The 144,179-nt window shown below is 46.7% G+C and overlaps 2 long non-coding RNA genes and 1 pseudogene across 2 annotated transcripts; 2 read left to right on the top strand and 1 right to left on the bottom strand.

The window, feature by feature from the left end:
* Window positions 1-33,798: 33,798 nt before the first annotated feature.
* LOC146772757 (uncharacterized) lies at window positions 33,799-38,013 on the top strand (annotated as a pseudogene).
* A 105-nt stretch (window positions 38,014-38,118) lies between these two features.
* Window positions 38,119-131,080, top strand: LOC146772755 (uncharacterized). The gene is made up of 3 exons (XR_014971901.1): window positions 38,119-38,220; window positions 81,303-81,436; window positions 129,627-131,080. It is a non-coding gene; the product is annotated as an uncharacterized LOC146772755 (long non-coding RNA).
* LOC146772756 (uncharacterized) lies at window positions 93,468-94,429 on the bottom strand. The gene is made up of 3 exons (XR_014972031.1): window positions 94,356-94,429; window positions 93,965-94,245; window positions 93,468-93,870 (listed from the first exon to the last, which is right to left on the bottom strand). It is a non-coding gene; the product is annotated as an uncharacterized LOC146772756 (long non-coding RNA).
* Window positions 131,081-144,179: the final 13,099 nt, after the last annotated feature.

Genomic DNA, 144,179 nt, shown 5'->3' with positions numbered 1-144,179 from the left:
ATTATCCTGGAAAAATCCTGTGTCAAATATCCGGAATATTGGAGATGAACTACTGCTGAGGCGAGCGTCGTTGTCCGGACTGAAATTGTACACCGGAGACCGAAGTTGTGACAGGTGGAAGTTTGCGGCCTATCCCCCGGGAGGTGCCCGGGTCTCGCGTTGGCAAGGGCCCGGACACTAATTGAACAACAGCGGCCGTGTGCGGTGCGGATCATCGGATGGGGGCTGTTTCCACTTTCACTTTCATTTTCTCTCACAATTACGTGCCTCGGCCCGCTAGTGTCTTGGACAACAGTTGCCTGTATCTCGGCCTGCACACGCATGGGCCTGCATCGGAGACCCGGATCCAGCCGACCTCGTGCCAATTGTGTGGCTGAGCGGCCTGTTTTTTGACGCGGACTGTTCCGGGGTTGAGGATGTTGACCAAATCGGACGCCGACAAACAGAAGCCCAAGAATACCAGGCGGGGGGGCTACACCCAAACCAACAATATGGATCGCTATGCCCAGCAAAAGGGATCGCCAAGCGGGCCGGGGAAGCCACAGGAATCACCGGGAGACGGCTCGGTCCCCGCACCGGAATTGACACTGCAAGACATTATGGGCGCCATCGAGGAGATGAAGTCCTCTATTGGGCAACAGTTTGAGACCCTGGCACACAAAGTGGACACCATCTCAGTTGACTTTAATTTGCTTCGCGCTGACCTGGGGAAAACTAATGAGAGAGTTAAATCATTGGACCAAAAAACCACTAGCCTCACGGGGGACGTCTCTGATCTGCAAATAGAGGTCCGCACGCTGAGGACTACCAATGACCTCATGGAGGATTTTGAAGGCCGGGCGAGGCGCAATAACGTGCGCATAGTTGGCGTTCCGGAGAAATCGGAGGAGCAATCAGCGGACTTGTTTGTCGAGGACTTGGTGGTTAACCATTTGGTGCCTAAGGGCCTCAGTAAGTTCTTTGCGGTCGAGCGGGCCCACCGAGTCCCGGGCGGGAGGCCCAAGGTGGGAGCCCCCCCGAGACCGATCATCGCCAGGATCTTCAACTTCAGGGACCGCGATGCCATTCTGCAGGCGTCACGAGGGTCCGGACCGGTTACTTTCCAGAACACTGCAGTGAGTTTTTATCCTGACTTCACCCAGGCGGTGCAGAAGCAACGGCAGAGTTTCCTGAGGGTCAAGAGGAGGCTACGTGAGAGGGGCCTGAAGTATGCCATGCTCTTCTCAGCCAAGTTGCGCGTCGAGTACGAAGAAAGAACCTTTTTCTTTGACTTGCCAGACGAGGTGGGGGAATGGCTCGACACATTGCCTAAGCAGCGGACTAGCGGGGATCACTCTGGCAGAGCGGAAGGAGGCCATGTCGCAAAAGAGTGAGGACTCTGGTGATTGAACATTCTGGCTAAGCTCGGGACAGTGGTTCGCTGATTTGTTTTCACTGCTAGCTATTGTCCGGGGGTGGCGAGGGTACTATGGTATCTCTTTCCTCCTAAGGGGTCTCTTGTTGTAGATTAGCTTTTGCTAGGGCGACAGGCACACTGCAAGTTGGGGGGGCTTTTAGGCTTATGCAGGGGTGCAGGGTGGGGGTGGTTTGGGCCTGTTGGAGTGTTTGTTGTTGTTTTTCATTTTGCAAGGTATCGCAATGTTCGTCTTGTGTGCTGCTCTCGGGGATGGGCGGGGGTCTCTTGCCATTTTGTGATGGGGGTAGGGGTTTGAATATACTTAGTTGGAATGTTAATGGCTTGGGGGATCGTATTAAGCGGGGGATTGTTTTGCAATTTCTGAAGAGGTGCTCTCCTGACATAGTTTTGCTGCAGGAGACGCACCTAATAGGCAACACGTGTCATGCTCTCAATAGAAAGGGTTATAAATTTATCACCCACTCTGGGTTTTCCTCGGGATCTCGGGAGGCTGGAATACTTGTTAGGACCTCGCTGCCGTTTGAGATTGATTCTACTACTGTCGATGAGAGGGGGCGCTTTGCGGCGGCTGCGGGGAGATGGGAGGGCAGGACACTGGTTTTGGTTTCTGTTTATGTCCCTCCTGGCCTGCAGACCGCCACATTTGCCGACTTGGGGAGGGCCATGTTGGATCTCCCCGAGGGCGTGTTGGTACTGGGTGGTGACTTTAATGCAGTTGGTTCCGGATCACTAGACAGACATCCGCCACGGGACCTTGGGGGGGCGCAGAGATGGCTCTCAGATTTTAATGATACACTAGGTTTGGTTGACTGCTGGAGGCTGCTGCACCCCGCCCAGCGGCAGTACACTTTTCACTCTGGGGCGCACGGCAGTCTCTCTAGAATAGATTATGTTCTCACCTTGGCTGCCCACGCTTCCTTGGTGTCCGAGGCTAGGCACATGGCCAGGGGCATCTCCGATCACTCGCCGGTGTGGATTAGTATGGATTTTGGCCGTGGAGCGGCAGGTAGGGTTGCCCCGATTAACCCCTGGTATTTCCGTGACCCTAAGACTCGTGGCGCGTTGTTGAAAGCGGTTGATCTCTACTTTTCGGAGAACCTTGGCTCGGTTACCTCCGCGGTATTTTTGTGGGAAGCGTTTAAAACAGTACTGAGAGGGGAGGCCCTCTCCTTGATAGCGGATGTCAAACGTCGGAGAGATGCTGAGGTGGCGCAGATCGAGGCTGAGATAGTGGCATTAGAGTCTGTCCTGGAAGACGAGGTAACGGCGGAAACACTGCATAAGTTGAGATTAAAACAGTCTGAGTATAAAGCACTGGTGACAAACGCGGCTAAGGTTCTTAGCAGGGACCAGCAAGGGCGATTGTATGATGTGGGCGATAAGGCTGGGAAATTAATAGCGTGGTTAGACAGGAAAGAACGAGTGAATAGAGTTGTGTCAGAAATACTGACGGATGGCGGGGATATTGTCACAGAACCCGATGGGATAGTCCAGTGTTTCGCGGACCACTTCCGCATGGTCTATACGTCTGTGTCGGACAAGCCGGAGGAAGACTCGCATGAACTGCTGCGAGACATTGCCCTGCCTTGTCTATCCGACGTCGACAGGGAGGACCTTGATGATGACATCACCGCGGATGAGGTTGCAGTTGCTATCCGCTCGCTACGCCCGGGCAAGGCCTCGGGCCCGAATGGTTTGCCGATCGAGTTGTATAAACTCAGACCGGATAAGATTGCTCCGTATTTGCGAGATATGTTTGTAGAGGCGCGGGAGCATGGGTGTCTTCCATTTGACCAACGTCTGGCGACAATAGTGGTTATACATAAAGATGGCAAGCCCCGGAACAGATGCGGATCGTATAGGCCGATCTCCCTACTCAACGCCGAGCCCAAAATCCTTGCCAAACTGTTGGCTAACCGTCTGATCAGGGTCATTGGGGACTTAATCCACCCGGACCAGTACGGGTTTATCCCACACCGCAACACTGCGTTGAACCTCAGGCGACTTCACGGCGTGCTCGCGAGGGTTGGGACGCTGCGGGAGTCGGCCATCTTGGTGTCACTCGATGCCACAATGGCTTTCGACACTGTGGAATGGCCGTATCTGTGGGCAGCGCTCACAAAATTCGGCTTCGGACCGGGTTTTATAGGCTGGATTAGGCTACTTTATGAGGAACCTTTGGCTAAAATCGCGGTGAACGGTAGGGCGTCATCTCCGTTCGAGCTTGGGAGGGGCACCCGGCAGGGTTGTCCTCTGTCGCCACTATTGTTCGCTCTCGCCCTTGAGCCGCTGGTGGCATGGATTAGATGGCAGCCAGACATAAGAGGGATCCGATGGTCGGCAGACCACGAGGATCGCATTTCTTTGTATGCAGACGACATTTTGTTATACTTGACCTCGCCTAGGAAATCCCTCATAGTGGTCTGTGACATCTTGAAGTCTTTTGGTAGTAACTCGGGTCTCGCCATTAATTGGGGAAAGTCGCACCTATATGTTCTCAGTGGGGACACCCCTACCGTCCCGCGGGATTGCTCCATCCAGATCGCCCAGCGGGGCTTTCTGTACTTGGGGATATATATTTCCACCGATCCCTCTGTCCGGTACGAGAAGAACCTACTCCCTCCGTTGTCACGCTTGAGACGGGATGTTGCGGTTTGGAGGCGGCTACCGCTCTCCCTCCTAGGCCGCGCCGCATTGTTTAAAATGATGTCTCTTCCCCGATTTCTCTACGCCTTACAGAACACCCTAGAGTTAGTTCCTGCCTGTTATTTTCGTGAGGTGGAGAGCCTCCAGCGTTCGCTGTTATGGGACGGCCGACCGCGTATAGCTATAGCAAAGTTGACCCTTCCATGGTATGACGGGGGATAGCACTCCCTGACATCAGAAGATATTATTGGGCTACCCAATTGGGAGCGATTAACCATGGTGTTTACGGTCCGGCGTTGAACCCTGGGTTTGCTATGGATCGGTGGCTGTTGCGCGGGGGTAATTACCTTAGGGCGCTGTACTCCAAATCATTGGATGGGTCCCTCACAGGACCAACCAAGACGGCAGTGCATGTATGGAAAGCGGTTACAAACTCGTTGGGCTGGAAGGACAGGCTTACCCAGGCTACTCCGCTTTTTGAATCCGATATACTAGGGAAAAATTATGGCACACGAAAGGGTTTGAGAAGTGGGACCTAATTGGGATTTCTAGAGTTGGGGATTTGCTGACTAAGGGTAAGGTGAAATCGTTTGAGATGCTGCAGACGGAGTACGAATTAGGGAATACTTTCGATATGCCCAGGTGCGTCACACTCTGCTATCTGTTTGTGCCGAGGGGGAGGCCGTGCCTGAGTCTTCTCCTTTGGAGGATCGGATTCTGGATGGTCATATGCCGGAGAGTACAATCTCCTTGATTTACAAGAAGCTTGTAAATGTCCGGACCGACCTCCTCCTTGATGTGCGAGAACAATGGACTAGGGATGGTCTCGAACTGGACGATGAGGACTGGCAATATGCCATCTCCTCTCCGAAGGAGGTTGCGATCCCGGCTAGACTGCGGCTGGTGCAGCTTAAGATACTTCACAGGGTTTATGTCACGGGGCCCCGCCTGATTCATATGGGTTTCTCTGACGATGGCTTATGCAAGAGAGGCTGTGGGATGTTGGGCACCTTTCTACACATTATTTGGGAGTGTGGGGAGATCGTAGAGTTCTGGAAACAAATTCATGATGTGATGGAAGAGGTCACGGGTATCGCACTCTTCCCGGAGGCAAGACGATGCCTATTGAATGTCTGGGGCCCCACCGACTATGATGCCGCTCAGACCCAATGGGTGACTCTGGGGAATATGGTGGCTAAGCGAGATATTGCGCAGCTGTGGGGATCCCAGAGACCTCCCACCTTGGTAACATGGATGGAAAATATGGACTGGGGCATGTTCCGGGAGAAAACGGTGTACAGTGCCCGGGGTCGCCCTAAGAAGTGGCATAAGATATGGGGGAAATGGAACCATTATAGGGGAGATATTTGTGTGCCCCCGGTTGCTGAGATGCTCGATGTGCAACCTTCCCCCTAGCTCTACTCCCAACTATATACGTAAAACTGTTCATAACCTGGAGTCTGTACCCCTGCTTTCCCCTCACTTCTTTGGCGTGGTGTCCTGCTCCGCTGATGGGAGTGGGACCTCGCCCCGGCTGAGAACTAGCGCATGTTTATTATATGCTTTGCCTTGCTTGTGTTTTTTATTTTTTGGTTTACATTAAAACTAAACCTTTGTTACTCCTGATGTACGGATATGGACCTTACTACCTATTTGTTCCCATCGTGCTGCTGAACCTCCGGGATGTCGGCTGAATAGCTGTGTACCATGTTGACGTAAATAAAGGTTTTTAAAAAAAAAAAATTAAAAAAAATATAAATTTGTTCTTTAAAAATACTCTTTCTTTAATCCTAGTTTTGAAGCTTGTAACAAAAGGAACATTGAGAATCATTAAAACGTGTTATGCCTCATGGGTCTCCTCAAAGGTGTGTTTCATCTCAAAATGTATGTACTGGTCTATCCAGTTCTCAGTAAGATTGTAGATCACAGCATGGAAGCAGCCTTTTCCTGCACCGTATTAATGTTTTTTATCTTGGACACACGCAATCTGCACACTGCATGTCCCTGAAAAGTATTGGTCATGATTGCTTGCCCTAATGTCATTCTCCTTGGGGCCCCTTGTGACATCTGCTTGGTTTGGTGGCCATTAAGAATTTAAAGAACATGGTAGCACTTGTGCTGGATGCATTTCTTAAATATTTATAACAGAGGCTGTTGCACATTTCACATTTTCCTCTGTACCTATACTGTCAAGATAATCCTGTAAGGAGCTCACATAAATTGCTGGCTTTAGATCTGTTTTTAGGTCATGCTGCATCTACTTCAGAGCTTAAAGCCCCGCCCATAGGCTTCCCATTAGCCTGCACCATTGTTACACCATTTTTAGGTCTCCCCATTCGTCAAGGGCATGCATGTGTCATGCCTCTTCCTGTGTTCAAAAGAAAAGGGGGAGTTAGGCCCAGGGGCCAAGGCACAGGCAGGGCCGTAAAACTGTGTTCAACAAGAGAAAAGAGCCTCAACCTTACTTTATTTATAGACGTTATTAAATTCACGTCATGGCCAAATGCATTGCTTTTTGTTTGATCCGGTATTTAATTTATACCTTTTTATTTAGAAAATTTTGTTTTTTGTTATTTATTCAAGCGTGATAAAGACAAGAGTCTAATCGTATCCAAGTTCTAAACATTCATAAGACAATCAATACAAAACATTGTGAGTACACATTCACGGTGCAGCATTAATACACGTAAAAATTACAAAAAAACTGCAAAAAAAATCCAATGCATTAATACTCCAACACCAATTTGAGTGGTGCACTAGAATACTGATCCTAGACTTTCTGCGTGTGTTTAAATCGGGTATCAAAAGTAACACAGGGAACACTTCAATGTCTATAGCAGGGGTAATTTCCTCAGTGTACAGACTGGAATTCAATTCGTCATTGTATCGTATGCCAATACGTTTCGAATCCTAGGCAATAAGTCCAAGGGTTCTCATCAGGGCTCTTGAGATTAAGGGTGATGGTATTTTCTGAAAGGTGATGTTCTTTTCATCTAGTTATTGCATCCACAGGAGATACGGACGCCAGATTGATTAGGTTTCTTTCGTTTAGGCAGTGTGGATCCTATTTTATCCTCGCTGTGTGCGCGGTAAATATACTTGTATTGGATTCTGAATGCAGAGTATTCTTATAAACGGCCGCTCATGTTGTCGCTTTGTATATCTCTATGTGTTCGGTCCGCTATAGTCAGCTTAGCGAGAAGCACTCGCATCTACGGCCTCATTTCTTCTGAACATGTCGCCCAGGATCGATTAAATCGCGGTTCTCATTATAGGTATAGCTTGCTTGAAATCATCATCAGTTGGAGTCTTCACAAGCAAGCAGCCTGTGTTCAGGCATCCCCAAAATCATTGCCCAATTACATTTTGAGCATACACAGAGACCATTTTCATCCATTTCAGGACTACTTTTTTAAATGGGTTACTGTGCTGTTGCTTGTTCTCATCGGGTCCTATCCCCAAATTTAAGTTTGCATGTGTAACTCTCCTCATATGCAGAAATAACACTACACCTAGGTATAAATCTCCTTAGGTATGGAATTCAGTCTTTCCATGCATACATTTACAACATAGGTGCCGATTAGGATCCTGGAAAAAATTTCCCCGTACGACTCGTATCCGGTCTTTTTACCGTACGAATCGTACAAGTGCCGTACAAACTGCCAAGTACGATTCGCATGGGAAAAAGTCCATACGAATCGCATTGGGAATAATTCCCCACACGTCCTCAGGTCGGAAAATGTGTCCGACACGTCCCCGGACGATTTACCATACAAATGTGAAAAGTGAAGTCCGACCGCGCAAGTACGATCCATCCCGTGCGTCCGATGTTACAACCGTATGGAAAAAACACCGTCCGCACCGAACTCCCATAGCAACCATGGAGACATGTGCCCGCATGCGCGCCGAACACCCCCCCAGCCCCCGTATGTACGCGCCCAACCACCCCCCCAGCCCTCGTATGTACGCGCCAAACCCCCACCCGTGCATGTACACTCCCGTACATACGGACCGTACACCCACCCGTGTATATACACCCGTGTACGTACGGCCCGTACCCCCACCCGTGTATGTATGGAGCGTACCCCCACCCCAACAGTGGATGTACGGACCGTACCCTCACCCGCGTATGTATGGAGCATACCCCCACCCCAACGGTGTATGTACGGACCGTACCCTCACCCGTGTATGTATGGAGCATACCCCCACCCCAACGGTGTATGTACGGAGCGTACCCTCACCCGTGTATGTATGGAGCGTACCCCCACCGAAACAGTGTATGTATGGACCGTACCCGCACCCGCATATGTATGGAGCGTACACCCACCCCAACAGTGTATGTACGGACCGTACCCTCACCCGCGTATGTATGGAGCGTACCCCCACCCCAACAGTGAATGTACGGAGAAACCTAGAGCCCCTAAAAAACACGGAAGGTCTAGGTTTCTCAATCAAATTGAACGAGCAAACCTCCTTCTCTGGTGGCCTCATTTACCGCCCGCCCGGTAATGCCACTGAATTTCTTGATTCATTGTGTGACTCCCTGGGCCACTTTCTTCTCCGATACCCCCACTTCACCTTACTCGGGGATTTCAACCTACATCTCGACTCCAAATCTGATACCCAAGCCATCAATTTCCTCCAAACACTAGAAATGTTTAATCTCCAACAACTAGTCTCCCAGCCTACCCACCTGCTTGGTCACACCCTTGATGCTGTATGTACCAATCTCTCTTCCCTCATCACCCTACCCCCGCTCCCTCAAATCTGGACTGACCACAGCTTGATCTTGTTCCACATCCATAGCGTACGTTCCCCCTCTCGCAATAACACTAACTCACGCCCCTCCAACCCTATCAATTGGAAAAAGTCCAAGAAAGCTTGACTCTTAAACCTATGGATCAATCCCATACCCCTACTCTGTCCGGAAATGTAGAAGTCGACGACGACCTCTTTTACAATTGGCTCACACAGGAAATGAAAACCAGAAACCCCCCCAAACGTCAAGGCATCTCTCATAAAAAATCCAAAATCAATGCCCCCTGGTTTACCCCCGAACTTGCCACCTCCCACCTACTTTGTAGGAAAGCAGAGCGAAAATGGCGTAAGTCCTATGACATTGACGATCGTCTCTTATATACTCAAACAAGAAAAGCCTATCTTGCGAGTATCAAAACAGCCAAGAAGTCCTACTATGTGAACGCCATCAAAGAATCCCATCAAAAACAAAAGACCCTGTTTTCTATAGTAAAGTCATTCACCCAGCCCAAAGCACTGCAACCTGAAATACCTCCATCACAAGACTTATGCGACAAAATCTCCGACTATTTTGAAGAGAAAATTGTTTCCATTCAAAGCAATTTCCCTCCTTTCTGTACCTCCTCATTCCCCCCTCCCTCTGACTCCTTTCCCGGAAATTTGAGCAGTTTCTCCCCTGTAACTCTGGCGCAAACTAGAGAAGTCATCCTGGCCTGCAAATCAGGCTCCCCTTCCGACCCCTGTCCCCCCAAAATTCTTCACCAAATCATCGACGTGATCAACCCAGCAATTAACGACATAGTCAACTCGTCGCTTAGCACAGGAATTGTCCCCCCCCGGTGGAAGAAAGGAATTGTCAAGCCTCTTATGAAAAAGGCCAATAAACCACCGTCTGACTTGACCAATCTTCGCCCGATCTCTCTACTCCCAGCCTTAGGAAAAATAACCGAACAACTGGTCTATAGAGAACTTAGACAATACCTGGAAGCAAATAACATACTCCATCCGCAGCAGTCTGGTTTCCGTCCCAAACATTCGACGGAAACAGCGCTGATAGAATTATCAGACACGATCAAACTGCTACAAGATCAGCGAAAAAATTCAATCCTCATTCTTCTTGACCTGACCGCGGCGTTTGACACCATTTCCCATTCCATCCTCATCAGTAGACTGATGAACATAGGGATTTCAGACTACGCTCTATCCTGGTTAAAATCATTCCTTGCTGACCGATCACAGACTGTCGCTCTGGGCCCTTTCCATTCAAAAGAGAAAACGATTTCCTCAGGCGTCCCGCAGGGTTCTATCCTAAGTCCCCTCCTTTTCAACCTCTATCTCATTCCTCTCCTGTCCTTGATTGAATCCTTTGGAATACCTGTAACCTCCTACGCCGATGACACCCAGCTCATCGTGCCCTTGGATGGTAACTCCACCAGCGCCGAACTCAACCTCAAGAACTGCCTAATGGAGGTCTTCCATTGGATGAACGCAAATCATTTGAAGTGTAATTCAAATAAAACGGAGATTCTCCCAATTGGAAAGAACACCTCCTTCCGCCCAGCCCTCTGGTGGCCAGACGACTCAATCGCCCCCCCCCAAACTGTAACTACGGCCAGGAATTTAGGCGTCATTTTCGACTCAGATCTCTCCTTTGATCAACATGCTAAGACTGTAACCGGCAAATGCTTCGGGACAATAAGATCCTTAAGAAAGTTCTTCAACTTCCTCCCTCTCGACGCCAGAAAGAGTGTAACAGTAGCCCTTATAATTTCACGACTAGACCACTGCAACGGCTTACTGGCAGGGGCAAAAAAGAGCACTCTCGCGAAACTCCAGAGCGTGCTCAATACAGCTGCTCGACTTGTACTCAAACTGCCCCGTAGAGCTTCCATCTCCGCAGCCCTTCGATCCTTACACTGGCTACCTCTCCACAAGAGAATTTTATTCAAGATTCTAATCGTCGCCTTCAGAGCTTTCAATAAATCCGGTCCAAAATACCTCCACAGACGTTTTCCCCACTACACCCCCAGGCGATCTCTCCGTTCGTCCCAGGACAACCTCATCCTGCCTGCAAAGTATAATCTGAAGACGAAGGGAGGTAAAACCTTAAGCTACCTGGCCACCAAAGCATGGAACAATCTGCCCAAACACCTCAGGCAACTAACGCAAGAAAAACCATTCAGAAAGGCTCTGAAGACTTGGATCTTCAGCCTCCCCGATGATCTCACTAAAGCAGCCATCTAATCCCTCTCTGTCCCCAGACCGGTCATCAAGGATTCTCAGCGCCAAGATGCTCCTTCCGGAGCGAACGCCGCGCTTTACAAATACCCCTACAAATACAAATACAAATACAAAAATACCCCCACCCGCGTATGTATGGAGCGTACCCCCACCCCAACAGTGTATGTACGGACCGTACCGTCACCCGTGTATGTACACCAGTGTATGTACGAACCATACCCCCACCCGCGTATGTATGGAGCGTACCCCCACCCCAACAGTGTATGTACGGACCGTACCCTCACCCGCGTATGTATGGAGCGTACCCCCACCCCAACAGTGTATGTACGGACCGTACCCTCACCTGCGTATGTATGGAGCGTTTCCCCACCCCAACCGTGTATGTACGGACTGTACCCTCACCCGCGTATGTACACCAGTGTATGCACGAACCATACCCCCACCCGCGTATGTATGGAGCGTACCCCCACCCCAACCATGTATGTACGGACCGTACCCTCACCCGCGTATGTACACCAGTGTATGTACGAACCATACCCCCACCCACGTATGTATGGAGCGTACCCCCACCCCAACAGGGTATGTATGGACCGTACCCTCACCTGCGTATGTATGGAGCGTACCCCCACCCCAACAGTGAATGTACGGACCGTACCCCCACCCGCGTATGTATGGAGCGCACCCCCACCCCAACAGTGTATGTACAGACCGTACCCTCACCCGCATATGTATGGAGCGTACCCCCACCCCCACCCGTGTATGTACGGAGCGCACCCCAGGCCCCAACACCAGCACCCTCACCCAACATCGCGCATGTACGAGTCGTACCAAGCCAGAGACAAGGACAGCACTGTACAACAAAATGGCCGATGTACGCACCGTACAGACGCTAAAAACACACGTACACAACCAGGATAAAGCAAAACAACACAAGAAGACTCCATTTGAATCGCACAAAGCCACAAAACATGTCCAACAAGCACAAATACAACCTATTCACTGACCTGCAACTGCCAAACTCCCAAACAGAGGCCCAAAACACAACCACTCCTTATAACACACCCACCCAAAGTTCAAACACAGCCACACCCACCAATGGACCAATAAAAAGGCCCAACACACACAAACCATGATCCTTTGCAACAGACCCACTGCTGCCAGACCACACAGAGAAACAACTGCACCATACTACAACCTCCACTACACCTTACACCTGCACACCTTCACACAACCACCTTCACAAACACCCCCTCATCACATTCACACACACACCTGCACAACCACACCCACAACCATCCACACCCACACCCCCCACAACCATCCACACCAACACCCCTCACCATGCCCACTAACAAGAATCCAAAGTTCACTAGCCAAGAGTTGGAGGTCCTTGTCGACGAAATCATCAGAGTCGAGCCACACCTCTTTGGAACATTGGTCAGACAGACCAGCATTTCCAAAAAAAAAGCCATGTGGCAGACGATTGTCGATGCTGTGAATGCTGTTGCGTCCACCAGAAGGACCAGGCATGAATGCCAAGCCAGGTGGTACGATCTGCGGAGGACGGTCCGCCGCAAAATGACCGACGACCACAACCAGGCCAACATCACTGGAGGAGGGCCGGCCCGCAGACGCGTACAATACCATCCCTGGGAGGAGAAGGTGATGGCCATACTGCCGTGGTGGCAGTGGAGGGAGTAGAAGGACTCCGAGAGCCTGGTGAGTACACAAACAACTCACCTCACATGGGGGGAACGTCATCCACAACCAAACTCACAATCATGCACGCAACCACCCCAAAGCTATCGCATGACTCAACCACACTCCATAAACACGCACATGCCACTAGCGCCACCATGCCCCATGCACCCAGCTAGACAATGCCAAGTCACAGGCCACAGAAAACACCAGCACAAGACACGGTAACCCGGATGGCGGGAGTGTGGGCCTCAAAAATCACATAGTGCAACTCAGAAGCAGACAACAATGCCCTCTGCCCATATGGCCTAGGTCACAGCCAGACAAACAGTGTGTCCCCACACAGGAAAGACTTGCCTGCAAATGGTGGACGCCTTGCATGAAGACATGGGGGTGACGGCACTTTTTGCACATGACAGCAGCCAATGAACAGCCAACACTGTGAAAGAGTGGCAGCATACACCACCACAGCAGCAGCGCAGATACAGACACTACACCCAATGGGTGCCTGGAGATCAGAAACAAACTCACATGAACAAGCCAAGGGCCATTCAAAGATCTGCAAAAAGTGTGTGCCTAGGAAGCTGGGCTGAGGTGACAGAGGGTGACACACAGAGGGAGGGAGAGGGGGAGAGAGAGGGAGGGAGACACAGGGAGACGGACAGAGGGAGGAGGCTGACACAGGGAGGGAGGGAGAGGGGGACAGAGAGGGAGTGAGAAAGGGATACACAGGGAGACCAATTCAGCCTTGGGTGGTGTGGGAATGTCTGCTCGTCAGCAGGTGGTCTGCGTGCATGTAGACAAGGGTGGCCAGTGCCTGAATCCCTCTCTCTTCTCCATGGCAAAACACTGGGCCATGTCTCAACCTGTGCACGAGCACAACGCCAGCTACCTGCATTATATAAGTGTGTGGAACAACTCCATGTGCCCACGTACAGTGCAACACGGAAGGCGCCAATGCATGGCTCGCCACACCTGCTCACTCCACTGCTGACTGCAGTCACAATTGACGCAGCAAGTAAGACTGTGTCACACATAGGTAAAGTCTCAAAAGCTGTGGCCAAGGGACATACCCATGCACAAGTGCACTGTGAGTGGAATGCAAGACATATCCAAATACCCAGAGGAAATGTGCCAACTTTGAAACGAATGAAACATGGATGTTGCATGAAACAAAAATAACATTGTCTCTCTCACACACAGGTCAACGTCGTGGATCACCCCCCAACACTGGGGAGGAAGACTCACAGGACCTGGCTCTGCGGGATGACGATCCCACCGGCAGCGACGACTCTCACCACTATGTGGACGACCCCGACCAACCTGGCCCCTCTGGTGTCCAACCACCTGCAGCACCTGCGTCAGGTACAACTGGGCCAACCACCACCCCCACTCCTGCCACATCCCAGGAGACACCCAGGATCCCTGCCCCACCACCACAACGCAGCCAGGCTGACCAGGAGGAACACGGTGTACCGGGCACCCAGGAGGAGGCAGGCGACAACGCAAATGCCACCCCTCAGGGGTCCCGGAGACCCGATGTGCCCACAAGGGCAGGCCAGGTGCAAGTGGGCAGGGGTGGTGGGAGTGGAGGACGGCAGAGGCGCGAGCCTGACCAGTTGGCTGCGGAACCGGTATATTCCCATGTAAGAAACATCCTGGACACATACCGGCAGGACACCACAGGCATGAGCCAGGTTGTTTCCACCCTCAACGAGATGAAGGGGACCCTCGAGGAGATCAAGACCCAGCAACATGCGTAGCAACATGCCTGTCAACAGCGATACCAAGGACGGATGGAGGACAGACAGGCTGAGCTTGTGACGGTGCTCACGGGAATTAACCGTTCACTCCGTCGGATAGCCGACAACATGGGCAACCCTCCCTGTGCCACCAGGCGAAGAACATCACCACCCACAGGGAGGGATCAGGAGGAGGAGGATACATCCGACGGAGCATCCCAAACATCGTCGCGGCCTGCTTCTGAGGGTTCCCGCAGGAGGGCGGGTCATCCACGGAAAAGACCGTGAGGGTCGGCGCAACAGCACCATCTCCCAGGACACCTGGCCTGGCACCTGGCCCACTGGCCCAACAGCAGCACATCAGCAAATGACATTCTCTGCCACATGGACTTGCTGGTCACTGTCTGACCAATGTTGACAAAGACTGTGGCATGGACTCTGATGATTTCCAATGGCAAGGATACCAACTCCCCCAGTGAACTTTGGATTCCACACACCGGGAAAGCCCCTCTTGTCATACCCCCCCCCACACATACCCCAACACAAATAAAAACGTACACGATCAAGAGATGATGCCTACATTTTGCATTATTACCTTACATGTGTCTTGTAAAGTCTAACCATGCCTGAGTTCTCATATGACTTCAACCATCCATACCCTGGGGCCTGAGTCTGCCACACGACACACATGAGTCACAATGTATTAGGCAAGACAGACATGGAGCACCATACACACCCGTGATGAGCCCAACCAGCTGAGGGGGTGGCCGCACAACTGTGCCGACAGACATATTGAGTACAGCAACAGTCATGCGCAGAGGTCAGGGATCATGTGGAGTGTCCTGGGGGGCACCCAGGTATGTGTAGACATGTGGCAGAACCATGTCCTGCAAGCTTGAGTCAGGTGGATGCAGAGAATGGTGGCCTGGCCAACGTTGGATGCATGGGGATGGCACATGTCACAATACCCACACAGTCATGGACATCATGCACAATACAGAGTCTAATCCCAGACAAACAGCTTGCATCTTGCTACTCTACACATAGACACATAGCCACTATCACTGAAAACCATGCCAGACATGCCGTATGCACCGTGGCAACACACCAGCATTGACTGAGAAGAGGTACCTTGGAGGCATAGGGACACCTTTATTAGTCATGTATTCCGGAATGCAGAGGCAACTCGGAGTACACATACACAGGTCATGTGGAGTAACATGTGGGTCCAACACTGGCACCCCCCTTCTGCACCACAAATGCTTGATATCCATGGAACTGGCACACAAGTGTCGGGTAACAGCTAAACCCCCCCTGCTGCTCACGGAGAGGCTGCCATACACCATTGATCCTCTGATGTGGAAGTCCCACACCATGTCAAGCCAATGCTAACCGTATGTGTCCGAGGGCAGTGTTACACACATTGATGCCATCATCACAATCCACTATCCCATTACAGATGACTGTCAACAAGTCTGACCATCTATTCAGGTGTATCCAGCTACATGTCATGTGTCCCATGGTGATGCGACATGTCTGCAGAGGAACCAAACATCGACAGGGGCAGTGTGCACACATCGTAAACAACTGCCACACCCAATACACCCCTGATGCATCCCTTACCCTAAGGAGACTTCCAAACTTGTCCGTGCATGTAACGCTGAGTCAGCACACGATGACGTGTCCATGAGGAATAGCAGTGCCACAACAATGCAACCAGCAGACGGCATGCGCAAGTACCTGGGGATGAGAGACACACAAGAAGTTAGCCACAAAAAGCACATCCACTTGCATGTGCATGTACTCGACACATGTAAGGATGACAACATGCTAGGTCACAATTATGACTGTGGAAATACACTCATCACTGGCACCATCACTCGAGTGACACATCCACACACACCTCTGACTCACGTGGCATACATGCAGATGGACACACACATTGCAACACATGCCACACAAGGACCAATGTGTGCACACTCAGACACTGGTATTCACCACTAAGCAAAGAAGTCGCACATGAGCCGACTCCGGATGTCCTCTTGCGGAACCACATCCTCCACATCACTAGCCCCATTGCCAAGCCCTTCGTCCTCCACGGGTGGATGGTCCTGATCATCTTGATCCAGGATGAGTGGCACAGCTTTCTCAACTGCCATGTTGTGCAGCATGCAGCAGACCATGAAGATTTTGCAGACCTTCGCCGGGGCATATGGGAGGGCGCCGCCGGTCTTGTGTAGGCACCTGAATCGGCTCTTCAGGAGGCCAAATGTCCTCTCTATCACTCGCCTTGTCCGGCCATGGGCGGTGTTGTAGCGGAGCTGGGCCGGCGTGCTGGGGTTGCGGAGAGGTGTGATCAGCCATGGCATGTTGGGATAGCCAGCGTCCCCTACATGGAAACCATATGGACATAAGTAGGACAGGAGAAGCAGTCGGGCTGGAAGTCTACGCAAAATACAGGACAGACAGAGTGTACCCACCAACAACACATGCTCGTTCGTTGCGCAGCTGCGTCATCATTTCAGGCACCCTGCTACGCCTCATGATGTAGGCATCGTGTGCTGATCCTGGAAAACGAGCACAGACATGTGAAATCACCATGTTGGACAGACACGCCACAAGGGCATTGATGGAGTGGTAGTGCTTGCGATTCCTGTACGCTACCTCCTGTGCCTGTGGTGGTACCAAAGCCACATATGTCCCATCTATGGACCCAATGACATGGGGCATCCCTCCCGGGGCATAGAATCCACGCTTGACACCTGTCAACTGTTCAGGAGTTGGGAAATGGATGAACTCATCCAGGTGAAGCAACATGGCCTCTAAAAAATCATGCAGCACACGGCTGAACATGCTCTGGGACATGCCACCAACATGAGCTACGGTATATTGAAAGGTACCCGTGGCAAGAAAATGTAGGGCTGCCATTACCTTCAGCTTGGGTGTTAGTGCCGTAGGATACCTGTGCAGCGGTTGCAGGTGAGGTGCCAGCCTTGCCGTCAACTCCTCAATCAACGGTTGGGGGAAGCGGTAGCAGCGTATACAGTCATTCTCCCGCATGTCAGCCAAGTCCGGAATTGGTCGGGGAAGAGGCGGCGCTCTGCAGTAATTTGGAAGTGACAAGGAAGAGTGGGTGCACTACAACAACAATTTATATGTACTGAGCACATGTTAATCTGTCAATACACATATGCTACATACGGAGTCAGGTATGTGCTACATGCCCTGTACACGTATGGCTGCCAGGTGACACTCCTACCAAGACCCAGCTACACACGGAGATTGTGAACCTCCACATCCCATGGCATGGGACTAGCTGTGTCCCAGTGTAAGTGAACAGCCAGACGCAATACAGGAGTGACATACATCAACATATCAGCAGAAGTAGGATGTTGATTGCAGAGACAGGTAGCGGAACACTAGAGCCACAGGTCACATGACATTACACTAGGACAGCCCACACACCTTGCTATGAAGGTGTACATGTCATGACTGACCACACATACATTGAGAGGATGCAGACAGGTCCTTGTTACGCTACTCCCTGTCCCATGCATACATACACACCTTACATCCGATACCACATGTGGCCTGGTGTGCGTAACAGTGTGCCATGGCCATCTACACACAGACACATGTTGGTTGCAGCAACTGCAGATGCATTTGAGGGAACACCAACATCAAGCTAATGGGAACACACCACACATACATGACATAGTCACATCGTGCAACGTGGGTAGTCACATGTCAGGTGTGGTAACCCCTGTAGCGGGCATCAGGGGACACTTGCGTGTGTTGTTGACTGTGCCATGCCAGTGACGCTCATCTCAAGTGTTCTGTACGACATGCACACATGTCAAAGGAGTGAAGGGCATGTCCGGCACATAGTGCACCATCACACATAACATCTGTACACATCTCATCATACATCTATTGCCTTCACAACTCAGGAGTAATGTGCCACATCACAGCCTTTCACACCTGTGCCCCACACATGTATTACTGCCCAGACAATCCCTTGATGTCCATCCATGGACAAGTATGTCAGCTCTATTCCTTTCTGTGTGCTGCCTGTCACCACTGTTATGTGTGAAAGGCACCGTGCATTCGCTCTGAGGGCGTGTGTACGTTCCCTATCACTATGGGAGTGCTGCCGTAGGCCTACCCATAGTGATAGTGAGCGTACACACGTGTGTACGGTCCGTATCACAATGGGTACGCATACGCGAGCACACCCATAGTGATAGTGAGCGTACACGCGTGTGTACGGTCCGTATCACAATGGGTACGCATACGCGAGCACACCCATAGTGATAGTGAGCGTACTCGCGTGTGTACGGTCCGTATCACAATGGGTACGCATACGCGAGCACACCCATAGTGATAGTGAGCGTACACGCGTGTGTACGGTCCGTATCACAATGGGTACGCATACGCGAGTACACCCATAGTGATAGTGAGCGTACACGCGTGTGTACGGTCCGTATCCCTATGGGTTTGCTCGCGTATGCGTACCCATAGTGATACGGACCGTACACACGCCTGTACGGCCCGTTGCTATGCATTTGGGGTGCCCTAGGGCCCTGGAACGCACCGTACCTGTGTGTGAATCTACAAATTACATAGGGGACACATGAGGGACAAGTATAAAGCCCTACATGCATGCTGGTTGTCATGGAGACCAAGTTTAAAGTTTGCATTTTTTTCATCAGGTGCCCAGCAAAAGTCGGTTTGAAAGAATCTACTTTGTTGCAAAGTGGTTGTGGAGTTGACATCATGCTCAAGAAAAAAAAAAGCAAAGCCACTGACTGTGCTAGGTTTAAAGGGATTGGAGGAAACATAGGATGCAAATGTGAGTGACCAATCACTCTGTACTCCTGTGCATGAAACAGGCCAGCAAGGCAGATATAAGGCAGCCAGGTCCCATGAGAGAGCACTTGCCTGCACATCTTTTGATTCTACAATACTGCTGCTGCTCGTGATTCCCTGGAACCATGTCAAGGTCTGTGGAGAGGGCCCAGCCTTTCACCCTGGAGGAGAATCTGGCATTGCTGGATGTGATCCTCCCACAGTACCCCATGCTGTATGGGCGACCAGGGTTTCAGGTGAGTGCAGAGTCCACTAGCACAGACTGTGGCCCTTTTTTGTGACTGGGACTTCTGGCATTGTGTCCAGGTGTGACACACATGCATTATACTGTAGAGTGGGTCCCAGGGGGGTGAATGCCTGATGTCTCCCAGCCAGAGCATGCTGTGGTGCATGTCTGCCGTCCTCACTTGCATTGTGTTTACTGTGACAATCACTGTATGGTGCATGCCACATTCTGCCTGTCTAATCCTCCTGGGAATGTTGCTTCTACAGTCCTCATGTGATTCTGTGGTCACCCCAGTGTGACAGCTGACTGTACCCACAGATGTGTGTTTGTTCAGTGTACCTGTGCTGAGAGTGTCCACATGATGTGGGCGTACCCTGGACATCGGTGTGTGTGTAAGTCCCCTGTCATGTGGGTGGGTGCATATGTGGAGTGTAGCACCCCAGCTGCATGAGGGATGGATATACCCTGCCCATCTGATGCGAGCAGGGAGCAGTGCTGTGTGTCTGACATGCAGAGCCAGCCCCACACCTGTGAGCCCCCCCAGTCTAGTGGCACATGTGCAGAGTGAGGTTTGTAGCTGCATTTGGCAATGGCAGGTGAATGTCCTGTGCCTGTGTGTGTCTGTGTACTCTGCTGAGGTAGCGTCAGTGGCCTGTGGCATGTGACTGCTTTGAGGTGCTGCACTTAATCCTGGTGTACCTTCTGATGCACAGTGTGAGTCTGGATCATTTATTGTGTCGTACCCCTCATGCCACCTGTGTACTTTCTATGGCATGTGGTGCATTTGCCCTTACACAGAGAAAAAAGTCCCTATGGCAAAGGTGCAATGCTTTGGCTGCATACTATGCCTTGTTGAAACCAGACAAATAGTTCTAATGTGTGTCTCTGTGACATGTGGCAGGTGTATTGATGTAGTCTCACTTTTTCAACCCCACAGGTAGGCGCCTCTGCCAAGGAGCAGATCTGGAGGGACGCCGTCAGTGCCGTGAGGAGGACGGAGGGTCGCAAGCGGCGCCTGGCCCAGGTGAGAAAACGCTGGCAGGATATCCGGTGCTGGACGCGGAGGATCGCACGGGTCCTGCTGGGGAACTCACCTGTGGGCCCTAAGAACCATGGCCGTCGCCGTCTGACCCACATCCACAAGCGTGTGCTGGCGGTGGTCTTTCCAGACATGGACAGGCGCTTACGGGAGAAGCAGCAGCAGGAAGGGGGTAGGTACATGTGTGTTTGATGTGTGTCACCAGCATTTGTAAGTGCGCAGTTGCATGGATACACTGCCAGTGTTTAAATGTGCGGTGCAGGTCCTGTCACCCACAGTATAGCGGTGCTGTCCTTCCTCCCTTCCCCTCCTTGCCATGTGTTCCCTGGTCTGTGTGTAGTCACTCTTTCACAAGGTCATCTGGGCTGGCAGTTTATCCACGTGACCAATGCTTGCAGCATCATGTGTGGGGGTGGTGTGTAACAGGTTTTGGGACCTTGCCTGTGCCCTGTCCAGTTCAGTACTTGTGGGGTCCATGTCAATTGGCACTGATGCTGAGTCCAGACATAGGAGTATGTCTCTGAAGTGTAATGCCTTACAGCAAGCATGTCCTATGTTGTTGCCTGTGACATGATGTGCATGAGTGTGCGATACGCAGAGTGCAGGGATGGTGGCCTGTGTTGCAGTCATTACCATTCAGGACCATGGAATATTGTGGCCACTACTGTCCCCTGGGGCATATTTTGCTAGGTATCATGTGTGTCATCACAATATGTGGACACTCAGTGTCTACAGCATAGGATGTGCTCTGTGCCATTGTCCCCTGGCACCATGTATATTTACGTAACGTGTTCTACAAGTGTCCACTGTACAGCCTGACCTAATTTTCCTCGTTCATACTCACGGTGGCCAGTGCCTGTGTGTCTTGTTACAATTATCTGATGATGACCATTTGTAAATGAGATCGTTGTAGAGGCGCACATGGGGTATTTTGGGTCCAATATGGGTTTCTGGCAGCCCATGTGTATTTCTCCCAGACTAAGAGATGCAAGTGCTTCCTGTGTCTCATCAAATTGTCGCATGTAGGGGGTGGTTGGTGCGGGCAAGGCCTACATGTCCACACCTGAAATCTCATTGCTCGGTCTGGCCAGTGTGTGATGTTTGTCTGGACATACACTCAAGGTGCAGTGTCCCATTCATGTTGGGCATGTTTTTAAGTATTACCTTTGCAGCATGTGCCTCAAGTTCATGGAGATGGTCCCTGATCATCCCTAGTTACGGCAACTCTGTGTGGTGCAGATGCAGTGCTGGATTGGCCCCAGAGCCTGGCTCCTCTGTCCAAATCCATATCATGTCATTTGCAAATGTGTCATGCTCTCCATAGTTTCTCAGTGGCATGGTGGGTGAACCAACTGTGTGTTGCAGGGCCTATATATGTACCTTGTATTGTAGATGTTACTCATCTTTCATTTCAGGCTATGCACTGTAACCTATGTAGATTTGACTCATGTGACATATGTATACAGGTGTCTGATTAATTCCTGTTTATTCACCTTGCCCACAGCATCGTCGGGGGACACGGATGGAGACACCGGCACGGACCGTGCGGAGGGACCGGGCACCAGTGCCAGCAGTGACATCTTAGCTGGCACATCGAGTGGAACTGAGGCCGAGGGGAGTGAGCCGGAGGACCTGTCCACTGCCACCACAGAATATGAAGCTGACTGGTCCGAGGCTGAGCTCTCCGAGGGGGCGGAGGATGCTCCAACAGCTGACAGCAGCACAACATCTCTCCCCGCCCCCTCCATTGCCATCACCGGCCTTCCACTTGCTCGTGTCCCTTCCTGGCGTGCTAGGTCACCACGTGTCTCCTTCCTGCCAGGCACCACACCCCCTGCCCCTGTCTCCACTGCTGCCGCCAATGCCGAGTCTGTGGACATCCTGCGGCAGTTGCAGGTTGGTCAGGCTGAGATGCTTAATGTCCTCCATGGCCACAGCCGAGTGCTCAACAACATGGAGGCATACTTGGAGGGCATTTCAGCATCGCAGGCTGACAAACGCAACTTGCTGCGGTCTATTGACTCGACACTGACTGCAGCAGTGGATCTCCTGCAGCACTTCGTCCCACCCCCTACCCATGCCCCATCCACACTTCCCACTCCCATGCCTGTCCCACATACACCCAGACATCAGCATGCACACACCCCACCAGACACAGGACCCACACCAGCAGGGAAGGCAAAGCGCACACCTCCTGGCACGCACGCACAGGGTGAAGTAGGCACACCCACTGGGTCGGGGGGGAAACGGAAGACACGCAGCCAGAGTGGGAGTCCACATTCCTCACGACCACCACCCTCCAAATCCACTCCCCTCAGCTCTCCTGGCCAAGAGTCGGACACAGAGCCAGTCCTGCCCAGTCTGTCCATCAGCCCCAGTGTGGCACCACCCCGCAAGCGGTGGAGGCAGGACACCGGCAGGGGAGTTGAGTCCCCCCCCTGTCCACACCCCCCCCCCAGTAGCGCTGCGACCCATCCCTCCAACCCCTCCCCCTCCTTGGGGCCTGTGGTTCCTTCGGGTGCAGGGGAGACGCTGGGCGACCTGGCAGTAGTGTGCAGCGCCGTGCTCGAATCCACCTTTGGCGCTGCCCCACCCCCTGTGTTGGAGTCGTCCGTCCCTGCACCCACAACACCTCCCCTTGCCCCTCCTGTCCCTGCGGTGCCTGGTCCTTCCCCCCCAACATGATGCCCCCCCCCTGTGAAAGACAAAGGAGTCTGACTGTGCAGGCAAGCTAGGGGACACACGTACCACTGTGTCCCCCATCCGGATTAGAGTCATGGACTGCCCTATGGGCCTTGTATATATTGACATTTATGATGATTATTACTTACATCCTGCTGAATAAAGCAATTTGTTTTTTCCTTTGAACACTACTGTTTATCTGGTATTGCTGTTGGTGGACCAGCTCCATGATTTTGGGTGGTGATAATGTGTTGGGTGTGTGGGAAATGTAGTCTTGTGCTGGTCATAGGGTGGACCCTGGTATCTGTGTGCCATCACAAGCTGTTGGCTACATTACTTTGTTCATGTAAGCAATTACTGCATGGTGACATCGTCCAAATGTGTGTTCCTTCCTCTGTGTAACCGGACATCTTCCCTGCAGGGTGTTTCCACTATGTGGTGCTGAGCTGTGTCTACATCAGCTGGGTGTGTGACGGACTCCTTCAACTTTGCACATGCATGCTGAGCGATGTCTCCACCTGCATCATTCGTGGCATCCTTGGTGGTCACTGTACTTGTGTATGTAGACTGTTGACATTACTTCATGTGGACATGTTCTCTTTTAGGCGCTATGCATGTGTGTACTCCCAGCCTCGCACACATGTGGTACATGTACTGCAGGGTCTTTGTGCACCTGACTGACATTTGTGGGCATTGTATCTGTGGCTACTCCACCCTTTGCGTTCCATGGGCACTGCTGGGAGGACTCTGCACCCACCCCTCCTGCGTCTGGGCACTGCTGGGAGGACTCTACACCCACCCCTCCTGCGTCTGGGCACTGCTGGGAGGACTCTGCACCCACCCCTCCTGTGTCTGGGCACTGCTGGGAGGACTCTGCACCCCCCCCTCCTGCGTCTGGGCACTGCTGGGAGGACTCTGCACCCACCCCTCCTGTGTCTGGGCACTGCTGGGAGGACTCTGCACCCACCCCTCCTGTGTCTGGGCACTGCTGGGAGGACTCTGCACCCACCCCTCCTGTGTCTGGGCACTGCTGGGAGGACTCTGCACCCACCCCTCCTGCGTCTGGGCACTGCTGGGAGGACTCTGCACCCACCCCTCCTGTGTCTGGGCACTGCTGGGAGGACTCTGCACCCACCCCTCCTGCATCTGGGCACTGCTGGGAGGACTCTGCACCCACCCCTCCTGTGTCTGGGCACTGCTGGGAGTGATAGGCACCCACCCCTCCTGCGTCTGGGCACTGCTGGGAGGACTCTGCACCCACCCCTCCTGTGTCTGGGCACTGCTGGGAGTGATAGGCACCCACCCCTCCTGCGTCTGGGCACTGCTGGGGGGACTCTACACCCACCCTTCCTGCGTCTGGGCACTGCTGGGAGGACTCTGCACCCACCCCTCCTGTGTCTGGGCACTGCTGGGAGTGATAGGCACCCACCCCTCCTGCGTCTGGGCACTGCTGGGAGGACTCTGCACCCACCCCTCCTGTGTCTGGGCACTGCTGGGAGTGATAGGCACCCACCCCTCCTGCGTCTGGGCACTGCTGGGGGGACTCTACACCCACCCTTCCTGCGTCTGGGCACTGCTGGGAGGACTCTGCACCCACCCCTCCTGTGTCTGGGCACTGCTGGGAGTGATAGGCACCCACCCCTCCTGCGTCTGGGCACTGCTGGGAGGACTCTGCAACCACCCCTCCTGCGTCTGGGCACTGCTGGGAGGACTCTGCACCCACCCCTCCTGTGTCTGGGCACTGCTGGGAGGACTCTGCACCCACCCCTCCTGTGTCTGGGCACTGCTGGGAGGACTCTGCACCCACCCCTCCTGTGTCTGGGCACTGCTGGGAGGACTCTGCACCCACCCCTCCTGCGTCTGGGCACTGCTGGGAGGACTCTGCACCCACCCCTCCTGCGTCTGGGCACTGCTGGGAGGACTCTGCACCCACCCCTCCTGTGTCTGGGCACTGCTGGGAGGACTCTGCACCCACCCCTCCTGTGTCTGGGCACTGCTGGGAGGACTCTGCACCCACCCCTCCTGCGTCTGGGCACTGCTGGGAGGACTGCACCCACCCCTCCTGTGTCTGGGCACTGCTGGGAGTGATAGGCACCCACCCCTCCTGCGTCTGGGCACTGCTGGGAGGACTCTGCACCCACCCCTCCTGTGTCTGGGCACTGCTGGGAGGACTCTGCACCCACCCCTCCTGTGTCTGGGCACTGCTGGGAGGACTCTGCACCCACCCCTCCTACGTCTGGGCATGTACGCTCCATACATACACTGTTGGGGTGGGGGTACGCTCCATACATACGCGGGTGTGGGTACGGTCCGTACATACACTGGTGTACATACACGGGTGGGGGTACGGTCCGTACATACACTGTTGGGGTGTAGGTACGCTCCATAGATACGCGGGTGGGGGTATGCTCCATACATACGCAGGTGGGGGTACGCTCCATACATACGCGGGTGTGGGTACGATCCATACATACACTGTTGGGGTGGGGGTATGCTCCATAAATACTCGGGTGTGGGTACGGTCCATACATACACTGTTGGGGTGGGGGTACGCTCCATACATACACGGGTGGGGGTACGGTCCGTACATACACTGTTGGGGTGGGGGTACGCTCCATACATACGCGGGTGTGGGAACGTTCCGTACATACACTGTTGGGGTGGGGGTACGCTCCATACATACGCGGGTGTGGGTACGGTCCGTACATACACTGTTGGGGTGGGGGTACGCTCCATACATACGCGGGTGGGGGTACGATCCTTACATACACTGGTGTACATACACGGGTGGGGGTACGGTCCGTACATACACTGTTGGGGTGGGGGTACGCTCCATATATACGCGGGTGTGGGTACGTTCCGTACATACACTGTTGGGGTGGGGGTACGCTCCATACATACGCGGGTGTGGGTACGGTCCGTACATACACTGGTGTACATACACGGGTGGGGGTACAGTCCATACAGACACTGTTGGGGTGGGGGTACGCTCCATACATACGCGGGTGTGAGTACGCTCCATACATACGCGGGTGGGGGTACGCTCCATACATACGCGGGTGTGGTTACGGTCCGTACATACACTGTTGGGGTGGGGGTACGCTCCATACATACGCGGGTGTGGATACGGTCCGTACATACACTGTTGGGGTGGGGGTACGCTCCATACATACGCGGGTGGGGGTACGGTCCATACATACACTCTTGGGGTGGGGGTACGCTCCATACATACGCGGGTGTGGGTACGGTCCGTACATACACTGGTGTACATACACGGGTGGGGGTACGGTCCGTACATACACTGTTGGGGTGGGGGTACGCTCCATACATACGCGGGTGGGGGTGCGCTCCATACATACGCGGGTGGGGGTATGCTCCATACATGCGCGGGTGTGGGTACGGTCCGTACATACACTGTTGGGGTGGGGGTACGCTCCATACATACGCGGGTGAGGGTACGGTCCATACGTACACTGTTGGGGTGGGGGTACGCTCCATATATACGCGGGTGGGGGTACACTCCATACATACGCGGGTGGGGGTACGGTCCGTACATACACTGTTGGGGTGGGGGTACGCTCCATACATACGCGGGTGAGGGTACGGTCCGTACGTACCCGTGCCCACGCTGTGGAATGCTTGTGCGGCCCGTACCCAGGCCTTTGGCACATGGGTACGGGCTGTACCGCCATTGTTGGGGTGACGTGGGTGTGGGCGTGGTACGACTCGTACCCACGCTCTTAAGGCGTGGGTACGGTACATACCTGTATTGTTGTGTTGCCGGTTCGCGTTGTCGCCCACTTCCGTTGTGGCGGACGCTGGCGTTGCTGGACACGCCCCCACCCCCTCGAAGTGACCAGGGCCTGGAGGTCAGGTATGTCCAGGGCATGTGTGCTGTGTGACTTGGGTGGGGGTTTTGTGTCCTGCCCCTGCCCCCCCCCCCCTTTGCCCCTGGGTGTTGTTCTGACCTTCTGCGGCGTCTGCGTCGGTACCTGTAGAGGAGGTCGACTGCTATGAGGGCCGGGATGACACGTAGGTTCGGGTCCATGTCTGTCCGTCGCGTACAGGTGCTCCTTGTGCGCGTCGTCCTGATTTCCCGGCAGTTTTTGGCTGCCGGAAAATATGCTCCGTGCGGGATGACGTCGGTGCGAATCGTATTTCCTGGTTCGTGGAACGCAGGCTGCATACGTCCCGACGTCACGTCGGCGCTTTTCCGGATGTCATTTGTATGTTTATTTTCCTCGGTTGGTGTTTTGTACGAATCATACGGAAATAGTGTTTCCGTGCGAATCGTACTTGCATGTTTGTAAAGTTTTACAACCGGGTACGAGTCGGACGGAGAAAAGCCTCCGTCCGACGGTTCGTACCCGGTTTCTCCAGGATCCTAATCGGGACCTAAATGTAGACTGACGAATCTCCATTTCAATAAATTAAGTGGAAACTTCTACAATGGAATTTATGACTGAATCGTTATTATTGTTTAATTTTCTGCCTGTTTGTGCAGATCTCCACTATCAGGGCATAAATCTCCCATTGGAAAGCAATAAAGAGTTTCATTAAGTTTTAATTTTAAATAAAAAAGGATTAGTAAAGCACATTTCCTAACTCCTATTCTCCTTATAATACCACATTAACAATGGATAAGACATCTGCAATACAAGTAACTGGATTATTAAATTTCAAGGTAAATGTTTTTAAATTTGTATTTACATTATTCTATTAATTAAATTAAATTATAATTTTCCCTTTCTACTTCTTATAGTATTGTTTGTGTTGAATGTGTCACAGTGTTAGACGCACGTTGTATATGATTATATTTTTTTTATGTATTTGTTTAAAAAATAAGTTATCATTTAGAAAGGATTGTATTAATAATTGAAATTCACAATATTGGTCATGAATTTATTGATGTTTTTATTGTACTTTTATGATTGCTTTTGCTAATCGAAATAAAGTAAATAAAATAAAGGTATTCCCCATATTTCAACCAAAAACCACAGTCCTGATCAACAGTGGGTGCAGAACAGGGGCATTGTTTAAAATGGGAAGTAGAATGTAAAATACTGCAAGTATGTGGTAATAGCAGCGAAGAAAGATAAAATTGTGGAATGAAAATATAAATGAATCACGGGACCAGGCAAGCAACATCAGGAGGATTTACAGCAGCATTGACAAGCTTGAGAGCAAGAAGATGTCAAGATAATCCGTATTAAACTGATATGAACATAAATAAATAAAAGAGAAGCTAAATGAACTAAATCATAGGAAAACGCCTGAGCTCCTATGGTATTTAAAACGTCATGTAACATGGCTCTGAAACCCAGTCGCTTAGTATTGGGTGCAAAATTTGAAAATGTAAGTTTGAAAGGCCAAAGTCCAAAAATATACATTTGAAAAAGGACACTTTTAAATGAAAAACCTTTTAAAAGTTTTGAAAAGGGATTGAGTTTTAATTATAGAACGGGGTTTGTGACTAGGATATGTGGTGTGAATTAGAACAGACGGCTAGTTAAAAGATGAGTGTTAGTATAAGTGTCACTGATAGGGTTGCAGGTCAGTGGCAGTGTTTGCCTTTGGGTCTGGGTAGCATTAGGGATAGATTTAATGTTAGTGTAAGTAAAAGTGTGGTTTAGGAGCTCTTCTACGACATTATAGACTTTTCTATATCGACCTCCAAAAATACTGTTTGGGGAATACTGACTTCTTCAATACCTTAAAGATAAATATATAATAGCAAAAAAAGAATTACAGACAAATACTGGAAAAGTACACGATTTTTAAAGATGAGTGGATGAATTAATGAAAAGAATTAACAAATTAAAGTTAGCATGCATTAAAAATATTGAGACGGCAGTCTTGAGAGGCTGGTGACCTCCTGTTGCATTTAATACAACATTAAATTATAAGTTAGAAACTGAAGTTTTTGACTTCGCCAGGTAGAATGTAACACCAATATATAAATTATAAAAACAAAATGATCCAAACAATGGACCTTTAATTATGTAAATGTTGGCATGACCTAAGAGCAAGAGAATAATTGGTCGGTAATTGACTGAAGAAACTGGGTAAATACAAAACTGTATACGTCCAGACTAATGGCCTTCTAGCTTGGGGATAAAATTCAAAACATTTCATTGCAGACCTTTGAGATTCCTATAAAAAATGAGAGGGACAAGAGGAGTAAACTGTCCGTACAGAAGGGTAATGTACTTGAAATGAACATATACAAAAATGCCAGGATTTAGAGAGCCTTGGCAAACACAAATCCAGAGGAAATACATTAAAAATCCAACCATCAGAGTATCAGGAAATGTAAAACAGCAGGATACATTTTGAAAATGCAGAAAGTACACAGGGCAAATAAGGCCAGGAGAACAGATGCACGTTAGGAACACTGCAGAAGTCAACACACAGAAACGGGAAACAACCTTTACAACGCAGTCATTACATCGCACTACATTTACAACGCAGTCATTACATCGCAACATCCTTTACAACGCATGTCACTACAACACATCCATTACATTGCATGTTACTAAAACGCATGACACTACAACGCAGGCATTACATCGTATGTCATTACAACGCATACCATTGCAATACATAGTACCCCTACACTATCCAACACTTACCCTACTTTTGCACCCCCTGGAGTTAGAATAGTAATTTTTACCCCTGCCCTATCCAACACTTACCCTACTGTTGCCCCCCCTGGAGTTAGAATAGTAATTTTTACCCCTACACTATCCAACACTCACCTAAAATGCAATGTAATGGTATGCGTTGTAATGGTATGCGTTGTAAAGGTATAATACGATGTAATGGAATGCATTGTAAATGTAGTTTAAAAAAATGTGTTGTAGTGGTATGCGCTGTAAATGTATGCGTTGTAAAGGATGCTGTGATGTAAAACTGCGTTGTAAAGGGATGTGTTGTAAATGTATGCGTTGTAACGTCATACATTCCACAGAAACATATGGAAATGTAACATTGGAAATACTTTCATGAACAGTGAAATTGTCTGGGAAAAGCTAATAGTTATGAACTTCTTTCAATGTACGGAGTAATGTATCGATTGGCAGAGACTCAATGGTGAGCTTTTATCATAAACTAGTTGTAGCTGATGGACCATCGTGCAATCAACACTCACTGACAAACAACAATATACTTGGCGTTCACATGGCAGGCAGATCAGGGGTGCGCGTTGCACAAACATCAATCCTGCTTGTTTTTCCAACAAATCTGTGGCGTCCATTTGAGGAGAAAAGTAGTGTAATCATATAACAAAAAAATTGGCATGAGGTGAAAGACGCTGGATAAATATGTTGCAATCCCCAATCTGCTTTCATCAGTGCCCAGAGCCCATATTCCCAGAGGAAGCTTTCCCTCAAGAACAGCGGATCCTTTTCAAGTGATTTCCCCCCTTTCAGGTGTATATTCTCCAGTCTACTACAGCCTCCAACCATTGATCCATTCCATTGTCAATCAAAAGAAAGGGGCGTCGATTTCATGCCTTCTTTTTCTAACACTTTTTCTTACGATTTGTAATGGATTCCAAAGTGGACATTAGGACAGGCAAGACTTTTGTGAAATGCAATGTGCCTTTGATCGAATTGTGATTGCAAAGCCTGCAATCGCAGTCTTCGTGGCCACAAATATTAGTCAAAAAGACATATGGCCTATTTAGATCTCTGGGGATGGGGTTTATATTTCTGCAGACGGGATATCTGTCACCGTTGTGATGGAGTAACCCGTCGGATGGGTCTAAATCAGGCCCTTGAGTTCTCCTTCCCGGCTCCAGCAGCTAAAGTTAAGTGGATTGTTTTTGCAGTTAGTTTTTTAATGCATTAACACAGCTGCTGGACGAGGAGGCCTGGCTGGTGAGAGTTCACTAGCAACATCTGGGAGCGCCTGAGGAGTTCCGGTTCTCCTTTCCTCTGAAGAATCATTTGACTACTTGGGCCTTGGCCAAGCGGGCAACGGCCATATGGGATTTTACAAAAGCACTTAGGTAGAGTTGTTTTTTTGCTCAAAGTGCCTTTTCCTTCAAGCCTCAGAGAACAGGAAAAGAGCACTTTAGACAATGATGACATAAGCAGTCCTTGGCTTGCTTCAACGGTGTGATTTATTGCTCTACTGACACATAAGCACATAAGGTTAAACAAGGGGCAGGCCCATGTAGCAAGACACACTTGGGCCATGTTGTGTATTCTTCACGCAAAGGCTCACGGGAGCTCCTGATAATGGGCTTTCTTGAGAACAAAGACACTCAGAATGGACTTTATCAGACCTGCAAATGGAAGGTATTGGGGACTGGTAGATTTCTTTCTAATCCACAGATTGCTGGATGTGCCCATGGCTTGTGGCCCTCAAAGTGTTTAGACTGTTTGGAAGTTACCTTAAAAATCGACTCAAGTTTATTTCCCCTTAGGGACTGTCAGGATCCTTGAGTGGTCTCATGTGACTGGAAGGGGAGGAACTTTTCTTTTAAACAATAAAATAAGAGCAACCCCTTTGGATGTTGGCATTTATTGATGCGGGACTACATTTTTTTGAGGAAGTCAATATTCTGTTAATCACATAGGATCCTGGACCAGGGAAAGGGGCAGGGGTGACAGACATCTAGTTCTTGGGTTTGGAATATTGATGAAAAGACCAAGGAGCAAATCCTTCTGTGTCCGGGATCCAACGTTATACCTTGAGGTTAGTGGTCCATGGGGGAAGCGCATTCCCACATCACTATTCAAGAAATGGACAGTCTTATTAAAATGAAGTAGGTTTATTTACCATCAAGGGCCCCATTATGAGCTCTCTGGACATCGATTGCCGGATACTGTGGGCCGGAATCTTCCAATCTATCCAGTATCTCAGCACCTGTTTTGAGGAATGCACATTATTTCACCAGGAATGGGGAATAACGTGTGGACTGTGGGATACTAGGGCCACATTTCACATGTGTCTGGAGGAGATGGCAAATATGTAGGGGAGGGGGTTTCTCATGGGCTCATGTCGGCTGTGGTGCACTGGAGAGGTGGGGGGGTGGTCGGGAAGTTTAGATACTTTTTCAAGTGTGGGAACCCTTTCTACTTCATCATGCTGAAGCATTTGGGCAGGTGGGGGGCACACACAGCCAGTGCTTACTGCTCCTGCAGCTCTCCTTGCAAGTCTGAGTTGGTGGTTTGAGGCACTGAATGATCAATACCGGAAGTGGTAGATCTAATAATTCAATGCCTGGAGACACTGGGCAGTCCATGGATGCCACCCAACCCCATTTTCCCCGGAGATAACACTCTGGCCAACATGTAATAGGGGCCTTTAAACTTTATTTTTTGCCCATTTTCTTAAGTGACCAGCTATGTATTTATGTTGTCATTTGGGGAAGTGAAAGTGAGTTCTGACAGAAAGTGCACATTTAGGGCCTAATTACGAGTAGGTCGGTATATTCCGACTCGTTGGTAAACCTCTGTTTAAGCACAGATCGGAATTACGAAATAAAAGGTATTTAATGCAACCGATAATTATCGGATGCATTAAATACTTCAACCGTTAATACATTTTAATAGATCATACATGCCGAAACTTAACAGGGGAAATATGTATGTTATTTACCAAATCATCCAGATTTCAGTGCGTTAAACACCCAAATCTGCATGGTATTCCGCTCAAACTCGTAATAGGTGTTATTTATCACACCCAATAAATAACTTACCCCATGGTTTTGTTTTTTATTAGGTGCGCAAAACAGCTCCTAAACTCATTATCAGGTCCTAAACAGGGCGAATGTGAATGGTATTTATCGGGCCATGCGAGGCTTGGTGCATAATCACCAAAATCTGCATGTTATTCCCCATAAACTCGTAATAGGTGCTATTTATCATACTGGATAATTAGCAAACCCAAGGGTATCATTATTTACCAGGTGCGATAAATAGCACCAAAACTCATAAAGTGACCCTTTGCTTCAGGTTCAATACGTTTCTGCCGAGCATATATACACACATGAAAGCAACGTGTAGGTCTCAGGGTCAGCATCAGGGCTGTGTTTCATTGGCGCAGTGGGTGCAGAGGCACTGGAGACCATGGGCTGAGTGGTTCACTGAACCCTGGTCATTGCTATATTTCAAAAGTCAAACAGCGGCCAGGTGGCCCATTTTTTGCCTTGCACTAGGCCCAAGACACACTAGCTACACCATTGGTCAGCACTCACTTAGTTCACTCAAACCTTCATCGTTCATAGACTGAAAGAATCTGACATTAGTAACTCCTGTTTGTACAATACTTGGGACTGACCTAAAAACCCAGTGTAACAGGCTACAACTCCACCATGGCCAGTTCCAAGCCCAGCTGCGAATATAGGAGGGTTATGCATGGGGTTAGCTACCACACCATGTAAAAAAAACTCCTAGCTACAGAAACGTCAACCAAAGGACCAAGAGTCATCCTGGAATTGGTGAGAGAGGAATCTCCTTCACGGAGAGCTATGACGCTTTGGGTCGAAAGTCAGATATCCCTGGAAGCCACAAAGCCGATCCATCTGCTTTCAACCAAGACCAACAGCATCGGGACATGGAACGTGAGGATCATGTATAAGACAGGCAAGACAGCCCAAGTGGCAGCAGAAATGAAAAAATACAAGCTTTCCCTGTTTGGCATCAGTGAGACCAGATGAACACAGTCCGGACAGAAAAGACTGACTCCAGTAGGAATGCTGCTGTATTCTGGAAACAAAGAATAGAATGCCCCATGTACTCAGGGAGCAGCCCTGATGCTATCACCAGCAGACAACAGAGCTCTGACTGTGTGGGAAGCCCAGGGTCTTAGATTCATCACAATGACCTTCCGCATAAAGTAGAAGAGAATCAATATGAATATTATTCAGTGCTATGCAGCTACAAATGACAGCAAAGAAGAGAAAATAAAACAGTTGTACAACAGACTCCCGTCCATCTCGGAGAAATGCCTTGAGAGAGGCATCGCCATACTGATAGGGGACCTCAATGCCAAGATTGGAAGCGACAACACTGGGTCCGAAAAAGTCATGGGCAACCATGGCCTTGGTGACGTAAATGAGAACGGTGAAAGACTCGCAGATCACTCTGCCCTGAACAGTCTGCTGCTAGGCAGTAGTACATTACCACAAAAAATAATCCACAAGACAATATGGGTGTCTCCAGACCATTTCTCAGGTGATGTGAACCTACCTCTAAAGTCCACAACATGGCCCTGCAGAGATGAAATGAACCTACCTTAGGATGTTCGATGTGCCCCGTGTCAATCATGTGGATCAACCCCGTGGCCATTCCTCTTACTCGTGAGAAGAACAGCAAGGAAGTCAGATGGGACTGAGGGAGGAGATCCTATTGTGGGGCTAATATGCAGGCACAATTCACATGTGTTTTGTCATTGTATGTATTTAGGAGACACAACAGAAGGCTTATGAAATCCTGCTCTTCCTGTGGGAGCGTGTCCTCCTAGCCCTGGTGTGTGCTCAACAATATGAAAGGTAAGTACCTGCGATCAACTGGGCTCTTCAGAAGTGCTCTGTGCGCTCAAAGGAACGGTGATACTTCTCACTGAAGGTTGGAGTATCCCTAGCCTTTTGTATGGTTTAGTACAACATCTGTAGAAGGAGATACAATGGTATGTTAAACTCCCAATCTTGATACATAGACATTCATTATTCCCATGAAATACGTGAATACCATCACCAGTCACCTAATATCTTCTGTATTAACCTGTGGACATTCCTGGGGAGTTTCTGTGCTTCAAAGCTCCTTTCGGACAGTATTGCGCATGAAATCACCTGCTCGGCGAAATAATCCACGAAGATATTTAGTAACAAATGACGCATTAGTCTTGAATAAATTAGTCTCAGAAGTAGGGCTAATCGCTAAAGTAACAATAGTCTCTTCTAACTCTAATTGCTCTGATTATTCTCAGACACAAGTATAAGCAATTCCTATGTCCGGCTTGGCTTGTGTTTATTTTTGCTTTAGCGTCATGCGTGCATACACGATACCTGATTTTAACTTGTTGTCCCTTTCACTTTGCAGGTTCAGATTCAGGTCCTGTGACTTAGCAGTGATTCTTTTGACTCTGCAGCGGAGGCCTGAGTTCCAGGATGTCAGGTAAGTTGTGTGTTGCCACCTTCTGCCTCAAGCGGCTTCAGTGACTGTAGACAAAGCACGTTCTATTGTTTGGGCACGGCTTAAAAAGACTGCTAGCCCATGACCGCACCCAGCCACATCCAATATGGACACCGAGAATGCTGTGATCTCAGGAGATCTGTGCAGTCTATAATTACAGAGGCAGCACTAAACAAAGGAACATCCAGTGCTCATATCGTGAAAACTAAGAAAACTAAACAAGGTAACAATAACAGATATAAAAGCTTTAACACAAGCACTCAGGGGCATATCTCACTGATAATAGCTAGAGCACTCTTTGCTCTGGGCATATTTGGCAGAAGAGAGCACTCAGTGCTCCGGGGCATATATTGAAACACTGAGACATCTATAAGTGATGTGGACACCAAATGATGGAGACACGTGACACATTATAAGCCAGACACAGTGGCTTGCACAGTAGCATGATATAGGACACGGCACCTTTCAACAGAGAATCAGATCAACCATGCCTGCATTGCCAAGATGTTCTGGAGGTCCCTGCAGGATGTGAGAGTAATGAGAGGAGAGGACGTGGTGTCAGACCATCACCTAGTTGTGGCCAGGTTAAAGCTAAAACTGAAGAAAACATGGATGGAGCAGACAAACCAATGCCAGTGATATTCCACCACCCTCGTCAAAGATGTACAAAAGAGTGAATAGTCAGTCACCCTCTGTAACAAGTTTAAAGCCCTGCAAGTACTGGAGGACATCAGAGACTAAGTAGAAAGTCAGTGGAGAAGATCAAAGAAACAGTGACATCAACCTACGAGGAAGTACTGAGTCCCAAGACACACCAACATAAAGAATGGATCTCCACCGAGACTCTCCACAAAATCCAAGAGAGTAAGGAAAAGGAAGCTGCAGTCAACACCAGCCGAACACAGCAGAAAAGCTAAAGCTCCAGGCGAATTCACCAAAATTAACAAGAAAGCAAAGTGAGGGTTAAGAGCAGACAGGTGAAGAGTCATCGATGGTCTTACTACAGAAGACCAGGAAGCAGCAAGCCATGGAAACTTGAAGCTACTCTACAACATAACAAGGAAACTCTCCGTCAGATTCAGGAAGCAAGAAAGACCTGTTAAAGATGAAGATGGGAAGACTACAATGGATAACGAAGGCCAGCAATGAAGATGGGTGGAGCACTTTGAAGAAATGCTGAACTAGCCTTTGCCGAAGTCTCCACCAGACATACAGCCAGCTGAAAAGGACTTGCCAATCCACTGCAGCAGACCAATCAAGGAGGAAATACAGCAAGCCGTCAAACATCTGAGAAATGGGAAGGTAGCAAACCTGATAACATTCCTGCAGAGGCACCGAAGACAGACAATGAAACATCAGTAGAAATGCTCTACTCCATGTTTGGAAGGATCTGGGAAGAGGAAAAGGTGCCATCAGACTGGAAGGAGGGATATCTCATCAAGATCCACAAGAAAGGTGACCTGAGACACTGCGCAAACTGCAGAAGGATAAGTCTTCTACCAACCCCAGGCAAAATGCGTTCAATAGAGTTATCCATAACAGAATGAAGCAACATGTCGATGTTCAGTTGCGGTGCCAGCAAGCAGGCTTCTGCAAAGGTAGATCTTGCACAGACCAGATTGCTACACAGCACATCATCACCGAGCAGTGGTTGGAATGGATCTCCCCCATCTATGTCAACTTCATCGACTATGAGAAAGTATTCAACAGCGTGGACAGAGAGACCCTTTGGAAGCTTCTCCGCCATTATGGTGTGCCAGATAAAATTGTAAGAATCATCAGGAACTCTTATGAGGCAATGACCTGCAAGATAGTCCATGGAGGACAACTCACAGAAGTTTTCCCAGTGAGGACCGGAGTCCGCCAGAGTTGTGTGCTCTTGCCTTTTCTCTTCCTGCTAGTCATAGACTGTACATGAAGACATCCACAGCAAGGAGAAGAAATGGGATCCAGTGGACAGCTTGGACATAGCTCGCAAACTGACCTTTGTCAATGACCTGGCCCCACCCTTCCATACCCATCTGCAGATGCAAGAGAAGACCAACCACGTGGCAGCCACATCAGCACAACTTGGCCTCAACATCCACAGGGGAAAAACCAAGATCCTGAAGGTGAACACGACCAGCACAAGTGCAGTGACTCTTGTAGGCGATGCACTGGGAGAGGTTGAGGCCTTCACCTTCCTGGGCAGTGTCATAGACAAGTAGGGCGGCACAGACACCGACATCAAGGCAAGAATAGGCAAAGCAAGGGCTGCCTTCACTCAGCTAAAGAAGATCTGGTGCTCCAAGGACCCAACGCTGCAAACCAAAATCATGCTTTTTTACACCAACATAAAAACAGTCCTTTGTAAGGAGCTGAAATTGGACGATAACAGTGACCAACACAAACAAAGTCCAGGCCTTTATCAACACCTTTCTGAGGAAAATCATCCAAACCTGCTCACCAAACACAATCAGCAACAACAACCAATGGCAGCCGACATTCCAACTCCCAGCTCATACAGAAATCATGAAAAGATGCTGGTGCTTGGTAGGTCACACCCTTAGCAGGCCCACAACAAACACCACCAAGCAAGCCCTAACCTGGAACCCTCAAGGGAAAAGGAAAAGAGCAAGGCAAAGAAACACCTGGCATTGAAGCGGACTGCAAGGAGACGGGTTACACCTGAAGTCAGACTGCAAGAAAAGACGCAGGCAGAGATGGCTGGAGAGTCCTGGTTGAAGGCTCATACCCCAGGAGCGCTAGGACGCTAAGTAAGTAACAGTCTATGTAGAAGAGTGTCAGTATTATGTGTTTAGCCAGTCCGCAGGCCTTGAACTTATTTATATTTATTTATTTTCAGCAAGCTTCTGGAATACATCTGGGCTGATATAAACATGTTTATAAAAATGAGCTCTGCATATTAGAAAAAAAGAGTGTCCTTAGAAATCCACCTGTCTACTACAGAGTGATTTAAGGGTTTATATGATTATGATGTACGACCTGTTCCCCACCAAAGCTCCCTGGCACATTGTCAAGAATGTTGTTTTCTTCTTGGTCTGGCACGCTGTCAGGGCAGAGGCACAGTGTTCATGATTTGTTTTCACTGAATATATTTATTTCAGAAACGTTTCTAACAGAACATGTTTCTTTGCAATAGGGAGCAGTAAACATTCAGGGAAAGGGTGACTTTAGAAAACGCTTTAGAAGCCCATGAGGGATCATTTGGCAGCGATGATTGTCAACAATTGCTTCATTTATGATTCTTGTTAGATGTGTTTATCAGAGTTATGGAACTCTGGATCTAATTAACAGTGGAAATAATAAGCATCAGTCAAGTCCCAAATCTGCATCCAACAGGGGGTGCCAATGAAAAAGTGTCACCATCACACGGAGTTTCTAAATTTCTTTTCAGTCAGAAAAACACTTCACTTTGTAAACAGTGGTTGGACTATGACATGTGATGCCAGTAAGAGAGCCAGCTCTTCGCTAGCTTTTGTAGTTCATGTAAAACTAGCTGGCATTTTAAGGACCTTTAACAAATGCAATTAATTCAGCTTTTAAATATTGGAAAGGCTCTTGCTTCAGTATAACCAATAATACATATACCACATGGGAAACAACATGCTGGCTGGGAGCTTCCGGATTCTAAACGGGAAGTGACGTCATCCATCGCTATGTCCAGTGGATTTGTTGCAGGACCCCACAGCAATGATTATATTTAAATGGATGAGTGGAAGGGGCGCGCCACTGTGCCTGACTGTGCTCTAGCAAGGATGCCATGAGCACTGTAGGTGCAAGGAAGTAAAATGGGCCCCTTGTCTACGGGTTAGAGTCTAGACATAATCATCATTCAACGCAGGGTTGTCTTCAAGATGATTTATATGCTCAGAGATAAGAACCCCAAACTGCATTCATGTCAGGCACAACTTACACATGAGCTGCCTTATTCAAATCTTGGAATGCCGCTATGTCATCCTGGAATGCAAGTATGTCACAGCAGCTTGGGCCTAGCTGAAGCTGGCCAAGTACAATATGACACATCCCCTTTCCGTAGAACATAATAAGAACAGTAATACAATTTAACTTTACTTCTTACTATAAAAAACTAGAACATCAATGCCAATGGCCAATCTGAAAAACAAGGATATATACATGTCAACACAACCAAACCGATGCAACATTGTCATGTAACAACACACACCCACACACACACACACACACATAAAACATGGGGAGACAAAGCAAACACTATAGATGCATGGAAACACAAAACAGATGATACAACATATCTATCTATCCATCTATCCATCCATCCATCCATCCATCTATCCATCCATCCATCTATACTCATAAGATATCAAAGATAAAATGTTCCATACATGCAAAGATAAAACATCACATTTATGCATGCAACCCCACTCCTAACTCTACACATAGTCCCCCAAATACCCTGGAACTCTCCTCGTCCTCATTTCTCTTTCTATTTGTACTACATTTCCTGGCTCATCTCCTCTCTCCCACACATGACCCTCTGTATTTACTTCAGAGCCTGTAAATTCCTTGTCATTCATAAGTAAATGAGGAGAACATGAACTTGCTTCATCATGAGAATTCCTTACCACACCCCCTTGTCTCTGATACAAAGATACAAAGTCACCCTTCTAAGATTACATGTTTGTCCATTGCCCAACTCAACCCAATTTCCACCAATAGATTTGACCTTAAATGGACCGCAAGATTTTGACAAATCCCTGCCAATTCCACCCAGCTTAACTTTGACCAAGTCTCCCACCTGAATGAATCTCCTCTGTCCACCCTTTTCTAAGCAATTCTGTTTTTCCCTGAGATACTTTCAAGCATCCAGGTGGTCACCAACTTGGTGCCAGGTTGTCTGTCCTGCATCATTTCAAAATAACTTTTGCCTGTACTGACATTCACAGTAGAATGATAAGCCAATAACATATTTTTTAATGGCATCCTGCACTTGGATACCAGCAGTACATGCTAATTGCATAGTTCCTTTTACCATTTTGTTACCCTCTCGCATAGTCTATTTCCTTGGGGATTGTAGAGAGAAGTGCATGCATGCCTTACCCCACGTTTTCCAAAGAAATTAGCTGTTTCCTGTAAAATCAGTTGTGTTCCATTGTCTGTAGGTATTATTGCAGGTATGCCATCCCTCTTGAACACCTCACTTAAAACATCAATGGTTGCCTCTGTGGTGATAAACGTCATAAAAAATACCTCCACCGATTTTGACTCCACATCCACCAACACACCAGCACATTTTTCATGATCAGGAAAACAATTGAACGGAGCATTAAAATCCAAACATATTCTCTCCCAGACATATTCAGCTTCCGATACATGTCGGTTTTCCAATTTACCAACACCCACTTGCAGCCTTTTTTCAGACTGCTTGCAAATCTCACATTTTTCCACCCATTCTTTAATTTGATTGTCCATGACTGGCCACAAAAACTTCTCTTTGACCCTCCTGATGGTCAATGACTGACATAAATGTCCCTCATTAACCAATCTAATTAATGTGGCTCTAATTGCTTCCAGTGGCACAAACCTTTCCCCCCTCATCAGCAACAACTCATCGTGAACTGACAATTCATCTATGATTTTGAGATATGACTTTTACCCTTTTTATATAGTACTCTCTCCTCACCATTCCTGTCACCAATCTCACAACACTCTTGAGAGTTTCACATCTCGCTCCATTGCTGTGATCCAGTCTTTATTTTATGCAGAACTTCCTAATCCTTCAGTAGCATAATCTAATTTAGCCACTACTTCTTCAGTTGCCAATTCAGAGTGTTCAGAGAAACAATCGGCTACTCTACTTCTTCATCCAGCATCCAGATAAATATTCTACTCTACAATCATATTCTTATAATTTCACTGCCAATCTTGCTTGTCTTCCTGAACAGTTTTTTATGCCACCAGGTTCTTAAGACTTTGAGAAGTGGTTTGTGATCTGTCCTTAATACGAACACAAATTTCTCCACAAGAACACTCGGAAATATGTAGTTGCCCAAGCAGCTGCCAATGCCTCACTCTGTATGACATAATAATTCCTTTCAGGGTCCGTCAAAGAGCGTAAAGCAAGCTCTGTTTTTTCCACCTTACCATGCATCTGTGCTAATACTGCTCCTACACCCACTGCACTTGTATCCACAGTGACTATCGTCTTTAAACCCGATTAAAATGATACCAAATCTACTGTCTGGGCTATCCTAGTCTTTAACCAATGAGAAGGCTGCTTGCTGCGGTTCTCCCCATTTGAACCTCCTGCCCTTCCGTAACACTATTCTCAACAGCTCTATTTTGTGAGCAAAGTTCTACAGAAATTTAGAGTAATACTCCACAAGGGCCCATAAAGGACCTCAGTTTATCTCAGTCACTGGTAACTTTGCCATTCACAATTGCACTTACCAAGTTGTGTTTAGGTCTTATTCCTTCTCTGGTGATAAGGTAAACCAAATACTCCACCTCCTGCATACTAAACACACACTTTTCCTTATGCAAGGTTAAACCTGCCTCACCCAGGTTTGAGCATACCTCTCCCACAGTTTTATTGTGTTCTTCCTCATCTTTCTCAAACACAAGAATGTCATGCTGAAAAAATGCGACCTTATCAAGACCTGATAGTACCTGAGTTATCAACCGCTGAAATACACTTGCTGCTGAGCATAAGCAAAAGGAAGTCTGCAAAACTGGAACCTTCAGATGTTATAAACAATGTTAAATGTTTGGAGTGTGAATGGAGCTTTACTCGTTGATAAGCGCTTCTCAAGTCAAGTTTCGAGAAGTGTCTTCCCCCTGACAGCATCAGGATTATGTTATTTATGTTGGACAATGGGAAATTATCCATTATCACATTCTCATTCAGACTGTGCAAATTCACACAAAACCTAAGTGAGACATCCAATTTCTTGGCGATAATTCCCGGTGCAAGCTATTAAGTCACATTCACTGCTTCTATCATCCAGGGACTGAATTGTTTTTAAATTTGGTTTCATGCACATAGTCTTTTGCTTCTCCCAACCTGTTTTCAAAGACACGTACATTGAGTTACAATGCCCTTTAACCTCTTCAGTGCCCGTGACGAGCTGGTCTCGTCATGGGCCGCGGTTGCGCTGTGCCCATGACGAGACCAGCTCGTCATGAACCCCGCCCGCTAATGCAACGGCCGGCACAGGGCGGGGAAAGGGCGTGGCACTGAAGGAGTTAAGCCAGTTTCATCATTAACCATAACCTAGTTTCCAGCTCTGGGATCCACCTTAATATGCAGATCACATTGATGGGACCATCCTAGAATCGGAGGACCATCAGGAGCAATGTACAATTTTCCTGGTGTCTGCCGTCCTGCAAATTTGATCAATGCTCTTATGAAACCCATCTCTCCTATATCTGCTCCTTGGTATCCTTTCAAAACAACATCTGTGGAAAACAATTTCCCCCTTGACCATGTGGCATCATACATTTTCTTTGATATTATAGTGTACAAAGATCCTGTGTCTATCAGCAACAACAGTGTTTTCCCATTTATCTCAAATTCAGCTTTGGGTTGATTTCACTTCCTTCCAAGATCATTGCTTTCATTTGATCCTTCTCCCTTAATTATTAGCACTCTGTGTTCCGGTTCTTCTTCATCCACCAGCACTATTTTCTTTTGCCTGCTTTACACATGCGTGCAAAATGTCCCTGGTTACTGCACTTGCGGCCATCTTTACCCTGCACAAAACAATTTTTAGAGTTTGCTAAGTGGAAAATACTGCCATTCCTGCGACAAACCTGAGCTGTAGTCTTCCCTGATCCATTTGAGAATGAGGATCCTCTTGCTGTGTGTCTCCCTAGTGGAGGTACCACCCATGTAACGGGATTTGTTTTTTACAACATTGACCAAGTCATTGTCATCCCGCATCACGGCCACTTCCGAGCCCTTCTCCTGTCGCATGCACTTCTCTGATTCCTCTACCGCTTTAGCAATGTCTATGGCATCCTTCAAAGTAGGATTACTAGCGGTCCACAATCTTTCTAATATTTTTTTACTATTACATTGAACAATCAATTGATCCGTTATCATTTCTTCAGTCACGTGTCGAGACTGGCACTTCGCAGACAACTCCTACAATCTGGCCACAAACTCATCTATGGATTCTGTTGGACGCAGTTGCTGACTATTAATCTTGTGCTGATGCATTACTATACTCACTTGCTTTTCAAATCTGTTTGCAATCTCAAGACAGCGCTTTTATATCCATCTTCCACCTCCTCACTTATCATTGGAAGATACTTAAAAACATGGTGGCCTTCTTTGGTTAAAGAGCCCAACAATAACCCCTTCTTTCGTAAAGCTGAAAATCTACTGCCATCGAGGGTCACCAAGGAGTTTTCAAAACAGTTGCTCCGCTCTTCCCATTCTATAGGTGGGTCCCCTGGTATCATTCAGAATGGTGGTGGCATTGCCATGGCATTCGTTGCATTCATTTCAAAACAATTCTTACTGTGTATAATTAAATTTGTATTGTTATTTTACTTGTGTTTCCCTTTTGTTTCTGTAGATGGCAGCACAAATAGCATGAGTGACAATTTTGAGTGAGGGTGATTTTTTAATTTAAATGAAGAGGTGGCAGTCTAGTTGTTTTGCCCACTGTCGCCAATAACGTAACTTGAACACGAAAGTGGCAAATCCTTGATGCGCCATGCAACACTTCACTTTTTCTGGTGCTCTGAGTGAACGTGCCTGTTCCTTTCAGCTAACACAGGCGTCCGCTGCCTTTTGAGGTTGCCGTTGCGCGCGGTGGCTGCTGCGCACTCACACTCATGTGAGATGCTGCAAGTGTGGTGGAACAGTGAAGGTGCTATGTAGGCTGGGATGCATGTAAGCCATGCGCACATACACAGGTCTCACGCTCCTTCAGAATGTGTCCGTTGCGATGTTTGTCAGCCGTGCGCAAACACAGATAGGGGCCACGCGCTCATTTAAAACAGGACCTTCGCTGGCCCGTTAATGACCTGGGCTCAGCAAAAGTAATACTGGTCCCAAAAATAGTTTACATTTATTGTGCAGAGGCCAGGGCCGGACTGGCCGTGGGGGGCACCGGGCATTTCCCTGGTGGGCTGTCAGGGTGACGGATGATTTTGGGCCCCCTGGGGGCTGTTTTTGTTACCGGGGCCTGCAATATCAGCCCCCGTAACAAAATCGTCCGAAACCGGCCCTTGCAAACAGCTCGGCCGCACCCCCTCTGCCTCCCCTAGGAGGGCCAGCCGAACAGTTTGTCAGGGCTGGTTTTGGTTCCCAGTCCGGCCCTGGCAGCGGCTTGTACCTGGTGTCTGTTCTTCCTCATTCCTAGACTGCCAGAGTTGCTGTTACGTTCTTTAGGTGATAAGTATATGGCTCAGATTAGTTTACTTGCAGCCTAAATCACAGCTTAAATGGTTTTAAACTGCATGTTCCAAAATCTCCTCCCCTTCTTTCTCATTGTGAGCTTGTCACATGAGTCCTCCAGTATATATTATGACTCCTCCAAAATCCCTGTGAGTCCCATTCAGTGGTTCCTAAATCTCTGAGCAGAATCTGATGCCTGGCATATCAGATCCTCTGCAAAATTGTTGTAGACGTAGTCATCACTCACCCCTTCACGATGATTTATTTGCTTAGAGATAAGAACCCCAAACTGCATTCACAGCAGGCACAGCTTACAAATGAGCCGCCTTATTCAAATCTTGGAATGCCCCTATGTCCTCCCTGGAATGCAAGTATGCCACAGGAATGGAGTGGGAGTTGTATGATGTTACAACACAAACATTTACAATGCAGTTTTTACATCGCAACATCCATTACAACGCATGATTTTACATCGCATGCCATCACAACGCATTTTTAGAAACTACATTTACAACGCATTCCATTACATCGCATTATATCATTACAACGCATACCATACCATTACATTGCACTTAAGGTAAGTGTTGGATAGTGTAGGGGTAAAAATTACTATTCCCACTCCAGTGAGGGCAACAGTAGGGTAAGTGTTGGATAGTGTAGGGGTAATAATTACTATTCTAACTCCAGTGAGTGAAACAGTAGGGTAAGTGTTGGATAGTGTAGGGGTTAAAATTACTATTCTCACTCCAGTGAGTGCAACAGTAGGGTAAGTGTTGGATAGTGTAAGGGTAAAAACTATGCGTTGTAAGGGTATGCGTTGTAATGGTATGCGTTGTAGTGATATGCGTTGTAGTGATATGCGTTGTAGTGAGATGCAATGTAATGGCTGCGTTGTAATGTCATGCGATGTAAAGGATATTGCGTTGTAATGACTGCTTTATAAATGTAGTGCTATGTAATGACTGCGTTGTAAAGGTTGTTTCCCATGCCACAGCAGCTTCAGCCTATCTGAAGCTGGCTAAGTACAATATGTATGTATGTATGTATAAAATATTTAAAGTGCGAGTATCGCTCCAAAAGGGGCATCTTGGTGCTGGGCGGAAGGGAAAAAAATACTCAAGGCTGCTGCGGAACAATGCAGGGATCATATAAGCGAGAGGCACAGGGAGTCCAGTGATCCAAGTTTTTAGTGATTTCCTAAAGGCGAATTCTGAGTGTGTGAGTATCAGATGGCCAGGAAGCAGCTTCCAGGCTTTTGCCCCACGAACAGCTACAGATTTTCCACTTTTTGCTTTCAACCTAAAAGCAGGAGGTTTTAAAAGGTTTGCTGATGAAGACCTGAGCAGACGGGAAGTGACGTAAGGAGTGAACCTGGCTGCTAAGTATTTGGGACCTGATGCGATGGTCACTCTTATTTGTTTTTATTTATTTGAAGAGTTTTATATAGCACTAGCTAGACCCGGAAGTATCAGAGCGCTTTACATGAGAACAGTTGAACAGAGTTACATCAGTTACCAAATCATAAAATAAAACAGATACGAGACACTTGGGGTATAAGGGTGGGTGGGGGAGGGATTGAGACAAGGGAGTAGGGAAAATAAAAAAAAACAGATAAAGTCAGGCAGGGCTGGAAGGGGAGGCAGCTACAGGATCAAGGAGGGAGGAGGTGGGGGAGGGAAAGAAATTGCAACGGAGAGACAAGGAACAACAATGTCCGGCTGGGTAGGTGACGGTCAAGGGGTGAAACCAAGGCCAATCTCCTCTATAGCTGCCTAAACAGCTCCACCGGGCATCGGACATGTTGCTCGGGCACCGCAGTCAGTATAACATATAAGGTTTCCGCCCAGGGGGCATCGTCAAAGGTCCATCCGCCGCACCAGTCCCGGTGTTCCAAGGAGGCACCACCTGCCTCAAACCTCCATCTCTACGGAACTCGTCATTCCTCAGCTGGTCAAAGATCACTCAGGCGCGAAGGGTATGAAGACTCTGGTCAATGTTTCCGGGCCATATCACTGATTGAATGTGCTAAGATCTGAGTCACGGGCACCATTTTAAGGACAGGTACTGCTCTCAAATAATGGGCAGCATCGTGAATCCAGAAAAGATTCATGCTGCAAAACTGCATATAATACACACACACAAACCAATAGATCTTAAATGATTAAAAATCTCTGCTCCCCAGCTGGTTCCATCATGGTCACATGTAAGCCAATATTTCTATAATGTCCCCTGAAGGATAGGCTGCTTTGCAGGACGATTGATCTACAAGAATTTCCACATACGTAGAGCTAACAGCAATACCAAACCAACACGCTGTATCAAAGGTACAACACAACACCATAACTCTGAAAGTGATAAGCAAGATGTTCAATAATATTCTTTTATGAATTGGCAGCCAATGTAGAGTCTTGAGGGCTGCTGAAGCAGGAGATCGAGGAGGTGGTTTTAGCACCAGACGTGCTGCAGCATGTTGAACTGCCTGCAGTTTATTTTAGAATTGTCTTATTGGTCCCCAAATACAGGCTATTGCAATAGTCCAGTCTTGAGGTGACAAGGGCTATGGCCACTGTTTTTCTTGCCGTGTCCGGTAGCAAGTTAAATAACTTTTTAAAGGTTTTAATCAACTGGAAACACTTCCCAGCCACCGTTAGAGCTTGTGGCCGAAAGGAAAGTGATGTATCAAATTTTACTCCTAGATTCTTTACCACATCCACCGTGTCCGGCGGTGGGGGATGTGTTTGGACCACCATTAGCTAGGGGTAAAAGGATTGGCCTTTCCTAGTAGCATGATCTCAGTTTTTTCAGTGTTACATTTAAGATGATTAAGTTGTATCCAGCGCATACCTTCTGTAAGACATAATTGAAACTGTTCTTCTGCAATAGTGGAATTCTTGTCAGGCACTAAGATCAACGAGTATCATCAGCATATGAGGTGGTTTCAATGTTGAAGGAGGATATCAATCCGATAAGGTGGCCTTATATATATTGAACAGAACCGGGCTGAGGCCGGATCCCTGCGGAACGCCAGATTTCAGTGGTTTTTCAGTTGACCAATAGTGACCAAGAATAACCACTTGCCTATGGTTGGTAATGAAAGACCTTAGCCAGGCCAAGGCAGGTGGGCAATACAGCAAGTCTTGATACGATGTACTAAAATGTCGTGGAAGATGGTGTCAAATGTCCTATTACTTACCGGTAATCTTCATTACTCCGGGTCCCGTAGTCCTCGACACCGTCATGGACAAGTGAGATGTAACTATCTCACTGACAGAAAAAAGAACGAAGGAATGCTGGACCTACCCTTCCCCCTCCCACTGGGAGTACATAAGGAGTACAGGTCCCAGCATTCCTCCTGAAATACCAAGCCCCAATGAAGGCCGGCAGACAGGGAGGGAGGGAGGGAAGTCATGACGGTGTAGAGGACTACGGGACCCGGAGTAATGAAGATTACCGGTAAGTAATAGGACATTACCCCCAGGTCCCTCCGTTCTCGACACTGTCATGGACAAGTGAGAAATACCAAAGCAAACACCGGCATTCATACCAGTAAACAACAAACCACCAGGATAGCAAACAAACCCAGAGTTTTATTGGAAATAAAGCAGAAAAAAACATCAGGAGCGGACAGAGCTCAACACCCCCAATGCAAAACCTCCATCATCCCCCAACAGATTGAGGAGGCGATAATGCCGGATGAAAGTATTAGAAGAGGCCCACGTGGCAGCTCTAGAAATCTCAGAGAGAGGAACACCCTGAACCTCCGCCCAAGACGCAGCCACCCCTCTCGTAGAACGACCCTGCACCCCCAAAGGAGGAGGAGACCCAGACAGAGAGTAGGCCAAGAAAATGACTTGCTTCAGCCAACGGCCGATCGACACAGAAGAAGCCTTACCCCCAAGCGAAGCCGCCCCAAAGGAGACAAAAAGGGAGTCTGACTTGCGAAACACCGCCGTGCAGTCAAGATAAATGCGCAAAGCCCTGCACACATCCAACAAAGACCACTGGGGACCACCAGGAGAATCCAAAACAGAGCCCAGGGCGGGCAACACCAACTCCTGGCACCTGTGAAACTGTGAAGAAACCTTCGGCACAAAAGAAGAATCAAGGCGGAGCACCACCCCACCCTCCGTGAAGGATAGAAACGGAGCACGCGCCATCAAGGCCCCGAACTCCCCAAGACGACGAGCAGAGGTGACAGCCACCAGAAAAACCACCTTGAGAGTGAGAAATTTCAAATCCACCTCATCCAAAGGCTCAAAAGGAGGACCGATCAAAACCCAAAGGACCAAAGGCAAATCCCACAGGGGAAAAGAAGGACGAGGTACAGGCCGAGAAACAGTAAAATTGCGAAGAAGACGAGAGACCAAGTCCTCAATATCCGAAAGATTCCCCCACGGGGAACGAAAAGCCCGAACAGCGGCCCACTGGGCACGCAGAGTAGACACAGCCAAACCCTTCTCAAAACCCTCCCACAAAAATTGAAGGACAACCTGCAAGGAACAGAACAAAGGGGTGACGCCCAACGCCGAACACCAACGATCAAAATTACCCCAATGACGATCATAAGCCTTGAGGGTAGAAGGCCGCCGGAAACGCTGAAGAGCCACCGCAAAATGTTCCGGGAAACCGCGCCGTCTCCAACCCTGCCTCTCAACCTCCATACCGACAACCGCAACCGGAGAAGAGACAGGGACGGGGAAGACCGCAGGGGAGACAGAGACAGGGGAAGAAACCAGGGACCCTGAACCGCCAAAAGACGGACCGTCGGAAACCAGGACCTCCGAGGCCAAAACGGCAGGACCGCCACCACCTCCCGATCTTCCTGACACAGATGGGCCAGAAATCTGGGAACCAGAGCCAGAGGGGGAAAGGCATAGAGGAGACGCGACGGCCAAGGCAGTGACAGCGCGTCCACCCCCCAGCAACCCTCCTGCAGAAACCGGGAGCAAAAACGGGGGAGCTGAGCATTGTGCCGGGAGGCAAAGAGGTCCAGAAAGGGACGCCCAAACCTCCCGCACACAAGCCGAAACGCAACCGGGGTGAGAGACAACTCCAGAGAATCCGGAAAGCACCGACTCAGGACATCCGCCACACAGTTGTCCACTCCCCGAAGATGAACCGCCGTCAGAGACAGCAGATGCCCCTCCACCCAACAAAACAGGGGGACCACCACCGCATTAAAGGAATGCCCCCTTGATGATTCAGATAAGCCACCGTCACCATATTGTCGGACCGCACCAACACATTCCGGTCGAGCAGCAGGCCCCGAAAACCCATCACATCCCAGGACACCGCCGTGAGCTCTCTCCAGTTGGATGACCTGCGACTCTCCAGGAGGGACCAACGACCCTGAAGGGAGCGAGACCCCAAGGTCGCACCCCAACCCAAGGCGCTGGCATCCGTCGTCAAGACCAGAGAAGGAGAAGACTGCAGGGGCAGACCCAACGACAGATGACCCCGCAGAGACCACCATAGAAGAACTGGGAGGACCACCAGAGACACAGGAACCAGAACCTCCAAATCGCGGGACAGGGGATCCCAGAGAGACAGGAGGTACACCCAAAGGGGACGCAGATGAAAACGCGCCCAGGCCACCGTAAAAACAGTCGCTGCCATCAGACCCATAAAACGCAACCAAAGGCACACTGGAAAGGCACCCCCGACCCTGAAACGCCTGGCAAGGGACACCAACGTCACAACCCGAGACTCGGGGAGGAACACACGGTTCAGATCCGACCGGAAGCGGGCCCCAATGAATACCATGTCCTGAGACGGCGTCAGCTGACATTTGGGCAAGTTGATCAGGAAACCATGGGCCCGCAACGCCGAGCACACCACCTCCCGGGCCTCCAACAACAGAACCCGAGAGGGAGCATGGACCAACCACTCGTCCAAGTACGGGTATACCATCACCCCTTGGAGATGAAGCCACGCAACCAAAGGAGCCACCACCTTCGTAAATACCCTTGGCGCCGACCGAAGACCGAAGGGCAACACCATGAATTGATAATGATGCCCCTTTACACAAAACCGCAGAAACCTGCGGGACCTCGGATGGATCGCCACATGGTAATATGCATCCTGAAGATCCAGGGTACACATGAAGTGACCCGGAAGCAACAAGGGAATCACCCTTTGCAAAGTCTCCATGCGAAACGGAATCCTTGTCACCCACTTGTTCATAACCCGCAGATCCAAAACCAAGCGGAAACCCCCCGTGTTTTTGGGAACCAGAAAGATAAGGGAATAAAAGCCCACCCCTTCCTCTGAAGGAGGAACCTCCTGAATGGCACCCTTTCGAAGAAGTTCCAGAATCCCGTGAGAAAGATGAGACCGCTTCACACGACTCGAAGGCCAAGGAGTCGGTCGAACACCGGAGTCTGGAGGAGGAACCGTAAACTCCAGAACATAACCTTGGCGAATTATCTCTAACACCCAGACATCGGACAAAGACTAAACCCAGGCATCCAGGAAGAAGCGCAGCCGCCCTCCAACCAACAACCCGGGAACCACCGCCAAAGAGTCAGGAACGCGGCTTGGCAGGCGGAGGGGACTTAGCCTTACGGTTCCGACCACGACCAGAAGCAAACCTACCCTGGCCCCTCACAAACTGTCTACGAGATGCAGGGCAAAAAGAAAGATTTGGATTTAGAAGGGACAGGAGCAGAAGCAGAGACTTTAAAAGAAGAAGCATGCTTTTTCTCCTTAAAGAGCTTGTGCAATTTGGTCTCCAACTCCCCCCCAAAAAACATAGTACCCTGAAAAGGCAACCTCAACGCGCAAGCCTTCTGCGCAGAGTCAGTTTTCCAGTCCTTAAGGACAAGACTGCGACGTGCAGCCACACAAGCCCCTCCGGACAGAGCAGAAGCACGCACAACGTCAAAGGAGACATCAGACAGAAGCTCCACCTGGCGCCCGATCTGCTCCAGTAAACCCGAACAGTCCGTGGAATTGTCCATAGATTGATAGAGGGACTTCAGGTCAGACAGCAGGGACTGCGAAACATAAGTCCCATATATGCCAGCCCCCAAGGCCAAGTGGGAACCAGAATACACTTTACGGAGCGCAACATCCGCTTTCTTGTCAACAGGATCTTTCAGCACAGCGTCCTCAGCAAGGGAAGTGCGCCCCACCTAACTAGCCACAAAGGAGTCTATAGGAATAGAATCCGGTAGATCAGAAGCCATATCCTGCAGAGGATAAAGCCGAGCCATGAATCGCGGAATCAAAATGCGATCAGGATCAGCCCACTCGCGCTTCAAAACATCTTTAATGAAGGGATGCACAGGAACATCAACTGTGGCAGCACTCTGAAATTGCCTCAACAAAGGGCCCCTAGAGGTACTAGGTGCGTCCTCGTCAGGGAACCCCATGTTCTCTTTAACATGCTTCAATATACCGGGCATAGCGTCTTGGTCCACATATTTGCCCTTCAAATCGCCATCTCCTAACCACGCAGACTCATCGCCACTAGAGTCCGAAGAAACAGGAGCAGGGCACCTGCGACGGGACCCAACATCACCCATCTCGGTCAAGGTCTCCCTGATCAAGCGCTTAATATGCGCATCGCCACCAGCACCACGGCGCCCGGACCTGACAGGGGAGGGAGACCTGGAAGCAGTAGAGGAAGAGGAAGATGAAGACCTCTCCCGGTGATGACGTTTTCTTGAACGCTTCCCCATCGCAGAGAAATACACCAAACACAGCAAAAACGCAATAGAAACCAACCGCTATGCGGTACTCACCCATTCGGCTCATTTTAACGAGCCTCCCCCAGCCGGGAACCTCGAGGCGCCTGACTTCCGTCCCCACGAACCAAAACCGGAAGTCAGGCAAGACGAAACCCGGAAGAGGAAGGAGCTGCAACCAATCGCGAGCAGCAACTCGGCCGCGCCCCCCAGCAAGCCCGGCAGGCCAGGAGGGGCGGCCATCGGGCCATGACACAGCCAACGCGGTATTACTCCGCCACGCGGCTAAAAGAACCGAAGAAGCCCGCGCCACTCCCCCCAAGCCCGGCAGGGAGGGAGAGGCCATCCACGAAGGGCCGCCGGCACCAGGAAAGAACCAGCAGCCACCAAGTAAGTCCAGTAACAAGGCAGGAGCGCCCCCGCTCCTGCTGCGTCCACACACGCGTCAGGATGACAGAAAAAAGAACAGGAGGAATGCTGGGACCTGTACTCCTTATGTACTCTCAGTGGGAGGGGGAAAGGTAGGTCCAGCATTTCTTCGTTCTTTTTTTCTGTCAGTGAGATAGTTACATCTCACTTGTCCATGACGGTGTCGAGGACGGAGGGACCTGGGGGTAATGCAGCTGATAGATCTAATAGAATCAGTACTGCACTTTTCCCAGCGTCCAAAGCAAATTTGAGGGTCTCTGTAATTTCTAGCAGTGCGGATTTGCGGATTCAGTGGAATGATTCGGTCGGTGATAATTGGCTATTGACCAGTTTTTCCGTGATCTTACTTAGGCAGGCTAGCAAGGAGATGGGCCGAAGGTTGGTAGGAGTGTTGGGGTCCGCTAGTTGCTTTATTTGAAGGAGTTTTACAGCAGCAGTTTTCCAATCAGTGGGAACTTCTGCAGTTAGCAGGGAGGAACTAATTATGTAATTGACAACCGGATTAACAATATTAATGCCAGCATGTAACACTTCCGGAGGGCATGCGTCAAAGGAAGATCCGGACTTGCAGGATAAGAATGGCTTGGAGTGACTGATCTAAGCTGATGGTATGGAAAGTTTGAAGATTGGGACCAGCCTTATGGGGCACTGATGGTGTGTCTATGGGGGGGGGGGGGGGTATATACCTTATTAAAATCTATTTGCAACTTTTGAACTTTTTGTTCAAAGAAGGTGACAAAATTGTCACATAAAGTTTGTGAGGGGGGATGTCCTGTTCCAATATTTTATGATGAGTGAATGATTTCACAATTTAAAAAATAGTTTTTTGATCTGATTCTGCTATCGTTAGTAGATACGTATAATATGGTTTTTTTCAACTAAAATTTGTTTGTGATAGGCTTTCGGGTCACTTTGAACTGGGTTAACTCGTCTGAGTTGTATTCTTTCTGCCATCTTTGCTCTAGTTGTCTACAGAGAAGATGCAAGTCAGCTAGCTTTTGGGTGTTCCAAGGGGATGATACTTTGTAGTTGATTTATTTTTCAGAGGGATGGGGGGGCAAAAATATTGCTGAGGGTGGTCATCAAGAGTTATAACTTTGGGTATCTAAGGATGTGCCACCTGTTAGAGTAGGTCCTAACCCTAACTTAATTAATTAGCTCAGGGTTATTTCGCATGTTGAACCATTTGCGAACTGTCTTGGGGGCATTAGTGACGAAGGCCCATGAGGGGTTAGCATGAGACCGTACAATCCCAAACAGAATAAATGTATGGTCTGACCAAGGTAACAGAGTCGGGATTGACAGTTAATGAGCCTAAATTTGAAGAAACACCATCTAGGCCTTGTCCTGCACAATGTTTGGGGTAACAAACCCTCTGTTCAAGACCCAGAGTATCAGGGGTGTCCAAGAGGTTTTCAACTCTTTACACATTAAAAGGGGGCTTGGCAGCCATGCACAAGGAGATATAGAACAAGAATTATAACAATGTCCTCAATATGTTGAAAATGTGTTTTTGTATTGCTGTCTTTTAGTGTGTTCATAAATAATTTGCCGTTTGACATTCTCAGTTACTGTGTTCCTCTGAAAACTATCTATATTCAGAGTGAATATTTAAACCACGGAAAGTGCTTCATGCACTAAATTGCTGTAATTGCTTATTCAAAAGATGAGAATTTGGAGAATCTTGATTTTTCCAAGCAAAGAACTGCATGACTAATGAAGAATGGGTCTCTACATGGCAGTGCCCAATTATAACAGTATGTATTATGTGCAATTTTTGCATCTTAATAGACCTAAACTCTATTCCCGAAGAAGAATATTTGTGTCCCTCTGTCGTTTCATCAGTCGCATAACCAGCAGTCCATGCAATGCACAAGAGCCTTACTTTCATACAAAAAAATCTAGTAAAGTGAGTGGCTTTCACAAGGCCTAACTTGAAAGGAAAAATAGCCCCACCCTTCCGAATACTGCTCTCCTGCTAATTAATTTTCATGCCCATCTAGAAAACATATGCATTCAGAAGATCATAAAGTCACAACAGAACCTATTGTCTTGCCAAAGTTTGTTTATTAAGCATATGCATAAAAACACAACTCCTTCTTTTATTTACTACTGGGACCATGGCAATGATGCATATACAGGGTAGTCAGGAATATCAACTTTTTGCAATCTACTTGTAATTTATATGATGAGAGCTATGTACTAATAGGTTACATTGCAGAGTTCCCATTTGGGGGGGGGCTCACAAAGTGACCTGTCTAATTAATATCAATTAAACAGGTCCCCTCTGATTGGCTGCAAATGCAGGTATGGGCTGCAAGGGACCTTCATGCCTCCATCGCATTTACCAAATGGGAAACATTTTTATTTCAAACCATGTTCACTGCAGGGACTGTTGCTGTTTTTTTTAATATGTTTCCTGTGTGAGGTACATAGAGGTAGAAGGCTGATGACATGATTCCCAAAGGCGAAGCTTCCCTTCACGAATCAGATATGACTCCGCACTGCTTAATTTGAGCCGTTGCTCAGAGGTGGTGCCTACTGGCACTCAATAGATCCTTATTCAGTTTCCAGTTAACAGAAAACCACAAAAGCATGCATAAAATCATCTCACAAAAAATATAAGATATCCAGCATTAATATCCACATCGGTTTTTCGCAAGTATTCAAATCAAATTAAGAATTCATTGTAAAATGTACATTAAGTTTGAAAGATTTTTGAAATTCAATAAAACCATCCTACCAGATATCTTTAGAAATCAACCTGCATCAACTTCCTCAATCGGAGGGATTTCTTAAATAAATCAGTCCCAGCTACTCACATAATTAACTCTTCCAATTTTTGTAAAATTGTCAAGGCAAGCCTACCTTGTCCAAAATTCTGTATCAAAGCTTCCACGCAGAGGGATCGCAGGTTTTTATAGAATTTACAGAAGAAAATGAAGTGCACTCATTTTTGGGACTGGGACTAATTTTTCCTCAACAGCCATTGGTCCAGAGCAAGACAGATCAAAACACAAATTGGTAAAAAGAGCAGGAAGAGAATTATTGAAAATCAGTGGCAAAGGGAGAAAGCAGAAATAAAAAACAACCTTCAAGAGTGAAATAAATAAGCAGGGATTGTCTGGTGATGGATTAACGAGTCCTGAGGTGGAATCAAGACCATGCTGCCTTGGTATTCAACGCCCCGTTCTTTGGTTACTCCGGGCTTCTTCGCAAACCTTTGGTCAACAACACTTATTGGTTTACAAATTAAGCACTTCTACTCCCTTTGTGGTGTCAATACCTAATCAATTACTTTTGGCCACAAAAATGTGGACACAAACCATTCATACCTCCCATTGCGACTCCCAGTTAGGAGAGGGTGCAATTTTCACTCCCCCTCCTATTTGCGATGTTTTATGGTTTTCACAACTTGTTTCTGAGTTGCACACACGGCCAGATTGGGAACTTAAACCAACCCTGGCAATCAGCTTGACCGCCCCCCAAGGGTATGGTGACCAGGTTCTCCAAAAAAAAAAACAGGACAGGCTTCATAGACATAGAAGTAGGACTGACAGAAATACCCATGGGTATTTAAGTGGGATGAAAAAACAGGGGGGGGCTCTCAAGGGGTGCGGCCGGTGTAATTAAGGACATGGCTTAAAACGCATAAACTAAAAAAATCTGTACTTAGCATAGCGTCCCGCCCGAAATATGTGCTGCTTCTGTCATTGTATCCAGATAAATAATATAACGAGTAACATCACACCTAAAACAAGCCTGGACTATTGGCTTTGTCAACAATATAACGAGTAACATCACACCTAGAACAAGCCAGGACTATTGGCTTTGTCCACAAAATAAAGAGTAATATCACACCTAGAACAAACCTGGACTATTGGCTTTGTCAACAATATAACGAGTAACATCACACCTAGAACAAACCTGGACTATTGGCCTTGTCAACAATATAACGAATAACATCACACCTAAAACAAGCCTGGACTATTGGCTTTGTCAACAATATAACGAGTAACATCACACCTAGAACAAGCCTGGACTGCACAAGAGAAATAAGCAACAACTTTGGCTTCGCTGTACATAACATTGAAAATGCCTCAGTTCTGGAATGAAGAGACAGACTGTGAAAGAACTACAATGGGTCTATTTAAAAGCAGTGAAGGGTGGTACTGCTGCCTCAGTAAGATTTTGCTTTAGACCGTGAGGGCAAAAATGGAGAGCCCAATAGAGACCCGTCTCAGCACCTGTGAGAAGTAAAGCAGGCGCACCGAGCGAGACACTATTTAAAAACCGGGACATTTATCTGTTTAACCCGGCACTACGCAAAAACCGGGACATTTCTTTAATTCGCAGCAAAGTGTCAGGACACTGCTCCAAAAACCGGGACCGTCCGGGAAAAACCGGGACGTCTGGTCACCCTACCCAAGGGGCGGGGGGGGGGGGGGGGGGGGGTGCGTGTGGGTAGCACCACTCCCGCTACCACTTTTCTTACAGGCATCCGATATTGCAGGGCAGCTGCAAAACCAGCCACTTGTAACAAAACCGGCCCCCGGGGGTCCAAAACCGGTCTCCACCCTTCCGGCCCACCGGGGAAACGCCAGGTGCCTGCTACAGCCAGTCCTGCCCTGGTTGCAAATAGTTTTCTGACTGGTAAATGGGTTTAGATACTCGCAAAAGGTTCTTTTGTAGTTGCAAACCCTGTAATAGAGACTGCAAAGGGGTGTGCACAACCTCAATGGTTTGGGTCTGGAGCAGATAAAAAGTACTACACTAAATAAAAAAGGCACTGTCCCCACTGTGTGCTTGCACTGTGGCCAGAGGAGCACTGAAAGGTGGCAGTTTGAATCTAATGGCCTGCTGTCAATGCAGAGGGGCAGGTAACCCGAGGAAGTAGCAGACATAACTCAGCATTCAGGTGCAGCATCTGAAAGCACCCTCCCTGATTCTCTTGTGCCTCCTTCCAGGCGGCACTCTTGGGGACACACTGATGGTGCGTCACTTCCCAAGTGCCTCACAGTCTGCGCATGTCACGATAGCCTCTTTGCTGGTGCGCTTGTGTACAGCCCTGTAAAGGTGAACTCACGTTTGCTTGGAGCACAGTTTAATTGCTAGAGCTCCCCCTTGAGGGCAAACTGCGTGCCGGCACAATCCATATTATACAAAAGGCCATACGAGTGTCTGCTGCCCCCTATCGAGCAGCAAAGTGCATCGCACAAACTATGCGCCAACACCCGTTGCACCCCTGAGGCACTTTCTGTAATACCCCCTGGTGTCAAGCTCCTCCTTGTCACTCAATCCCCAAGCGCCTGGAGGCGAAATTATTTGCAGTGTAGCCACACCTCAGTCTTTAAAATTAATCTAAACGTAACCTTAATGAGACCGGTCAAGCATCAATCTTTTCAATAATAAAAGCGAAGGCCATACTGTAAATGTAGCGTATTAAATTACAGTCTTTCTGTTTCCAGTCAAATGGACACTTGACAGACATGAAAACCTGCTGACAAGAACACAGAATCAGCAGAAAAACAGCACAATACTGAACGATGGAACTGCAGAGATTAGCATAAAGACGTTTGTATCTGTTTAGTGACCTTTGAAATCTGGATGCAAACGCCTCGACATTTCTTTCAGAAGCTCATGAGAATTTTGAACAAGTCCACACACACACACAATGGGGCCAGTTATGACTTTAATGTGTGCATTTGCTTGAAATTAATTGCATAATTGCATGACTACGGTTCTTTTGAACTAAACAATGGATGTGGAATGCACTGATAGATATATCTAGCGCCCCCTTCAGAAAAATAATGCTTTTGAATTTACAAAAAGCTTAATTCACAAGAGAAGTCTGACTAACTCAGCTTTTTTGGCAGTCTTGTGTCATCTATATGGTAATGAGAGAGAGAGAGAGAGAGAGAGGGAGAGAGAGAGAGAGAGAGAGGGAGAGAGAGAGAGAGAGGGAGAGAGAGAGAGAGAGAGAGAGAGGGGGGGGGGGATGTAGAGAGAATAGATAATTGTTTTGCATGTGAGTGTAGGTGTGTGCATGTCCCTGCATGTATACGCGAGAGAGGCCATTTTGGATCACAAAGCTTTCTCACATGACACAGGTAACCTTTCTTAAAACCTGAAGACAGTAACAGGTTTCCCAGAGTTCTTCTGGAAAATATCTGAAAATTCCCAGTTACATCCCTGCATTTTTTAAGTGTTTCCATTTCCACCTTAGAAATGGATTTACCTCTGCCCTCAACAGTCGATTGAGCAGTCCTGTGGCGTGACATTACCTTCGCACACCCCTCAGCGGCCCACCAGCCATATGTCAAGTTGTCCTCCACAATGACTGGCCTTTTTATGGCTGGATGACAGCGCAGCTGTCACCAGACAATTATGGGAGAATCACCAAGATAGGGCTTTTGGCTCCACCCACATTTTGAGAGCCAGGAGTACATGTTTTGATTAGACAGAAGTTGTGTGATTTAACAAAAATATGCTTGGCCTCCACACAGCTGTGATCATATCCTTTATTTATCCAGCTGCCTGAGCTTGAACTTTAAGGGGCGCACACATGTAATTGCAATGCTATTAAGTGTCCCAGATAACTAAAGAATTTATAGTGTTTTTATCTGGCAGCAGCACGGGTGGAAAGAGAGCAGTCATTAACCAAGGGGGATTTTTAGGTCTGGCTTGACAGTGCATTCATGTGCCAGACCTATTGAAATTGCCAGTGCTTCTTTGGTAAATGAGCTCTACTTTCACCAAACAAATGCATGCCAGGTGGGCAACCATTTCAGGCGAAAAAGTCCAAATTTGTTTCTGAAATACAAAAGGTAATGTTCCTGAAGCACAATATTTTTTTTTCCTGGTGTGGGCGTGGTATATTGCATTTTTTCCTACTGTCTGGGTTTCCCATGTCCTCACATGGAACATCTGGGTAGGAAAAACGTACCCTGTTAATTGCTCAAAAGCTGGCAGCCAGAGATGTTTAAGGCATGGGCAAAGTGAGCAATTGCACAGGGCCACCACCTTCCTAGGAGACCTCCGGTAAAACACAACTTTCTCTATGTGACCTCTATCTACCCTATTTCTCTATCTAAATCTCTCTCCTCTCTGTCTACTGTTACCTCTAACTCAGTCTCTCAAAAACAGTATCATTTTAAGGATTAAGGTACCCTGACAAGATATATTTCAACTGTTTTAGTACGACCTTGTTAAAATCTAACATATAATTTAGTATTGTTTGGCATCATGTGTGACTGAAATGGGTAAAAAAAGAATTGTTCTGTGCAGTGGCCCCAACTAAATGCTCTGCCTGAGGCCCTTCAAGAGACTTGAGATGACACGGCTGACAGCCCTCTAGTAGACAGACTCCAGTCGAAGGTTTGTGAGGATGGAGTACGGTAAATGCCTTGGGGCAGATTTACAAGCCCCTTGCACCTCTTTTACGCCGCCGTTGCGTCACTTTTGTGATGCAGCGGCGCAAAGCCAGCGCCATGGTGCGGGGTACTTACAACGTAACATATCTGGGAGATGTGTCACGTTGTAAAGCCCTGCGCCACATGTAGGCGTACTGGCGCGGGGGGGGTGGGGCTTTTCGGTGCAGGAACGCCTCCTAAAAGTGGCAGAGTAAAATCTTGTAGATTGAAGCAGACGTAAGGATTGACGCAGCATTTTAAAGATACCCTTGCTGGAGCTGCGTCACACTTGCGACGCAACTCTAGCAATGCACCGCCTTCACGACAGCAGATGCGTCACACAAATGTCCATTTTTGCCCCATGGTGCGCCGCATTGTAAATGCGGCGCATCCATGGTGGCGGAGCCGTGACGCACAATAACTGGCGCATCCCTGCTGATATGCATGGATGCGCCAGTTATTGTAAATCTGCCCCCTTGATTTCTCCCCACCTCTAAAGGAGGCGTTGCCATCATACCTTTGGTGGTGGAGGAGACACATCAGTTTATGGCACATCTTCTGGCCCGCCAAATCCTAAATGACCCACTAAATCTCTGAATGTTTGCAAGTCGGAAAACGGTTGTAGAAATGTTCAAGGATACCTACAAGCTCACAATTTATGGATGAGTTCACACTTTCATGGCATCCCAGCTGTGGAACGCCCATTCCCTACCCACGGTGAGAAGAGTTCCTTGTGCACTATGTTGAACCATATTTGGGTAATGTTGCACAAAAGCAAATCAATGTGCAAATTCACCTATTGAGAATGGCAATAGAGATTTTGCAATCACAAGTAATGCCACTTGCATATGTGAGTTGAACTTGCGCAAGCAAATGGCTTTTAGAATTAGGCTCAGAGATAGTGTGTCCATGTGTGTAATATTTTGAGAATGTGTGTGTGGGTGAAAATGGCAGTGAGACAACTAGTGAGAGAGAGAAGAAAAAAATAATTTATGAAAAAGCATCAGCTGTGGTTATGAAACCTACAGAGTTCAATATGGTGAATCCAAAGGGAAAAACCTGCAAAATGGGCTTTTGTCATCAAACTCTTTTGGGAGCACACCCTGTGGTTGACGTACCTATGTTATATTGGTACTATCTGAATTTAGCAGCAACATATCGACACTAGCAGTGGTTCGATTTTGCACCAGCACTTGTACTTCTTTGCCTGTACAACAATTACATTTCCAATCAATAACAGATGCAAAAAATAATGTTTTAGGGTCTTTTGGTCCCATTTTGGCTGGGTCTGGTGGCTCAGTGCACTTATGTATCCACTACAAAATCCTCTCTCTGACCTTTCGGCGAAAGTTTCAAATGCTAGCAGGTCCCGTCAGCCTTTCATCCTCCCAAGGCCGATAAAATGATTTCTCCTTCCTGTGTGATCGGGATTAACTTCCCTCCTTAGCCCCTCCTCCCCTTCTGCATTGGATCTCTCTGTATATATCAGAAATAAGGGGCTAATTTCGAGAAGTACGATAATGGAGAATTTCACAAAGTGCAAATTCCATGGTGGTAAAAAAAACTAAATTTCACAGTGTTTGCAAAGCATCACACTCACATTCATGAGGTGCAGAATAGAATTCCTGCAGAGTTTAACTGCCACACTTAGGACATTCTAGGGCTCTTTCTTTTACCTGCAAACTTTATGTTAAAGGAGCATACCTTATATAACTACCCTACAAGCAATTCACTATTGTGAAAAATGTAAAGGCATTAGCTCGAAATTAGTCTTAATGTAACCTGCCCACAGGAAGTGCCTCTGATACTGAAGCACTTGTACTCTGGCTCTCAGGGCGTGAAATGAGTAAACAGCTTACTCAGCCGAAAACTGTTTACATCTTTGTTACTAGTGAAAGTCATTTTCCTGTTCTCGTGATCTCAAGTAGATAACTCTTAAAGTCCTTATGTGAACTGTACCATGTGACTGCTACTAGAAACTTCAGAATGTTAGGATAATATTTTGAGTTTTGCCTGTCCCTGTCTAGCTTAGGCTTCTGGTCAGGCGACTTTATGATTCAAGACTATTAATTTTTCCTATTGTCAATACAGCCTTTCAGACTATGATTCTGTTCCAAAACCTTTTGATTGTTTCGGTTTTTACAACTGTAGTAAGCTGTCCCTTGACGTGATATATCAAATATCTGATATACCGTGTAAAGAGTCCAGGGGCTCCCTTCTGCTATGCAATCCCAAAATGTGTTCTATTTGGGGGTAGTGTGGTTAGCAGCCTTAGGCTTAACACAGAGGAGGGTTAGACATCTGCAAATACACACAATGGTCTATAAATGATGCACATGACTCAATAAAGACATTGTAAGGTCAAAAAGACGGGACACTGTTCCTAGGGAGGGGTGGTGTGTCACTCACTACATTGGAAGAAGGAGAAGAGAAAGGAAAAACGGGGATCCTAGGCCTAGGCCTCACTAGTGAGGGGGAAGAACAAGTCTTGTCCCTTGCTGCCCTCACACACCCCGAATGATGTCATACTTCATCATCGGGCAGTTGCTCCTCGTCAGGCCGGCGCTGCAATGCCCTACGGGTCCCCCGAATTGTCACTTGTCGGAGATCTTCTGCGAACTGCCGTATGGTGCATGCGGGTGTGTGGGGAGAGTCCTAAGTAAGAAGTGTAAAAGGGCGTGCAGTCGTTTAAAATTGACTAAGTGTTACCAAGAGAATATGTTTTAATATGGCGGTACCCCTGCCAAGGTAAAAAACTCTTAGGTCAAGTGTTACTCCACAAAGCGTAATGTGCCTGGGTAACTCAAAAGGTCAACATGTTTCGCGCCTTTAAGGTCCTGTGGGATCCGTGGCGCTTCTTCAGGACCAAGTAAACGTGGTGTGGTGTCTAGTGCACGTGATAAGAAGTAATACACAAACAGATAACTAAATGAAGAGGGTCAGTCACCCTCTGGGGGATCAGGGCAGACCCAAACCTGTGACTCCTACGGGTGGGCTACAACTAAATAGTTGAGACTGCTTCCTGATCGAAGGCCTAGGGAAAAAGAGAATAAACAATAAAGGAGACATATATCAGGCAAGTGAATGAGGCTCAGTGGCATACCAAGGAAATACGTAGTTTACGAATGCAGAGTGCATTCAGTTGAGAGACATGAAGGACAGGCATGATAAGTGCTGCCAAGGGGCTACACGTCCCTGTGCGGCCATGCCACAAGAGTGGTAGGCGGCTAGGGCGCACAGCACTGCTACACATGTGGCAAGCCGGGTGCAATAAACCGCCATCCACCCAGGAGCAAACAACATCTAGGTTTGTGTCCTGTATGAGGAGAACCTGCGTTAGTACCAAGAGCCGCGGTGGTCATGTAGAGCGCCTGGCACACGATGGTATTTAGCACCAAATACGCTGTACGGATGATCAGCGTATGATGAAGAAATGCAACAGTGTGCGGTGCAAATATGCCCAGTTACAAATGGTTACACTGAACATGAGTCGATACCCCACAGTCACTAGGAGCTTCGTATAACAAATGTGATGCGGGACCCTTACCTAATAAATGGCGGAGAAGTACTCCATGGGCTAGAGACGTGGGGTGCCCGCACTTTACCGGACTAGGGGAGAAAGACAAGGCGACAGAGCAAAGCACATGAGTATCTGACACGACACACAGCCCGTTACACAGCGACTTACTGTTATGGGTCCTGGGTCCATGTCACAAAGTTCCTACTTACAGATAAACTTGGGTGCCGGCTCGTCAGCACCTACCCCATTCTCACATCTGCCCGAAACTGAGAAGGACAGGCGGGGGCAATCCAATTATAGTTGCAGCAATTGGAGAGCGGGCGGTACCACCATCCGGCATGCCTAGTCATGCCAGATTGTGGTGCGCATGCTTGTGATCAAAGTAGGTTGTGCGCATGCGCCAAGGAAACACGGTGGAATGTGGGAGCCTGCGCATGTGCAGTGGTAGTGTCTCTACGTCTTTAGGTGATCGGGATAGATTTTGCTAGTCAAAAAGGCAAAGTCGATGGTGAAGCACTTTTAAATGCAGGGAGGGGAGGCGCACACATCTGTTATTGTGCAATAAGCCAACTATTACGATGATTATGTTGGCGGTATGTCGCGGTGTCATCCATATGGACGAAGAGCGGTAATGCATACAGGAAACACCCTGGTATGGTGTGGGGCACCTGTACGAGCTCGAAAAGGGTGGTGTGGGGGACCCACTCAACACTACATGGGGCTTGGCTAATGTCTGTGTTATGGTCTATCTAGACATGATGATGTCATATTATTAGAAGAATTGGGGGTACTGTTCCAAAAGATTGGCACCCAAACTCAGAGCTTTGCCCCCTACCAAAAAGGGGACATGGGCTACGGGTACAGGTGAGCCCACAGGGGTGTTGCATAGTGAGTGGGAAAAACCAAGAGAGAGGAAAGAGAAACGGGAGGCCTGAAGAAGTAGAGATCAGAGCTCAGTCCATGGTATCTCTTCGTTCATGCCATGGGAGTAGGTTCGGAGACGGTGAACCCTATGTTGCTCACGGCGTAGTAGAGAAGCACTGCTCCAACTCTGATTAGCTTCTAGGATAGTCCATAGTATCTCCTCGCAGGAGTGTCCCTTTTCAATGAAGTGGTTAGTCATTCTGGTTGCTGACCGGCCGCGTCTCATGGTACTCTTGTGCTCACTAATCCTAGTCTTAACGGGTCGAGTCGTCATTCCCACATATTTTAGTGGGCAAGGGCAGGTCAGTAGGTATACACAGTTCGTGGTATTACAGTTCATATGTTTGTGCTGCTCCCATTTGATGTCATCCAGAAGTAGAATTTTGGGGTGTCTGGTCTGGGGGCAAGCAGCGCAATTGCAGTGCAATTGCCACAAGGGTAATGGCCAACCACCGGTGGCAAGTTCCAAAGGGTAGTGTCATGACTCTACTTCCTTTTCCGTGGTCGAGTGTTGACCAGTTGGTCACGAAGATTAGTGGTACGTTTGAACGCAAACCGTGGTGGTTCAAGCTGTAGGGAGTCAGTGTTCAGGATCCTCCAAGGTCGTGACACATGTGATCACATTGCTGGTCTAAATAAAGAGATCCACACCAATTTATAACATTTGCACGTATCTTTATATATGTTTAGTAGGCACCCGAATCAGTATGATCAGGTAAGTACATTTTTCAAGAGGAATACTTTTGCATTTAAAAAGTCAACACTTAGGGGCATATTCTCAAGAACGTGTGATAACCATCGCAAAAGTTACTTAATGCAACCTTCAACATCGCAGTCTATCGCGCGTAAATTACGCCGTGTTAACAAAGCATTCTCAACACTGCGGCACCATGCGATAGTCCCCAGATAACGCGTGAACTAACCGCGTTACAATCAACGACATGCCGCAAAAATGCGAAACGCAAACGCAAAAAAGCTGCGATGATGCCAATCACGATACAAAAATCAGCAAAAACTAGCTACAGGACTGCAATTCACATACGCCAGGCGGGAAAAATCACCATAAAAGTAGAAAAAAAACTGACAAACAAATGCCAAACAACAGCCAAGCACAATGGATGTTGCCGGAGCAAGTACGGAGGAGAACCAGAACCCCACAAGCCCCCCGAGGACCTGCCTGGGACCTCGGGGTCAGGGAAGGGCAAGGACAAGAAGAGACGGAAGAAGCGCTTCAGTCCGCAGGAAAACAGGGCCCTGATAATGGAGGTGGTCGAACACCATCAACAAATGTTCTTCACCTCCACTGTGTCATTGGCAACAAAAAATGGACTATGGCAGTCCATCGTGGACAAGGTGAATGCAGACGGAGTGCTGAAGAGGACAATGGACGAGGTCAAGAGGCGCTGGAATGTTGTCAAGCACAAAACCAAGCTGAAACTCGTCAACAACTGGAAGGCAGCAATGCAGACTGGAGGTGGGATTCCTGCGCCACAGGAGGAGCTGGACGACATGGAGGAAATGGTGTCCACAGTCATCAGTGGGGAGACGGTGGCAGGAGTCGGGGGCCTGGACACTGCTCAACAGGACCGGACACAACAGCAACAGGGTGAGTAACAACCAGGGACTGGGGGGACGGGGGAGATGGGCACAATGGCACACATGTACAAACAACTAGAGCACATCTCCGGACAAACAAGCCTCCAGACCCCAACTCCCACCAAGAGAACAATGTACCCAAGTATGCTACATGTCAGCACCGTACAAGCACAGAAGTCAAAGGCACACCGCATGAAAGGGATAAGGGGCAACAAAACAGAGCAGGGGACACCTCCCCCACAGCAGCACACACACATAACATGCAGAGCACATCAAAACTGACAACAAAGTGGCATAAACCGCAACACGTCCACAACAGAAGACAGGACACAACTGGCGCCAACTGGGTGTAGACACTGGCCAATCACAAGTGACAATGCAGGGAAATGTGAGTAGACAATGCACAAGTTCCAACACACATCCGTGATGTTGTCTAAATTTCCACTGTCCCGCAGCAAATAGGCAGCCTCCAAAACAGCCACGATATACACATTCATGCAGTCTGTATGTGAATATATACAATCCGACAACACACATGTGAACACATTGTCAAACTGCATCTCCCCTTCACATTGCAGAGGGACAATCAACACCTCCTGCAGAGCAGCCCGAACCTCTCTTCTCTGATGACGAAGAGGACCACCACAGCTTAGACTCCGACGCCCTCCAAGAGTTCATTAACAGTCTCCGCAGCCCACCTCCAGGAGCAGGGCAGCCCAGCTGCAACGTGGACACCCCAGGCTCCCTGCACAGACCACACAGCAGGCAGCACCCACCACCACGGCTGCCTCCCAGGACCCCCACGAAGAACACATGAGTTTCCAACGCCGTGTATTGGGATCCCAGGAGCAGCTGGCTGACCAGGTGCGGGTGGGCTTCGACCGCATGGCAGACAAACTAGATGCCATACGTGGGTGTTTAAGTCCCATCAGGACCACTCACAGTCCCTAACGGACACCCACAGTCCACTCCATGCCCTCCAAGGAACCATGGCTGACATCGCCAGAGCTCTGACTGTGCGACAAGAATGACTGTCTAGTCAGGGTGGCTCCAGCGAGCTCGCACGGGAGTTGGGACTCAAGCGGAGGCTCATGGAGACCATGGAGCGGGTCAATGAGGAAAGAGCGGCTGCCACGGCTGCACATCAGTGAGAGGTAGCTGGGTTCCACAATGACCTCAAAACCATCCTCATGGCATTGCTGCCACAAGGCCTAGCGCAGAAGCATGCTGCTGCTACCACTACATCCACATCTCGCCCCCTGAAGTGTCAGTGCCACACAGTGCGGCAGACCTTCCAACTCCGGCCCCTGAGGTGTCACTGCCACACAGTGCTGGAGAAAGGCCAGCACCACCCACATGAGGCACAGGAAACAGCAGAGGCCAAAGAAGCGGATGAAACAGCATTACTGGTACGCAGAAAACTGTAGCCTTCATCACCGCCATATGGCAGATTTCAGCTTGGTTCTGCCCTCTGCATCATCACCTTCCACTGTCCCCTGATACACTCTGCGACACTCACCTTGGACCTCTCAATGGACTACCATAATCTGTTTGATCGCCAATGACACAGCTAACAGACTGCGGACTGATTTCTTCCACTTCCTTTGGACTTGTCATTCCCTGGATGACTCTGGCTGGCTCTCCATGGGCCAACATTTGAAAGTGGGGTTTGCATGGCCCTGTACTGCTCCAGATGCAACACTCCACTGAATGTGCATTAAACATTCCAAATCACACAGATGTGTCGTCTCTATGGTCTTTCAAGTGTGGTAGTATGGATGAATGTAGGGTCAGTGAATTCCTCTTACGTCCATGTGGCTCATGTTGTTGGTCTTGGGTCACAGGGTGACACATTGCCGATTGCCGATTGTCCTCGATTGACGCAACAACAGCTACACACGCATTTGTTACTTCCTTGTCGAGCCCCATAAGAAACCACGCCCAGAGCCCCGGGGTCATTTCTAAAACCCTTACGCTGGACTGGCATACGCCAGGCCAGCCCACTACACTTACGCTCCGGGGGGGGGGGACAACAACGCCACATGTGACAGGACTCCCCTGTAGTGACCTGCTGCTCACAGGTCTAGTTGTCAGCATGCCACGGCCACTCCCTCATGGCTGGTTTACACCCACACCACACCCATCCACTACACGCGCCACAGCAAATGTTCCCTGCCAATAAAACGGGCTGGGTGCACGTGTACGACGCAATTTCCAACCTCTCTTGGGGTGTATCCGTGTGGTGTGCATGTAGGCATGGGGGCCCAGGGGCCTGCAACATCACATTCTACAGGTCCGGAGGGGACATGATGGCGTCCGCACCACGATACCCAATCATAGAGGGTCCATGAATGTGGGGGCACAGACTTGGTGGCACCGGATACACTGCAGCTGGCACAGGCACACTGCCACAGAACGGTGACTTTCAGTGCACTGAGGTAGGGGCACCTTAAGTGCTGAGCGGGTGTGCAGCCTGCAATGATGCCAGGTGCACTGGTATGTCCTCTGCCATGGAGCAATCAAGACCCAACACCAAATGTGAGACCTGGTGGCCGGCAGAGCGGGGCTGCATGAGGTGGAGGGTGCCATGTCCGCGGACCCCGGGCTTGTGGCTTGCAGTGGTACGTGGTGGGCCCTCTTTTCTGCACGCCGGTGGCGGAAGTTCAGCAGTGAGGCCTGCGTGCGCAGGGGCGGGCATGCACCGCTGGGCGGCGGGAGTGGCAGGGGTGCAGCTGCCTGGGTGTGCAGGGGTAGGTATGCGATGATGTCTTGTGCAATTGTATGTACTTTGCCATTCAGATATCTGTACTCTTTCAGATGATGGGTCTGTCTCAGATGTGGGACCTGGTGAACGGCACTACATACCGGCACGTGGTTGGAGACACACCGGTGGCAGCAGGTCAGCCCTTTGGCATGGGTGCGCAGTGTCGGCACTCTCTCTCTCTGTCCCTCTCTTCTTTTCTCTATCTCTCTCTCCCCCTCTCTGTCCATCTATCTCTCTCTCCCTCTCCCTCTCTTTCCATCTCTCTCCTTCACACTCTCTCTGTCCCTTGATGTGCGCAGGACACATCTTCTCATCATGATTTTTGTCTTGCAGGCTGTGATCTACGGAATGTCCCGAGGGGAGCCGCAATGTGTCTTCATTTCTGTTCCGTGTTTATTTTAATAAATTATCATTTGTTGCTTAAAAGGTGAATGTGTGATGATCATTTTTGTGTCGACACATGCATGTCACCAGATGTGATTATGCAACATCATGCGGGTTATTTGGTACATGATTCCGTGTAGTTGATGTGGCATGTCTTTGTCCGGGGGGGAAGGGTGCCAGGGAGGTGGGGTCCTGGGGGTGGTGGCGGTGGGTGTTGTGGCCCTCGTGGGTGTCCGGCTCGCATGTTCAGTGGCTCCATAGCATCTGTTGTTCTTCAGGTGTGGCTCTGAGCAGGGTTCTCTTTTCTGGTGCAGGCTGTAGTCCGACTTTGCACCAGGTCAGACCAGATGTTAGTTTCCTGGTGCTCACGCGCCTTATCGCCTGTTTTAGGATCTTATCGCAGATCAGGCTGGTCGCTGAGAATGTTGAGGTGTGGTTTTGAGCGGCATTTTGCACGGGAACGCCTACTCCGCATCTCATTAGCGATAGTTGCCGGGGTCATCTGTGGTGATGTTTTTTGCGGCTGCTATCATCGGAAATCTGGTGATATCGGCTGTTAGCACCAGCTTGTGAATGGGGGGATAAATTTATCCTGACTTTGGCTGCGTTAAAGTGCCGCTAACTCGGCAATAGCTCCTTGAGAGTATGGACCTCAGTGCCTTATCAAGAAGCTGCGATGTTATCCCATGGGAGGAAAAACAAGTATGGCATTCAGGTACAGTACAACAATTTATGACTCCAATCTCCAGGACTTAAGGTGGGTATGGGACAAGGTCCAAGGCAGCACAAGTCACTTCGTGTGGCATTGGGGCGCCAGAGTGCAGAGGTGCTTGTCAGCATCGGGTGCCCAATGTTATCCTATGGGGGGAAGAACATTGTTATGGTACGGCAGCGCAGCAATTATAATGAATGGGACACACACACAATATGTTACTCGTTATGGTCTCTGAATGCCAAACCCGTTTTGCACAGGTGTTTCATTCATTTTCTGATGCAAGCGCGGGTTATACCAAACAGCTCACAACCTCTGTGTATCACCACAGCTCCCCCCTCCCCTGAGCATCCCACATGGTGTTGCCTATAACACTGCAACACTACATTCCTCCTTTACCATGGATCTGACAAACAGTAACAAAACAGTAGAAACATTGTTTCAAATAGCAGCTGCAGAAATGAAAAACTCATCCTGTTTGCTCGGACTGTTCATAGGACTAAAGCCAAGGACCTGCATCCCATCAATCAGTCAGAAATTCAGCATACCCCTGGGACGGTTCTGGATTGGGCCTCAGATGGTATCACCCACAACCATTCCTGGCAGATGCTTTGGAGGGATGATCTTTCAACCTCAGGGGAACTGGATGGTGTTTGGCTCAACGCACTGGATGCTGGGCTAGGCTCGGGGAAGGTGCAGCAGGCCGAGGTAAAGTCATTTCTGGCAGACTGGTAGCACCTTTCGGGCATGGCTGAACTCTTCTTCTCCATCAGTCAGGCTGCCTCTTGACCCACCATTCAAAGGGTCACATTCCTCTGAATCCAGGACAGGTGGCAAAGACGCTTTCTTGAGCTGGGACACTTTACGTGTAACACTTTCAGCTCCTCGCACAGCGGTCACCATGGTGCCCTTGATCTTGGTGACAGTCCAAAGGTCATTTTCAAAGGGCAGGTGGAACTTGCTCCCTTGGTGGTAATCCTTTACTAGAACTTTGTCTACGATTTGGAAGGTGACTTGCCGGGCTCTCCGCTTCCTGGAGGCGTAGTCATTATTATGGGCTTGCTAGTGGATTCAACTGATCTGCCCACATTGGATGACTGGGAAATGTATCTGTCAGCGTCTGTCTAAAACATAGCTTGCGTGGGGCAATGCCAGTTCTAGAGTGAGGCATGAGATGGTATTCTCGCAGGAAGTTGTATATAGCTCATTCAATGTTGGTGCTTTCAGTCACTGCAATGTGGATCACTTTGGTCAGGGTCCTCACCAGGCGCTCCAGCTCTCCATGAGCCTGGGGCTATCGGGGCGAGATACAATGGTGTTTGGTTGCTCTGGAGTGACAGTATTTGAGCCATTCATGGTCATTAAAGGGAGGACCGTTATCCATGCGGATTTCGCCAAACAGACCATGGGAGGCTATCAGCTTCTCCATCTTTTGGAGGACTTCAGCCGCAGCAGTGGTTGAGACCATTTCTCCCTCAGAGTACTGGGACCAGGCCTCCACCACAATGAGCATATGGGAGCCATCAGTAATGGAAGGTGCAGGAGGATCAAGCAGGCTGGTGGCTTGGCAGGCGGGGCCGTCCTGTACAACTTCTTCCACTCTATGGTCCAAGCTCGGAAACCAGACTTTGCTCCGCATCCTGTCCTTCGACTTGATGACGCCTTGATGTGCTCCATGGGCTAGGAGGACTGCCTTTTGTCTCAGGCTATAAGTGAGTACCAATCGTGGGCCTCTCAGCAGACAGCCTTCGTTGGTAATGGGCAGCTCCTAGAAGACATTGTGTAGGAGTGTTGATTTTCCCTCTACCATGAGATACAGGGCTGGGCAGCGAAAAGGTTGCCAGCCTCCGGACAGGGCTGCTTGGATCGCGATCTGCAAACACTCGCCATGTTTTGTGGCTTCCAATACCTCTGCGAGGGACATGGGTATCAGACTTGATTGTTCCACTACCAGGCGGACATATTCCTCTGTCTCGAGGGCTTCTGCTGACTCTGAGGGGGTGGCTGGGTGAGCATGATGGGATAGGAAGTCCACCAGATTGAGAGAATCTGGCCGGTACTCCACTGCGAATTTGAATTCCTGCAGTTGCAGGATCCATTTTTCAATCCTTGTGGGAGTTTTAGACGATGATCCTCTAAACAAGGGGACCAAAGGTTTGTGGTCTGTGACAACGGTGAATGGGTGCACATACAAGTAGATGTAGTAATGCCGGTACCCCATAAAATAGCGATCGCCTCCTGTTCGATCTGGGAGAACGCTGCTCGGTTGTTGTAAGTGTCCGGCTGGCATGAGGGATCGGTGCCCAGTCGCCACACTCCTGACGTTGAGCTATCAAGGTTCCTAGTCCAATAGGGATGGCATCCACGACCAGCTGAGAGTCCTTCTTGGGTTCGAAGTACACTAGCGATGTATCCGTGGATAGTGCACCCTTGGTTTGTTTGAAGGCTTATTCCTGCGCTTCTCCCCAGACCCAGGGGTTGGTGGTCTTGGTGAGCTCCCTAAGAGGTTCAGTGATGTCAGAGAGATTTAGCATAAAACATCCACAGTATGTGACCATATCGAGGAAACTGCGGATGCCTGACACTGAGGAGGGGCTGGTGCATTTTGAATTTCTCTCACTTTGTCAGGATTAGGCCCAATCGGAGAAATGGTACCCAGAAAAACTGATATTGTTCCTCAGAAAGTAACACTTCACCCTGTGGAGAGACCACGTTCTTTGAGCCTGACAAACAAGCTCTGAGGCGAGTGACGTTCTCCTCAAGGGTTGGGGCATGCACCATAATGTTATCACTTATGTTGAGTACCCAAGAAAGGCCATACAGAACCTCCTTGACGATCTGTAGAAAGACTTTGGCTGCGCTGGAGTTTCCAAAGGTGAGAATGTGGTGATTGGACGTGAGTCTGGGTGTAGTGGTATCTGATGGTAACCAGATCAAAGATCCATCTTGGAGAACTATTTTGATCCTGCAAGTTTTCCGATAATGTCATCAATGCTTGGTGTGAGATGATGCTCTCATTCGATTGCCAAACTGGGTACTCTCATGTCCATGCACATGTGTACAGCATCTGACTGCTTAGGTTTTTTCACCACCACAATTGGAGAGACCTATGAGGTTGAGCTTTGCATCTTTTCAATGATGCCAGTGGTTTCTAGTAGCCTCAGCTTTTTTGACCCCTTTGGGGTGGCGATGGAAGGCAATTCTGCGATGTTGAAGCGCCACCTGGGCTACTGTGTCATGAATGTGGAGGCAGATAGCTGGACCCACCAGGCAGTCAATGCCATCAAGCAAGGAAGCAAAGTCTTTTAGCATCTGGTCAAGGCCATTATCGTCCACACAGAAGGTGAACTGTACTAGTTTGAGATCTTGGGCGGTCTGGCAACTGAGGAGAAACCCTTGTCCTTCGTGAGACACAAACACTTTAGCTCTTTGGCTGGTGGAGTCATGGGTGCGATCAGCCAGGAATACACCTTAGAGTTGCAATAGTGAACTCTTGCCGAAGGCATATACTTGGACCCATGTGCTGTGTAGGGCTGGAGGATCAGCAAGTCTGTGGTAGGCCTCCGCGGCCATTAGGTTTATAGAGGTGCCTGTGTCTATGAGGGCTGAAACAGGATGGCCATGCACATCCACAAGGCATGTGGGGGTCAACTGGTGCGTTCTGCGAAGCAGGTCGATTTCCCAGACTACATGGACAACTTCAGTGTCGTCATCATTCTCCATGTAACTTTCTGACAGTGCAGCTGGTTGAGACTCAACAGCACTAAGCGGTTCCTTCTGAGGCATTGAGCTTCACTTTGAGGTAGAAGAGTGGCACACTTTAGAGAAATGGTTGAGTTTGTCGCAGGTGCTGCATGACTTCTCTTGCAGGGCAGTCAGCTACATGAGGTGTGACCAGATGCCTTCGGTTTGGTGGAATTTGGCTTCGATTTGCCTGGTTCCTTCGAATGGTGGGCTTTGATGGGAGCGGGCTGGTTCAGGTCCAAGATTTCAAAAGCTCTTTGGAGCGCCCTAGGGTCAGGATCCTTTCACAGAATTCTGAAAGGCACACCCTTGGATGAACTGTGCTCCTAACTCATCTGCTCCGTCTGGGAGGCTGCACGTGCTTGCAAGCTCCTTTAGGCAGTTAAGGAACACATCGACTTACTCATCAGGCTTCTGCCTCGCTCGACAGAGAAGAAAACCTTCGTAATCTTGATTTGTGTAGGGCTCGAAATGCGCCGTTATGGCATTCTTCAGAGTGGTGTAATTGCGCAGGATCCCTGCCTCCACAGCTGTCTTCGAAATCCTATGATGTTCAGCACCACCCAATTGAAGAAACATGGCACATTTTCTGCCTGTGGCTAGCCCCACTGCTTCAAAGTAATCCTCCAGGGGTTCCACCCAGGCTTTCCAGCAGGTGGCCTGTGACGGTGGGGGCCCGGTAATCATGAAAGGTTCTAAGGTTGGAATGGAAGATATTGTAAGGTAGTCGAGTCTCAGAGATAGGATGAGAGAATGGCCTGGCCCTGGAGCCTTCTGCTGCTGAGGCGCCAGCAGAAGCAGCGCTCTGGCACATCCTGAGTGTAGGCACCAGGCAGGGGTGATGCCGAGAAGCAACTAACAGCGGTGCATGCCGGGAGGGCAGGAGCAACTGTATCTGTACGGCCGGGCTATGGCTCCTATGATGGAGTCTTGGAGCCAGGACCAGCCTATGAGGAGTATGCGTGGGCCAAAGAAGGCGAAGAGGGAGTACGCAGCACATTAGAGCAGGGAGGTAGAGTCTACAGGACAGTTCTAGGCCTCATTTGGGCTGTGGAGCAGCTAGGCAGAAAGGTGTTGTCACTTGAATAGGGTGCTGCGGCTGTGAATGTTGGGTTGTGACATCCCTAGGCCAGAGCACTTGCTAAAGAGCCTCACCATGGGGAGTGTCACTCCAGCAGGGGGCTGGCCTGAGGCAAGCATGGCAGTCACTGTGCAGGAGTCCACCAACCATGAGGCGGCCCCGTCATGCAGACGGGCCATCGCCGGTTTCAGATGCAGGTAGTGCACACTCATGGGATAAGCGGCCAGGTCCAGGAAAATGGCCACACTGAGCCAGCAAGCTACACAGTGGCACAGCAGGCAGGCAGAAAGGCAGTGGACCTCACAACTGATCTGGAGCACGGGCAGCCACCTGTGGTGATGCTGGTGAACGGGCACGCCCATTGATGAGAGGTGGTAGGTTGCTCCGCAAAGGATCAGGGATACAGGTGCATACGGGGTAAAGGTGCCAATGAAATGAATGGGAGACACACACAGTATGTTACTCATCATGGTCTCTTAACTGCCCACATCCGTTTCGCATAGGCATTTATTCATGTTATGACACAATCGTCAGGTTAAACCAAACTGCTCACACCCTCAGGGTATGGCCACAGCTCCCCCCTCCCCTGGGCGTCCCACATGGTGTTGCCTAAAACATTAGAATCTTACATTGAATTTGGGCACTTGACAGCGACTTACAGGACCAATCACCTGGACTTAAGGTAAGTATGGGGCAAGGTCCAAGGCAGCACTAACAGGTCACTTTGGGTGACATTGGGGCGGCCAGGTGCAGAGGTGCTTTTCAGCGTCGGGTGCCCAATGTTACCCGATGGTGATAGTTCTGGTCAAAAAGAGGCTGCAGGCGTGGATTGGGAAACCAGTCGGTCTGAACCACAAAGGGGGGCTCAGTTCTCACGATGCTTGGGGACATAAGGATACCATTGGTTCTCTACTCCATGGGCAACTGGTGCAGAGGATTTTTTCACGTCTGAGATTTTTGTCACGGGAGCACCAGCGGTAGAGGGTGCCTGCAAACAGAGGCTGCAGGTGGTGTCTGAGAGTTCATGAGGGGCAAAACCAAAGTGGACTCTGTCTCTTGAGGGTTTGGGAGCCATGCTGACACTGATGGCCCACTTCAGCTCGGGCTATGAAGCACAAGTGCAGTGGTGCTTTGCAGCGTCACACCTTTGAGGTTCTGGAGTCTCTCAGTCTTCTTTGAGGTACCTGAAGGATACAGGGAAGCAGGGCCATTGCTCCACGGGAGTCCTTGAGTCTTTATTGATGGTAGGCAGTCCTCCCAGGCTTTGGAGGCATGACAGCTTGCAGGACAAGATGACTTTGACACAATTCGACTGGGAGACGGCAGACAGGCCGGTAGGGCTGGGGCCAAGTCAGTTGCTCTTCCTTAGTCTTTGCTTTTGCAGCTGTTCGGTGCTCTTCTTCTTCACAGATCATCAGGATTTGATGTCCGGGTACCAGGACTCCCCTAAATACCGAATTTAGGGGTATGAATGAAAGTATAGGGTAGTAGCCAATTGGCTACTTACCCCTGGGGTCACTACGCCCCTATATGACCCCTTCCTGGGGAAGGTGGGCATAAACCTGTCCCAGAGATCCTAAGTTTGCCATCACAAAAATGGCCACTTCTGATAACTCGCATCCACTTCAGGTAGCCCAGCTCAGGGGTAGTGCTCGCCTGAGGGTGGACACGCCAGTCTTGCCTCACTAATTTTCCCACCTGTCCAGGTGCCAAGGACTCTGGACAAGGGGGTCGGGCTCCACTTCTATAAGAGAAACTAGATTCGCATACCAGGGACCATGGGCCTCTTAGAATCTCCCCCGCCTTGGAATGCAAATACACAGATCATCCTGTGGGCAGGGGTGCAAGGCACCCCATGCTTGAGCAGGCTTGGTGTATGGCTCCCGAAGAACAGAGGCCCTCACCCTTGGGAGTCAGGCACTCGTCTGGTGGCAGGCAGACGAAAGCCAGTCAGTCAGCACCAGGGGCAGGTAGGTTTTCAGGGGGCACCTCTAAGGTGCTCTCTGTGTGCATGTATTACTAAATCTGACACTGGCATCAGTGTGGGTTTATTAATACAAGATGTTTGATACCTAACATCCTTCTTTTCAGTGAAGCCATCATGTAGCTAGGGGACTCATTTTCACCAGTGTCCAGCTCATGTTTTAAAATGGCTTCCCTGATCACTGGTACTGGCAATAATGGATCTGACCAGCACAGGGGCGTATCTGCTCATGCAGATATGTCCTCACATGTAGTGTAAGGCACCCTGCCTTGAGGCTGTAAGGCCTGCTGTAGGGGTGACTTGCAAATATTACATGCAGTATTAGGGGACATAGCACACAGGCATGTGAATCATGTTGTGCTTTCACTTTTGTCTGCACCAAGACTTGCAGCCGGCAGCGGCAGTTTGCATGAGCTTGGCGAGGAGTCCTTTAGGGTAGCACAATTCGGACTGCAGCCTTTAGGAACCCTCTTTAGTGCCTAAGGCCCAAGGTACCAGGTAACATTTACTAGGGAGTTGCAGAAGGAACTAAAGGTATTGCAATTGGGGAAAACAATTTCACGGTTTTGGGGGAAGAGATCTGGCACTGTGGGTCTGGTTAGCAGGAACCCAGTGCACTGCCAGTCGAAAATACATCGTATACCAGGCGTGGTGGGGGGGGGTTTGACCATATCAAAAAGGGCACTTTGCTGCAACAACTGCTAGAATAGTGAATGTGCCTGCTGGACTTGCTTTTCTAACTTGTGACGTAAGGAAAGGCAAAATTCGAGAAGAACATCTAGACATGGTATGTTCACAAATACCCATCTAATTGAGTCCTTATCAAATGTGTTAACTTTTTTAGCCTGTGCAAAACTTTTGGTAAAGAAAAGCATTATTTTGTTAATGAATATTAGAACATTGTACTGTTGAGAGCTCTATTGAAGCCAATGGGGTAGCTTCAGGCTTATAATGGCTGGTATAAGCTCGGACCTCCAACATTCCAATGTTCCTCTTTCTGTTTCTCGCTTTTTAATTTAAAACATTCAAAGCTTATTGGTTGGAAAGTTCTAATAGCCTTATAGCCCTTCTGCCTCATGCTATACCTGTTGCTAAAGGCCCTCTCCCTCATTATAGGCCCTCACCTGCACCTCAGGCCTGTAACTGAGGTTCAAGGCTTTTAACATCCAGTATAGCCCACGGCAGCCGGCTATAAAGAAATATTATGTATGGCTGGATAAGATCAGATTCTGCCCCAAGGACTTTCAAATGACCCTGATTTAAACGCTAATGTGTTCTCTCCATGTTTGTCTAAGTCTTGACAAAGTACATGTTTTTTAAACTTTAGCCAATGGGCAGCAAGCCTATTTTTTAACAGGGGGTTGTTTATTAGTGTCTCTTTTCATTTTCAGCTTGAAACAAAAGACCTAAAGTTATGCGGCTCATCCTGTTCCTGAAAAACTAACATTGGCATAAAGTGCCCTGCATTTCTGCGAAACTGACTGAAATGTCACATTACTGCTGTCACATGATTTTTGAGTTCAAAAGTACTAAGAATTTGATTGTGCGATCTTTGTTCAATATGGTCTGACCCGTGAATGCGTAGCAGGGACATCTTAAGGATTTTGGGGGCACTGGGCCGAAGGTATTTTAGGGTCCCTGTTTGGAACAGCTTTGAATTGATGATCCAATTTTAGTTCTTTCATTTCCTCTTCGGCCAGGTCACTGACAGTGCACAGGCACACTCATCCAAATTCTAAATGAGTTTAATATTCAGGAATATTGCTATGTATTTTCAATATTGTAACACAGCAGCAGCTCACTAATATGACTGCAAATAATCTCTGTGGCCCCTCCCATTTTTCATATATCAGGTCCTGTTTGAATCTAAAAGAAACTTTTTTTATGGATGTTGCATGAAACATAAACACAATAGTTCTCTGCAAAATGTCTATAATAGACACTCACCCAACACCCACATTAAAGATAGATTGAAGGGAAATGGTATTTAAAACAATCTGTGGTAATCAAGGCAAGGCTCTCTACAGAACAGGGCTGGCTCTTTCAAGGGGCCCCCTGATAGGCTAGGGCACTGGGCCAGAGCCCAGTTTGGCCATGCCTTAAAGCATCCCTCATGCCTAGTGTTCAATACCTTCTAAGAACTGCATTCCCAAGTTGCTAGTCAAGGTTTGGCACTCAGAGTAGGTCATGGAATAGTCTGTACTGAGTGTTCCTCTAGAATTAGCAGTACTTGGTATATGCACATGTCCCTCTGAACCACCACCCTCTGTCCCCAAGACTCACAGAAAAGGACTACCAAAAACGAAGCCAGTGGATAATATACATCAACATACACTTGTAAGTCATTTTTCTTTTTTTCTTTTATTTAACAGTGTTTTATTCTTTATATTAATATATAACGTTTTACTCATGACATATGCACATTTAAACTTAGGATGTTCAAACACTAAAGTGCATTACAAATTGATAAATATATCTAGCTGATTAATCAAATGGAGCTCCGATTGGCAAAACGTTTGTATTTTACATTTTTGAGGCAACCTGTTTTTATCTACCACTTGGAGGTTCAAAGGCATGCAATGTTAAAATATCTGCACCACAATGCAAAGTAAGCAGAGGTTGAAGTGGGTGGGATCAGAAGGGCACAACTTGCCCATATGTTTTTGATTTATGAAAACCATTTCCCTACCTTTTGTAAAAAGACAACCATCCTGGGACAGTTAATTCCGATAGTTTAAATACTTCTGCTGAAGTGTCATTCAGTTAGTCTCCTGTGCTGTGAAACTGAAGTCGGCAGACAGGTAAATAAGCCTTCCTGCCAGGGTGCCTGCTTGCCTGAAAGAATTGCAAATGTGCGCAGTGAGTTAATTCTACAAATTTAAAGGGTAATATGCAAATGTAAAGGATGTTTGGGAGCTGGTACTGGCTTTAATTGGTTGAATCACTCAAAGCTTTGTGATGACAAATACTTTATTCTTTTTGAGTGGTAGTGCAAAGAGTTAACAGCTGAGCTGTGATGTGCCTGCTTTTAATTGTCTTTGTATTTATATAGCACTTACCATCCCTGGTGAAGTGTTGAAGGGACAGTTATGTAAAAAAACGACATTACTTACAGTCTGGGCATTACTAAAATCTATATTTTTGCAGCACAATTTTATCTTAAACCTTTTGGCGCATTTTGTAGCAGCCTTTTTTAGACTGTGTGTAATGTAAGTTTTAAATAATTACTTACATATTAACAGTTCTTTCTGTCACAGGCTGCAACCTCGCAGCACTAAGAAATGCACATGTCACTATTTTCCACTGCATCAATCAAAGATTTAATTCTGTGGCTCTCTGGAATACAGACCTCTGTAGTACATTAACTGGTAGTGGTTTCAAAATGTACTATCGTTCCTTTCCCAATAAGTAACATCTTTTAAAACGTATTTTACATTTAAGCTGCATTTTATTTTATATGTAGCTACTTGACAGAATATTTTGTTTTTTCAGTCACACCTTTGACCCCGCCCAACACTTACTGACCCCGTCCCATTGCATACAGCCTCACAGTTTCCATACATTTTTTAATGCACTTCGACCACTGAATGTAAGTAGAGAACATATAAATGGCACCGTAGTTATGCATTTTAGATGGGGCGGGAGGGAGGTCGAGTGGGAAAGCAAAACAAAAGTACAAACCCAGGATTTTTGAAAATACATGTTTTTATAGGGGTAGATATTAAATGGTGGTAACAACCCTACACATATCTATGTAGTTTAGATATGCCCCTGTTTATCAAACGAGTACTGACTTTAAGATATGTAGGGCATTATTTGGATCTTGGTGGGACTCCCGTCGTCCCTCCATGGCGGTGGTTACAAATATTCCACCGAGTTTACGGATCCCCGCCAGCCATATTTAGATATGGGCTGGCTGATCCGTCGTCCACACTGACAGACTGTTTCCTTCGCGTAAGAGACTCACCTCCTTCGAACACTGCGGACTCCTTTGCTTCCTCACAGTACTCCATCGCAGTCAGGGAGTTGGGTTCACGCCGAGCCTATTTAGATTTCTCAGTTGTGCTGGCATTGTCCTACCTGTGGATTCATGATTGAGTAAGTCTGTCATGGGACACATTTAACATTGTACTATTCCTGTGGCTTTAGGATAGATGATAGCATCACACACCTGATGTGTTTGGCTAATTGTTGTCACCTGCATACCTCCAGGCATCAACTAGAGGCCCAGAGGTTTGGTGGTGGTTCTCCCAGCCCCCCATTACCACTATGGCCCTGGGAGGAGAAGGTCTTGCAGTTCCCACATCCTGAAGGCCTGACTGGAATCCCTGGTGGAGTGGAGATTGGTAAGTAGTACTCTTTTAATGTGTCACTAAGCATAAATGTAGTGTTTGCATTTAAATTAACTTTTGCTAATGTGTTTTCCCTTTGTAACATATAGCATAGCAGCCTCCTCACTCACCACAGCCTCCCAACCAGCCCAACCTTCTGTCCAACTAAGGTCCCTTCCTCAACCCAATTCCAAACTCCCACACCAATCCCAAGCACGCTCACCTCTTTGCAGGAACCCACTCCAACAGACACAAGCAGCACAATCACACACACACATAAAAGCAAACACACAAAGAAACACACACACATATACTCACCAGATTATCAAACACCAGCCAAAAACACACATCCAAAACTACACAAAATACACCAGACCCACAAGCAACGGTCAAACAAACAAACATAAACACATCACCCCCTTCAGCTCCCTCTATCTCCAAAGTTCACTCCTCTACCAACCCTCCTACCCTTACTCCTTTTTTTCTTTCATTTTTTTGTTTTGGTAATTGTAAAGAAGTACATAATAGAACTATCTACTTATTTTTGTATAATATTAAATTTACAATTGGAGTTTCTTCAAGTGTTATTACAGGTTTTTTTATTTTACCTCAATAAGTTGAAAAATAAACACTTATGCATTTCGCATAAGATAAAAATGGCATTTAAGAGCAATATTAAAAATAGCACATTCCCAGAGCAAATGTAACCAGACAATTCATAGGAAAACAAGTAAAAAAGAAGCTTACCTTTGATTCCGATGACTACAGAGTTGACGTGCTTCATTGTCAAGTAGCTGCAACAAAGGAAGGACTTGGACTATCTGGTTCAAGACGGAAATGGAAGTGGAAAACAGAAAAGAAACGTTTCTACCACATATTCCTTCGATTCCACTAACTCAGTTTGGAGGTTTACCCACCACAGTATCCTAGACAGAAAGGCACAGCGTAATTGATCCAGCAGAAATATTGGCTGGACTCTATGATAGTCGCTTTTGCCTATGACGCCGTTGATGCAGGAGGAAAAACTGTGGCGGAGATAGCGGCACTTGGACAGACTATCGTCTATAGACCTGCCAGCATCAAAATTGAGCGGGCAGACCGTCAAGTAGGTGGGCCCAGAAACTGTCAGAAAACTGACAGTGGGTGATAATCCGCCAAGACCTAAATCAGGCCCATAGTTGGGAAATGGGTGTATATTTTAATTCTTTGCCAACCCAAGTGATCGCAAAAACTACCGCCCCATCTCTCTGCACCCCTTTTCCACCAAGTCCTTGAGACAACCATCAACCGACAACTCACCAAACACCTGGAGAACAGCAACCTGCTGGACACCTCCCATTCCAACTTTTACACCAACCACAGCACCGAGACCACCCTGGTCGCTGCCACCAACAACATAAGAATCCTCCTTTACCGTAGAGACACAGCGACCCCGATCCTCCTCGACCTCTCCTCAGCATTTGGCACCGTATCCTATCACACCCTCATCTAGAGACTCCACCACATCAGGATCCAGGGAGACGCCCTCAAATGGATCATGTTCTTTCTCACTGGATAAACCTACAGAATCCACCTACCACCCTTCATGTCGGAACCCAAGAGCATCATCTGCAGTGTCCCACAAGGGTCATCCCTCAGCCGCACCCTGTTCAACACCTATGTGACGCCCTTCGCCAACATCGTCAGACCCATAGCCTCAACATCATTTCCTACGCAGACAGCACCCAGCTCAGCCTCTCGCTCTCAGAAGACCTTTCCACCACCAGGCCCAACTTGTGCGACTGACTGACGAGCATCACCAAATGGATGAAGACCAACTGCCAGAAGCTCAAGACGGACAAGACTGAAGTGCTGATCTTTGGAAACTACACCTCCCCATTGAATGACACTTTGTGGCCTTACGAACTCAGACCCATAGCCACACCGACAGATCACATCTGCAACCATGGCATCATTCTGGACAGCAATCTCACCATGAAACACCAGATCAACACAGTTGCCGCCACTTGCTTCCACACCCTTCACATGCTCCATAAGGTCTTCGGATGGATCCCTGTCGACACTAGGATAACTGTCACTCAAGCCCTAGTGACCAGCCGAATCGACCACGGCAACACCCACTATGCAGGAATCACTGCCCAACTACTGAAGAGACTTCAGACGATAAAGAACTCAGCTGCCAAACTCATCTTCAACCTCCCCAAATGGACCCCCATCTCCCCTTACCTCAGGAACCTCCACTGGCTCCCCATCCAGAAAAGATGCCAATTCAAGATGCTGATAAACACCTGTAAGGCCTTCCATGACCAAGGACCAGCATGCATCAACTATCGCCTGAGCTACCACCAACCCTTCAGTCACCTGAGCTCTGCCTCCCTCGCCCACACTCCCCGCATCCTTTGTAGCCACAGCAGAGTAAGCTCCTTCTCTTACCTCACCGCAGGGCCTGGAATGACCTTCCCCTCCACCTTCAAACATCCCCCTTTCTCACAAAATTCAGAAAGGGACTCAAGACCTGACTTTTTGACTGATCGTATCAGGATCCCTGCTAGTTGACACCCTCACGGGTGATTAGCCGTGCTCTACAAATCCCGATTGATTGATTGAACCCTGTATTCGTGCACTCAACCACACTACTCATTATCTTCACTACATATAAATGTTTCGCTCCATCCTGATATATGTTAAGCGAGGTCCCAAAAAAGAAGCACTGAGATGAACTACTGATTTCTTGGATAAAGAGCAATCTTTGAAAGCGACTTTGAATAGATTTTCCCGTAGCAATAGACTGGAGCCTTAATTATAGCCAACCATGTTGTTGATCTGAAGGAGACAAGCAGTAGGAAATGTTATTCACGTTCTCAGTGGCCATATTTTTCTTTCTTTCATTTTCATGACTGTCTTTCAATTAGCTTATTCTAGCTGGGGCTCCGTAGCTACGGCAGTGTTAAAGAAAGTACATGACCAGTTAAACTACAGAAATTTCAGTTTCAAGTTAAAATCTTGTTCAGAAAAAACATCATTTTTAAAAATGTGTGACCCACACCTCAATAAGCATTTTGCCTCCTGAGAAGCTGGCCTTGTGATGAGTAGTGTCCCCCTAAAAGCGCATCCAATTAGCAGCGCCTAGAAGCAGTTCAACTACACAGACTTTTTAAACTGATGAACATTGCTACTAAATCTTCTTATGTGCCTTGACCTAAAATAGATGTTATGACAAAAAATTTGGAGACTGCAGCTGCAGAAGCGCGGGGACAAATACAGACATCAATACCACCGCGAGTGCCAGAATCGGCGTGCGAGGTAAATAATGTGCAGGAGGGAAGGAGCAATCCCAAGACTGGGGCCCAGAAGGGACAGTAAGGGCAGACCAATCCTCCCTAAGGGTGAATCTGACAAAAGCTACATATCAATGAATTGTCCTCCTTTTGACTCTTAGTCTGCCTGACTCAAATATGGCGCCTGCAGCTTACAATGTCTATACGCGGTTTTGGCCCGCTGGGCCTGCTGGGGCCTCACTGCTTGAACCGGGCGGGAGACCTGATTTCGTAAAGACCTCCACCCTTGAATGCAACACCAGCTGAACACCTGGCAAGAATTTCCTGCTCTGTAAATATGTAATATATAATTGTCTAAGCCTAATCACTGTTAAAATGTAACCCTGTGTGAATTTGCAACTTGTATATATATATAACTCTAACCACTAGTATATGTAGCTGACCTTTGTACTTCTATCATTCCTATGTGATCTTAGAGTTTATCTGCTTGTATCTCTTCCTTGAGTGACTTTATAACTTGTACATTTGCAATTTTTTTCCATTTGTATCTCTTATGTAACTCATGTAATCCAAAGTCCTTATGTAACACAACTGCTTCTTTTGTAAAGCGCTCTGACACCTTCGGGTAATGTTCGCGCTATATAAAATCGCAATAAATAAAAAAAATAAAAAATAAAAGCGTGAGAGCCTATCAGCGGGTCAATATGTGAAAATTCATTGATTAATCACGGCAATCATTAATTTCAAGATAACTTTCAAGGACTCATTTTAAATCTTGAGGCATGAGACAATTGAAGGCTTATAAAGGTATTTTCTTTCTTGCATAACAATAATAAAAATAATGAAAGAGAAGTAGGAAAGTTATTTCCAATAGTATGACTTGAATACCAAAGATCATAAGAGGTTTAATGTTACATAAATCTTGAACAATCTCAAAATAGCTTATACGCCATATAACAATGATCAGAGCTGGATGAAAAACTGTGCCTGCAAAGATAAAACATTTTTTAGCAAAAACATTAAAAAAATATATATCTTCTCTGTAATTATCAAGTGATGCCATCTGAGAGTCGCTAACTCTTTTGCTTTATCCTTTTTATGCTAATTTGTGTTAGTTTTGGCTTTCTTAAAAATGTACTCCCCTCATTTGTGATGCTTCATTTGGTTGTAGTTTGTGTAGTTTTCAATATTTTTTAATGACTTTAACTACAATTACTTTTTGGGCATTTTTTATAATTACAGACTTAAAGGTGGCATCTCACATATAGGCAACACATCAGCTGCTGAGTTATGTATCCCCTCTGTTTTATATCTGTTTTCTTATACATGCGATGAATTGTGTTGATGCAGAAGTGCTGTCTTATATAGAACATTCTGGGGAAAGAGTCAGAAAAGTATTTCTTTCACAAACTGAGGCAGTTTTGTGCAATCAATTATTAACATGCACTCTCCTTGGCTGTTGCATACAAATGTGCCATATTAAAAATTAATCATCATAAATTATTAAATTCTGACTCTTAAAACGTTCTTGTAGTTTTATAGACCATGTTGACGATCTAAAGTAGGATAATAGTCTCTCAATTATAAAACTCCTTTTTATCAAGTTAGCCAGTGTTGGAAGTACAGATCTTATGTAAAAGCGGCAATACCGTGGCACCAACCAGACGGCCACAAACAAGCAGAATTGACATGGTCACGTCAGCATTTTACTAACTGAGCAAGGAGGGCATGGTGTATGATGTTTTTATTTCTGCAAAGGTATATAGAGGGCACATACACAACATATGTAGGAAATGACCTATTTTTGCATGGTATACTCTCAGATGTTGGGCTTGTCTATTTATTCCTGGCTGTAGTACTCTTTTCACTTTTCCCCTGCTAACCAGTAATGCCCGTTAAAAATAGTTTTATTGGTATAACCCTCATTAACATTTTTAACTTATCTATAAGTCCATAGTATAGGATACAAAGTTTTCCAAGGAACAGAAAGTTAAATGTCACTGTGAACTGAGGCATCTGTTGTGCCATCCACTACAATGGCTGTGCAAACATGGCTTCAGGTTTACCATTATAGCATGACTGAAGCAGTTTTTAAACTGCAATTCAACACATGAAAATAAACCCTTTTCGCAGGTCTAAACCGTTCTTTCAAATATTGCTAAGCGGCCCCTAAGCAGGGGTTATCTCCCATAATACTGGGTGAATGGTATTTAAAAGTAGGACCTGTGAAAGTTAATGTTAAACATGTCCTTAAAGTGACTAGTACCTAAAAGCTATTTTTCACTGTGGTTAGGCAGACTATTTCATAGAGAAGCAAAAAGATGCAATGTTAAATTCAATGATGCTTACTTCTGCTAGGAAACAGCTAGAATTTTATTTTTGGGCTTCTTGTCATTTAATAAGATCCAAATTCATTCTTGAGATTGCATTTTTTTAATAAATAGTAAGGAAAAGGTACTTTTATAAGGTTACAGTTTCCCTGCCTAAAGCCTCTAGAGACAAAGGGATGGGTATGGGGTGGTGTTTCTCTTCTTTGACAACATGATCATCTGGGTGGGAGCCAGGAACTTAATTTACTTCCCAGTGGCCTCTTCTATAACAGGTGCATATCAGATGACACCTGGATCAGCCAATCCTTTGTTCCCCAAGTAAGCCAGACTCTAATTCCAGGGGTGGAAGGAGGTTCCCCAGAACTGGTTTGAAGTGATCACAGAGTTGGAGTTGCTCATTTCAGTGACCACTCCTCCCTCTTGGGTGGGCATACAGGCTCTACAAAAGGGTAGGCAGGTTTCACCATCTTGATATAGGGAGAGAGGGGCCTGTAGGATTATTTGCAGTAGGGTACACAGGAAATGCTGTAAAAGTCAGGAGGGTAACCCCATGGAACTTTTACCCAATTGGTTAGGGAGGAGACAGAAATCACCCACCAACCAAAAGGAGGGTCCAGGCTTAAAAGTGGCCTCCCAGTGCTCTTCTCAGAAAAGTACTGGAGCTTCAGAAGATTAGAAGAGGACAAACCTGCTGTCTGTGAGCCAGAATTACATATAAGAACACTAAAAAAATAATTGGCCAGCTAACACTTTTACGTTTGATGCACACAAATCAATTCACTAGACATAGAATCCCAAATCCATCCACAATAACAACAGGCAAAATAGTACGCCTGAAACGCAATCACAATAACAGTAGGAACATTATTTTAAAATCCTTTTGCAGATGACCAATGAAAGGTTAGGCTTTCATACTTTGTCAAGACTGGACAGCAAACAATCAATTAGTCAAGTCAAGTCAAGGAAAGCTTTTTTCGGCTGCTACATAAAACAGTCATAGAAGCACAGAAATTAAAAACACAGCATTATTATTTACATATAATATATAGTACAAGTAATTTTACAATTAAAAAGAGGGGAAACATGATGCATACATTACTGTTCCAATAAGATGCTTTTCCTCATATAAAATGCAGCTTTTAAAAACTGAGCTACCCTCCATGCTATATGCTCATTCTCTAATAGTTGGAGTAAAAGCATGGCTTGGCGGCACTGCCTGAGCCCAAGTTTTCTTAGAAAAGGAATAATTCAAGATTTCCTTTGCTCTTGATAACATTTACAAAATAGCACTAGATGCATGGTGGATTGAGCAGAGATGTTATCGCAGGGGCACAGTATTAGAGTACGAGACCAATCATTCATTTTCAGGAATGTCATCAATCTGTGAATGATACCCAGTCTTAACCTAGTAAGAAGAAATCGATCAAAAGTTCCTGGTACAAAAGATAAGTAGGGCTCCATCCCTATGGTAGTACGTAGCAATTGATGGTGTCTCACAGTTACTTTTGCTACAGATTCTCTGTGCAACCTTTTAGCTTCTAGGAACTGGATACCCTCATTCTTTAAGACCTTTCTTGGTATCTCCATCATTGAAGATGGGGTTAAAAAATATTCAGGGTGGCCCAATTCGTTCATTAAGTCACGTACAAATTTAATCCAAGGGATTGCAAGTGCCCCTTCTAGTCTTAAGGTATCTTTTAAAACCTCTCTGTTCAGCTCAGTCTGGTCCTTACACCAGACTCTATGCCACAGGAGAATTGGCTCTAATTTTACCAGGTCTGCTATATGGTGGAGAGCTAACTCCTCGTGGCAAATAAAGGTGGATGTACTAGGAGGAGCAGAGAGGATGTACCTTGTGAACGCATTTTCAATTATTTGTAGGGGATTAATGTCCACAAAGCCCCACACCCCGGCTCCATAGGCTGCCATAGTGACACACTTTGCTTTATATATATGCAGCAATTCGGTGGGCGGTTTCCTACCTAACTTGTTAGCAAAGTTTGATAGTGCAGCAGTAGATCTAGCAAAAGCTATTTTTTTTTGCAGATATGACGGGGGCCCAGGAATCATGACGATTAAAAAGTACACCTAGGTAGGAATTTTTTTTTGTGGATTATAACTTTCTCCCGTCTATGAAAATTTTGCGGGTCTTCTGCGTCCCTTGCTTACACCTCATAACATACGTCTTGGTTATATTGGTTTTGAGACCAAGATCGCTCATGAATGTGCTAATAATGGCCAGGGCTATCTGGAGGCCGTTTTGACTACGGGCCATCAATACAGCATCATCCGCATAGAGAAGTGCGGGAATGGATCCGCCACCAGCTTGGGGAAAGTCTTTGCCCTGGAGAAGCAGTGCATCTTCAAGTCCATTTATATAAAGGTTAAAAAGAAAGGGGGCCAGCACACAGCCTTGTCTGACCCCTCTCCTGTTGGGAAGGCTTCAGTGCATTCTCTCTTCTGGCCAAACGGACGCTTGCTGAAGCGTCACTATACAGTCGGCATAGGAGCGTAATAATTTGTAAGTCAACCCCCACCCCTTCAAGGACCTCCCACAGCCTATTGTGCTTAACTGAATCGAAGGCCGCGGTGAGGTCACCAAAGGCCAAATTGAGGCTGCCTTTTTTCGCTCTTGTGTACTTGCCTATCAATATTGTGAGATTTAAGGACTTTTCAATAGTACCAAGGCCGTCGCGGAACCCATACTGCAGGTCGGATAAAATCTGATTTTCCTCGGCCTAGTCTGCTAAGCGTTCCAGTATGACCCTCCCTTGACAATAGAATCTAGGTGAGAAATCGGTCTGTAGCATCCTGAATCTTCACGATTGCCCTTTTTAAAGTTTGGAATTATTATTGATTGTACCCATGTCTGTGGGAGGGCAGACCTTATGCTGGCATTAAAAATCTGTGTCAGTATGGGCCCCCACAGGGGGACATTGTGTTTATACAGGTCAACTGGTGCCCCATCAGGCACAGTTGCTTTACAGCCCGCACGTTGTGCCAGGACCCTAGTCACCTCCTCCAGGGTGATTTCTAAATCAATATATTCACAATTATTTATGTTACCATCCTCCGGGTGCCTCCCTGAATTCCCTCATTCATTATATAGTTTGGAGAAGTGGGTAATCCATGTTTCTTCTGTAATAGCTATCTCCATTGAGGGGCCTTTGCTTGGGACTAAAAAGGGGGTTCTCAGGACCTTCCAGAAAGCGGTACTATCTTTCTGCTCAGCGGCGTTATGTAAAGAGTCCCAAGCATCGTTACGAAGGGTTTGTTTTCTTTCTTTTAATGCCCTTCTGTAGTCTAATCTAGCTTGACGGATGTTGGGTAATGATCTTGGCTTTAGATTGGAATAAGCCCTGGAGCATTTTATATTAAACCAACCATGAGATTTCGGTTTATTACTAAATTGTACAGTTAATACGTTTCTGGCCACCCGGGTGATATCTACAGAGCAGATCACTATCGTTGCATCCAAAGCATCCTCACTTAGACAGGTTTCTATCTCAGACCTGCATTTCACTAAAATATTTTTAATTAGCAGATCTGCATCAACCTTAGACCACTTTTGCGAGAAACCATTTACTTTGTTCAGTTCTACAGTTCCCAACATATGGGTGTGTAATTCGGGCTTGTTCGGGAAATATGTATGTGTCTTAAGTTTTAAGAGGAGGGGGAAATGGTCGCTTAAGGCGATATCACTAACCTCAATGGAGGGGACCAAGTGCGCATGTGCGGGTGTGATCAGTATGAAATCAATGGTGGTGGCATAGCCTCTCCCATTAAAGGTAGGCAGGAAACCAGCTGGAGTGGGTGAGATCTTGTTTGCAAACTCAAGATCTAGTTTAGAAATGAGGTCATTGAATATATCCCCCGTCTTAGAGTGATTGAAGTGTGTACAACTATCTGCATCATTAAGAATACCGCACAATCTGTTATCAGAATGATTACATAGACCACAATTGAAATCACCCATCAGCAAAGTCATAGTGTCTTTTCTTTTCCCATTGGAAATTTTTGTGACTGTAGCCAAAATACCTTGTACTACTGAATTAACCCCTTGCGTGCGCATGATGGAACCATGCCGTCATGAGTCACGGGCGAGCTGTGCTCATGACGGCGTGGTTCCGTCATGCTGTGGCCGCTCCGCCCACGCGGCACTAATTCCCCGCCTGTGCGGGCGAAATGAAGAGTGGGTGGAGTCGTGACGAAACCACGCCGTCATGAGCACAGCTCTCCCGTGACTCATGACGGCGTGGTTCCGTCACGAGCATGGCGGCGCCGCACTCACCCCACACCCCCCCAGCGCCGCGGCGGAATTTGTGCCACGGCGAAGGGGTTAAGGTCATTTTGAGTGGTGTTATTATACAAATTGACCAAGAGTATGTGGTGAGTTGCAGTAGGAGCTAGCTCAACCACGTGAAACTAGGTTCCTCCCGGGTGAAACATGATCTTAATTAAGGGCAACTTATTTGAGAAATATGTGGAGATCCCGCCTTTTGGCCTCTCTCCCAGGCCTTTCACTGCCGGTGTGTTAAATGTCTTATAACCGTTTATATGTAAAGGTTCAGTTACCCATGTCTCCTGTAGGCATAAAATATCTATGTTCCCTACAAAAGCTTCCCAAACTGTCGACCTGTGGCAGCACAGGAGACATGTCATACATAAACCTGCCCTTTTTACTATAACCATTTAAAATTCCATCCAGTATCAATGTTTTATAAAATATACACATTGAGTGGAAGGATGAAGCTGCTGGTCAGGCACAGGAATTCCCAAGAGAAGTCTGATTGGCGCAATCAAGGATGGAAGTTGGTATTGCTGAGGTGAAGAGAAGATAAGTGTGCTCAGATCCTCTGCCAGTGTCATGCTGCAGGATTGAACCTTTAAATTAAAAATAGAGCAGGTGTCAAAGGAAGCAGGTAAGTGTGTGTCATCAGGACTAGCCTTTGCTTCAGCTTCTCATGAGAAATTGCCATGGGCCTTAAGGTAACTAGTATGCAAGAACCTCAACTGATCATAAGTAACATAATGAACCCCATAATCCGCAGAGAATCCATATTTAGACGTAGAGCGCCTGTATAATAAAGGGACCACTGGGTAGCATACCATCCATCGTTCTTTTGCCCACCACGCTACCGTAGATTAGACCCAGCCATATGCAAATCAGTCATTTTCATTCTCCAGTAGGATCATTCCAGGTCTTCTTTGAACCGGAACACAAACAACCCAAAACAGGTTTCAGCCTGATTGGGCCTCTTCCCCCACTGTAGCTTGGGTCCAGTGGCATAGATATCAAGGACGCTACTTCTGGTCATACCCTTGGCCACCTAGGGCGTTACATCAAATACACACAAATAGAGTCAAAGAAATAGTCAAAGCCACAGTTTTGGGCTGACAGTGTCTACATTAGCTGAAGCTGAAGCAGCTGTATTTTACTACCCTATGGAGGGGTAGTTGACTGTTTGTCATGGGACTTTCCAAGAATATGCTGTAAATGTGGCAGCATTTGTTGACAGCTACCAAGCACAACACAACATGATAGCGTACATAACATTCAGCAAAATAACAACCCAGTGAACATATTAATGGCACATCATAACAAAACAGCCTAAGCAGTACCAACAAAGTATGAAGCAGCAATGTCATGAAAATAATGCAGCACAAAAAAGTACAATGAATGCTAAAACACAGCACCACCACTGCAAAATGCTACACAACAAATATGCACAAATATTCTTGTCCTACAATTCCATCAAATTGCTTTTATATTAAGGTGGTCAAAGAATATAGCATCATTCACTGAATACGTACACACATGGACGTGATAGCAACAGTCAAAAATGTTACAATAAAAATACTTGCTTACTAGTTGTGTGTGTTATTACTCCAATTGTTCAATGTAACACAAGCAGCGTTTTGAAATAAAGGTATTCTTTTGAGGAAAGATGAAGCGCCCTCTTCTGAAATCAGCAGGAACTAACTAAAATTGATGTGATCTTTCAGATTTAACAGGACTCCTCCTATGTTTCGGCCCACAAACATTCCAATAAAAAGCCACTTACTCCTCAATCTGTTCACTGCATGCAATTATTAACAATGTGGTTTGTGAGGCAAAGTCTATGTGCGTCACAATGATGTGTATGCACAACTCTACGCTGACTGCGCCTCCCTACAGCTTCAGGAATATAAGCAATGCTCTTCCACTTTCTGCGAAAACAGCCTCACCTCCTTCTTGTGCACAAGACCAGGTCAAAGGCATCCAAAATGGATTCCACAGGCCTCCATCATTACTCTTATACGTGAAACAGTGGTTCTGCCACTCTTAAAAATCAAAAGAACATTTTCACAATTATATCTCTCCAAATGGATGAGAACAACCAACAAATGAAAGAAAGAAGACCTTTTATCCAAACCAAACAACGCAAAAACCGCGTCTTGTATTCAACGATATTTATCTGTTTTTTGAAAAATCAGTGTGAACTCATTACGTTACATATATCTACATACACACAGATTAGTTCTTTTGAGCTAACATTTAGGACTACAAAGTGCACATACATTGAAATATTTACATGCCAGAAAACATTCCACAGAATACATGAACATATACTACATAGAAAAATTTTATTTAAACACAGTGCGAAATGAAGAAAAAGAAAATATCAACCCAGTAAGTGATTAAATCATTAGTTTCGTATCCTGGGTGATTCCCAACACTTGATAACACTTGATAACACTTGATAATAAAGCGTCGACGTTTCGACCCCTGAAAAAACGCGATATTTTAAACGTCTTAGTGGGGTCTTCCTCGGGACTAACAGGAAGGTCTGTGTGGAGCCTGTGTAGGAAAAACAAATTGGGGTGGATACTTAGATATATTGCGTGGTTTGGATGGAAAATTTAAAGTGGAGAGATCAGTTGTCCCTGCTCACCTTTGGGGGCGATTTTCACCCTTGGAGGCCCTACAGTCTCAATCACGTGCCGTTAGCGATATGCTTACTTCAAGGATAAACCATTCCTGTATAATAAAGAAAGGGGATGGCTGTAATTGCAACCTATCAAAACTTCCTTTTAATGTACTCAGGTATCGGCGTCAGGCACACGGGGCTCCATGTGGAACTCAGGTTAAAACTTGGATGGTGGCTCCGGGGGATTTTCGTCTCTTCCCTGGGCCTTTCTATTCACTTCAAAGGCTCAAAGTCGCCTTTGGAAACTGCAGAGTAGAAATATATAAATAACGATTAGAGCTCTGTGGGCGTTTGTAAAAGGAAAAGTCTTCCCTTATTGCCATCACTACGGAGGCCAATAGCGGCCTTCTCTCACCTTGGAAATGCAAGTTCCTTTTCTTGAACAGAGCGACGGGCAACCATCGTCCTCTGTGATCCTTCCGTAAAGACAGTGGAATCTTCAAACGCTTGATTTAAATACAGATCGTGCTCGTGTTACTGAGCACGTGCGTGACGTTACTGCCATCTGGTGGGTATCGATTAAAAAGTAAAAGACTAAAAAAGTCTAAGGGGCTATGACAAGTTACATTTACGTGAAAATCAGGTCCATGGCGGCAAGTGTATTGATAAATTATCTTGCCAGTTGAATATAGACGTTAATATTCACTCGGACCAAACGTGTTCATTACCAAAACTGTGAGAGGAGTGTAAATGACTACGAGGCTTGGTTAAACTTTTTGTAAAAAAACGGTCCAATGACAGTAACGTGCGACGGATAATGTGTAAATGAATACACATAGCGTGATATATCTTGCGCGTTGTATATTGCGTGCATTTAGATGTTTTTGCCAACCCAAACTCATCGGGTTTGTGAAAAATATTCCATGACGAAAGATATGTATATAAATACACCACTTGGTGAATCGTCTTGCGAGATGTGAATTCGGGCAACTCGGGCTCGTTACCAATACTCTATGACGGTAAATGTGTAGGTAATTCCACCAATGGTAAATCTCCTCGCGAACTGTGTAAAATTTGTAGCACATCTTTACGTTATGACTAACTCGGTTCATTACAAATGTTTTGAGATAGGTGGTGCGTGGATAACCGCAAAAGTGGAGAATCTCCTGCAAGATGTATAAGTTTTATGACATCTCCACGTTATTATTAACAAAGGTACTCATGCATAAATTCATTTGTTAAAGAATTAAATGGAGCCTCGACAACATCCCTGTGAGGAGCACGGGGAAATTACCTGCTTTGTTGGCCCTGTGGTCCCTGGCCGAGGCGCTTTAGAATCCCTGGGCTCATCGCCGGTCTCCCCCGCCGCCTGCAGCCCCGTGACACCTGAGGGCGCGGCCGCTGTGCGGGGAGACTACACTACCCAGGAGCCTTAGCGGCCGGACGCCGTACACCGACAGCTCGCGCTCAGTGGCGCTTAAATTCAAACCTGGTCTTCGGCCGAGTGGGAGCCTCGACAACATCCCTGTGAGGAGCACGGGGAAATTACCTGCTTTGTTGGCCCTGTGGTCCCTGGCCGAGGCGCTTTAGAATCCCTGGGCTCATCGCCGGTCTCCCCCGCCGCCTGCAGCCCCGTGACACCTGAGGGCGCGGCCGCTGTGCGGGGAGACTACACTACCCAGGAGCCTTAGCGGCCGGACGCCGTACACCGACAGCTCGCGCTCAGTGGCGCTTAAATTCAAACCTGGTCTTCGGCCGAGTGGGAGCCTCGACAACATCCCTGTGAGGAGCACGGGGAAATTACCTGCTTTGTTGGCCCTGTGGTCCCTGGCCGAGGCGCTTTAGAATCCCTGGGCTCATCGCCGGTCTCCCCCGCCGCCTGCAGCCCCGTGACACCTGAGGGCGCGGCCGCTGTGCGGGGAGACTACACTACCCAGGAGCCTTAGCGGCCGGACGCCGTACACCGACAGCTCGCGCTCAGTGGCGCTTAAATTCAAACCTGGTCTTCGGCCGAGTGGGAGCCTCGACAACATCCCTGTGAGGAGCACGGGGAAATTACCTGCTTTGTTGGCCCTGTGGTCCCTGGCCGAGGCGCTTTAGAATCCCTGGGCTCATCGCCGGTCTCCCCCGCCGCCTGCAGCCCCGTGACACCTGAGGGCGCGGCCGCTGTGCGGGGAGACTACACTACCCAGGAGCCTTAGCGGCCGGACGCCGTACACCGACAGCTCGCGCTCAGTGGCGCTTAAATTCAAACCTGGTCTTCGGCCGAGTGGGAGCCTCGACAACATCCCTGTGAGGAGCACGGGGAAATTACCTGCTTTGTTGGCCCTGTGGTCCCTGGCCGAGGCGCTTTAGAATCCCTGGGCTCATCGCCGGTCTCCCCCGCCGCCTGCAGCCCCGTGACACCTGAGGGCGCGGCCGCTGTGCGGGGAGACTACACTACCCAGGAGCCTTAGCGGCCGGACGCCGTACACCGACAGCTCGTGCTCAGTGGCGCTTAAATTCAAACCTGGTCTTCGGCCGAGTGGGAGCCTCGACAACATCCCTGTGAGGAGCACGGGGAAATTACCTGCTTTGTTGGCCCTGTGGTCCCTGGCCGAGGCGCTTTAGAATCCCTGGGCTCATCGCCGGTCTCCCCCGCCGCCTGCAGCCCCGTGACACCTGAGGGCGCGGCCGCTGTGCGGGGAGACTACACTACCCAGGAGCCTTAGCGGCCGGACGCCGTACACCGACAGCTCGCGCTCAGTGGCGCTTAAATTCAAACCTGGTCTCCCGCCTCGCGGGACGCGCGCGGGCGGCGCCGGGAGAAGCCCGGGACAAGGGCGGGGCCATCTGCGGCCGTCCGAGGCCAGAGGAGGCTGGGCTGGGCCATCCCTTTTGGTTCGTCTGTTCAAGCTGGTCATCGTTCCACTTCCACTGAAAGACTTCTATGAACACTAAGCTAAGTCTGGGAGTGGTGCGTAGATTCCATACTGTTAGTTGCATGAGGCACCATAGCTGGGGGCATAACATTTCGTCCTGTTTTGTAACGTAATACTGCAGCCACCGCCTGCGGGCCACAGCGTAGGGCAATTTCTCACTGCAGTGGGCAAGTTAGCATTTTGTGGTCTTTCTCTCCCGGGTCAGCCTCAAATCGTTAGTTTGAGAATATGGGGAAAACCAGAAAAACACCAATTAGACCTGGGACGGGAGTTAGGGGCACATTAGATGCATTCATTACACGGGCGGAATCACTGCTGACACACGAGATACAGCTGACGGAGCGTAGATTGTCCCTTGATTCCTTACTGGCACATAAACGCTCCTCATTGGGGACAATAGCGGAATGTGTCACACCGGGGGCGAGTACAGCGGCAGGTCAGGGTCCTTCTTTGTCTAGCAAAACCCAGGGCGTTACATTAGCACAAGTTTATACAAATAGGCAAAGTGACGGTGGTGACGAGCTACCGTCAGTGGTGGGTCCCGCGGTAGAACTGGAGGTTAGCGGACCTGGGGGAGCACAGGCGGATGCCCAAGAACAAAATGCGATTACTCCTGGGGGTGAGAGGGATCTTAACGCCCTAGTGGAGAAAGAAAGGGTAGTAGTCACCCGATCAAAAAAAGCCTTAATAACGCCAGACCCCCCCCCCAGAAAGTGCCACTATTGTGAGTTTGAAGTCCTCAACCAGGCCACAGAATAAGGGGACAAGTAAAAATAAAAAAGATCCAAACACAAAAAAAGGTGGTTCCAAAATAGACCCTATAATAGTTGAGAATGAAAGCAATAGGCCAGCTTGTTCACAAGGTCATATTAGCTCCCCTGTAAACAGAATGGACTGGTCACATGAGATAATGAAAACACTCGATTCCAAGTTGGAAGCCCTTTTCCTTAAACACTTGGCCCCCCTGGTAGAAGATATAAAGAAAATCGAGGAAAAGGTCAATAGGTTGTTGGAGATGGATAAACGTGTTCTCCCAGTCCCCCATCTAATCTCGATATCGGATGGGCAAGAGATTGTATCCGACCCGGAACGAGCAGGGTCAAAGCAGAGGGTTGATCGCAATGTGAGCGATGATAGTGTTACACACCCGGTCCAGGCCCCTGTAAGCATCCAACAAGAGTCTAGTATAAAAGCCCAGTTAGCAGCCACCGGTTCCCATAACGCCCAGGTGCTGAGCTCGCCGGGCCTTCAGACGCTAGATTTGCCCCCGGCATGTTGCCCCTACACAATAGTTTTAGCAGGGGTACCGGCCCATAACGGGGAAAGAGAAGAATCTACAGTTTCCTTGATAAACAAGGTCAGTCACTGGTTGCATAAAAATGCGAAGGAATCTATGCAGTGGAGAACGCATATTCTCATGGCAAGGAGGGTAGCTTGGATTGGTACCTCAAAAAAGAAGTTTGCCGGAGATTGCGTTATTGTCAATTTCAGACACCGAGAGCTGGTAAAAGAACTGTTGGGTTATAGTTATGGGGCTTTTGATAGTGGGTCGTCTATTAAAATGCTCCCTCTAAATTTTTTCTATAGGGACCAGGCACAAATACCGCGTCAGGGGCCACGCAGTAGAGTGGAAGTCCCGCTATCAAGATCATTTAGACTGGGGTCAGTCTCCAATAGGTTCAATCCATTGTCTGATGCGGCAGTGATGGATGAACTAGATTGACAGACTCAAGTAGAAATACCGGTAAACCCACCGCCTCCAGACAACATTATGCCTGGGGAAAATGTTGGCTCCATAGGAAATAGCCATCTTCCCGAAATCCCCCAAAATGAGGTTGTAACAACTCAATTAGCGACTAGTCCCAAAGCAGATCAGATTAGCTCAGGAGAAGGGGGATCCCAAACTCAATATTCCCAAGTATGGAATGTGACCACCCCGGGGAACGGGGAACTTAGGGTAGTATCGTGGAACATTGCCGGAATCTCTCCCAAACTAAGAACCAAGGAATGGTTGGAGTACAGCAAAAAGTTTCACATTATTTGTTTACAAGAAACATGGGAATTGGATAGTAATGCCCCCCATCTAGATGGGTACAAAATGTTTTTTGTGCCCGCCCAAAAATCCGTGATGGGAAGAGCGAAAGGAGGACTAATAACGTATGTATCTCTGACGCTACAAGGGACATGGGAAGATTTGGGCTGGAACTCGGAATATACTCAGGGTCTTAGTTATAGTAACAAGGGGACTAAGTTTGTTTTGATAAATTTTTATAATGCGGGCCAATCAATGCAGAGGTTGGCTGACCTGAAGGATAGACTGGCTGACTTGCATTCTAGTGGAAAGCATCCCCCAAACATAATTTTGGTGGGAGATTTTAATTGTCACCCATGCCCATATCTGAAATGGTTCGGGGGTTCATGGAATTCTTGTCCTTCCACCGATGACTGGCACCTTGAACACACGCAGGAAGGCAGTGAATTAAGCATGATTCTGGGGATATATAATCTCGTCCCTACAATGGACCTGATTAAGCCCAGGCTCCCGAACATCATAAATCCCACGTTTAAAGGCAGGGGTAAAGAAACTATTATAGATTTTATCTTTATTTCTTATGAGTTTAAAAGTAGGATCATAGATTTTAACATAGAAATCAGTATCTTCAGTGACCATAACCCACTGGTGTTATCATTAATGGACGCTGATGATTCCGTGCAGTTAATGCCTCGGACGTTAAGGGGAAATTTGGAAGCAACTGATCAGGGTAGGCGACTACGTTGGTCTAACACTGATGGGGAAGCATTCTACAAAAAACTTCTCGCAAACCCAGAAAGCGGGATATGGTTGTGCCTAAACCAAGATATCAGAGGCCAAGATTTGATAAACGCATTTGAAAGCATGGCAAGGGATATTGACAGACTATTGAGGATTAAATCACAAGCACCGCCCAATCTTACACCGAAATGGTTTGACAAAGCATGCTCCAGAGCCCAAAAAGAACTTAAACGGGCACTTAAAAAGGTCCCGAAGGACAGGAATATGATAGTGGAATGTAGGGCCAACTACAAAATGGCCATAAAAAAGAGGAAAAAATCTATCCACTATGAAGCTTGGGCGAATTTAAGGGAGGCAGCCGAAATGAGAGATATGTCACGGTTTTGGAGGGTGATTAACGATCCTAGTTTTCAGCCCCCAAACAGTGCGAAGGTCTCCTGCAATATCTTGCCGGAAGCGTGGGTCTCCCACTTCAAAAAATTGTATAATCAGGGCAGCACCTTGACTCATTACATCTCTGATGCAGGCGCGTTGCCAAGTTCATGGGTTCAGTTCTCAGTGGACGAAATTAAAATTGGAATTCAAGCCCTGACAAAGAATAAGGCCCCGGGCCCAGACGGGATTCCTCCCGATCTATTCTTATCCCAGGTTGACCTTTGGGCCCCTATACTCACTAGAGTTTTTAACACAGCAGTGGAAAGGGGTATGCCCAGGTCTTGGTCGACTGCCACAATCGTTCCCCTCTTTAAAAAGGGCAATAAAAGCGATCCTCAATGTTACCGCCCGATTTCACTAATCGATGTTTCAGCAAAAGTTTTAGGGAAGGTAATTCTAAACCGTCTGATGGACTGGGCTGAGGAAAACAAGATGATCACAGATACCCAGTACGGTTTTAGAACGGGTCGCTCTACTTCAGACCAATGTCTCAACCTTTATAACCTGGTGGCCAAGTATACTCTTGCCGATGATGGGACAGTTTATCTTGCTTTCATGGACCTAACGGCAGCTTTTGACCGGGTCAACCGGGAAAAATTATGGGAGATTTTAAAGTTGCTTGGGGTGGACCCTAGTCTGATTTTTATTTTAAAAACTCTACACAGGGACACAACTGCCCGGATCAGATACAGCAATGAAGGGAATTTAACTGATCATTTTGCTTGCACTGGGGGGGGGTGAGACAGGGTTGTATTTTAGCGCCCTTTTTATTTACGATATACATAAATGGCTTGGATAAAGCCCTAGTAGAATTGGGGGTGGACTGCCCTAGAGTAGCCAACAGAAGTATACCTGTTCTGCTATATGCGGACGATGCAGTACTCCTCGCACGAACAGGGAGGGGTCTGCAGGCCCTCATTGACGGCTTCTGTCGGTTTATGGCACACCTAGACTTATCTGCCAACCTAACAAAATCCTATATCATGGAAGCTGGAAAAAGACCAAAGAGGAACTTCAGTTTCAAAATCGGGGGCCATAAGCTCGAGAAGGTTGAGGTTTTTAACTATCTGGGAATCATTTTTGACAAACACTTAAAATTCACGCCACTAGTCATAGAAAAGTATAAACAGCACACAAACATAATGGGTTCAATTATGTCACGCGTCACGAGGTTAGGCCACTGGTCCCCGAACGAATTATTGAATTTATACAACTCAATCTGTTGTTCTAAGATCATGTATGGGAGCGAGGTCTGGGGTACTAGAAACACCTCTACGATTCAACAGGAGGAAAATAAGTTTCTTAGAAGGATTTTGCAAGTACCACAAAGTATCCCGGCCTATATCATACATGAAGAGTTAGGGCTCCCTTACATCTCTGATAGAATAAGCCTAAAACCATTAATGTGTTGGATTAAAATTTGGACTAATCCTGACGCTAGCTTCAGCAGAGATATAATTACAGATTGTATTAGAAGGGAAAAAAGTCACAAGATTCCATGGCTAAAATTCGTGAAGGATAAGCTGAAGTGGCTGGGCTATGTAAGATGTTTTGATGAACCCTCCTCTATGACGCCCCAATCAAAAACACTCATAAAAGCAGAATACTTGAGGCGGGTAGCTTGCCATAGAGAAGATAGTGAATTATTGAAAGGCTCAGTGCGTGCACATATACTTACGAAATCCGTTGCTGGCATAGAACCTTATTTGGCGCAAATTTATAATAAAAATGATAGATTTTTAATGACCAGATTTAGACTGGACCTTTTACACCACATTTTAGCTGTCCCCGCGGGATTTACAAAAGATATTGGTTCAAAGGGTCCCTGTGGCTGCGATCTGGTATCTCCACAGGACACTCTTCACTTTGTATTCTTTTGTCCCCTATATGATTTCCCGCGGGATATCTTTTTAAAACCCATCCTAAAAGCGAATAAATTCACCCACGTCAGGGTAGCTCTGTTATATTTAAAACTTTCTGCGGAACCTCTTACACTGTTTTGTACTGTGAACTTTTTAAGACTTGCTGTAAAATCGAGGAAATCGAGATGCGAGACATAAGTTACCTCGTTGCCAGTATAAAGGAGGTGGCGTCTCGCCTCATGTTATTAGATCCGCACCATGCAGAAAACAGTAATAATACCAAAGAAGTATGTAAATGACGCACTGGATGATTTATCGTACCAGGGATGTTATATGGTATTTTTAATGCTAACATTTTTTATACACGAGTTTTAAGCTTCTATGATCGTACATTTTATACTGGTCATTGGTTTTTTTTCTTTGTGCTATATAGCTCTTGCACCCTGCACTTTATTAATGAATAATTGATGATCGTAGAGCCAGCGAGTCGCTTTGTATAAACTAGTCTGTAAGACTATGAACAAGACATTTAGAACCGCCCTATCTCTGTATTATTTTCACTGTCTTAATGAATTTTAATATGAGAAGTTGTATGTAATATTATGTTGTAATATGTGTATCTATTTTGTTCTTTTCTTGGATTTTTTTATATCCGAATAAAGATATTTTGATGATGATGAAATGGTAACTACATAAACTTAGCTCAAAATAAAAGAGTCATCAATACCATTGTGATTAAATGTTGAATCGCTATACATTATTCATTGGAGACTGAAAACAGGTTCATATTAACAATCAGGTATTAGTTACATATACAAAATTAGCATACAATCTTGGAGACCACATTTTGATGGTCAGTGACATATTGGTTGACGTACTGTGTAATCTCAACATTATGTAACCACTGTAATTTCTGTATATAATTAAAACCATACATGTTGAACCCTCGCTAATCTGCTTGGAATACGGAACGTAGAAAGGCCCAGGGAAGAGACGCAAATCCCCCAGAGCCACCATCCAAGTTTTAACCTGAGTTCCACATGGAGCCCCGTGCGCCTGACGCCGGAGGTCAGTGGTGCTCATGTCTTTAATAGTAGGTACCTGAGTACATTAAAAGGAAGTTTTGATAGGTTGCAATTACAGCCATCCCCTTTCTTTATTATACAGGAAAGGTTTATCCTTGAAGCAAGCATATCGCTAACGGCACGTGATTGAGACTGTAGGGCCTCCAAGGGTGAAAATTGCCCCCAAAGGTGAGCAGGGACATCTGATCGCTCCACTTCAAATTTTCCATTTAATTGTGAAAATGTTCTTTTGATTTTTAAGAGTGGCAGAACCACTGTTTCACGTATATTAGTAATCCCCAGGTTCTGCACTAGACTGGGCTACCCCATTGCTTTATATCGGTCCATCATTACTCTGGCACACTCACCCACATAGTGCAGTTGTATGATAGAGGCACGCGTGGCTAAACCAAGGGTGCTTCTACCACGCAGCCCGAACCATGAATGCAACTTAACCACGCATTCCTTTACTACGCATATCTTTACCACGTATTTTCGTTGTAAAGGCATGAATGGTAAAGGGATATGCGTGGCTAAGGTCTTCATCCCCCTCCCCCTGCCCTAAGCTACAAACCCCCTACCTGCCCCCCCCCAGCATGAGGTCCAAATAACTCGACCCCCTACCAGTCCCCACACTGTCCCTAACTCTTAATATACACTTCCATGACCCCCTCTCACCGCCACTCTGTCCCTAAAACTACCCCAACTCCTTAACCCCTTCCACTGTCCTTAGCCCTAATACCCTAACGCCTAACTAAACAAGCATTGGCATAGCCAATAGGTCGCGCCTTTGGGACCTTATAAGTATTTAGTTATGCAGCACAATATCCTTGGTGCAACAACATTAACTGTTGCATGGCTAAACACTTAAAAGGTCCCAAAGGCGAGACCTATTGGCTATGCCAATGCTTGTTAGAGAGGGTGGACTGAAAACGCCGGGAGGAGCTTTTTTATGTTTTACAAAGCAGAGATAGTTAGCAGTTGTTTCAAGAAAGTAATTTAATTAACAGGCAAGCTGCTGGGTTTAAAAACTGCATTTTATGTATGTTCTAACTGCCTGTTCTGTAATTCTCTGCTGAGGAGCGCTGTCTTTCTGTGCGCTCACTTAAATTAAAATTGTAGTCCTTCTTCTATTTTTGTGAAATGTCCCAGTATTGCCTTTAAAATTCGGGTCACCCTACTAAATGTCGTTATAATATAATTAGAACTTGACTGTAATAATAGTTAATACTTTCTAATGCTGCTTGTAGCATCGAGCTTGTAAGAATGAAGGCCTGAGCTGGTCATGGTGGGGTTTGACTCTAAGACCCTCACATTGCGCAGACATAAATCACTGCAGCAGGCGCTTATCCCACTGAGTTGTACACGTAGGCTCGAACTGCACGACCACTGCCTACTTATTGTATACTCTGCATTACTCCTCGTTTGTAATTTCCATCCTCCTATCGCCACACCCCACCAACTCATGTCACAGCAGCCGGGCAACTGGTGCAGCCGCAGCCCGCGGGGGTCAGACCTGTCTGTGGGCATTTGCGTTGGGCGCTGGGCGGAACTATTTGGGGTCATTAAAGCAATTTCCTTGGCTGTCTGCAGTTTTATGCTAATTCGAAGCGGACTTGAGCTCGAGCGGCCCCCACCGCCTGTCTACAGCACTTAATTCCAATTAATTTGCGCACAAAAGATTTTTTGTTCTTGCGACATGAAGTGTGCTATTTAACCTACAATCTAGAAAAGAGTAGACAAATATGAAAAAAAAATCTCGGTTTGCTCCAATTTACATTTTAATATGTGCTTTTTTTCAGTAGACTGGGGGGCGAGGTGTCTGCCTGGCATATTTGGTCAAGCAATAATACACTTGCAATTTTTTTAAGGAAATTAAAATCAAAGCCGAACAATACAAGGCGAACTCCGGGTAAAAGTTCACCCCGAAGAGCAGAGTTCAATTTTCGATTGTGCATCAAATCTGGTAAAAACAGATTATTTTGCGGCATAGGGACTCATTAATCGCGACATATGATTCGGAGAGGCTTATGCGTTAATTGTGAATACAAGCTTCTAAATAGGGGAGCTTTTTTAGAAATTAAAGGGAGGTTTAATTCTGCACTGATTTAAAGTAATGCCATATTTAGTGCATTTAAAATGTTGATATGCCAAACCAATTTAGAGAAGACGCACTGTGGCTATTATCACGAACAACAGGGAAAATAATTGCTCTTTCTTTCAGGAGATTCTTTTGACTGAAGATAAGAGTATTTCTAAAAAAAAGCATTTACAATGCAATGGTCTCGGCAATATTATAGGTAGAGCTATTGGTATTGCTCATTATTTTTTTATCATGTTTGTATCCCTAAATAAATGGCATTGTCATTACTATTGGCATTAGCTTTTTTTTTGCATATGTGATACCTATTGCATTAGCAGAGAGAGAGTGAGGTAGTGAGATAGAGAGAGAGGTAGTGAGAGAGAGTGAGGTATTGAAATAGAGAGTGAGGTAGTGAGAGAGAGTGAGGTAGATAGAGAGTGAGGTAGTGAGATAGAGAGTGAGGTAGATAGAGAGTGAGGTAGTGAGAGAGAGAGAGTGAGGTAGATAGAGAGTGAGGTAGTGAGATAGAGAGTGAGGTAGATAGAGAGTGAGGTAGTGAGAGAGAGAGAGAGTGAGGTAGATAGAGAGTGAGGTAGTGAGATAGAGAGTGAGGTAGATAGAGAGTGAGGTAGTGAGAGAGAATGAGGTAGATAGTGAGATAGAGAGTGAGGTAGAGAGTGAGGTAGTGAGAGAGAATGAGGTAGATAGTGAGGTAGTGAGATAGAGAGTGAGGTAGAGAGTGAGGTAGTGAGAGAGAGTGAGGTAGATAGAGAGTGAGGTAGTGAGATAGAGAGTGAGGTAGATAGAGAGTGAGGTAGTGAGAGAGAGTGAGGTAGATAGAGAGTGAGGTAGTGAGATAGAGAGAGTGATGTAGTGAAAGAGTGAGGTAGTGAGGGAGAGGGATGTTGTGAGGTAGTGATATATAAGCATAGAGTGATGTTGTGACCCCCTCACCGTGGACGTGAAAAAAAGATCTTCACTTGTGGCCACTACCTTTGGAGGGACTCCTTTGTGGTGCATACAGCCTCGAAGTAGCTGATCATAAGATACATTAATGATTCATCACCTGCTCGTTGCCTGAAAGTGCGGGCAGTGGGGCTCCGCCGCCGGGCAGGAGGGGTGAAGGGCGGAGCTCAGGCTCTAAATGTAGCAGGTCTGCAGTGATTAAACTGCTGCACGGGCAGCTGCCGCCAAGTATTACCAGCTGTGAGACATTTAGCGTCAATAAATACAAGTATATTACAAAGAATTTGATATAACGTTTCTAATCACATGGTATAGTTATTTCACAGTTTCATAAATACAGAACTGAAGCACGTTCACAATAAGTTACCACAAAGTAATTGTTGTTGCTCAGTCATCTTCTGCAGCTAACAACCATTGATAAAGCCAACAGTCTGGGCTTGTTTTAATATGTGTAGGCCAGTTCAAGTGCACGCCTGTTCAATTATACATCTGGATGCAATTACAGAAAGAGGCACTGTGACATTTGGCCCTATTTCGCGTACCAGTGCATTCCACTCTTAGCACGTACCGCACGCTTATTAAATCATACGTGACTAGGGCGGCATTCTTTGTGGTTTTTACTGATCTGTTTAAAATATTGTATATCATACATGCACGTAACGTTTATTAAATATTTAACGACCGGCATGTGGCACTTTAGAAAGCCTCTCCCTTCGAGGAGCGGTACGGTACAGTGTGGCCAACGGTCTCTTGCATATAGCGCACATAGCCCTAGCGCGCTTAGCAACACCATAGGTGAGCAGGCAGGCTGACTCACTTTAGGTTTTAAATGTCCGGTTTTAATATGTTATATGCAAATTTATCTCAATGCTTTTCATGCTGCAACGTCGACGTAATGATTGTAAGTAATTATGCAATAAAGAGTTACACAAAAAGAGGCAGCGAAATTCTTGTCAGGCAGCTGAGATTTTTAGCTTACATGTTTAAACCGCGCACTTTATCACATAGGTTACACCCCTTTGAGACTCACCATCCCCCCCGTTTTTTCAACCCACGAAGAGCTCCGAGTATAGGTAGGCAGACCTCCCCTCCCCGGAGGTGAGTGTGAAGAGGGTTCATTACTTGTCCCGTTCCCCGCGCCGAGCAGCGCTTCGCCACCTGCCCAGGTGCTGCACCTTTCATGGCGCTGCCTCTGTCACAAAGAGGGCAGGTGGGCTCAGTTAAGCAGGCCACCCGCGCAGCTGCAACCACCACCCCACCCCCTCTGGCGGTTAGAGAGGCAGCCAGTGTGAGTAACCGGGAGGGCGCGCATTCCATACCCTCGTAGTCTCTAACCTGTGTTTACCAATAATGCAATCTCTCTTTGTATAGCGAAACAGGGTAATCCCCGACCGCTGTGTGATATGTGTAATAATCCCAGTGTAGTAATCCATGCATGAGGTGAATTAGTAGTTCGGTTGTATTCAAGCCACGCGGACGAGTTAAACATCCTCCATTTCCTCACCTGCCCGTAAGCCCCTTCTGTTCGTCTGTCGCGGCTGGAAGTCATGGCGGCAGCGAGAGCAGTGTCGCGGCTGGAAGTCATGGCGGCAGCGAGAGCAGTGTCGTGGCTGGAAGTCATGGCGGCAGCGAGAGCAGGGGGGGAGGACACCATTAACACCGCCGCCTTTCTCCGAGCCGAAGCAGAAATGCCTCGGAGAAAGGCAGCGGCGTTTCCGGATTCGGGGGCGTGTTTTTCTGTTCTCTCCTCTTGCCATTGGCTGGAGGAGATAATTAGAAAAGTAGCAAAAAACACGCCCCCGAATCCGAAAAGGACGGGGCCTGTTCGGAGAGACAAAGCCTCTACTCCAATGGCTGGCCAGCATTTAAGAGGCCAGCCAATGGAGAAGAGGAGAGAAGAGGGGCGGGTTCAAGCCCCTCTTCTCCAAAACATTAAATCTCGGAGCGAGACTGCGCAAGCGCAGCCCTCGAGCCGATACCTAAAAAGGGAATAAAATCCCCCAAAAATCTTTGGGGGAGAATGTTATAGGGTGCGTTTAGTAAACATTGAATAGGGTAAATTATAAAAGACGTGTAGTACATCTTACATTTTTTAGAATATTATGAGTGTTGTGTAGTACAGATTGAAAAAATGCATTGTATCAGTGGTATGCACTGAATATTATACACAATTACAGGCGTTTTGTTGCAGAGATTAAATAATGTTATTTATTATAAGTGTGTAATACAGAGTGAATCGTTTAAGGTACAATAGGTTTGCTGTAGTATAGATTGATTGCCTTTCGTTGTTCTACATGTGGTGTGGTATGATTTACACAGTGTACATTATTACATAAATGCTATGTAATATGGATTGAATTGTGTAACCTATCGTTGGTGTTGTATAGGACGAACTCAAATGTTTAGTCTTACATCTGTTGGGCAGTTCCAATATAATAGTGCACAATGATATAGATGTGTGGTATAGAGTGAATAGTGCTAAGTGTTTATTTTGTGTAGTACACATTGTAGCGGGTAACACATGTTGTGCAGTACATGCTGAATAGTATACCATAGTAAAGGTGGTGTGTAGTATGGATTGCATAGTGTACAGTAGTATAGGTGTTGTGCAGTGCGGGTTGAAACGTGTAGGTCATGAGTATAGTTGTAAACTAAAGGCTAAATTGTGTAGTTATGAGACGTTGCATAGTTTGGATAGAACAGTGCAACTTATTATAGCTGTTGTTTAGAACAGACTGAATAGAGTGACGTGTTTCAAGGAGTGTAACGTGTTGTAGGTATTGTGTAATACAGGTGGGATAGTGAGGACAATTATACATTCGGTTGCTGTAATGCATTTTTGTTGTGCTATAAAGGGTTCCAAAGCCGTACAGATCCTAGTTAAGCCATTGCCTTAACTGTTTTTGTTTTTTTACTTTAGTAGCAAGCATTGGCAAAGCCAATGGGTCAAGCTTTTAGGACATTTTGGCTTTGCATTGTTGTTTGCCAATTCTGTGCAATATTGACAAACAGCAGTTTTGCCGATGATATGCAGCATTGGTCAAGATAAAAAAACAGAAAAGGATGCGTGACGATGCAGTCAGCGGCCATGTCATTTCAAAGGTGCACGTTTGCATGATGAAATATGTGTTCACACTTGTCATAATGCAAGCGTGAGCATGCCTCATTACGCATGCTATGCCAATGAAATTAAAGAGGTACTGTTTTTTTTACAAAATTTAAAGATCCAAGATAAAAAGGTAAATAAAATAAATACATTTCATTAGGTCAAAATCGCTTTTTGTACATAGGAAGGTCTGGCAGCAATTTACTGCCTGATCCTGTAAAATACAATAAAACATGCATTGGCCGCGCGCGCGAGACGCCATATGTGTTGGGGGAGGTGGAGAAGCGGGAGTTGTGTGCGCGCGCGGCCAAAGCTTGGAAAACAAGCATTGGCCGCCCGATGCGGGCGGAAAAAGTGAAAGCTCCAGATGGCGCCTCGGGCGCTCAAAGCTGCCAGCTGTGCACGTGCATGCTCGCGTGAACGCAAGCGCTAGGCCGTGTGGCAGCACTTTCAAAACCCGTACGCTAAATGTCTCGGCCAGACCAGCACATGCGCTGGATCAGGCGAGACCTAAAAAATTACACCGACCCTCGCCCAGCCCTGAAAACTACCATAATCCCCAGCCCTGAAAAGTACCCCAACCCTCCTCCCCAGTCCTGAAAATGACCCCTGACCCCCAGCCCCGAAAACGACCGACACCTCAGCCCTGAAAACGACCTGACCCCCCAACCCATGCAAACTACCCCCCCCCCCAAACCTGGCCCTGGCCCTACTTACCTCACCACATCCTCTCTTCCTGGTGTCTTCTTGCTTCTGCCGAGCAGCAGCCAGCAGTCAGACCACGCACTGCCTTAACCACGCATATGCGAGGTTAAAGCAAGCGTGGTAGCACTTGAGTAGTCCGAACATGCATGGCTCTGCTCGCGTTGTTCCGACTGTTTCCCATGTTTAGTGCATGTACCGTGCAGGCCACCTGCTCATATATGCAAAACATACACTTGGGATGTTAGCACAATGTGCCTTTCGGATGAGGTACTAAGGATTAGGTAACATGGGGCCATAGTATCAAGGAACGGCGATAACATTATCGCCGCTTTAGCGGCAGGAAACTGCCGCTAAAGCGGTGATAGCGGGCTTGATAATATGCCCTTGAGAATTCCCATAGAAGCCCATGTTCTGGTGTGAACCTGGGCTTCTATGGGAATTCACAAGGGCATATTTTCAAGCCCATTATCGCCGCTGTAGCGGCAGTTTCCTGCCACTAAAGTGGCGATAATGTTACCACTGTTCCTTGATAATATGGCCCATGGAGTCTTACTGTATGTTGGTGAGACACTCTCAGCCAGTGCCAAGTGACTCATTTTTAGTGGGTGATACATCCTTTTAGTGCAATGATGTTAGAATAGTAGCCCGGGAATCGGCTTGCTTGTTACCCCACTCGCTTGGCAGCCCAATACGTTCAGATACCTGGGAATCCAAGTCTATCATTCACCTGCAGATTTACTTGAGGGTAATTTGACGCGTGCTGTCCGCTCGCTGCTTGCCCAGATGACCTTCTGGAAGACCTTGACAATGCCGTTCGTAGGCAGAGTGGCTCTGCTCAAGATGGTCATACTCACCCCAACTTCTGTGCTATTTTTTCAACCTGCACTTATATATGCGTGCCTCTTTTTTCCATTCCTTTGAAAGAGGGCTCAGGAACTTCATCTGGAACACTTCCAGGTGTTGTGCAGAGCTCCATACGCTTTACAAACCTACAGACCGGGGGGATTTGGCTGTCCCCAACTTCGAGTAATATTACTTGGCGTCCCAACTTCTGTTGTGGCCCGGTGGCTCACCGCTTTGCAACTAGCAGACACTGCCACAATGTTGCCAGCCTGGAACTCGACCAGAATCTTCCAGTTGTTCTATCCCTGTTCCCACCTGCTACCTTCCAACCCAAAACTTCTGTTAGTGGCACATAGCTGCTTTAGACACAGCCTCTTTCTCACTGGGCAGACCACACCTTACCTGCCAGCTCCTCACCACCACAATGGAACTGACTGCTTGGACTGAGGCGGGAGTCCAGTCAGTAGGCAATCTCTATAGAGACGGGATGCTTCTGTCCTAGGAGCCGCTGGTAGAAGATGATAGTCTCCCTCCTGGTTAGATTCTCCTACACACGTCTCTAATGGGGCACTGGGACAAAGCTTGGGGGACATGACTCATGAGCCCCCTATCCGCCTAACCATGCAGTACCTGCATGTTATGGATCAGGGAAGGCACTTGGTGCGCTGGCTGGCAGAGTCTTTGCGCTCGCACACCGCGCCAACACTTGCATCCCTTCGCGAGCAGTGGGAAGTAGTTGACCTCGCTCGACCCTGCATGGACAGGGAATGGTCCACCCTGTTGAAGGGTCCTATTCACATACCCCACAAAGCACATTTCATTTGATTCAGCTATATAGTGTGCACAGGGCCTACCTCACTCCTGCCAACATAGATAGATATTTTCACTGCACAGATGGTCCCTTCCCCCGATGCGGATTGGTAAATGCACATGTCATACATATGCTTTGGGCTTGCCCTCACTTGCAGTGCTATTGGCGAGGAGTCATGAGCCCCCTGTGCATTGTACTGTTAGTGTTCTCTCTTACACATGGGAGGTGTGTGTGCTCGGACTGTATCGTAGGAGCAAAGAGCACAAAGCCGCCTTCCGCTTTCTAGACCTGGGTCTAATAGCAGCCAAAAGGCTGATCACACACAGATGGAAATCACCCAATCCCCCTCATCTCACAGCCTAGATGCAGGCCTTTACCAACTGGATGCAGGCAGAGAGTGTTGCCCTACATAGAGAGGATGCCATGGGGCTTTGCAAAAGCCCGATAGCTGTGATGTTGTCATGGCTGACCTACCCACTGACATACCTGAAGCTCCCCCTTCGCCAGATGCCCAGCTGCCCTGCCATGAAGAGACGTGAGGTTGGATGCACTGCCCCCTGTCGCTACTCCCATTGCCATGCCTACTGCAGAGGGCTCACCTCCCACCCGATCCCATCTCCAATGACGCGGTCTATGGTGACAGACACATGCACTTCAATCAGCAACTGGTTGGGAGGTGCTGTTTGTTGGGGGGGTTAAGTTGCGGATTTAGGGCTAGCATAATAGTTAATATTACATTTTTTTCATGCATTCCTATTGTCCCTGCTTGGGATCCTTATCTGTTTATCTCTGGCTTTGCGTATTAGTGCTTCTTGAACACAGTGCGTGCCCTCATTTGATGTCATTTCACAATTGCTTTGCTGTGCCCATTTTCATGGATCATATGTATGCCCTCTGCCTGTTTCCTTCCAACTGATTCTACAGGTACTAAGGGGCATACTATCAAGGAACGGCAATAACATTATCGCCGCTTTAGCGACAGGAAACTGCCGCTAAAGCGGCGATAATGGGCTTGATAATATGCCCTTGAGAAATCCAATAGAAGCCCATGTTCTGGTGTGAACCTGGGCTTCTATGGTAATTCTCTGCGGCATATTATCAAGCCCATTATCGCCGCTTTAGCCACAGTTTTCTGCCGCTAAAGCGGCGATACTTTTAACGCCGGCCTTGATAATATGCTCCTAAGCGTGACGCTTTCCGCCCCTGCCCTAAGTAGCTAAAATACAACCTGTCCTGACAATATTGTTCTTGCCAAGATATAATGTAAACTTGTTAACTGGCATCACTATTGTACAATGTGTGCATGACATTTCTGAGATTTTAAAACAAAATAGCAATAAACAGATTTAAACAAAAAAATGATGTTGGAATAGTGAGGGAAGATCATTAAATGAGACGTTTGCTAATGAAGAAGGCTGTGTCACCTCCACTCATGCAGTATACAGGCCACGCGCCACGCGTAGGACACTCCACTGTTCAAGGCCTCCCCAGCTTGGGACAAGGCAAGATGGGGCTTGGAATATTTAAGAGATCTGCACTCTCACACTCATATGTTTAAGCAATCATCTCTGTACGGAGAACACTACATAGCGTTGTTCATTTCCACATCTTTAAGTTCTCAGATCATATTCTCTATCAGAAAGCCCCGTCGAAGATGAAAGTAAATCCGATGATTTTTTGGAAGTTTCGCGCTTAGAAAAAGTTTGAAATTGAGATTTCGAACCGGAGCGGAAAAGTTGCATCCAAACCCAATGGCGGAAAAAAACAATCTAAGGATGGAGTCGATGCCCATGCGCACTATCGTCCAAGGGAGTAGTCATCTATCTCGTGACTACAAAGACTTGTTCCAAGACAACAACAAGGTGCAAGCATCCGAGCCCAACACCAGATGGCGATCTACACTGAATTCCTAAAACTTAGCATGAAAAACTGACCTTAAATCACAATTATTGATCCCTCTGTTTCCTTTATTTCTTCAGAGTGGCCCTTTCCTTACATTCCTCCCTCTACATTCCTCCTTTATCTGAGTATATCTTCTCTCAGTCACATACCTGTCTGCCTTAATCTCTGTTATTGTTTTTCTGCAAATTGCTCATACCTCACATCATAGATCACAACCTCTCCTTCTCTAAGGCCCTATCCCTACAACCTACCAATAGCCAAACTCCACCAGCACACCTATTCATCTCACCAACTATTTACGTTAACTCACATGCCAACCCAAATGAGCACACCTAACTCCTGTGAATTTAATCTACCAGAAAGAAACTGTAGTAAATGTATGGAATGTTCTTCCTTGAGAGCACATGACTAACCTTAATAAGAAACCCTAGACTGATCACTAACCTTGGGTTTGAAATTAGCTTAGCCCTCAGTGTAAAGCGCTTCAATGACTCATCAGGAGTAGTAAGCACTATATAAATGCAAATACTATAAAAAACAATACAATGCATTCAAGTTAAGCCACCCTGGGAGGGGGTCATCTACTATACTCAGATATACCCGTTTGCCTGCGAAGGATCGCTGCGCTGTGAAGGGAGATGTCATCACAGCACTAAAGGTTTTCTGAAAGGTGACCATCTTCAATCGTGATGGCCTCAATGAGATGGACGGCCACCACCATTGCGATTTGTGGCCACTTGGCGGATGGGCCACTAGGTCAAAGATATACAGGTGCAGAGCCAGTAGATGACTAGCTGGTTTAGATGGACCCTTCCTCGACTCTAAATAGAGCAGGAGAACTGCAAGTGTGGCGGGGCTTTGAGTCCACTCTTCCTAACTCTAACTTAAGTCCACTAAGTGGGCAGGTTATCAGGTCCTGTGGGCTGTAGCCAAGTAATTTGATCTATATTGCCATTAGCGTTATTTCCTGAAGATTTTTTACTAAAAACGTTTAGGAGCATATCAGCAAGGGATTTATCTCCTATCAGCAAGAGGATGCTAACATGCATATTCGCATGTTAGCACCGTTTTTCCCTACGCCGACCTTTGCATCTCTAATGAGATGCAAAGTGGGCGTTGCTCCCCAGAATAACAGGAGAAATGTCGCTAAGCGACATTTCTCCTATTATCAAGCCTCACCCTAACCTGCAGAGCGATAAGAAAACTAGCGCTAACCTCGGTTAGCGCTACTTTCCCTACACCTGCTTTTAAACTGACTTAGCCTATGGAAGGTGGATATCATGACTAAGTATGTGTAGCCCTATCAGCAACGTAGTGCCAAACGTTGTGCGATTCTCACTGGAATCACAGTGATAATTGCACATTTGGCAGCTAACGTGGCTGTTTTTATCGCTCTGGAGATAAGTGTCGCTGATAGCGCGCTATCTCCGCGATAAAAACAAGAGATAGCCGGCGATAATTATCCTAGCGCTAAGAGCGCTTAGCGATAATTATCGCCGGTTGTTGCTGATATGCCCCTTAGTGTTTTGTTATAGTAATGATGTAAACAGACTGAGTCTGGTTCCCCGGCTTTGAGGTTGGACACGCCAGACATTTAGGGAGACTGCTTCCCACACAAATGATACAAGAAGACACATTTGTAGAAAAGGAAATTGAGCTAATTTCATCCACAGCCTGTTGTGCTGCTATCCCAGCTCATCCCAAGGCACTTGTTTCACTGCAATTCATGGTTAATGGACCATTCGCGAGGCAAGGTGGTGTCACAGTAGTCTTCTCACAGTCAAGCCAATCCAAGTGTTTGTACAAGGTATTACGATGCACCAATAACCAATTGCAGACGTCACCAGACCGGTTTCAGCAGAACAAGCAATGTGTTGTGTGGATGGAAGTTTAATGATGTTATCTATTCCCTATGATTGTTTAAACCAATGGTCTCCAGCACTTAATGTAATAAGAGTTACTTAAGTTCAATGGAACTCATCACAAGCTACTAGTATTAGTGTTGTAATAGAGACCACTTCAGACAAGATGACATCAGTGGCCACCATATGTAGGATTACAAGTAGTGATCTACTCAGTTCTCCTGGCACGTTTGCCAGCAGTGATGCAAAAAAGGCTCATCCGTGTGGAATGCACTAACATGGGTAGTACCTAACAGCCATAGCTGCAATGCCCCTGGCACCAAATGAATGAAATTAGTAATAGGTGTCCAAGCACCACATGGTTTATTTTTCACATATCAGGTTAAAATATATCTGGGAAATTCAACAATTTCTTGAAAACATCAGATTGTAAGTTCTGAAAATGCACACATTTTCACTTCAAATACAGATTTTTTAAATTTTGGATACACATATGAATTTAGCCAAGTAAAAGCTTCTAATTTATTAGGCAGGCTGAACACAGGAGAGTTACTTCCATGTAACTGGAGAGCTACCAGTAGCTCACAAGCTACTCGTTGGAGAAGCCTGGTTTAGATCGAATGATTGGTCACAAGTCACACTGGATACTACACACTTTTATAGCACATGACGATGCTGGGACTTCATAAACATGCATGCTGTCTGTGATGCCGGGGGCTAATTCACACATGTTTCTCAGTTTTCCTGGTGCAACACGGGCAGTCATTTGGCAACTGCAACTCAGTGGTTGCCAGGGACAGTGTGGAAATGAGGCTGCTTGTGAGTAACACTACTACACATTACACATGTAGGTTACTTGGAGTAAAGAAAGACAATGATGGGGCACATCAACACATACATTCAATGTATGAAGGATCTTCCTATACATGGAGAAGTATCCTTGAGTATCCCTCTATTCTCTTCACATATCCTTTCTCTACATCTCCTCACTCCCTTCCCCGTCCCAAAACTGTGCCAAAATGAAGGCACAATAGAACATACACACGTCTTTTCAAGTGTTCCTATATGTGTCTTAATCACACAGAGGATGGAGTTGGTGTGCAAGATGGCAAGATGTGAGTTGCAATATATTACATTGCAACTGGCCATACACATTTCCCAGAACCCTGCACTCTGCAAAATCTTGCTCTCTGATGTGTGCCAGGGAATTTGATCAATGGCGGGAATATGCACAAGGAACTCTGACTTCATATTTCACTTGCGTCACAATCGTATTGGTGTACCACACTGAGCACATAGGCCCTCATTTACAGGATTCTGGCGTAGGGCATCGCAGAAAGTCGCTTGCTGCACTGCCCTATGCCAAAGTGAAAGGGCAGGAATGCACTGTATTTATGCAATGTGGTGCAGTCCTGTCCTTTCTCCATGCACTGGCGCCATTTCGGCAGCCTGGTGTCAATGTAGGCACCCTTGCACCATAGTGCTGGATGCCTCCATTTCATGCAGGCGTGTTTTTGTGCAGGGAGGGGCACCTTCCTGCACCGAAACAATCCTAGGAGGCGTTTTCCTTTTTCTACGTGTATTGCAGAATATAGCACACATAGAAAGAGGAAAAAATGAGGAGAAATAAATATATTTTTCCTCGTTATGTCTCACATCGGGAGGCGTAAGGATTTGGTGTTTACATGACTTTGAAATCAGTTTGTCATGGGTGCATGAAACAACTGTTTCTGTGTTGTCTATTCAATTGAAACAGCTTTTAGGGCATGGATGGTACTGGATTAAACTACAAAATGTGTTGTTTTGTGGTATTTCATTTTTTTTCCTGCAAATAGTGTAAAGGTGGAGTAATGCCTTTGGAGGGTGTGTGTTGTTGTAAACATTATTAGCCCTGTTAATTTTCATTTTTGGCATTTCTGAATTAATGCTGTGTTCTCTGTTTTACTATGTCTCCTTTGTCTGGCCATTGTGTGTGTGTGTGTGCTTGCCATAGGCCACCATATGCCTTTGTTCCACATGCAATGTGGCCAGGGAACGTTTTGTATAGTCAGTGCCCATAGGCTTGCATGTGTTCTTTGTTTTCCAGGCCCCCTTCCTCTTGTTGTGACTATGTGGCTGGCAGCCATTTTGCGTAGCCAGATAGTATGCTTTCATCATGGGCATGCATGCCTTCTTTGTTGTGTCTGTGCCTTCTTGCTGGTTGTTTTTGTTGTGACCATGTTGTCAGTAGCCATTTTGTGTTATCAGCGAGTGTGCTTTCCCCATAAACCTGCATGTCTTCTCTTTGTTCCCAATGCCTTCCTGCTCAGTGTCGTTGTTGTTGATGACTATGTGACACTGGCTGGCAATCATTATTATGTGCATCCAGCTACTGTGGCCCTTTGCCATAGGCTTGCATGGATGGCTGAGCAATGAGATAGCAGTTTAATGAATAATTATTATATCTTTGAGGATAACTGCACATACTCATAATGTTTTACATTTTCATTTTTTTGATTTTTTAAGTTAATTGGTAAATGTATTTTTTATTTCAATTTTCAACTATTTTTACTTTTTTAAATATTTTTTGGTAATTTTGTGCATTTTTGTGCGTTTTTTTCATATCATTTTTACTACATCTGGCATCAATGACTCAACCCCATGTCTACTATAAATGCCCAACAGCATTCATTGTCTAAGGATTATTCCATTGTTATTTGTCAGCTGCACCTCCATGAGTGCCACATTCCAAGTGCTGTCACCTAACGCACATAAAAGCAAACAGTTACATCTGTATGTTGTTGTTGCTCTTTCTTATCCTTCCTGAGTGTACAATCCGTCACCATGAAGGTTTATGTTGGTGTGGTTTTCCGTTTTTACGAAAGGATACACTGTATTGTTAATTATTTACAATAAGAGACCAGTGACCACACTAAATGACAGTGCATTTGTTTGTACTACTAATTGAACTGTAACAATGCCACGTTACGTGATGTTCTTCTTGTTAGTTTTCTTTTAGGTGCACAAAGATGAGACAACATCACCCACAGTACTGCCAGACAAGAGGACTGGGTATGACGTGACGCGTGACCCATACATCACACAGACATCTCTTCAACTTGTGTGAAGCTAAGTAACACAAACACAAATCTAGTCTGCACAAAAAATGACTCAATTTTTCTTTTGTTGTTGCAACAACAAAATTGTACTGCAGGTCATTCTATTGCACTTGAGCCAGGACACAGTTGGTACGCAGTTGAACACCTTACTCAGAGATGCAACAGTGTGCAGTGAAGTAGTCCCCCCCACACCTATTTCCCTCAAGGGCATTGGATAAAGAGAACGCAAACAAATGTGTGCCTGGCTCCAACCCTGGGTCACATGACTTTCTATACTTATTCCTTTTTTAATTTATTACCCTAGCCGGACTGCCCCACATTATTTGATTTTCCACTGACAATGTCTGCTTAGTGAACAATGGATCAGCATTCTGCAATGTACCACGATCATGGTGATCACGTCTGAAGAACAGGTAAATGTCATGCATTTCATGCCGAGTGTTGTTGTGAACATGTGATGTGTGTTGACATGATTCATGTGGTGGCAGGCAGTGTGAGACGGGGTGTTTATTTATCTGGAACTATTAGGCTTAAATGTGTTTGTGATGATTTACAATGTTAGTGGCCTACCGACGACTGATCATTTTTCCCCTAAAGGTGAATTATTTTTCCTTACCCTTTGAGAGATAGCGAGATGTCTTCATCGGGTCCACTCCACACTGCTCTGTTTGAATGTTTTCTGCTTTTACTCCTCGAAGAGTCAGACCCGACCAGTCCCTTTAGAATAGATAACACAATCAAAAATTCAGTCTGCACAAAAAATGACTACATTTTTCTTTTGTTGTGCACCAACAAAATTGTACTGCAGGTCGATCTATTGCATTTGAGTCAGGACACAGTTGGTACCGAGTTGAACCCCTTACTGGGAGTCAGGAGGATTAGAGATGATGGAATGACTCTGGGCATGGGTGTGACTAATTCGAGAAATGCACCAGAAGAAATATGTTTTCAACTTCACCGAAACCAACCGATTTGGTGATGACTTTGAAGTGGCCTAAAGTTAAACAACAGACCTACACAACGCTATGTGGTGGTGGTGAGTGGTGACAGCGGTGCGTTGATTTTACTTGATTGGGCGAATGGAATGTTACTGGGTGCGTGTGTGCTCAGTGCTGTCTGGCTCAAATTTGAAGCTAAGTGGTGGTTGGGTGGGGGCCTGTTGGTGCAGGTAACTGGAGACAGACATTTAGTCAAGAATGATAATCACATTATGCACTTGCTGTTAGGCTACATATTATTGCTATGATTCATGATGAATTGATGATCATGACAGTTGCGAATTTATTAGGCCGATACTGATAGTTACATGCAGCCACTTTTTGTGTGATTTTTGGTTGTTGTATAATTGCCCTCACCTAATTGTTCACACACCAGGCATAAAATAAATGAGTGCAAAAAGGACTATTCTTCTCTTCTCTTTTGTGCTGCCTCTAAGTCTTCTCAGTGCACACTTATGCAGCTTCACTTCTTTCTCCTTGATTCTTCAATATTATTTTTGTTTTCCAATCTACAGGCCCTCTTACACTGCGCCATACTGAAAATCCAACATAACACACTCACGCTTACCTTACCGAACCTCATCCGGCAGGCACCCAAGATTGACAGACAGTCCAAGAGGAATGCAGATGCAACTCCCAATTTGGCAATACAGTATCATTTTTCTTTTAGTAATCATTAGAACCGCGTGTGCTGTTTACTTGACTCCTACAGATAATTTAATTTGTAATATATTTGCTATCTTTCAAAGCATATTACCACATAATATTTAGATATATAATGTAACTTGGGTCTCTCTGGGGGCAGAGGGACAATTTGAGTTGTTTTACCTGTACTGATCATCATTCCTTTGTTTCCTCCCTTAACAGATTTATGATGGTTGGCCGCTCATTGCCGAGATGAATGTTGTGCTTGTGTAGTGTTTGTCTTTGCAAACCTTTCCCCAAATCCCCCTTCCTATCCATTCATCAAACCCCGAACCCTCTTCTGCGTGCTGTGGGTTTTGTTGAGGTGTGACTTAGTGATTTACACCATTAATTGATCACACACTTGGTGGGGCGGATATGGTGAAAGCAGCACCAACTCAGTGCAGGGCGAGGAGCTTCAGTTCTAAGTATAGCCCAAACGGGCAATATTATATTGGCAACTCATGCACAGTGTTCAATATTTTTTCAGAGGAACATCATTGCCAGCATCATTATTCAGGCACTGTATTGCATCAAGCATTGCACTTGTACACTCCGTGCCTCGAGTCAACTTCATTATGTTACTTTTACTAGCTTACCATTGTTCTGATTAATTCAATTTAGCACTGCTTATCATATTTTCTCTATTGTCTCTCATCTTGTGTACTAGTAGTCTAATCTCTGGTGACTGTCTTATTTTTTTAGAGCTTGCATCTAATAACAGCATTAACTCGTTTTTTTTCTCCCAATTTGTTTAGTGACCTGTGATGAATAGTCCGTATCCCACAGTTTGAGTTTGCCTTGGAGGGAGTGGGACCTTGCTTCTGATGCCTTCACTGTTAGTGTACTAGCATGCTGCTACTACTACCACCACCATGGCACCTTTGCAAACCATGAAGCCCGCGCTTCATCTAACCCGTTCCGTGCTCATGACGGAACCACTCCGTCATGAGCCACGGGTGCGCTGTGCTCATGACGGAGTGGTTCCGTCATGCTGCGGCCGTTGGCGGCCGCTCCGCCCACGCGGCGCTAATTCCCCGCCTGTGCGGGCGATTAGCGCAGTGGGCGGAGTCGTGACGGAACCACTCCGTCATGAGCACAGCTCACCCGTGACTCGTGACGGAGTGGTTCCGTCACGAGCACAGCGCCACCGCAACTGCCCCCAAACCCCCCCAGCGCCGCGGCGGAATTCCTGCAGCGGCGAAGGGGTTAATCAGGTAAGAGCACTGTGGTTGATTCATTGTTGAACTGCAATCATTGTATATACAATGGAAATTCACACACCCACCCCCTCCAAGTCCTTAGGGGTTAATATAGTTGCCAACTGCATAGACTAGGAGAAGAGTATTAGGACACGGAAGGGTACCGTATAACTATTTTGCTGTTACATTATCAGCAGATTTAAATGAAAATGGCTGGGGCAAAATCAGCAGAGCAAAGTAACCCCCCCAAACAAGATTTAAATAATAATGTAAAACTGTAAAAAATGTATTTCCTTAAAAAATATACACTAGTAAACCCACAACTGGCCCAGCCCTCTCCCTACCCCCGACTAATGTCCCAAGTAGTGCCTAAGTCCAAAAACGAAATTGTCCATAGTTAAAATCCCCGAAATACCCCAACTCCCACATTCCCACTCTCTCCCCACAACAAGTCCCACCCACCAAAAAAAGGATTTAAAAAAGGGCAAAAGAGGGCAATAATAGCAGGCTAGGAGCTTCTTAATGTGCCTCTCCATTGTCTCCAATCATTCCTTCTGCCTGGCTTCCAGTCTGGCCAGCCCATGGATAATGTTGCACTGAAATATGTGGAAATAGGGGGCAGCAGCAGAGGTGGAATGGCGGGGGTGGCTGCCTTTGGAAAGCGGCGACAGTGTACTAGAGGCAATGGGGCCTGGCTGGGGCCAGGGCAGCTGCTGCTAATGCCTCCTCCCCGTTCCCCTCCCCCTCCCCCTCCTCCTCCCTCTTCTCCAAGGCCACCAGCCACTGGTACTCGGCCCTGATGGCCTCCAGTTTCCTCTGCTGGGTCCAGGCTGCTATCTCCTGCCTGTTAGGTGTCATATCAGCAGGAGTAGATATATCATGAAGAAAAAAAGACAAATTGTAAACAATGCTCTTAGCAAAAGATATAAAATGATATAGTGGCACAGTAGCAGTACATTTGCTGGTATCCTTGGGCCATTCAATTTTGATGTGATTAGAGTATCAGGCATTATGCACTATGGAGTATACAAGTATTCTTCTCTCTCTTGTTGAGCTACATTAATGTAGGCATGCTTGCTCAGCTAGCGCCCTAGACATACTTGTGTTGTGTTACTTTGCTTCTGTCTGCAGGTGGGGCAGCTGTACTAGACAATTATCTTATTGCTATCATGGCCACATTCTGTTAAAAGCCTCAATTTCAGCCTGACTACAAGGCAGATGAATAGTTACTATGAATGATATATGTCACATGAGGTACTATATAATATCAATTATGAAACAGACATCCTCCTGTCTGCCCGTGGGAAAACCAATGCACTACAGTACAGGGAAAGGATTAAGGAACAGGATATTGTGTTTGTTACGTTCATCACAGACTATTCCATCCTCAAAATGCCAAGGCACTTGAAGGATAAAAATCATTTGTTCTGTTTATTCACACCATGTAAAGTTAGCACAATGTATCTATGACAGTATTCTAATCGCATAAACACCTATTGATAGGTTCTAGAAGAAGCATATTTCTTTCGTTTCTCACTGCATGACAAATGGTCCGAAAACCATACTGTAGCCATCTTGGTCTGTGATAGACCACGTTTCAGATCACGTGGTTTCCTTTGCCTGCCATCTTCATGATTTAGTTCGTACCAGCCCCGAGACAGGCTAGTTGTATTTATGGCCGAGGCCCAAGGTCACATCTGCTGTAGGGAGTATCAAGCAAATTCCTTCAGGCCCTGGGACGAAAAGGGAGTCACCCTGCCGACCTCCTCTGTATAGATAGCAACCCTTGTGTAAGGCTGAAACTTAACACTGTATGAGCTCATCCAGGAGCCCATGGACTAACTGGTATTTTTCCACTTGTATGGCTTTGTATGCTGAATCTGTTATGTATATAAGTGTGGTTTTGTCAAGGAGCCAGCAGTCTTCCTCGGCGCACCTGATGGGTGAGGATCGACGAGGCTCCTCTATGTAGAGTTTTGCTTTGGCCAATAAAACGTTTGAACCTTCTCCGTTGCCAACTGACTGTTATTTGGAAAGGCTATTGCGGACCATCGGTAAGTGTGGCCCTTGGGATTTTTGTTAAGTACATCAGTTGGCGATTCTGGTGGGACCCCGTGAAAGGGTCTTTCCTCCCCCGTATTCGGGTGGTCGGATTGGGGGCGCCCTGGTCGGGCGGGTGGAGAGGAGGGCACTCCTGATCAGGGTGTCCTCTGCTGCTAGTAGCCCTTTACCGGGGTCCTACGGGCTTAACCCAGGAGCTGACCGTGCTGGTCTCAAGAAGTGGGCAGCGGAGAACGAACGTCCGTACCTGGGTGCACCAGGTGAGTAATTTGTTTGTTTGACGCACGCTTTGAGCGGTGCATTTGGAAACAGTTAACTGTATTTTGATTTGGGGGTCATGAGTACCCTAGGAGAATTATGGAGGTCTTGCAGGGTGGTCCGGTAGGGACTGACTGTAGAGACTCCACGGATCTTTTGTGATTTAGAGACACCGATCAGATGCCTAGTTGTTACCTGCGTGTAACACACGGCCGGATTGTATTCAGAAAAGCCTGTGGCTGTAATTGGGTAGCCATGAGACATAGCTGAGGTGAGGCTCGCACCACATCAGAACGGTCTCAGTGGTGAACCAAGGAGGTCATGGGATGGTCTGTAGTCCAGTCCGTGGTCGCACCTGTCTGACTGCCTCTTGCCAGTCTTTTGGAAGACTGCTCGTTGTGATTCTGTCTGTCCGGTATTTTGAATAATTCTCCACGAACGGGAGTCGACGGGCTCGGTTCGTTTGTTTGGATGCATCAAGTTTGAATAAGTAGGTTGAGGTTGAACTGCAGAGAACGTTATATAGGAACAATCAGTATGTGTTATATGTGATGCAAGAATTTGTTTGTATGATGTTGGTGTTTGTCTGCTAACTAACATGCCGTGCTTCAGTAAATTGAATTGTTTTGGTTGCTGTTGTCGGACTAGTGGCTCTCGTCTGGCTGAAAGCCAGCCTGCCCCACCGGAAGGCAGTCCTAGTCATTATATGTACATAAAACACGGAATAGCTCCTCTATTGTTCAATACTTTGTGGCATAAGTATACCAGAGGTAATGAAGAATTGCAATGGCCTTGATGAAAAGAAAATTGCCTTCTTACAGGATCAGTTATTTTCTAGACTCAGTAGGCAGTCTATGTTTGAAGCGTTAAACACCTGGCAGAAGGAATCGAAACGAAGGCGAATGAGGGAAGAGAAACTAGCTAGAGTCAAAGCAGGGCAGACCATTACCCAGAAGGCTGTTGCCTACGACAGAGCCCGCACGGAAGAAGGGATCGAATGTGTGAATCGTGAGTTTAGATTACAGGCCGATAAAAGTTATGTGGCTCGGCCTGACGCTGAAGATGAAATAGGAGATCTATTGGACATGCGTCCACCACCCCCGTATGTGCCGCAACGGTTATATCCGGAAGCACCAGTTGCCCCGGTATCAGCCGTTGCGGGGTCAGCTGCTCCTGCGCAAGTTTCAGCTGTGTCAATAGTAGCTCCCACTGTGTCAGCACCTCCAGCCCCTCCCCTCCTTGCGCCTCAAACCAATTTGTCCCGGTTGTCCTCGTCTGGTTCAGAGATTATGACTTTATTGCCCACTTTATTGTCATCTGCGGCAGCTGAAACTCCTCAGCTGTCACCCGGGTCAACCCATTTTCCTCATGTGTTGACCTCTTCCTCAGCGAGTGCGACTCCTTTACCAGCCGTTTCCACTCCGGTACATCCACCCGGATTTCTTGATGGTAAGAAGCTGTTTACCCGGTCAGCATTGGGATCAGAGGAAAGAGAAACTATTGCACAGCAAGCGTCACAATGGATGCGACAGCCTATTTATACTTTGTCTGACATATGGAGCACTATGAAAGACTACGAGCCCGTGATGCAACAGCATGCGTTAGACCATATGGCTGCACGCCTGATATCATTATGGGAACAGGTTCATGAAGGGGGGAAGGCTACAGAAATATTGGATCAATGGTTAGTTATAGAACTCGACTTCACTCTGCTGTTCCTACGGGCTCCACACATTTCCCAATGCGTGAAGTCCACCCTATTTATCATCCAGAAATTACTGAAATAGTAGATGCAACGGGGGTGGTTGTAATGCTCGGTTTCAGGAACAGTGGGTGTACACCCAGTGGAAATGCAGTGAAGTGCTGTCATTAAAGGCTCATTTGTCCGATCCTAGGAAAAATCCCACAGCATATTATAAAGAACTTACTGAAGCCGCCTCATCAGCGGTAATGACGTTGGCCGATATAGAGTTATTCTTTGCTTTATTGGTACCAGTAGATATATGGCGTCAGGTACATGACCAAGATCATGTGACTGAATTTGGGGGAACATGGGATCAATTGAAAGATTGGGATAGAGATCGAAAACCAGGAGATAAGCCCAGGGCTGAAATATTAACGTTACCTGACAAAATAATTACATACATGCATTCGTTAATCCCTCCTAGAAAAGTTGATTGGGATAAATTGACAGCGTGCCGACAAAAGAAAGATGAGAGTGTGTCGGACTTTTTCACTAGATTTGAAGGTGTTTTCATTGACTTCAGCGGACAAGACTTATCCAAGGAGGGCGGCATACGTTTGTTTATCAATAGGTTTGTAACTAATTTACTGCCTGAAATTTCGGCCCGGCTCCAGGCAGCAGAAAGTACTTGGACGACGTCTACTTCTTCGATTATATTAAGCATGGCTCAATACTATGAGCACTGAGAGAATGAAAGTCAGGACAAAACGGAAAATAAAGCAAAGGATTTAAAAACGCGGGTCCTGTTACAGCAGGTTGAGAGAGGCCGTGGAAGGGGTCGGGGAGTGCCCACTTCTGCCTCACGAGGGGCGGGCCAAGTACAGGGTGGAAGAAGAACTGATTTAGGAATAAACCAATGCGCATTCTGTAAACAGGAAGGACATTGGCGTTCTCAGTGTCCGTTGTTATATGCGCAACACGGTACTATGCGGGGCCAAGGGAGAGGACGCGGAGGTGGTAATCGAGGTGGACATACAAGGTAGGAAGAGTCTGGACAAGTTGGGAATAGTCAAAACTATTTTGATCATGGTCAGGGAAAGCAGTACTTCAACGAAGAATGTGTCAGCGATGCATCGGCAGGCTATCCTCATGCATAGGATAGCCGAAGGCAGAGTGGGGGACGTGTGTCAATTCCTATAGATCAAAACGGACCTTATGTTAATGCACATTTAATGGGTGCATCGGGTAAGTTTCTAGTTGACACGGGAGCTATGAACAGTTCTGTTTCGCATGCCCTAGTCCCTGGGGCTGCTCTGTCTGGCCAGAATAATGTGTCCGTAGGTTTCTCAGGAACTCCGGTGGTGAGCCCCATTTCCCAACCTCTTTCGTTCACTTTGGGCCCTATTTCTATTGATTCACCATTTCTTTTAACGTCGCAATGTGGAGAGAATTTATTAGGCATAGACTTATTGAAAAGGTTACATGCTCGTATATATTGTTCCCCAGATGGTGTCTATTTGACTATTAAAACCCCTTTTACCCCTTCGGAGCAGTACTTCTCCAAAACGGATACCTTACCCCCTGAATTTGCGAAGATTCCGCAAACACTTTGGGCTACTGGAGACACTGATGTGGGTTTGTTGAGAATACCCCCTATTTCAATTACCTTGAAGCAAAATTCTCGTCTACCGAAAATACCGCAATATACAATTGCCCCTGCAGGTGAACGAGCCTTGTTGTCCATTATTCAGGATCTGATCCGCTCTGGGGTGGTGGAGGAGACAGCCTCCAATGTGTGTAATAGTCCCATCCTTCCTATTCTTAAAAGGGCTCCCGTAGATTGCAATCCTGATTATGTAGATACATATCGTTTTGTGATTGATTTGCGAGAAATTAACAAGATTGTGGTGCCTCAGTATCCCGTGGTGCCTGATATAACCACCATATTAACTAGGATTCCTCCGACAGCTCAATATTTCTCTGTGATTGATCTGAAAAATGCTTTCTTCAGCATTCCCATTCATCCTGATAGCCGATATCTTTTTGGATTCTCATTAGCTGGTCGCAGCTTCTGATTTTGTCGCGCTCCCCAGGGCTATACAGAGAGCCCTAGTATTTATAGTCAAGCGCTCAAAGCCCTATTGGATACTCTAATTTTGCCTGATGGTAGCGTACTGCTACAATACGTAGATGATCTATTGGTGGCTTCGGATACTGAACAGGGTTGCCGGGATGCTACAGTTCAATTGCTGCAGCATTTGGCCAACCATGGTAATAAGGTATCCTTGTCTAAATTTCAATATTGTCGACCGGAGGTGACTTATTTAGGTCATCTCCTGTCGAAGGAGGGTAGGCGTCTAACTCCTGATCGTATAACAGCTATATCTAACATGTCTGTTCCTTGCACGCAACGTGATGTCCGCGCTTTTCTTGGCATAACCTCTTATTGTCGCCAGTGGATTCCTAACTTTTCCCTTCTGACTAAACCCCTACTATATCTGACAACTAAGGATGTGCATGAACCTTTACCTTGGACTGTTGAATGTCAGGGTGCTTTAGTCTCTCTGAAATCTGCTCTTTGTTCTGCTCCTGTGCTTGGCACTCCTGACTACCGGAAGCCTTTTACACTCTATGTGCATGAGGTGGACGGTTGCTCGCTGTCTGTGTTAACACAGGGTTTTGGTGGTAAGCAAAAACCTTGTGCATATTTTTCGGCGGTATTGGACAATGTCGCCAGAGCACTTCCCAGACACAGCACCTAACTAGTGCGCGTCTTACAGGGTATGAATTGACCCTGTTTGCACCCCACGTCACTATCAAAAGATGTGCTACTCTGAATCCTGCCACGTTACTACCCCTCCCTTCGGAAGAGCAAAATCAGGACATACATGACTGTATATTTCGGACAGAGGAAGAAACGAAGGGACGGATAGACCTGACAGACACTCCCTTATCTGACCCACAAGGGGAGTTATATGTCGATGGCTCATGTTTTAAGTTACCGAATGGCACTACCACATCCGCCTATGCGATCACCACTCTCCAGACTGTAGTCGAAACAGCTAAAGTGTCTTATCAATCTGCCCAGGCTGCCGAATTAGTAGCCTTGCTTCGAGCTTGTGAGTTAAGTGAAGGTTTGAGAGTAAATGACTATACCGATAGCCAATACGCTTTCGGCGTAGCACATAGCTTTGGGAGGTTATGGGCAGAAAGAGGTTTCCTTACTTCACATGGTCAGAAAATAAGGAATGGCCCGTTGGTTCTGAGACTGTTGACTGCTCTGACTTTACCAAAAGAAATTGCTGTTGTTAAATGTAGCGCTCATAAAGCTGTAGTTGATGCTGTAGGCAAAGGAAATTCATTTGCTGACAGAATCGCTAAAGAAACTGCCCAATCAAACACCACCTCTATGTTTGTAACCAGTTCATCGAGAGGAATGGTAGAAACAGAAATATTCAATAACACTATGGATAGTGTTAGAGAAATACAGCAAAAAGCGATCCCTGAAGAGCTAGTACATTGGCAAGAGCAGATAGGGAAACTAGATGAAAATGGATGTTGGGTTGACCTGTCAGACAAATGCAGGTGGTTACTGCCAAATGCATTTGTGAATGTAATAGTATCCATGGCACATGGCCCTGCGCATATAGGTGTTAAAGGTATTTGTGCAGTACTAGATCCTGTGTGGTATAACACCAATATCAGTAAGACTGCAACACATTTGGTCCAGAACTGTATGATATGTTTACAGCATAATCCAGGAGGTAGTGTCCCTGTTCTGAAAGGTAATTTTGCACCTCCTACCTTACCTTTTGAGGTGTTACAAATGGACTTCATTCAATTAGAACGGGTAAATAATCTCAAGTATGTTCTAGTAGTGGTTTGTGCGTTCAGTAAATGGGTGGAAGCATACCCCACCAAGGAGAATACCGCTCTAGCCACAGCCAAAGCTTTAGTAAAGGATTTTTTTCTTTGGTATGGTCTACCACATGTGATCTGGAGCATTTTAATGCCGACCTTATTAAACATATTTGTAAAGGCTTATCCATTAATCAGAAATGTCACGCTGCTCGCCACCCCCAATCAGCGGGGTTGGTAGAAAAGTATAATGGGATTATCAAACTGAAATTGGCAAAATTGCAAGAGACCACCGGGTTGAAATGGCCTGATCTCTTACCGTTAGCTTTGTTGTCTGTAAGAACAACTCCTCATTCCCGTTCTAGAATATCACCGTATGAGTTGATATTCGGTAGGCCTGCTAATGTTTGGGGTGTACCGAGACCGAAATCCTTTAGAGATATTGAGTACCCCATGTTGACAGATTATCTTTAGGCATTAACTAAAGATCTTCGTTCCATTCACCAACAGATATCGGCGGTATTGCAGCCTCTGCCGGAGGGTCCTGGACATCTTCTTGAACCTGGACAGTGGGTCCTGATCCGGAACTATCAGCGAAAATCGAGTCTGGATCCTCGATGGACCAAACCCCATCAGATACTCCTTTCCACAAGAACGGCTGTTACGGTTGAAGGGAAGCGGCATTGGATTCACGTGTCACACCTAAAAAGAGTTCCTCTCCCATTGCCGGATGACCAGCGGGATCAGAGTGAAGGGTTAGTGCATGAAGGTGAACAGCCCACTGAGGATTTGCCTTCCTCTGAAGCCCGAGGAGAAGTGAACGGGCGAGAGGAGGGTGCCGTGAGTTCCGAAACGCCTGCAGCACCTGGCTCAACCACCAGTTCTGCTCCCGGAAATACTGCATCTGATCAGAAAGAGCACACATCCAGTATTTTGTCTGATCCTACTGTGCCTACTCTTTTCCCTGATCCCAGAACCCCTGGTCATGTTCGCTATAACCTGCAGCCCCGACAAAAGAACACTGGATTGAACTAGCTGAGAGCTCGGAACTTTCAGTAAAGCTCTGTTAAGAAACAAAATAGAGACATTGATCGGTTAGTGGGGCCCAGGTGGAGTCCTTCAGTAAGAGTTGTGTCAAGTACAACTCCAACGCGAGAGGTTTTTGTATTTTTTTTTCTTTTTATGAACAATAGGGGTCTGCCTGTGAGGCTCTAAAACAGACACAGGAAAGAAGCACCCTCTGGCAGGTTGGACTGCAAGTAGACTTATTCCCCTTAGATTATATTTGAACTTTTAGCAAGAATGTATCCTTTTGCTCGCTTTGTTCCCGAAGAGGAGCGACCTATAGCACCACGTCCTTTGCACCCATATATGCCTATCTTTTTTACTTGGAGTTTGCGTATCAAGATAGTGTTCATAACTATAATAGCTATATCACTAGTGACATGTTTAGGTGTGTTCATTTATTTAGAATGTCGTCACCCTGTGCACACCCTTATAACCTCTACTCCTGTTCCTGAAGAGCATCATTTCCAGACTTACGCCCCGCATAAGGAAAGACATCGTCAGACATATGTAAAGAATGCTTTTATCGAAATGTTGCACCAGACCCATAGCTCGACTAATGCTACAAATTGCTGGGTCTGTGGCCTCCTCCCCTCGGTTATGCACTAGCATGACCTTTTTATTTCAATGCCCTTGTCATATCTAGGCAGTTGCGAAGCCTGGTTTAAGTTACTGTCAATGATATATACGCACTATACTGTTGATGAGCACAGATTTTCCGAAAAGGATTATGAAATGATTTTAGCATATATAGAAGTACACCAGGGATTCACTCCGAATAAAAATGGTACAGATGGTACTCTAAACCCAACTGCTTGCATGAATGAGTATACTGAATATGCAAATGACACTTGGTTAAGGGATGAAGTGTTGGATTTTATGTCTTTCAATTTCACTGAGTATTTTAAATATTTTCAGGAACGAAATGTATCAGATGATAAGGTCACTCCGGTCCCTGTATTGAATGCGTCATCTTCCTTCTGTATACATGGCACTGGTCACCTATCAGTTGGGTTTAGTAAATGCAATTATACGTACAGATTACGAACATTCAGCAGCCCACCAATGCTTACTCCTCCGAATGTGTATTTTGTATGCGGGGAAAATGCATACACATGGCTCCCCAGAGGATGGTCAGGTAGATGCTATTTGTCTTTCCTATACCCACCAGTCTATATAGCCCCTTCTGACTATCATAAAACCCATTCACTGAACCGGCGGAGTTTAGGAAAGAGAGCTACTACGGGGGATGCTACTGATCAGACCGATACTCCTGCACAACACTTTGTGGACATAATGAAAGGAGTCGTGCCCATATGGGGACCCATTTTGACTAGTAAAGAAATCAGAAGATTATCTAGAGTAGTAGAGGGAGTAGTGAATATCACTGCAGGAATACTAACTAACATAACTTTGGAGCTTCAAGCGACCAGGCTCGTAACTCTTCAAAACCGTATGGTTTTAGACGTTATCTTAGCTGATCGTGGAGGAGCATGCAGGGTGATTGGCAGTTCTTGCTGTGTGTATATACCAGACTCCGCCCCCTCTGTGCATTTAGCCATTCAAAAACTGCACCGCTTAGCATCTGAAATTCATACAGATACCGGTACCTGGTCCATTTCTAGCTGGTTCTGGGGCCTCTTTGCCACTTGGGGATGGAAATTACTCATGATCCTTTTGGGTATAGCAGGTTTCCTTTTCACCTGTTGTGTCTGCATACAATGTGGACCTGCCTGCTGTTCTTATTGCACTAATCGACTTTGTCTTGCCCTTCCCGAATCCAAACAAAACCCAGCAAAGATAGGCACTCAGTTAGTACAGAAGGAAATACACAACATGATGCAGATAGATGAAGGCATCTTTGAGGATTAAGTTGGTATGTTAGCTACATTATGCTAAAAGGGCCGATCTGAAGGATAAAAATCATTTGTTCTGTTTATTCACACCATGTAAAGTTAGCACAATGTATCTATGACAGTATTCTAATCGCATAAACACCTATTGATAGGTTCTAGAAGAAGCATATTTCTTTTGTTTCTCACTGCATGACAAAAGGGCCGAAAACCATACTGTAGCCATCTTGGTCTGTGATAGACCACGTTTCAGATCACGTGGTTTCCTTTGCCTACCATCTTCATGATTTAGTTCGTACCAGCCCCGAGACAGGTTAGTTGTATTTACGGCCGAGGCCCAAGGTCACATCTGCTGTAGGGAGTATCAAGCAAATTCCTTCAGGCCCTGGGACGAAAAGGGAGTCACCCTGCCGACCTCCTCTGTATAGATAGCAACCCTTTGTGTAAGGCTGAAACTTAACACTGTATGAGCTCATCCAGGAGCCCATGGACTAACTGGTATTTTTCCACTTGTATGGCTTTGTATGCTAAATCTGTTATGTATATAAGTGTGGTTTTGTCAAGGAGCCAGCAGTCTTCCTCGGTGCACCTGATGGGTGAGGATCGACGAGGCTCCTCTATGTAGAGTTTTGCTTTGACCAATAAAACGTTTGAACCTTCTCCGTTGCCCACTGACTGTTATTTGGAAAGGCTATTGCGGACCATCGGTAAGTGTGGCCCTTGGGATTTTTGTTAAGTACATCACACTTACTCTTAGTCCCACTTTACTCCCTGGCCTCACCATCCTTCACCACACTTTGACATTCCTTTTTTCCAACATAATAGATGTGCTTGGCAGTCCGGGAAAGGATTATTAACTTAGTCTACTGCAGGTAAGTTAGAAAAATTAGGCCGGATAGGTAGACGTTTCACTGATCATCATCGGTGCCTAAGCTTTCCCTAGTAGTGAGTCACTTTGTTTGGCAATTGATGAAAGGGAAACATTTCAACTGACGTAATACATTATGGAAGCAATAATAAAATATATCACTTGGCCAGAGGATAGTGGCGCATGCAAAGAATGTTTCTTTACAAATTTTACAGAAGGAGCTTTGGATAGGAGTTATGTACTTGGAAGTGACTGAGTGGGCACTGGGATTGAAAGGAAACACAACTATGTTTTGGATTTTCATGAAATTTTAAATGGGTCTACACATTAACTGCAGCAGACGCACATTGCACAGCCAACAATGCAGTGCAGCAAATGTAACAATGCAGCCGATGGGTAGGGAGGGAGGAAGGTGATTGATGATGGTTGGGTCGGAAAGATACATAATATATGTTGCTCTTGAAAACTACTGTGAGCCAAGGGAGTAGTCTGAAATACCACCTCAACCCTTTGAATCAGAAACCTTGATAAAAACGATTCCAAGCAAGTAAAGGTGAGAAGAACAACACTACAGAGGAGCACCCTAGTCCCTTGTTTATTCTTCTTCCCATGGATTTTTCAATTCATCGTTGTATTGTTCTTCTAGTATTTTTTTATTCTTCACCCTTGACTTTGCTACTCACCGTTTAAGTTTTACATTCAATCCAGGCTTCACCATTGAAAACTATCCATCCATTCACATATCCATCCATCCAAACATGGCCTTCAGTCTAAATGAAGCTTTCACCAACACACATTTGGTATTTACCCCACCCATGCATCCTTTCACCCATCAAACTCACTGGAGGATTCCTTTCACCTACCCAGGCAAGCATCCTTTCACACATACACTTTCACCCATCCAGGCATGCATCCTTTCACCCATATACCCTTGCATCAATCCTTCACCCAATCAGTCACCTATAGTATATGCATCCTTTCTCCTCATGCATCCTTCTCTTTCAATCATCTTACATTTCACCCATCCTTTCTCCTTTCATTCTTCTTTCCCTTTCCATCAACCCATCATAGTTAAAGGTCTCCATGAAACTTTCTCTGCTGAGTTGGAGATAAAAGAGGCCATTAGTTACTCAACTCCCGCTGTATATGCTAAGTAAAGAGGGGTGTGTTCAACTGTCACAAGTGAACAGTACACCCTTGCAATGAGTATATAATTAATTGTCAATAAGCAAACTATATAACTTACCACTGCCGCTGGCTCACCCCCTACTGCTGCCATATCTGCTCACTGGCTGGCGCCGTCACTGGTAGTCATTGCGGCTAAAAAATACATTACACATCTTTAGATGCCAAGTACGCCTCCCCCAATTCATTTTTTTATAGCAAAATGCACCACACACATCACTACAATTTGGATTCACGCAGTGCCTTCTATCAAAAATATCAGGTTGGGCATTTTGTTGGTGGCAATTTTTGTAAAAAGCCTCAAGACAAACTTTAAAGGAGTGTCTAGAGCTATTGATGAATCTGAGTTTTTGAAAATAAATAAAAGAGTGGACAGCTGAATATATGGTCTGGGTTGGCAAGTGCAATGGGGCCGTCCTCCTCATGCTTCCTTCCAGCCATGGTGCATGGTTATCAGTTCACCAACTGCTGCTAAGAATACTAGACCTAACTAAGAAGACACAACTTGGGGGAGTCCAGCGTGACCATGGCACTCTCTGGTTTTACTGTTTGAGCATGAGAAAGTAAAAGAAAGCCTTCTCATCTCACCCAACATGCGTAGAATACCTTACTTAGGCATGCAATCTGCATGGCAGATTAGTAGTAGTAGTACATGACCAATGGGCTCTCTGAGTCTTACAGGACCACCGCTAGGCAGTCCATAAAATATAATATAAGGGGAGAGGGAAAGCTGACTGACAAAGCAGAAGAAGGGAAGCGACAGGCAAACTAGTACAGAGACAGTTTGAAGTAAAGTACAGACACTAGGAATATAGAAATTAGTAAATAGGACAATGCAGGGAGAACAAGAATTTAGAAACGGATCAATCAAAGAGGATTTGGAAAAAAATTAGGAAATGGGTAGAAATAATGCAAAATAAAGAGCGATAAGAGTTAGGAAAATAAATATTATTGTTAACAACAGGAGAACTTACTGGGGCCAACAGAGCCATTGGCTGAGGAACATTTGGACTGGGAAGCACCTCCAGCTCCATCACCCGCCTCAGACCTCTTCTTGCCCCCAGATGCTGATGTAAGACATAAAGACAAAAAAAAGATTAGTGGTGAATAATTCATCTCTCCAAAAATATTTTTGACAGGAAAAGACAATTGCAACAACCTTGAACGTTTCTAAATCAGATCGACCAGTAGTAGACTATCATCGCGGACCATTCTATCCTATTTCAAATGTACTAAATCTACCCACCCCTATTTCAAATTTACTAAACTAGATTTTGGAATTACTAATAAATTGCAACAAAGGATGTTTGCTTGTTCTCATCTCAATCGCAATCTCAATCCCCTTTGATGGGCCAATTCCTCAAGTCTGCATTTTTTCTTTAAATGCATAGATGTACGCATGCATACGCCAAATTGCTTCCTTGTCACTGTAAGAGCTACGAAAAAGTCTCTAAGAACTGAAGTGAGAGGACGCGCACCGCTAAATTACTAATACTAACTACCTCTACCTTAGTGACAGGACAAAGGAGTCTCTGCATTACTTCTTACAGAATCAGCTCAAGCGAGCGCCAACAAGTACGATTAGGTAGTGCTGAGCACCTGTTTGGAATAACGATCACGTAATATAATATTTGAAAACTTAACTTACCTGCATGTGTTTAGCATTCTTGCTATTTGGGGAAAAAGTATTAGCAATAGCTTGGAACACACAAGTAATAATAATATTAATAATTAGCTACTCAACGAGCTTCGCGACCTCAAACCCTAGCACGTCCAGCAGATCCTGTTCTCGGTCCAGGATGTTGGACCACAGGTGCATCAGCTGATTATGGATGCGCCGGACCCCAAAGCAGACATACACTGCCTGGCGCACCCTCGCCCTGCGCTGGTGGCGCTCCCGTAGTCTGCAGGTCTGCAGTCTGCTACCAGGGTGTAGAGGAGGTGGCGCTGGACGTAAAAAACCAGCGCTGCAACCTACACCTCAGAAAACAAGGAACAGGGCTACAGCCCTTCCGGTTGCCACCTTCCGCAATGAAGGTAGCTCCTTGTTGCAGGCCTTTTTGGGGCACACTTATCTGCCCTGGCGCTTGGGGGATAGAAAATGCAGAAACAGAAATAAGAAGGAAGGAAGGTAAAAATAAATTAGGAAGGAAGTAAAGTGAAAAGATAAAGTACAAAACACACAAAAAAGTAGAAAAAAACATAAAATACACAGACACAAAGACAAAGGGTACTATAATAAATAAAAAGGATAGGAAAAAAAGTTTTAGAAGTCAAGGATTACAAAGATTGAGGAAGGATGAAAATGTAGGACCTAGCACCATAAACAGAATGAGAAAGAAGATGGTTGCACCCATGCGTGACCACGTGGTGCAGTTCGCAAGATATTTCCACCCGAAAACGCCATTTGCGTTGCTGTATGACAGAAACATCACACGAACTGGCTGGACAAGCGAACTGCACCCACGCACAGAACTCTGCGTAGCACGGCAGAGTTTTTTTGCCACTTCAACTGACCTGTTTTGTCCTAGTTAAGGCTCATCAGCTAGGTATAGTTTGGTTCCAGTGACACAGTGTGCACAGGACCTGCATCTGGACATGCACGTTCCACTTAGGGCAACACACTAAAGTATACAAAAATCAATGAATGGAATGCTTTGATTATTCTCAGCCACTGGAAATTACATGTTACTGCATTCTAGTCCATAGTTTTTTTCACACTATCCCACCTTAGTTTGGAACCAGCCATGTGCAAACCAGTCATGACCCTGCACCAATGGAAACAGTACAGCTCGAACTGCCAGCCAATGCTTTGGCTTGTCTCAAAGAGTCTGTGCACGAGCCAAGTAAAGCTCTGGTAAAGTTTGCCAAGTAAATCATACAGCAAACATAACATAGGAAAGATTCTCTGTAACATTTTAAAAAGTGATTTTCTTTAACAAGCGGAATATTTGACAATAATAAGTCACACTTTTTCTCTAGTCTGAGAGGTACTTATCAAAAATAATTTTTTACATGTTCTTCGAACCATGCCTGCCCTGCCCCTCCCTGGCGACAATGACATTAGTAAAATAAGAGGTAAGTTAGTTGTCATGTGCATCCTGTATGAGGCCCGCAATCTTCTAGAGAGAGCAACTTTGTAGTCTAATAAATTAAACACAATACATTTGTAAAGATCATATACTGAACGCACATATTTGAAGTTGCTTTCATATGCAATAATGAAGAAAGAGGGTGATTTGAGAAACAAAGGGGCATATTAACAAGCTGCTATTGCCACAGGAACATCACTTTTTACGATGTTGCTGCGATGTTGCTGTGGCAGTAATCCCTTTGCCTTATTTACAAGGTGGCGTTAAGCCACTTAACGTGTCTTAACTTCGCCTTGTAAGTAAGGCCTCCTTTCACGCTACACTTAGGGTGAAAGGGATGAGCAATGGGTGTTGCGGTGGGTGTTCCGCCCGCCACAACACCGATTGATTTTGAAGCTGCCCCCTATTTACAAGTGTGGCATAAACAGGAGGCAGTGCGAAAATTAAGACGAGGGAAAACCTGGCCTTAACATGGTGAAACGAGCAGAAATGCAAAGCAAAGTTACTCAAGAAATTGGTACACCCAATATACCCTTGTAGGTTTGGGTAAACACAAGGAATCTGGTAACAGTGCCCACAAGCGATTTCTTTTAATTGCTTCAGCTTAATTGTCAACAAACTAAATTATAAAGGCCCAAATCAGTTGCCTCAAATATATAAATTATTAAAATCAATTACAACAAATTACAACAGAATGAATCTGAAAGAACAAACAGAGGGGTGTATACTTTTTCTATACAAATTTTTGTGAATAAATGATCTGAAAGAAGGGTACAAAATGCAGTTCACATAAACAAAAATGAACGTGATCAGTAGTCATTACAATAATCTTGTCTCATGATCACTTTTGTAAAAGCTCATTTGTTGTATTAAATAACATATGGAAATCATCATTAAAATACAATGATTGACTCCTGTATAACAATATAAATGAAAATGAGTTGTAAATGTCGAAGCTTCGGTCTTATCTTGTGTAGTATCTAGAAGACCATCATCAGAACCAAACGTTCATATGTAGACTGAAGACTCTTGAAATAAAACGGGTATGGAGATATGAATGGATCGTCCAAATAGAAATGTTAGCGCAAACTTGAGTGAATAAATGAAATATCTTCCAGTATTGTAGCCAGTGGAGAATTACTTCCCGCAATCTTGAAGAAATTGTCGCCGTGACATTACTGGCGATTCAACACTCTCGTTGTCGGTTCCTTTTGACCCGTGAGTAGGCAGCGTTCTGAATCAAACAGACCAGCTGTTGCTTTGCTTAGAGGCAATTTTCTTCCCACCATGTACCACCAAAAACTATCACCATGGTAGTGACGTATTTACGATACATCGCTAAACTGCTAAATGGCAATAGGATCTGCTCTCAGCCATGATTGTTGCCGCAGACACTAATGTGACAGCGATAAAAATCTTGCCGCTAACTTGAAAAAAGTAACGCACAGCCAGTTAGCAGCCAGAAAAGTCACATTAGTCAGTGTCACGCCACTTTTTTCACGTTTTGCAGGAAAAATAAACCACAAAAAGCCTGCGAAACATAAAAAATAAAAACCTGGAAGCAAAATAGAGCAGGCTGGGCCCAGTTCAGCAGGAGATAACAACGCCCCTAACAGCTAGGATGACCAGCTAGAGCCCCATGGGAAGAGGAAGAGGAAGAGGAAAGGAAAACAAGATTCAGTCAGGAGGAAAATGAGATCCTCATTGCAGAGGTGACGGAGAATCAACACCCGCTCTTTGTCAGCTCCAGGGTGTCATTGCGTACAAAAAATGCCATTTGGCAGTCCATTGTGACCAAGATGAACGCAGTAGCAGAAGTCAAGAGGACAGTGACCGACTGCAAGAAACGCTGGCATGATGCCAAGCACAAGACAAAGCAGAAACTGGCCAACAATCGGCAGGCTGCACTGGAGCAGTTGGGAGTCCAACGCCACAGGAGCAGGTTGATGCCTTGGAGGAACCGGTGTCTGCAGGCATCTGTGAGGAGTCGGTGGTTGGAGTCGAGGGACAGTATAGTGCTAAATATGACCAGCTACATCAGCAACAGGGTAAGTAACAACTAGGGACATGGGGGTTGGGGAGTAATGGTGCTTCTGTCCATCTAAATATGTCTATGTGCCAAACCGCATTGTGTGCAGACCAATTTCCAGATACATAGGTACTTAAGGGTACAATCATGTCACTTGAGCTGTTATATTCCTATAAATACACATAATGGTGGTGTAAGTGACTTGTAATCCAGCACACATGCGCATATAAATATGTAAATATATAGTCAATTGACCACTCATGTGTCTCCTAACTCTGGGCTACATTAACAAGCAAAGGGGCATATTGGCTAGAGAAGTGGTGGAGCGTTGCATTAGCCTCCTTGGCTCAACACCACGCACTGCCAATTCTGAAGCACAGGGCAATGCAGGCATCCTTGCACCTCAGTGCAGGGGTGTCTGCGCTGAGGGGAGGATTGTTTACGTGCAGGAAGATCTCCCTTCCTGCACAAAAACAATCATTGGGATTTTGCTGTTTCTATGTGTGTTGCACAACGCAGCACAAATGGAAACTGCAAAAACAAGGAGAAATAACACATTTCCCCACGTTTCCCATGTTTAAGACCAGGTTTTACCTGGTCTTAAATTTAGCACTGCAGCCTATTTACGCTGCTCTCGTAAATAGGGGGCAGTATCAAAATCAATGGCTGTTGCGGTGGAACACCCACCGCAACACTCATTGCCCTCCCCTTCATGCTAAGTGCAGCGTGAAAGGGTGCCTTATTTACAAGGCAGCGTTAAGCCACGTTAAGTGGCTTAACGCTGCCTTATAAATAAGGCAAAGCCCCTATCGCCACAGGAACGTCACTAAAAGTGATGCTCCTGTGGCGATAGGGGCTTTCAAATATGCCCCCATGTTTTCCCTGGCCTTAATTTCGACGTTGACTCCCATTAACGCTGCCCTTGTAAATAGGAGGCATTGTACAAAAAAAATGTCATTGAGGTGGGACACCCACTGTAAAACTCATTGCCATTCCCTTCCACGCTAAGTCCAGCGTGAAAGTGTGACTCATATACAAGGAAGTGTTAGGCTACATTCAGTGGATCTACGCTGCATTGTAAAGAAGGTGAAGCCCATGCTGCCACAGGTAAGTCAATCAAAGTGACGTACCTGTGGTGTTAGGGTATTGTAAATATTCCCCAAAGTTACTGAGCATTAGGTCAGCACACTTGGGTCTACACAGCCCTCTTTGAAAAGCAGCACTGCACTGTATGTACAACAATATGGCTCAGCCCTGTGCCACAACATGCATTGGTGATCAATGTAGTTGACTAGTGCAAAAGTAGGCACTCATTAACAATGGTGAAAGAGTGCCTGCGTTGGGGCTAGCCAGCTACATTAAATGCATGTGCATGCTGAAATTCCATGCCTCACCGTAATGTAGTAAATAAGTTGGAGCCCCACTTCACAGAAGTAGCTGAGCGCTGTGTCAATCCAAGAAGACTAACGCTGGGTTACATTCCAGGTTTACACATATGACCACAGGTACATAATGAAAGTGTGCCTCCTCTACGAGGTATTTCCAATCCACATCAAGTGGGTCAACACTGCCATGGAAATATTGTGAAGCATGCTTGCCCTCAGTAAACAAAAACGTGATGACGGTTGTTGTTGCAATAGTGCCTCGGAAATTTTCCACAAGCAATTGTAATGGCGTGACTGCTGCTTTTATGTGTGCAAATGAATGAAGCACACATCGCTACATCTAAAGCTGGTGGAGAGCCCTCTTTTAAAGTAGACTCACGCATGTTGCCCACATGAAAAGCTGCACTGCTATTGCAAGCACCTTGTGTACACATTCCATATTGACAAAAAATAACACACTGGAGGGTCAAGGTGCTGTTTACCTTTCAGTAAAAGGGAGATCCATTTAAAAGTAAGTGAAAGGCCTCAGCATTGTAGGAATGTTTTCCCTAAAATCACAACATATCTGTTCTGTTTGCTATGTTCCCAGAACCACACATTCCCTGTCACATGCATGTCAAGGAAAGTATGACAATGAGCCTCATTCACAATGTATCACTTATGCATGTCATTTTGCTACACATTGCCTTGACATTATTCATCAAAATGCAGTCACCCACATCAAGGTATCTTCTTGTGTTGTTCAGTTAGCAGTATGTCATTGTCATCATGGGCCTGGTTTGGGATGTCCAAGACACATTCACATGCATAGAAACTGGCCCTTAGGTAAAGTCAACAGTGGCAGTGGACAAATGGCTAGCTGTTGATGTCTGTAAACATCCTTCCAGTAACAAAGGCAACCAATTACCCTGAACAGAACAGCATGTGTCATCCATGTGCCCATCCCCCCGAGGTACAAAAAAGGTCTGCAGTGCAACAATGCACCAATCTCAGAAGCCTGCCTCAAAGTCCTATGTCCTCCTGCTTGCATCATATTACCATTGCCAATGCACCAAAGTGCAAGGGTGACTGGACAGAGGGAATGATTGGCAATGAACAAGAAGCTGTTCCTCCCTGCACATCAAGATCCATCAATGGGATTGACCTGTGTCAATGTGAATTGGCCACCTTTAAACACATAGATACTTCTCAGAGTATGGGAAATCAAGCACATCTACTTGTCATTTCATTGTGTACATCACTGCATCCCTGATCTCAAGTGCATGATTGCCCTCCTCATGCCACACTACAAAGTAGGTGGCAGTGCCAACATCAAGGGGGGGTGCAGTCTAATCTACACCTGAAAAACCTAGTGACTAACACCCATTAGCAAACTTGACTGAGTAAGGGTGAGTTATCCACAATGCCGTGTAAAGACACATGAATCAGATTACTTCTGCATTGTCAATAAGAATCAACCAGCACCACAGGAGATTTTGAACAGATGATGTAACAGGTGCAGCAGAGGCCTAGAAATACGCCCCTCCCTGCTGGCACACAGGGAAACGGCCCAAAACTATGATCAACCTAAATGTTACCTTAGTGACGTTGTACAATGATTTACAAAGCTGCGTGTTAGAGGTATAGCCTGTAAGACTAGAGAATGGAAAGTGTCAACTGCTTAAATGCTTGAACAAAGTGGGCAAACACATACCACACAGTGCTTAGTTTGTAAAATATTAAGTGCCAGGGCTCTGACGAGGAGGCCACTGCTGCTTGCACCACCCATCGCCCCTGTCATCACTGCCAAAACAACTACTAACTATCTCTCTCCATGTAAATGCGACAGTTCAGATTATTCCAGGTCCCCAAAGCTAGAGGAATGGCTGGGGAGGCAGGTGTTATTAATTTTAATGTATATTGTAATCCTAAACTACTGTTGTTCTGCTCATCTCTCAATTAGATGAGCAGCGCCACCATGTGGTGGACCGTTCTAAGTATGGTGTTGACAATTAGGTGCCGGAGCCGAACACTGGAAACCAATTAAGTGCCGGTGCTGAGCACTGCAAAGCACCGGCTCAAATTAAGCACTGATACAACAGTATCTGCCCTTTACATTGCAGAGGAAGCAACATTACCTCCTGGTCAGTAGCCTGTCCCACTCTTCAATGATGAAGATGAAGAAGAGCTCTCAACTATCGACCAGGACACCCTCCAAGAGCTGCTCCAATCCCTAGGTAGCTCATCTCCGGAAGCAGGGCCATCCAGCAGCGTTGTGGCCTCACCACCTGCAGCGCAAACCATACAGAAGACACCACCTAGCACCACATCTGTCAACCATGACTCTGAGGACCCACTGTTACATTTTCAACATAGTACGATAGAAGTCCAGCGTGAGAATGCTGGTCAGGTGCGGGTGGGGTTGGACAGCCTGGAGGCCAAACTGGATGGGATCTGTGGGTGCCTCAGTCCCATTAGGGACCACCTACAAGCCATCAGACGCACCCACAGTCCACTCCATGCCCTTCAGCGTTTCAAGTGTGACATCGCTGGTGTCCTCACTGAGAGACAACAACTGTCCTGTCAAAGTGGTACCAGCGATGTTGTCAAACAGTTGGAAGAAATGCGCAAGATCATGGAGAACATGGAGCGGAAGCAGGATTCCCACTTGGCTGTTTTGGGCGCCTACCACTGAGACGTTGCTGGAGTCTTACAAGCCCTGCAGCTCATCATCACTGCAGTCAGGCCTCATCTGTTGGCACAGATGAATGCTGCTTCACCTTCAGCATCCACCTCTTCTCCCCCTCATGTGTCTCTGCCTCCCAGTGCTGCCGCCAATCCACCATCACCCTCACAGGAGGCACATGACACATCAGAGGAGAAAGATGTGGATGAAACAACATTCATAAGGAGAAGGCAGCGGTAGCATTCATCTGTGTCAACTGGATAGTTTCTGCTTAGCCTTGTGCTTACCGTCATGCCTCGGAACATCATCTGTCACTGTCCTCAGATTGACTCTGCCACATTCACCTTGGACTTTTAATGGACTGCCATTGTAGCCATTGATCCCCAATGGCACTACAATCAGCCTCCTGACTGACGTTTTCTTCATCCTCAACATGTCTCTGGACATGTTCCCCCCAAAGGACTCTGTCTGCCCCCCACCGGCCATGTACGCAATCTGGGTGGGGGTTGTTGTCAAAAGAACTGGGACAGTCTGTCAGCTCCTGAAATGCACTTGTAAATAAAAGCATTTAAGGTACAAAGGTGTGTGTTGACTGTGACCATTTAAGTTTAGACAGGTCAACAATGCCTAAGCAGTGTAGCAAGCACAAAAATCCGGAGTGCCTTTTCTAAAATTGGGCCTGGTGAGCCTGTGTCCCTATCAGGCGGTGAGATGACAGGACATGTGTGAATTAGCCAATGCCTCAGATCCCCAAGACAACTTTGTTGCTGCAATGTAACTTTTCCCTGCGTTCAGGATGGGGATAGGGACTTGGAACAATACTCAAGTCAGTGTCAAGCCATATGAAGTGGCTCAACCTTGCCTTGCAAACAAGGCAGACTTTCAACCTATAATTATTGTCAATGGGGTGGACAATGGTTG

This window comes from Triturus cristatus, chromosome 12 (genome assembly GCF_964204655.1).
Source record: "Triturus cristatus chromosome 12, aTriCri1.1, whole genome shotgun sequence".
NCBI classification, from domain to species: domain Eukaryota; kingdom Metazoa; phylum Chordata; class Amphibia; order Caudata; family Salamandridae; genus Triturus; species Triturus cristatus.
The sequence above is the reverse complement of the archived record's forward strand: the minus strand, read 5'-3'. Positions and strand labels throughout refer to the sequence as shown.